Consider the following 144,179-nt stretch of genomic DNA (forward strand, 5'->3'; position numbering starts at 1 on the left):
TTAACACACACAATAATATTGCTAGTTCATGTTAACAAATGAGACATTAAAGTGTTACCATATATTATTATTATAATTATTATTAATATTAAAAGTCCATTTCTGACACTTGTGGGATTTCAGCTCCTTTAAACTGCTGCTGGATCAATACGAGCACATCAGTAAACAAACAAACCAACCTGTTTCTCTCCTCCTCAGGGTTGTTCAAGTATGAATGTGGGCTTCTGTTCAAGTTGTTGTCAAGTAGTTGTCCTTTATTTATGAAAATTCGCCCAGGTCTCAAATTCCTATGAGCTATATCAATACTCTGATAAAAAGGACATAAATCATTACCAAAGACGCTGAAGGCATTTACATGAGATAAAGAGTAATCATTAAATAGCTAACATATCAGGAATGCATTTCAAATGAGAGAATACAAGCATACCTTGACTATTCCACTGACGATGGCTTGTATAGATGGCTTAATATAGCCTTTACTGGTGATCATAAAGAGTGTGTACTGGAAAAAGCCACCCAGGCCTGAATGTGTGTGCGTGCCACTCATGACCACATTGTCCTGTCTGTACAGGTCTCCGTATTTCGCCTTTAGCTCTTGAAAAACCTAAAATGGTATGAGACAATGACAAACTAACAAAGGATGAACACAAGGAGAAAGTCTAGTTTGAAACACACGTCAGATTCTTAGATATGAAAGATACTTGTATTCATTTTGTTTATAAATTATTGTACCAAAATTTGATTTAATGATTCCAAAAATGGCAAGTTGTGTAAAATATGAACAAATAATACAGTGATAAACATATTTCTGAAGTCCCCCTGTAGTCAATAATTTTATCCCTTAAAACTTATCTTTTATCAGCAAAATGACATATCCATTTATTTTTCCTGTGGAAAAAAAAATGCTTCATGCCTTAAAATAGCTTGAATGTTACTCAACACCATTGCTTCATTAAGTGTACGCGGATCTAGGAATATGCTTATTAGCCCCGCCTCCACTCACTCAGGCCAGCTCAACTTACTGAGGTAAACGCTGCACAATGGTATCGCTCTTTACAACGTCGGACACATAACGGTAATTAATATGATTAGCCTTTTGCTTGACTATGTTTTCAAACAACTAATATGTGTTGCTAATGTTACATGAACCATATTCCCATTCTCCATCTCAGAGTCAGACCGCTGCCTTTTAACAATCAGCAGAAACGCTTTGAACATCATAGAACATCAGTGGAGAAAGGCATATAGTTCATCATAACAGTAATATACATCATACCCGCTATACTGCTAAATCTACCTGATTTTTCTAATCAACAGAAGAATATAACGGGATAACCTGGCTTCTCTCACAACTCCCCTGCTAGTTCGCTGTTAATGATATGCAAGGGCCTGCCGGCACGTTGACGTGATTGGTTACAAGGTGATTTGTGACGTCAGAAACACCAGCGATTTCAAACCGCGTTTTTGAGACTGTCTTTGGTTTACTGCAGTTTTAAGGAGAAAATTCTCAGCAATGGTGTTGACTTGTGAATTTACACATGGTTTGTCCTAAAGCGTATTAAAAACATAACATAGACATATAAACAACATTAAAAGCTTGATTTTCATCACAGGGGGACTAAGTAAATTTTACTTGTTTTTTTCAGTAGTAAATAAATATTCCTTGATTCTAGTGTGTGTGTGTGTTTATAAGTTTTCAGTTTTTCTATATAAAATTTTACATTTTAAAATGTAACACAACAGTACAGCAAATTAACAGTAAATTTAGCTAAATTCATCTAATTCTGACATTTTTCATTTTTTAATAACTTAATAGAGCCAAAATAAAATTTCATCATTGACGAATTTGCAATTTTTCATAATGGAACTGCTTTATATGTACGCATTTACCATGAATACAGAAGACCACACCCATAGTAATGCCAGTGAATGTGGCAGTATAGTGTGCGCTACCTCAAGCCTCAGTCTCTGAGAAACCATGCCGATGTCCGCAGTCACGAACACCACTCTTTTACTGCCATCATCCACAATGAAGGCTCTACTGAAGAGACGTGTGTGGATCCCTCTCGCAGTCTGCTCAGTATTGGCATAACCCATCTTTCCCATGGAGAAAAATACAAAACATCAGCATTCACAAAGGCCTTATCTGTCCCTTATCAATACATCTGATCAATGGACAGTCATAAACATTATCAGACTCATATATAGACTTCCATAAAGGCCTCACAATAATCAAACAGAACATTTGGTAATAGATTTTCTTTAGAGTAAAATCAAATGATCACTAGAGCATAAATTTAAGAGAAATGAAACCAACCATAGGCAAATCCGCCACAGGCCCTGTGCAGTCAGCACGACCCACACCGATCAGATACGGGACCTCTTGAGGACTTACTGTGGGGGCCGGTTCCTCTGGAGTCACTTCTTCTGGTGCACAAATAATTCAAACCAGACACAACATGATTTTTCAATAAGCTTATGAATGGAAAAATTACACTTGGGATCCAAAAGTCTGAGACCACTAGCACTTGCTTATATTTAATGCAGTCTCCGACAAAAATGAAAAATCAATTATGGTCTAATACATAATTTTAATTTAAGAAAAGGTTCTATATAGAACCTTAAAGGGTTCTGTCAGGCACTTTTAGAAGTTCCCATTATGGGATCATTTCATGGATTTAGTTTTACAGCTCAAAACATACTTTGTCACTAAAAACCAGGTGAAATGACCGATTAAATATGAGATACATTTCTCCTTATATAGAACCTTTTTTCATGTATGGTTGTTTAAAATGGAGTCAGGAACCCTAGAGGTTATATAGAACCACATTAATTGGTATTATTTAATATATTATTATTTGTTCTAAGAGTGCGATTAAACCAAGTGTACTGTTCAGAAGAATTACTTTAAAACATGCAATTACGTTTTTCCGAATCCAATCTGAGGGCCAAGACCGTGATAAGCCCCACTGAAACTGCTGTCATCAAAAGGAAGAGAACTATGAGCGACATCTCTAGACCATTGAGACGACAGCCCACAGTCTTCCGTGCCATCCTTCACTGAGACACACAGAACATACACTTGTCAGGCAATATACAAAAATATGGTAACACTTTATTTTACAGTGTCCTTGTTACATGTAGTCACTATAGTAATAACTATAAATTAAAATGATGCATAGTAACATGCAACTATCGCTAAACCAAACCCTATCCCTAAACTTATAGTAAGTACCTTAGTTATTTACATGTATAATTACACTGTAACAAGGAAATGTTACAATAAAGTGCGACAACAATGCTACTTATGCACAGTGTACAACAACTGAAACATCAATCCATTTATAATCCACAATGATTAAAACACAAATCCATATATACAGTATGTGTTGCTAAACGCAGTCACGCACACACTACCATTCAAAAGAGAAGTTGGTAAGTTTATGTTTTTGTGTCTCTTATGATCACCAATTTATTTGATCAAAAAAACTGTATATATTTTTAAATATTTTTTACCACTTAATATAACGGTTTTCTATTTTAATACATTTTAAAATGTAATTTATTCCTGTGATGGCGAAGCTAAAGTTTTTCTTCAGTGTCACATGATCCTTAAGAAATAATTTGAATCTGCAGATTTAGTGCTCATGTAGCATTTCTTGTTATTATCAATATATATATATATCCTCGTAAACAGCTCAACCTGTGAGCAGGAAAGAGAGGGAAAAACACATGAAAAAAAAAAGTACAAATGCGCACAATATACACTTTTAAAAATAACACTCAAGTAACTAACTATTCGTAACATATACATGCATATACATATATATATATATATATATATATATATATATATATATATATATATATATATATATATATATATATATATATATATATATATATATATATATATATATACGCATCTAAATTGATACCAGCAATATTCCAGTACAAGCATTATACATTATCAAATAATTACTGTATAATATGTGGGAAACTACTTACATGTGTTACTCTTGGTGCAAACTCAGGAAATGGTGTAGATTTTGTGCAGAAGAAACAAATGAATCCAGTGTGGGAAAAGTGCGCATGCACCTATAGTGTATATAGCGCAAGGACAAAGGTGGTATTCTCTCATTTATAGCCTTATTTAATGTTGACAGTGTGAAACCAAACTCTCAGATTAGATTAGATTAGTTGCATAACTGTTGAGATAGAAAGACCATCAAGACGTACATTTTTACTACAGAGGGAACTTTCCAGTTAATGATAAATGTCACAAAAAAAAATCAAATGTATTAATTCAGTGTTGTTCATTCATGCTTACACTGCACATTCAAAATCAGATGAATGTTTTTTCACCATTTTTTGTATATATGCCATGTGTCCAAAATTAACATTTGCCAAGTGCCAAATGTGCCGAATTATAAATAAACTGCTGAATAAATAAAGGGATTTTTTTTGCCCATTAAAGAGGTCCTTGATTATGATTACACTTCTTAACTTTAGTTAGAGGGTAATGTTTCTGTTTGAGCATAAACAACATCCGCAAAGTTACGACACTCAAAGTTCAATGCAAAGGGAGATATTTCCTTTTACAAAAAGCTATTTTTAAGGACTACAACAAACGTCTGATAGGGACTAAAATGAGCTTCTTCCTCGGTTGGTGACATCATAAACCCTACAATTTACATAAACCCTGGCTCTGGTGACACGCAACAAAGGGGTGAGGTCATGTTGGGCTGCTTTAGAGAAGAGGAGCGTTGTCATCGCTGTTTTTTACACCCCGGAAAAAGTATTTCCTATGGCTGATGAACTGAGAGAGGTTAAAACTTAATTTGAACACTGTTCCTGAACATTATAGCCTCAACGTTTGTCTGTGCGCTGCACATTTTACAGAGAACAGCTTTCAGAAGAGAGTACAATGCAGGTTATACTCACAAAAGCTTCTCCTGAAAGACGGAGTCATTCCCATTTTGTTGGGACAAACGGTTGTTTATGGATCACAACTTGTAAGTATGTCTTATCATTTGTAGTTGTGTTTTCTATTAACAGTTCCAATTACAAGTTTTAAGTAGATGCTATGATAGCTATGATGTAAACACGATGTCCACTTGCCTGATAACTAACATTACAGTATTGATGTAGTGTTTACTGTAGCTTTTGAAAGCTCTTGTTTTTGTAAGACGGTTCACCACCCCTTAGGAACATTATCCATGATTGTGTGATTGATTACTGCTTGTATTACCATAGTTTTCCGACAAATATGATTAAAGGGTGGATACCATCGTATCTATAAGAAAATTACAAAAAAATTACCACTCTGAAACGTCCTGTGAAATCCTTGCTTGAAATCCGTTCAGCACAATCCTCTTGTTCGTTAGCATTGTCAGTGTCTGAATCGGGCTCGAAATGGTTTGAAATTGAAGCCATGGTTAATATCTACATCGGAGTAGAGCTCGCCCCGCGGTTATGAAGGGGCGTGACATTACCCGAACACAACACGCAGGCTAAATAAATCACAGCACATTTCGTATTTCGTAAGTAGGGGCTTCATCGAAAAGGACGCAGGCTGGGGAGAGAGGAGCTGTAATAATGTAAAATATGTGAAAAATAATGCGTATTTGAACAATCAATAGGGGTGTAACGATACACAAAACTTTGGTTCTTCCCACGGTTTTGACGGTTCGTTTCGGTGGGGTTTAGAAAGCTAAAATTGCTTTTTTAAAACAGTGGTTTAATGAAAAAAGTGTCTTTGTCTTTAAATTAATTCACTTACAATTAAACGTTTTGCAAGGATTTAAAAAAAAAGATCTGCTAATGCTGTAAACTATATGGAGCCAGCACATTACTATAACATTAAAGGTTAAAGACTTTTAGCCTAAATGTAGATGCCATTTATTTTTTAGATATAATAATCAACACCCAACACATTGTATGAAAACATGTAAACTGAATATAAGGCAGGTTTTGCATTTTACATAACTTATGTTTTGACTCTAATTCGTTATTGAAATATAATAATTTACAAAGTTGCTGTCATTTTCATTAAAGAGTTTTTAAACATACAAATAATTAAGATATAATTAACAGGTTAAGTAAAATCTAGCCTAATATATATGCTAATATAGTGCATTTAGTGCAGGAGTTCATTTCTCTAAGAACCAACAAGCTGTGGACACTGTAATTATGACTAGCCTGCTGAGGTAAATATAACGTTAATGCTATGTGACAAAGCTGTTTTATTGACGTCTTTCCGCTGCTGAAACACTGATTGAGCGATTTCACGAGTTATGATGCCTTTCAATAAGTATACTGTATCTTTCAACTTACCTTCAGGTGTCCATTCATGTTTATTCTGTAACTGAGGAAGAGATGATCGCGTTTACTCGTGTTCCGCGCTGCCGCTTGAAATGAGGAGCTAGTACAGTGATCTGTCAGGACTCACGCCACATCAAAAGAGCGCCAAAACAGCGTTCGGTACGCCATGAGAGAATCGCGATACGTATCGTGGGTTCAGTATCGCGGTTTTTCGGTTCGGTTTGAATATCGTTACACCCCTAAAAATCAAGCATGGAAATATTTTCAAGTACATCCAAAAAAAAAAAAAATCGTAAAAGGGCATAATAGGAGCCCTTAACTTTTATTTGAGTGTCTTACCCAGGAACAACTTATATTTTTCAACCAAACTAATTTCAAGCATTTAAGCATAATCCTGTAATTAAAGTTAGAGATCATGAGATACATTGATGATTTCAACAATTCTGTCTATATTCACACAGTCACAAAAATACAAATAAAATAATCATACTCAGTTTTGTGCTAATATTTGTAATTTATTTGTTTGTCAACGGACGAACACCTCCTACTATTACATCACAATAGCAGCTTGTTGAATAGGGTGGTCAATGGGACAGAACATCTGTTCTGGTTTGCGGAAAGGAAGGATCGGGAAACATCCTTCTTGCCATTCAAACCCAGAAAAACCTCCAGAGACCTGGAGTTCAGTAAGAGCCACAAAGCACCAGCTGTCTGACAAAATATGATTTTGACATAATAAAAGACATTAATAAATACTTTCCGAAAACAACACCACAGAAATGGTTATTGTGGACAACCAAAATTAGCTTTGCTGACACCGTCATGGAAATACTCTTTCAAAACGAGCAGGATTGTTACATTCGGGCGACGAGGTGAGTTCTGTTTCAAGCATATGTGGTTCGCAAAGGGTGGTTACAGCACGACCACCCTGAAAGCACTGAAATTGTCTTTGAATGAACATAAATACATTGCATCTGACTGCCAGGACAATGTTCCCTCTGAACTATTAAGGCACTGAAGAGCAGTAGATTATCCAAACAATATATAAAAAAACAAAGAATTAGTTAAAAAAATACAAATGATATTCATATAAACCTTTTCTGACAGCACATGTTGTTTAGCAAATGACTAGAAAAATGTAAGGCTGTACAAAACTGATTTATCTTGCTCAGACTTGCAATATTTAATGCATCAATAAGTTGCTTGAGTTAACAAAAATATCTTGAGAAGATGGCTTTATGCCTGTAAACAGGGACAAAGATACTTGGAGACACTGTCAAGTTATTCGGGAAAATAAATAACTTCTCATTTAGCTTCCTGGCTCATTTTTTTATTGATGTAAGATGATATTACAGGCCATCGCAAGCCACTTTCTTATCCCTGACCATGGTTTCGTCTCCATTGTTCTTAGCCCCATACGCGATAAGTTTTACATCCAAAAATCAATCCTGTGATGACGTCACAAAGGAATGAGATTTGGATGACTAGTCTGTTAGTTAAAGGGATTGGCAACAATGTCAGGCTTGTTCCGGCACTTTGGGCACATGTTTTGGAGACCAACTCCCAAAATTGCACGTCAGTCAGTCAGTCTGTATCTATCCGTGTGTACTTCACATGACCCCACTGCAGCGGTCGCCACGAGAAGGGCATCTGGTAGCTACGGGGGACGACGGCAGGAACATTGTTTTCCAGGTACTGGAAAAATCTATACCACCACACATGGGTGAAAAAGTTGGTCTGGGATGTCTCTTTGAGCGCCTAAAACAGATGCAGATGGTTAGAGGTTAAAATACATTATAGGGCTCTGAATGGAAATGTTAACCGCGTCGAAACAGACAAACCTACTTGTTGATTAGCCATTGTGTGATACCACCAGAAGAGACGTGTAGTGATGAAGTAGGCCACAACAACATCAATCGTGTAGTGATCGTGAGCAAGAAGAATGCAGAACACTCCTATTGCACATAACGCCCAGCAGCCCCAGTGGTACCACCAGAACCTTCTAGGAGAATCTGTGAGGTGCGAGAAAATGATGGGGTGTTATAAAAGAGAATATGTTTTAAGTCCTCCAGTAAAGTGAAGAATTACAGAACCAAAGGTGTAGTTCATCACATTAACTAGCAACATGATCCACATACATCGACAACCACAGTGTCACAACATGGTATTATCTTCATTTTGAATACTTGTTTAATTCAGAATGCATTTTTGGTCAATTTTGACATAGAAGAGATACATAATGTGCCTAATTTATTTTTAAAAAAAGCTTAAATTTTTTGTACAGGAACCCAACTTTCATTTCAATCATTTAAATTTTTAGACTTTAGGCTTTTTAAAGAGACATAAACATTTTTACACCTTTTGTGCAGGTCCATTTTGACCCAGGTTTAGCCTCTTTCCCATATCTCGCACACCCTTTTGGGATTGAATACTGTTGATAAACATGTATGTAAACTATTGCAGCATGAAAAAAATGTATATTCTTTTTCAAGTACAATGAAAAGGCTATATTTTTGTTTGAAAACATCTTAAGAGTAATATTGAGGTTGTTTTGTTGGAAAAAGAATATGTATGTTTTGGAGGTTCTGAAAAAGATTTCCAGGTTGTTGTTTTTTTCAGATACGTTGGACATGCGTTTTGAACCAGATCCTATGAAGATGTTTGGAGTTTCTGAAGAATTTTTGAGACTACATTGGTACAACAACAGTTTGTTTCATATGGGTTAACCTTTACCAAAAAACATATTCTTTTATTTTGAAAGAAAAAGGAAGTTCCAGCTCTTAAAATATGTCTGACAGAGTTGACTGGTACACTACATTTAGAAATAACTAGGTACACACTAAAAGACAAGAGTTTGTTATTTGAAAAAAGTTTGGTCCCCATTTATTTATTTTCTGCAAACTTGTGACTAATGTTTATCACGCTTTTCTTTTCAATTATTATTACCCTTATGTATTTTTTTTCATGCATATTTGTTAGGATGCGTTTCATTTATTTGAATTAAAAAAAAGTGTAATTACAAATGATTTTCAGCTTAAATAGCGAATAAAAAGATTTAAACACAAAAGAATATGTATGTTTCATAAATTTGAGCATTTAAAGGTACAATATGCAGGATTTTTCGCCACCAGGGGTCGCTAACCTCTTACAATAACAAAGGCGTATACTGATGACGTATATTCCACATTAAGCTGAATTATGGATCTTGTCGTCAAGCTGATGGATCTTTTATGGATGAGTGAATAAATTGATGTTTTTGACATGACTGTGGTATGAAGCAGGGCGCGATTGCTAGACGTATAGCACCGCCACACACAACTCCAGTCCCGCAGATATAAAAGAATAAGGACATTTCATTCTACCGAACTACACGCAAGTGCTGAATTAATACTCACACAGGTCAGTTTATTAGACGAATTAAACTTGAGGTAACGCAGCGCTGTTTCACTTGTTCTAACAGTTACACTATCACACTAAACTGCATTTGAGTGTGTTGAATGTTGCTAGTTAGGTTGTGTGTTGGCTGTATGAGACTAACTAAGCTAGATCAACATTAGAATAAAATACAGATCATATTCTAACATTTCGTCATGTTGAACTATATAACATTGATTAGTTTTATGTACATTTGCGTCTCTGTCAAGTCGAAGTTAGTCGCGGACGTGAAGCTCTCGGCATCTCGAAAGATGCTGATCTTCGTTTTAGTCCTTTTTTTGTCTCAAAGTCTGCTTGCCATGGTCCAAAATGTTTGAACAAAACAACAACAGCGTGACCGTCCTGCTAGGCATAACGGGCATAATCCGCTTGTCCTCATCTGTCGCCATGGTTACTATGGCAGTGCGAGGTCAAACCTGGCGGAAACCGGGGGTAACGCGAGTATGACGTCAGTGACTGGCGACTTCTCACCCCTGTTCACACGTCCCGTTTCCTTGGTTAAAATCGCAATTTTCTCACGATTTACAAATAGTTGGAAATATTTGGGATATTGTAAGTAATCAACTAAACAAAATATATAACATTGGCCTAGTGGTTTATGGATATTTTACTGCAAAATTCTTACATATTGTACCTACTTAATGTAATTTGTTGATTTCAATGGAATGATTTCAATTTTTCTTTTAGATTCCACATAATGATATATTCAAATCAAATTTATCACGAGTATTAAAAAAAGCTCATAAAATTTAAACTTCCAAAGAATATTTGAATAATAAAAAGGTGAAAATGTAGTAATGACATGTTAATAACATGATGGATATAACTTTGGAATTGCTATGCATTCACTCAATTTAGCGAAGTTACTAATCGGATGTAATATTTTAGTTGACAAATATTAATATTACACTTGCTTTATAAGCTCATGTTCCATCTGCTTCAAACGGACCTTTTTATTTTTTAATGCATTAAAGGCGTTTAAAGATATTCCACTTACAAATTAAACTTGTTTCAGTGAATATTTGGCTTGAAAAGTGTTTTTTGCTTAAAATAAATGTCAAATCACTTTGATTTTATTGTAATCTAATGCAATACCCTTCATACATGTTTAAGTGTGCCACTGTATAATCAAAACCTGCACTTAAACTGTCCACTAGGGGGCGGTCCTGTCCCAAATGGTCTACTCACACTCCTTCATGAAGAGATAAGTGAGGGTGAGCATGACAGTATGGCCACTGTACAAGTAGTCTCCACACAAGTTATGGGAGCCTGTGATGGTCAGACCCCCTCCTGCGATCAGTTTCATCACCCGCCGTATCCGAGATTCCCAGTCGCCATACAACTGCCAGAAACAACAAACAAGCATTAGCATGATGTTATTCACTCAGAATTCTTTAATCTATTTTCATTCACAGCTTGACCTTATTTGCTTCAACAAACTCAGCATGTTTATGTCAAAAACAACAATAACCCCTTTGAGGCGCAACATAAAAGCAACAATGGCTCCTAGAAAGCAAAGTTCCAGGCTTTCTTTCAGCAAATGCAACAGGAAAGAAGGTTTTAACGAGAGTGAACAAGTTGTTGGGCTTGATAATAAATGTTTCCTGCATGTCCCGTGGTGTGGATTTCCTGTCTAGTGTGTGTTCACGACATCCCATCCGCGACATTGAGTCACACACACAGTTGCAAAAGGATGACCAGTGGATAGGCAGCATAGCAACACAACAGCAGATACACTCTAAACAATCATTTCATTTCACAATAATATTGCTCATTGTTCCGGTGGGTGCAGTCTTTGCTTTAAGATTCATTAAGTCCAGAAAGAGGCCCACTGGAGGGGAAAATTTTGTTTTGTTTTTTTTTACACCAAAACTCTTCAAAAGTTGGTGTGGCTGCACATTAAATACATTTTAAAAATGTAAAACGTTGCATATTTTAACTCTTTCCCCGTTTTTTTTTGTGTTTTTTTAGTTACCAGCCACCGCGAGCATTTTTGATTGATATTTTCATGTCCCCCAGAATATTTTGTTATATGGATATATGAACATGCAATATATCAAAAGAAAGAACAGAACCTCTGCTTAAAAAAAAAAAAAACTATTTGTTTTATTCTAACTTCATGCAATTTTTTCCATCAACATTTGAATGTGGGTGTTTTGTAAATAAATAAAAAAGCAACATTTTGAGCGAAAAGCTGAGAAAAACATCCAAACTTGCTTGTGGCTTGTGTTAAAACTGGATTCCTAATTGGATTCAATACAATTCACCAAAAATCACACTATGAAAAAAAAAAAAAAATCGAATAAACTAAAGTATCAACATCCTATCAACATTTTTCCAATGCTCTATCCCTGTGTCTTCCTCAATATAAATGAATTCTTGGAGCATATTAAAAGAAAAACAGATGAGAATAGCACACTTCACATTTTCCAAGAACGGCTTCTCCGTTCAATGTGAAATATGTCCCTTCATGACCTCTGCTCTGAGGACATTTATAGAACAGTCACAAATTCTTTACATCAACCGTTCAAAACACAGATGGTCGACTGACCCATCCGGTTACAGAGAAGGAACTGAAAGGTTCTGGGTTGAAAATAATAAATGGTAAATTCTAACATTTTGTAATCTTTCCTACAAGTGAAGCATCATACAGTATTGATCATTACAAGAGCTAGGAAATAACATGGTCTTTTTTACTCGTGTAACTGAACAAAAATTGACAGAAAACTCATCGAGAATATTCACTGGATCAAAAAAAAAAATCATATTTATACCCATCAACAAGAGAAACACACACATACCTTTATTGGTTCCGTCTAATGTTCTCACAGCTGTTCTCTTATACAATGAATACTACTGACATCAAGGCATCAATATTTTCAATGAATAATGACTAAAATTTCAGGTTGTTTCTCACTTAAACCTGAAATAGTCTTGGAAAATTAGGCATGAGTAGCATGGACTGTTATTTAAGATATTCTTGCATTGTAAAAAAGCTTTACATTTTCATTATATGGAATATTATATGGGGGGGGGGGGGTACTCCTTTAACTGGCCAAAATGCTTGTGTTGTGCTGATTATGAATTAACTATGCAACATAACAAATAAAATGAGAAAAGGAAAAGAAAGTGAGATTATTTTGCTGTTACCTTCGGAGAGCATTTGAAGTGCATGCCAGGCACAGGAAGAGTAGTAATGTACATGGTGATGCACCTGTAGAGGTAAAGCGTCCCGACTATGAAACAGAAGCGTCGACCAACAATAGATCTGCGGAAGGAAGATGTGGTGATATATTCATATTAGTGAACTACAGTGATTTGTTTTACAGATATTCATTCATTTAAAGAAAAGTACGAAAAAATATGTTTTTGCATTATGGTAATGAGAACTTGAGGGAAAATTATGCTTAATTGTCAATGAAATATTATTTAAATAATATTTAATTCATATTACAATGAGAACAAAATATACAACTTTTATTTTTTGCTTTAGAGTAATTAGTATAATATTTTCTTGCATTAATGCCAAAAATTTTAAAAATTTAAAACCATGTAAGTAAAAACCATGCAAGTAAAAATTGTGCTATTGTCATAAATGTTGTTTTAAATGTGTATATATATATATATATATATATATATATATATATATATATATATATATATATATATATTATCATAAGAAAGCGAGAATGAGAAGAATATTTTCTTTCCTAGCGGACATGACAATTGTTACGAATTATTTATTCTTTCATTTATTATAATATTAATAGTCATATAAGAGTAATCAGAAGGAAATAGTTAATTTTTTTGAGAAAATAATTACAGTAATGTTAATTTAAGTGAACATTGCATTTAATTGTCATATAAATAGTCTGAAAAATCGAAATTTAATCTTTTATGTATTTCTATTGAATTTGGGGTGAAGGAAAAATAATTTAATTTATTTTGTTAATGTTTATTTAAGTGAAAATTGTGCGTGCTTGTCATATAAATATTGAAAAATCTGAGAATTATCTTCACTGTTTTTAAGCCAAATTTAATTGATGTATTTGTATTGATTCTGGAGTGAAATATTCCTGAGGCAGGTTTTGGGAGATTATTCATGAATGTGTGCTACTTAGAAAACTCACTTGTGTTTTAAGAGACTCCACTGTATGATCCACAAGAGCACCAGAATCATTCCGTTGATCTCGCACACAGAGAAAGCCCACTCCACCCGGTCAAAAAAGTCAAAGAACTTGTCAGGGAGAGGTGGAGTTGCCTCCTTAGGAGGCACGCGTTCATGGACCACAGAAATAATGAGGGTGGTGAAGACGAAGCAGCATAAGGCATAGACAAGAGCCACGACGGTCTTTCCCCATTCGGGAGGGAACTGCGGAGAAGCTGGCTCTGGTATGGGAATCTGCACCAGTTCCTTGTGGAAGCCATTCACCACTCCATTCCGTGGAGCCTTGCCGGTGCTCCCGGCATTCCCATTATGATTCAACACCATGTGCCCATTGGCATGTCCATTCTTGTGAACATCGATGTGATGCTCGATCTTAAGAGTCTCTATCTTTTCCAGGAGCAAAAGACCACCATCTGACATGACCCTGGAGAGGGATGCCCTCTTGAAGTCCTCCGTGGAAAGATTTAATAAAGCCTGTCCGTCGTAGTTTCTCAACGGTTCAGAGTATTCCTGCAAACCTTGATCGGTCAGCCAGAGCGAGACTTCCTCCTCGGACCACGACTCTACTTTATTCATATCAGCCTTTGAGCTTGTAGAAACGTAATGGAGAATCCGACATAGGCGCACACACTGCTACGAAACACGAAGTCCTTCTCCAACCATGCTCATTACAAGGGAAGGGCTCTGGAGAAGTCTGGCTCACACCTTCCAGAAGTTTAATCCAAATATGACGCACACCCACACCGTCTGTCCTGTAAGAGAAAGGACAAAAGGAAAACTTGTTGAAATCTAAATACAAAGCATCTTTCTGCCCAACTTTTTCTAATACGCTTGACCCAAGGGTTAATATAGCTAACTCAAACTGAAATCATAAAAACCTTTATGTTATTTGAAATATAATTCATGTTAACTGAAAAAAACTTAAAACATACATACATATATATATATATATATATATACAGTGGCGTAGCGTCTGGGCATGCAGGGTATGCACGTGCAAATGGGCCCGGGCCGATAGGGGGCCCACCCATGGGGAACTTTTAATTAAAACAGGTTAATTCATTTTTAAAGTGTAGCCACAATAAATATATTTTTGTATGCATGTCATGTGTAATAATTTCTTGTTTCTCCATAATTTCTAATTTCTCCGACATTTGTTGTGTGCATTTATTATGCGTTTATTATTTTTTGCACCCCGCGGCTGCCGTAGAACTGTACCGTCATTTTTTACGGCATCGTGTGAGTGTGAGAGAGGTTACTAGACGCTAGCTAATTAAACATTAAAGGATGGAAAAATACAAACATAAAAGTGGGGCCTTAAAGAGAAAAAAGAAGGTGGAGAAGTTAGTTGCGACACAAAAACTACCTAAAATAGACCGGTTTAGTTCTCTTTCTTACCATCCCTTCTGTTGCTTCAGCGGAGCCCTCATTTTCAAAACTGAAGCTAATAAACAGACTATTGGGACTGGCAATTATTTCCATCGAGAATGCACAAAGCCATGAATTAAACACCAATGACATCGTGCTCGTGGATAAATTTGCCGAAAGAAAGGCCCGGAGAATGCAACTAAATGAGTAAGCAGTTTTATGTTTTTTACATTTTGGGCCGCGGTGCCAAGATCAGTAGTTGATTATTGACATTGGCTGAGCCTTGGTTGGTTTTAGACTTGTTTTTGTTCCGTTCTGGTTGTGAAAGGTTGTTGGCTAGAGTGTTTTTTTATGGTATTGTTTGGTATGGTATTTTCTTTATACACTACAGTGAAAGTCTATAAATGAATCTTCAATGTACTTGGGGGGCAGGGTTAGGGGGGCCCGTACACATTTTTTTGCATATGGGCCCGGGACTGACTTGCTACGCCACTGTATATATATATATATAAAATTTCAGCTAGTTGCCAAAGATATATTTTTAGCTTAACTTGATATACTAAAGTTACTAAAACTGTAATAAAAAAACTATAATATCTCAATGATACTAAAATAACACTGCTTTATCATACGTGATTTCACACGTACATTCAGTAAAAAGGACCGGACAAAAATACTATTTTTTTCTAAATTATTCTAAATAATATTAAAGCCATTAAAAGTAATAATATATATATAAACAGTAGCTTTGTAAGAAATGTATTTTCTAAAGTTTATATTCGTCATTTTATTCATATTTAGGCACAAAACTAATTTCAAGCTTTTAAAAACAAACCTTTAGATGTTTAAGCATCTTTAGGATTTCAAATAAATGGTCAAATTTGTTTTCACATGATAGCAAATGCATGAAACGATTCGAGGTTCACAGCTGCTACAAGAGTGCAATAACGCCCAGTGAGTTATGCAATGTGGCAACAGTTAAAAACCACTTGTAACTGTACTCACGAGTTTCATTTTCCTCCCGAGTTCGGCATAATTTACCGTCAAGAGAAGAAACTCCTTAAAAGAAACTTTTCCAAACAGCATGACATTGGAGCCATGCGGTCAACACAGCAAACCGTGAACTGCTACAACCGCCTGCTAGGTTTAATCCTCTTGAATTTACAAAAAGCAGCACATTTAGTTCTTAGAACAGCTGAGAGCTGGAGCAGAAACGCACTGATCAGGACCACATGCATCGTCTGAAGAGTTTCAGGAGCTCTCGACTCGAGTGCGTTTCCACGGGTGTGGCGGGACTGTTTCCATTACAGCGGTGGGGGGAAGGGAACTATCCATCATGGACAACATCTGGCTTGCATTAGTGAATGAAAAAACTAACGGAAGGAAAACTTTTCATTAGCCTATGCTAAAAAAAAAAAACTATTGAAAAAATACAAGCAATAAACAATATATACTTAAGTGTTTAGGTGAAGCAAAACTCCAGCATGTGTTGCTTGACTTTACAGAAAAAAAAATATATATATTATGATAATGTAATGATATAAGACAGATACAGAATAATGATACATAAATAATTAGACTGACAGATTAAAGTCACCAGGATTTAAAAATGGTCAATTCTTATTTAAGGAATATAGCAGTGTTTAGTATAAATTATTTAATAGTGCACATCTTTTTTTTTCTTCCATTTATTCTTAAAATGATTTGCTCTGTGGCTGCTACAGACATGTGCGGTTTCAGCAATCCTATAAGATCATTACAAATGACACAGTATGACGTGGATCTAATAAACTTGGGTACGACTATGACAAGTATGTAGACTGTACGATGATGAAATCTTTTGAATCGTAGGCTGCCACGCAAAATAGTATAGAAGAATAAAACATCATCAGCATGTGCCAGTGGTAAACAAATAGAGAAAGATGAATCGCACTTTGTAATTCCTTTGCGCTGGAATAAAAAAAGAGGAGGAAGCGAAAAAGGAGAATATAGACGTGGTCATAGCTAGGAAAAAAAGAGGCCAACCTGGCATGCCAATCTTGCAAATGGAGCTGAAGTTAAGTGGTTTTAAGTTTTAGTGCCATGTCGCATTGATCAACACGCCTTTCATGTTGCATTTTTATTGGCTAGTCAGCACATGTAGGTCATAGCAGCGAACACACTGGGATATGATCAGGCAAAATTTCTTCAAAATTATCTTAGGCTAACTTTGGCTGCAAGACCATGACAACAGCCATCTCAATGTACGACGTTAGAGCACCGTTTAGGAGCCACGACCACAGATATCGCCACGATTGGTCGCTCGTCATCGTCATCTCTTTTTTCTCCGATGACATGTTTACTGGCACGAGGGCGGGACAACCTGTCAATCACATGAGATCACCGCAATAACAAACCACAACCATCCAATCAATTCCTGATGGGACAAAATGAAACTGAAACGCTACAGTTTTTCATGTTTGAGAAGCAGTTTCACTCGGATATACATCACAATAGGGAAGAAAAGACTATCGCAACGTCTGTTTGCATATTACATGTTGTGAACATGTAGGTATGTGATATCTTAATTTTAACAATTTGTCCATGGTTTTTTTTTAAGTGCCCCATAATGGTTTTTCGAATATTCCCTTTCATGCAGTGTGTAATATAGCCGTTTGTGAATGTACTTTTGAGTGCCACGCCCACATCTCAAAGACCAATCAAACTGATGCATAGATGCAAGTCCACATCTTACATTTTTTTCTCGATATAATCAGTTACACTCAAATGTACATCACAATCAGGAAGAACAGATATGAGCTAACTCCATTTAATTGAGACTTTAAAGAATAATCTTGCATATTGGTATGAAGCCCTAGTCCAATTTGCAGTTTATTTTGGACAAGAACAGGCTACTTAGACAGGCAGACATGCCTGTTTGACCGACACGTAAATTGACAACAACAGTTCATTTTGTGCTTAGATGCCGTTTAAGCTGAGTACACAAGAAATAATGGGAGGGTTCCTTATTCAAACACACTTGCAATCGCCTCCTTCCCATCACAACTTTGAGTGTAACTGTGGTTTCCTGTGATGTTCTCACTTTGGCAAGCAACCCAGTATAAAAACACTAACCAAGCGGAGCAAGATAAATGCATTAAGTCAAAATAACGGCACTATTCTAACATCCCCACTTTCTTATCACCACATTTATTAAGCAGCTATCCAGAATACTCAATTCTGATTGGCCATGGCATATTGGCCATGATCCATGTTTTGTTTTTGTTTTTTTTAGATGAGTGCTTAACTTTTTATTGGACTGCTGTCAACATATCATCATGCTTACCACCGACTGTAATTACATTGGCCTTGGACCGTTTCAGTATGAATTTATAAACATTTATAATAACGAATATGGTGGGCATAAAACCTTTAAAGGGGTCATGACTCGTGCAATTTTCCTTGACCTTTTAACATATAGGTCTGTGTACCATTAAAACCTCCTGCAAGTTTCATAGCTTAAAACATTCTCCTCATTATAAACAAAGCATTTATTTAATCAAGCTCCAAAAACGTCTCATTTGCATATGGTGGGATTTATGACATCACATGGGCAATTCGAATAATTATACAACACACCATTTAAAGGGTTCACACGAGATGCGAACGTTGCATCCACACTGGATACAATATACAGATGCACATTCACTTTCTGACATACCCACATGACAAATGGTAGAGTAAATGGATGCATAAAGGATGGTTAGCTTTAGTCGATGGACTTTAGAAGGATCCCAGCCTCGGAAATAAGTTGATGGTTTATTATGGCGTCATGGATCGTGTCTAGAGGATTATATGTCTGTTCTGAGAATTTGACAGCAGATTTTGTAAACGAGGCACAGTGTAATGGAGAGATTGGAAAATAAACTTTTGTTTTTGTATTTCTTTGTATTGTATCTGACAGCTAATGTTTTCAAAACACTTACTCATGTGCAATAGTGAGTGGGCGCTAGGCTTGGGCGGTATCCAAATTTTGATACCGTCAAACCTCCTCCCTATTTTACCAGGGTATACGGTATTACCGTGACTAATTAAAAATGATGACATAAGGCTCAGACAGCGTCACCAAACTGTTGGCTTGTGCCTACACCGTTCAGAAACTGAATACCAGATTGGGCAAAAAAAAAAAAAAAAAAAAAATTTCAAGGCCAACCCGTGCACGTTGTGTCTGATCCCGGCTGACGGCATTAAATGTAATATGAGCCGGAGCCCTATTTAGACTCGACTATTTTTAATACGTGGGCCGTTATAATATGGTTGCGCCAAATAATTTTTTAACCGAGGTGCTGAGGGGGTGGTAGATATAAATAATATTTATAAATGAGCAAAAATGGGACTAGGGGTGGGCGAGATGGCAAAAAAAAAATTATCACGATAATTTTTTTATATTAGTCGATATCGATAATTATCACGATAAATGTCAAATCTTTATTTCCTTCATATTTAAAGGCAGATTTTTGCTCGTAAGTGAAAGTTGTAGAAACCAGAGCATTAATTGTGGTTTTAAACTACTCTTTATTGTCAGAACATATCATGACAAACACTTGCCAAACAAGTGAACATTTCACAAATCTGAGGTAGAACATTCAAACATTTGTCATTTTTCCTTAAAATAAATATCTGAATAGAAAAATATATTTCTTAGTTTCTGCATGTGCTAATGGGGATATTGTTTAGTGTAAAGTGACTTTGATGGCATGTAGCCTATCTTCAGCACAGTTTGCAGTGCAAGTTGCAATATTAATATTACATGTTTTGTCTCAAACGCATATTTGACAGTGAGTTGACAGTAAATCTGCATCGTAACTCAAGCTAATACTACTATGTTAAATGTATGTTAATTAAAAAAAAATATTAACCACTGGTCATCCAGTATCAGGCATTTAGATCATAACCACAGATAAAACCTTTATATTTATTAGTCATTTTATACATTGTCTACATTAATAATATAATACAATTCAATATGTATATCCCACATTTCATGGTGCAGTCAATATTACTAGGCTAACGTTACAGTAAATCCATGGTAAATGGATTCGGTTTCAATTCAGATTCTGACTGTATCGTTGCGCACAGTGTTTCTCCTGTTTGTCAGCGCTCTTACAACTGCCTTTAAACTGATTTCAATCACTGAGACATTTGTGTTCTTCGCTGAATTCAAGCGCTTCTCACTGGATCTTGTGAGCGAAACGATCAGAGTGAACGCGTCTGCTCTAGTGAGCTTGCGCTGCCGTTTGGACTTTGAGCCAAAGATATGAGAGAAATAGAGAGAAATGCACATCGTGGATTAAATAATCAGCGAGTGGCCTATTTCTTTTCGTTTTGAATTGTTTCGTTTAATGAAATTTCAAGCTTTATTTAGATATAGGCCAATCTGTCATGTCTGTGAGACATACACTGAGTTTCGGTTAATTTATGATGAGATTTCAATGCAAGTGACCGCGGCGCGCCAGCGCACGATCATGTCATGATTATGTTGTCTGCTATATTTGATTCTTATTTATTAAATCCAGGCAATTGGTTGATAAAAAAATTATTAAAATTAAGATACAATTTATACAAAACGAAATTCACTTTAAAGAAAGGCCTTTTACAAAATGAAACTTAATTAAGTGGTCAATGTCTGACTCCCGATGCATCCCATCTTACTCGTGCTGTTCAGTTTTCACTATCAACGTAAAAAAAAAAAACATTATAATATTTTAACACATATAAACTAATGCGCTTATTTAATGAACTCGGGGCAAAATGCATCCTCGCAGCAGTGAGTGGGTGGTTGTTTCGGAGATGCGACATTAGGTTAGAGGTGTTTCCATCTCTCGCGGTCACCTTTTTTATTGCAACATTTACAAATTGCCTCGTCAGTATTTACCGCATCTCCCTTGTCTCTCTCTCTCTCTTTCTCCTCCACACTGTCACTTGATGACAACTACATAAGCATTTTTAGGCATTGAATAAATTATATTTATATATTATATATAAGTGCCGGTAATGACGGTATTGAAACTGATACCGTTGCTATTTTAAGACCCTGCGGTATACGATATTACTGAAATACCGCCCAACCCTAGTGGGCGCTGATAATGTTTTCATATGCAATGACGTTTTCAAATCATAACCGTGGCCGTTTACTGACAAGCCTTAAATGAGCCTCCCCTTAAAAACTGATCATTTCAGACAGAGGGTCAGAATGAGGGTTAGAAATAATTGTTTTTACACATGTATATTTGGAAACACATTAAAATAATACAAAATCCATGTCATGACCCCTTTAAATGGGTGAATTCAAGGTGATTGGAACACTTTTTGCCATCGAGATTACTCGGAATCAACCTGAATTCACCCTATTTGTCTAGAAATTGTTTTTAAAGCAAGTTAAAGCAAGAAAATAAATGAGAGAAATGAGAGAAAACTTAAAATAGAAGGCTTTTTTAGTTGGAAAGTATTAACCATTCAATAAGAAGGATAAATGGACAGTCAGTTTTTCATTATCATATGTTTATTATTTTAATTGAATAGATTGCTAAATATTACACATCCTTACTAGAAGCTTAACGACATAAAAACATATTCATTGTGGCTTTTTCATTTATTTTAACTTACAAAACAATGTGATTTCAATGACACATGTACAGAAGCCTTTTCTCCACAGACAGAGGAGTAAAAAAGTGAAGACAACCAGGCTGAGAATGTGACAGTAATTGTCAAACACCAGTGGTAGCTGCTGACAAATGGCCTAATAAAGTTCTCAAGACCAATTTAGTCTGTCTCTCTTTAGTCATAATATGACGTTTCTGCACATGCCATGCATCTTAAGTGCTAAGCAACCTCTCAGAAACAAGGACAAACCACAGTTTCTGAATAAGTAATCCATTTGAACAAGAAATCTACCATAACAATGCGGTCAAAACCGAAGGATGATAATGAACTAAAAGTACAAATCAACCCACAGAAATTTCAGTTGTCAAAACAAAAGAAAACATCAAATCTTTTTAGGTTTGAATTTATAGTTTAATGAGACAACTTCTGACAGTCCTCAGAATTTATACTTTGAATGAACTGAGTATAAAGATGCCTGCCAAATAGATAAATGTCCAGACATCCCAAGTCTCCCGGAAGTTCCGGGAGTCTCCCGCATGTTGATAGCGGCTCCCTGATGCCCGCAAATTAGTTGAAATCCCCCGGAATCTAGAGCGAGCGCACATACTGAGCTCCAAACCGTGTAGCGCGCGCACGGCAGAGAGGGAGACCTTGCGTCTGTGTGCTAGTGTGCATATGTGCCTCATGAAGCGCATGTAAAACAGCATGTAAGACAGCATGTAAGACAGCATGTTAAGACAGCATGTAAGACAGCATGCAAGACAGCATGCAAGACAGCATGTAAGACAGCATGTAAGACAGCATGTAAGACAGCATGTAAGACAGCATGTAAGACCCCACCCCTCCCCTCATTGACCGTTCGGGCAATCACCCCGTCAACAAAAAGAGATACCTCCGTGAAATGACTTCTTATAGGTTGGGATGTCTGAATGTCAATGGGCAACTAGAAAGGGAAACTCTTCTGCATCTAAATAAAGATATGGAACTATATTAGAAAATAGAAAATCTGTTCTGTCGACTCCATAACAACAATCATCATTTGAGCTGGTCACCTGCTCAGAGTCATATAATCTCATGTGCTTCTTTAGAACAATAACTGATATGAGCAAAGCTATATATTAACTGCAGGCATTTGTTTTTCCAGAACAGAACTGCTCAGCTGTTCGGTGACTATAACAACAGTGGTGGTTTTATACATGGGGTGGCCAGGCTAATTCTGGCCAACTGAGTCCCTCAGTTGTCACCAGTGCGAAAAGATGGATCTCACAATCATAGTCACTGCTAGTAAGGAGTCAAGTATGCAGAAGATGCTGGAAAAGCAAAGAATGTGCAGGAGCTGGAGGATTTTTCCTCATGAAGAACCATTACAAAAAAACAAACAAAAAAAACAAGAAAACAAAAAAAACAGTTGTGGATACAAACACAAAATACAAGATCAATTACTGGATTGTAATATTGTGTGTCAGGTAATGATATTTACAATCAAGTAATTTGTCCTGTATTTTGTGTTTGTATTTTGTCTTGTGGACTAGGCTATTAAACATCTGTTATGTGAAAAAGCTTTTTCAGTGCAGTACTAAATAGAAACAATGTTTTTATGATCCTTCTTATTAATAAATACATACAAATTCTGGAGATTTTGAAAGGTGTATGTAAACTTATGACTAAAGTGTAAATGTAACAAAAACCATTAAATTATTAGACACCAAAATGTTGCTATGGTTGTCACATTCTCATGTTGCTATGGTTACTATGTCAATCATCGCAATTTCAAGACTCACAGGACTAAAATTTAGTGGATTCACTCCCACATTTAAATGCATTTATCACTCTTTATAATTTACAGTGTGAACGTAACCACTGGTCCTCTAGAAGCACGAAAAACAAAACTATTATTTAGATTGTCGATAGCGCTCCCTTTAAGCCATCACTTACCGCGTTCTGCACTCTCCCTAAAACTCTCGTCATAAACACTGAAGTATCCACACTGCACAGTGAATCTCTCATTTATATCGCGTCAAGACTTTGTTTATGAGGGGATTTGCGAAAGGATAAAGCTTGTGCTGATTCTGAACATACATTTTAAGCAAATCTCCGCATGTTGACTCTAACATGCCTCTGATTTGCCACTGTGTTCATGCGCTTAATATACATGTCTGTGATTGGCTAATGCTCAATGCGGAAACAACACAAGTAGTTTGGTTTCGTTTTTGAATAATATTGTGTCCTCTAGTGCCCGGACTCGACTGGACTCGGACATTTTTCCGAGTCTAAAATGTCCGAGTCAAGTCCGAGTACAAATTCATCCGAGTGCGTGACAAGCCCGAGTTCATTCAAAATTGGACTCGAGTCCGAGTCCGAGTTCGAGTACCCCAACTCTAGTAGAAACAAAAAAGTACAAATTAAATAAATAGTGCTTTTTCAGGTTTTTCATGGAGGTCTAACAGTCGTTTTCAACTGAATAAAGTAAGAAAAAAGTAAATCTGTCTTCACTGTATAAATTAAAATATAGATTAATCTTCATTAACGGTCCTTTATTTAGTTATAAAAGTTATTCAATCAAGAGCAGCAAGCTTTTTTTGTCTTTTGTTATTTGAAACAGACATTAGCTGGTATGTTAGGCTGCTGTCACTTTAAGACCTATGCACGGATCTAATACGGTTACACATACGTTTTATTTCTCAACCGTTTACGTTCACCTAAGACATAACCAACAATGTTTACGAGGATACTCACCAATACGGGCATTTTGACAATTTAGTGTGAACTCAATTTAGTATTTGCATGCTGTCTAAGATGCGGCTTTCTAGGCACATCCTTCAGATGTGTACTTTTATGATATATATTTAGCAGATGCTTTTATCCAAAATGACTTGCAAGAGAGGAAAAAAAGCAATTTGTCAAGGAGCCAGCAATATCTGTTATATACAATGCCAGGTTTATTTGACAACTAGATTTAGTAAGCAAGCTAAAGAGTTGAAATGCAGAGAATTTGTGTGTGTATTGCTTTAAGGGTGTGGGGTGGTTAAAGGGTTAGTTCGCCCAATTAAGACATGAAGTTGTATGGAATCCTTACCAGCAGCATAGTGCATACACACCGACCCATTCTGTAGTCACCTCCCTGGTCAGAGTTTTGGCCGCTGGAAGTTTTTCAAGAAAGTACTCCCGGTTATTTTACGGGGCCTCAAAACTGTGCGTTTTTACGCGAAAAAATGATTTGCGTTTCAAAGCTTGATTAATTTAACACACAAAAAACACGCCGGTCAAAATTCATACCTCAGTTTTAATCGGCACTATTTTATTTCCATTTCTATCAATCCGCGCTGCTGTCAACGTCAACAGTGCGCACGACCAGGGAGGTGACTACAGAGTGGGTCAGTGTGTATGCACTATAGTGCTGGTAAGGATTCCATACAACTTCATGTCTTAAATGGGCGAACTAACCCTTTAAGTGCTTGTGAAAGAGTTTCTTGAAAGATGTGATGTTCCCAGCAATTCGGATGGAGGTGTTGCTCATACAACACTTTTCAAACTGTGTGATGTACTGTAAGTAATGAATTGAGTTCTCTTTCGGATCTTGTTGAGCTTGAATATTTAAATTGGCAAAGCTTAAAAACACGTTTGTAATGACTGAGACAGATCAGACACAATTATTTGTTATATTCCTTAAATGATTAACAAGCCCCTCACCCAACTAACACCCAGATGCAGAACAGGAGGCGTATTACAGAGAGATCCTAACTTTAGAATCCTATCTTTCTGTTTGTCAACCATGGCAATTTCAGTTAGGACCTCATTTAGGAAAAAAGCTATTACAGAATAAGATTTCCTAAGTGCAGTATTTTATCTTATCTACAGATAGGATAAGGATATTATAATAGCATCATAACTCGACAAAAAACAAAATCCTTAATTAAGGATAACCCCACTGGGTTTAACACTGGTTTTTAACCCCAACTTCAAAGATTTTTGAAAGCCAGCAGTAAAAACCTCATTACAACAGCTTTGTTCGATAATTGCTTTACATTATAATAGCTTCGTTCAAGAATGGCGTAACACTTATTAATTATACAAGGTGAAGAGCAGCAATGTCTGATGGTGGTGAGATTTTTGGAAGACACAGATGATGTGCTGTGCTTTGATGTCAAAATACTTGTAAATAATTAAAGACATATGATATTACAGTTAGTCCACAAATTACGACCAACATTACGGGGAGGCCATTATGAGCCGTCACGGTCCAGACTCCACAGTACGGTAAATGCCAGGCACCACAGACACATTTTCGGCAACTCTTGCTGACTCGGTCTTTGCTTCGTGAGTGAGCGAAGGTATAACTTACCAATTAGAACAGGCTTTACCGTTTCTATTGAGCTTATCAAAACTTCTATCTCTGCTCCGATTGGCCAGATGGCCCAGTCTGTTACGATTGGTCTACCGCTTACTGTGCTTGGTGGAAGCAAAACGTCCATTATCACAACTGAACTTTAGATCCGGAAGCTTCCTCGGACCTCAGTGATTGTACACACTGTAAAGACAGTAATGATGAGGATGTCGATTTTACCATATCGAGTCCGATGATGAAACAATGGAAGAACTAGTAATTCAACCTGAACCTCCATTGCAAGGACAACTTGAGCAGGGCGATTCTCAGTGATACACTACTCAGTTTGAGTTACATTATGAGATAATGTATTAATGTATTTAATTCCATCAGCATTAACAAGTGTATGTTCATCAACAAACCGATGTGTATATTTCTAATTTATTCCAGTGCACATGCGGGAACTTTATCAATAACAGAGCATAAGTTAGCCGAGCACTAACGTGAATGACTGATAACATTAAAGTTTGTAAAACAAATCTTGCTCAATCCTTCATCATTACTCAAAGTAGTAAGAACGACAGACAATCTGCATTAATATGCAATGATTAAATATACGGTAGAAAATATATACAATAATTATTAATAATTAATCATACTTACAGGTTGTGATTCTGAAGAGCAAGCTGGTCCAAATAAACTGGGTACTGACCCATCTTTCAAAAGTAAGCGTTTTGCGAATCCTAAATTAAATTGTCATATATTAAGTTAAGGCCAAATGCTGTGGTCACACTAGACTTTGAGCATGCCAAAATCACATTTTAAATCTCAAACCAGAAAAATTGTAAGTAGATTTTTACCCCAAATTGCACAGCCCTAGTTGATGGTGATATTTATTCTGCTACAACCAGTTAATTCTTACAGCGGATCTAAATATTTATAATTAAAGGTGCTCCAAGCGATGTCGGGTGACGTCACTTCTTGTTGACGTTCAAAGTATTGTCAAAAAAAACGGAGGCTAGCTATACCCTCCCTCCTACTCCTAATCCCCCAAACCCTTCTTGTCGGTTAGTGGCTGGAACAGTTTGTTATGTTTCGTGGTGCGGGTTAGCCCAGTTTGTTATTGTTGCCGTTTGTGGAGCTTGGGGTGTCTGCAGAGACCGCGTTCTTTTACAGTGTGTTCAGGGGACCGGCAGCTAGCGGATAGTGAGGAGATGTTTGCTGTATGTGACAAAAAAATTTTTGGCTTAAAAAATGCGTGACAACGCTTAGAGCACCTTTAATTATAACTTGTTATCACTATTCATATTTCCCTTTGAGTTAATTTGCTAAACTTGCAACTGATAAACGCAATGTTCAAGCTGGCCCCGGATCATCAGGCAGTTATTGTGTATATAATATAAGGAAGTAGTCACTGACCTATACATTAGCATAATAGTTTTATTTAAACTTTTATTTATTTAAGCCATTCAATAACATCAAGCTCACACATTGCGGTGACAGAAAAAGTTTTTCTCACCACCCTCACACTTCCTCTTAAATCACATGTATTACTGCTGTAGCCAGATGGCTATACTACCAGTGAAAAGTTTGAACAAATGTAATCATTCTTTATAAGTGTTAGAATAATGGTAAACTTATCAAAACTACTATATAACAGCACATATGAAAGCATGGGAATTATGTAGTGACAAATGTTCAACCAGAAGGTTTTGATTCTAAACAGTTGAGATGTTGATTCTAGCTCTTTGCACAATCTTTATGTTTTCTTAACCAGCTTCATAAGAAGAAAAAATTATTTTGAAACCGTATCGAAAGAGTGCACACGTATGCTGGAGACCTCTTGGCTGTTTTTCCAAAGTAACCGCTCCAATTTATTCATTCAAGGAAAAAAAAAGATCACATTTAAGTTTAGGAAGTTGCTTCACTCCTTTATCCAGTCGCTTGGTTACTCATTATAAATACACAATCGGCGACAAGGAATAAGTGATATTTCATCTGAACTTACTCATAGCATGTATTTGCAAATCAGTTGCTATAACTACTGCTGGATTTACTTTAGAAATTATGGCTTCAATTTGAGTAAGTACAGCGCACACATCACTTTTTCCTTTTTATAGGAATCAACTGAAACTTTCTATAAAAAGGAACTTAATAAAAAACACACACCTGATTTCTTTAACCCATCTATAGAATTCAAACGGCCTTTGTTAACAGAGGTGCTTTTAAGTTACTGAACAGCTTCTCCTATGCAAGGCAAACATAAGGTGTGAGACTGAACAAAACTGCCATCTCTCCAAATCCCACCGGTATTGTGTGTCACTTACTTTCACCTGCTTTATCTAGGTTTGTACAAGAATACCTGGCCAGAGATGTTTTGAAAGGCCCACTGATCGTAACAGAATACAGTGTTGAAAAGATAAAAACGAGATTTATTGTTATCACAAGGTTAAAAATTGCGACCATTTTGGTTGCATGTCTTCCAGAAATTCTGTGCGCCCTCAAAATATATTTAGGAGCATTTGTGCGAGTGCAAATAATTGTTGAGGCGTGACCTGTTTTTATTACTCTACAAAACGTTTGATAATTACTGCACAGTATGTGCCTGCTGTAAGCTGATACAGTGACCACTCCACCGTTCTATCACATAACCAATTAAACTTCATCTTTAGCCTCTTAACTTTAAAGCAGACTTTAGTTTGGTTAATATGAGCCGTCAAGAAGGATTTTTTTTGAAGAGGCAAGTGAAAGAGAATTTACTTGCCCGACTGGACAAGTAGCCTGATTAAAACGTCAAGAACTAGAATGCGAGAATGACTCTGATTTTATTACATTTAGTGTAAGTGGTGATAATGGTTGAAAATGTATAATGTAGCCTACTGATGGTAACAAGGTTGAGCTGTTGAGGCTCGCACAGCCTCTAGAGGAGAAATCGAAACAAATGAGCACAGCACACAAAAAGAAACTCAGTTAACACACTGAGGTAATCTTTCAAAATGTGGAGTTTTTACATTTTTAACAATTTTAAATTAAGCAATACCACATGACCAAGAGTTGTTTTCCTGAATACCATCGTGATTGAAAATGTGACACGGATTACAATTACAAACAAAAAACAGTTACAATTAAGTCACTTACATTTTAGATGCAATTTTCCCAAACAAAGATTGCAGCAGAACTGCACTCAACCGTGTTTTAATTACTGAATGATTCAGCGTTTTGAACAAATCGGTTGAGTCGAAGATTCAATGACCCATTCATAAACAACTGCATCATTCATGAATAAATCAGCCATGTGAACTTGTGACAGGTATCGTAACGATAAAAGTATCGTTCTTTCCAACATTTTTTATTTGGATATTCAAAATATATTTAAAACAATCTCATAACATTGTTTAATGCAGTTATAAATTTTCAGTGTAAATGATTTAATTTGATTGGTAACATCCCTATAGTGTCTTTTTATTCTAACTGAATTTATTGGTCAAATTTAAGAATTTCAAATAAAATATAAAGTACAGCCTACATTTAATTAGATTAGGGGAAAAAATGTTGTTCGAAACCTATATGACTGTATTTTAATATTTCTAATAATCTGTTTGTTAAGTTCACAAAACTGGTCTGAAATGGTTCAATGAACAGTACGACTCACTGATGGGGATCTCAGCTCACTGGAGGAGGCAATTGTTTTGGTGAATACTGATACACTTTTTGTGTCCCACACACTGTAAAACAAGTCCATAAAAATAGGGCACAATTCCGCATTCTTTTTTTACAGGTGTTTTACCTGTATTGTAATCTACGTATTGCATTGTGTTGTGTTATATGTTTCAAATTTTTTTTACAGTGCAGAAGAAAGTCATACAGATTTGGAATGACATGAAGCATCCTAAATGATTGAACAAATATTTTTTCGCTTGAAATATCTGTTTACGTCTTGTTTCATAAATTGCTCTAATGGGATTCAATGTGAAATTTGATGAGGCTGTCTAATCTATTCAATAACAAAACCAAATGTTGATGATTCAAGCAATTTGACTGAATTGCAAAAATAAATACTTGAGGTCTGTGTGGGATGGATTTCTCAATCCCACTCACGCAAAATTCTGTCCCGCTCCTAAAATGAGTTAAATTTCGTCTCACTCTTGCTTGCAAAATCCCGCAGGTAGAGATCCATGCAGATTATTCAGTGCTGTCAACAGCTTGTTCATTCATATACGTAATGGCCCCATAATTGTATATTATGAAATGGCTGAATACGCTGTCTTTGTTATGCAATATATCACCCAACCCAACTCAAAACATATTTCAAAATCTACAAAAACTGGGATGTAAAAGGTCAGTAAATTGCTCAACTCTAAAACTAGGGGTCAGAATAAGATGGCCAACAACACTGCTGATGGGGAAAAACAGGCCACAATAGATCCATTGAGTCTCTCAATCACTCTCTGTCTTCTAAACTCCTCGGCACACAAATTCCATAAGCTCAAACTTCATTAGCATTACCAGCACGGCTTGAGTTCACACTAACAAACAACACAAGCATAAAATTTAAGCAGTTCAGTAGGTCAGATATCAAAGCGAAAAGAGGTTCTTTCGTATAGATACATTTCTCTGCATGCTTCCCTTTACTGACTAAATGTAACAGAGCAGTGAATCATTCAGAGTAGTAGTAAGGTTTTTGATACAAGTAATACACACAGTGTAACTACAATTTTTTGTTCCCACCCTCCCTTGATTTGAAAACTTGAATACATTAAAAAAAAAAAAATTACTGAGGAAACTACAATGTCTATCCATTTCGATGGTTTTCTAGTCTAATCTTAACATGAACAAGGGGGATTTTCCATTTTCCAAGCGCAGATTTCAAGTTTGGACCTCATTCACTCAATAAAAGTGTATGGGGAGAGGCAGTGTCATGCCCTTTCGGACACTCAAAGACCCTTTATCACGTGTCCAGGGAACAACAATCATTTCACCATAGGATATTATTTATTTATATATATATATATATATATATATATATATATATATATATATATATACATACATACACACACACACACACACACACAAACCCATCTCCAGAAAAGTTGGGACATTGTTAAATAAAATAAAAGAATGACAGTAATATTATTTTACTCTAGGTGTCAGTCCCCAAGGGCCCCAAAGAGTCTTAATCCGCCACTGACTAACTAAAGTTGAAAAAGTGAAAGGGCATAATAAATTAATTTTAAAGGCAACTAACTGATCACAGATCACCGATCGCTGATCACAGCTTAAACCGCACAAGCTTAATACAATTCTTGATTGTATTGCATAAAGAAAACAGGTATATTGTTATCTTGTAGAACTGTATTTTTTAATAGGGAAAATAGCTTGGATATACTTCTCAGTATCTTGCAAAACAGCCTCAAACAACAACATGAAAAAGAATCGTGATAAGATCGATGATTGTGGTCCTGCCTGAAAGAATTTGGGATCTGATATATTTGCCATATTGCCCAACCCTGCTTTGAAGTTGATTCTTTTTTTTACCGCATGTTGTGTGCTGAACTGAAAATATTTAGAAAATCCATTATAAATCAATTCATCATCCCAATATTTTGCAATATAGGCTTTTATGAGGCAACAAACAAATTAAATATTCATCAATATTAATTGATTGAAGGCTCTACGTGTAGCTGATGTTGCAGCCTGGCTTATGCAATGTTCATGCATGAGGTCTGAATCAGGCCTTACTTCACTTTTAAATATTCTAATTCTATTGAACTCCATGAAAAAATGTCTTAATAAAACTGAAATTGTATTCATTTTGCTGCTACTTAATCTACACTGCCATGGCAAAAGAAAAGTCTTCAGACAACAACACTTCCAGACAATAGCTAACTAAACATTATGTTTACCACGCCACGGCAGATTGCTATTTACATGGCGGTTTACATTGTAATCCTTTTATTTTTAATATTTGACTAGTTTGTGTGCTGCTGTGTAATACGCAGTGTACGCGAGTTGTGGACCCGCCTATAGGCACACAACAACCTATAGGTACACATACTAAAGCGCTCTTTAAATAACAAAAAAAATACTGAATTGACTTTAGACCAGGTTGATTTGTTCAACCTGGCCTAAAGATTTGTTGGCCAATGGTGAAGTCTATTTCAGTTACCTCAAAATAGCAATGCGTCAACAATGCGCCTGAACACACCTTGTTTTCAGACCAGCAGCCCATGGGCGCACAGATGGGCGCAAATGCACTCGCTATTTAAACAATGTGTTGCAGGAAGTTAAAATGATAACTGCGTCGGGCTGAAGCTAGCAAAAAACACCTGCGTTGCGCTTGGCGCTGCATTGCGCCAGGTGTATGATAGGGTTTCACACCGCAAGCGTGAGCGGCGCTTGAGCAGCGCGTCAGCGTAACTACATCGTCACTGCAGCTGCAGACGCGCGAGAGTATTCACACTGGAAGCGTTTGTACAGCGTCACAGCAGCGGCTCCAAAGCTACATATAAGCGAGAAATTATTTATAAAGAGAACTATAAATTTGTTTTTAGAAGTTGCTAAACCACATAAATGGTAAACAACAAAACAACCAAGAAAACAGCTCCAATCTTGTCGTTTCAGTCATAGGCTACTTTCGATATGTTTACAAGACTGCAAAAAAAAAAAAAACTGCAACCACTGCAAACACTCGGGTTTGATTTGGGTTGTGCTAGCCTATGAAGCTGTCTGTGTATTTCATAAACTAAAAGAAAGTTTGTATATAATATTTTCTGGCTTTACTTTATTTTTTTTATATATATATATATATATATATATATATATATATATATATATATATATATATATATATATATATATATATATATATATATATATATATATAATACACCATACTTTCACCCAAACTGAATAATTAAAAACAATTATTCTTCATTTTCTTTTTTTGCCTACTCCAGTTCTTGTTAAAACTCATTAGACATGCTTATTCTGTGCATTTTGGGCGCTTTCTGTGTTAAATCAAATTTATTTTGTCCATCAAAAGTGTGCTTTCACTTTAATTGAGCTTGAGCAGCGCAGCAAAAATAGACTCAGCGCCGAAACCCCCGCTTCACTGCTGCTCACGCACTGCTCCTGCTCCCGGTGTGAATGCACTCAATGATTAACATGCACAGCGAAAAAAATCTGTGCTGCTCACGCGCCGCTGACACTTGCGATGTAAAACGGTCATAAGGCTCTGTTTACACCTTGTATTAAGATGGTCGATAAGATCACAAGTGGATGACGCTAAATATTGATGTAAACGGGGTCTAAAACGTTTTGAGCTCGTCCACTTTTGACCACTTCCAGAGGTAGTCGAAAAAAAAACGCATTTGACCGGATTGCTTTCATAGTGTAAACACTCATGTGGCCGAATGTGCCACAAAAGACTAGCCTGGCTCCGCCCTCCTACGTACTTCCGCTCAATTTTCATTTTCCTTCAGTGTCTGGGTTTGCGGTATATTCATGGGTTTTCGCCAGTAAATTTTTTACCGGTCCAATCAGCGAACAGAGGGAGAGGCTGAGAACGATGATGTTGAGGTTGTGCGCTAGTCGTGCGTCACGACCAAATGTTAGCGATTGGTATTAAACTTCAACAGACTACCCGCCTTCAAGGAAGTTAACTCTTGTCAATGGAGAGTGGCCAGACTCTCTCTACAAATGAAATGTACAAGAGTCTTGTAGGACCAGGCTAACAAAAGACCGCCTACTGCCCTAACGCGTAAACAATCCAGACGGGATTTAAATTGTGTCAGCTGAAGACCCGAGATTAGTTTGAAGTGGTAAAACATACTAAGCACAACGTTCTCTCACCATTCCTGATTTCTAACACACACTCAGCTGGTCTTGCGGCTGTCAGAGCAGAAACAAAAGGAATTTGTTTTATTTTGTTTTTGTCTATTGGATTGAAAGATCTGGAAAAAACAACAACATACATTTATCCACCCATAGACCCTCCCCTCAAAGACATCAGGAGGACAGAAGTGGTTGAAAGTGGACAAAAGAGACAAATAAAACACCAGGTGTGAACGGGTATGTGTTAGGGGTGGCACTGTACATGAAAAAACATCCGAACCGTTCGGTTCGCTTGTCTCAGTTCGGTGCGTGTGTGCGTCGCACGGTTCGACGCATGCGCAATGTAACCTCGTGCCCGTGACCTCAGACAGTGTGTTTACTTTTCGCGCAAAATAAGAGATGTGTGGACAAATTACATACATATGAGGCTTGTTCGACTTGAACCGGCGCTGCACAGACCGATCGATGAATAACATCAGAATACCGCGAGAGCAACGGCTCCGTATGCTTTTCAATCACTCTCGCGGTACTTTTATGTCATAAACCGATCGATCTGTGCAGCGCCGGTTCAAGTCGAACAAGCCTACAGTAAAAGTGGAGTATGGAGTGCTGCAGGTCTCGTCACGTATAGAAATGTCAAGTGAGAGATATAAGGAAGGCTAACCAGAGTTGGAGGATGCGCCAGCGTCGTATAAGTCCGGTGTATGGGAACATTTTGGATTTCATGTTACCTATGATATTTAAATACAGTGACACCAAGTTTAGATAAGAACTCCAGTCATATGTTTCCAAATACTGCACTTTAATTTCAAGTGAAAAAAAATGTATCCTCACTCTCAGGGAATAGAAGGATTGTTGATACTGTTTTTGTATTGAGGTTGAACTTATGTTTCACTTTATGGTTATGGCCTTTGCTATTGTTATAGCCTCATTATATTGTTATAGCCTCATTATAGGCAATTATGTGTAACATATTTTGACTTATTTAAAAGATGGTGCTTTAAGAGTTTCTCTCTTTTTCTTTTAAAAGATAAACATTTTGTAAGGGCTACACTGACGTTGACAGTTTGATAAATGCAAGTTAATTTTAATCTTTGTGTGCTAAAAATGCACATAAGTCCCTGTAGAGATAGCAATACACATTCTCCTTTTTTGCCAAATAAACAAAAGCATTTCATCAATGTCTTCTCTCTTGCTGTATCAATGTCACCTAGCTTTCCTCAGAGATGATCTCAATAATGTGCTTAAAGTCAAGTCAAATTCAGTTTGTGCATGATTACATTATATAAATCTTTTTTTTAATACTGTATCCTGAATTGAGGATAATTAAGCTATAGCCTATATCATATGCTGAAGTACATTTCTGGAGTGTTAAAGATTAAAAGAAAAAATAACAACAAGAACCATACAGAACCGAAAACCGTGACCCTAAAACCGTGATACGAACCGAACCGTGGGTTTTGTGAACCGTGCCACCCCTAGTATGTGTCTCCCTCTTCTTTGTGATCCGATTGACCAAAACGCATCAGGTGTAAACAGGGCCTTAGTTTTAATGGTATTCAAATCAACAATGAGTCTATGACATTTCAGAAACAACTTTGAAGTGGTTGACCCACGAGTGGACAAAAAAATGAAGTGGACAACACACTAGTCTAGCCGACCAATCAGAGCACACTGAGCTTTTCGGTAGGAGGGGCTTCATAGAGAAATTGGCTGAATCCAAATGCACCCCACTAATACTGTTCACTTCAAGGAGTGAATGAAAACGAGTGTGCGAATTCGGACGGCCGTTGAGTGTTCATCCGTTGTACACTCGTTATTGCGGTGCAATTTGGGATTGAATAAGCGCACTCAATAACGTCCACTATGGTTTCGGACACCACTACAAATGGCTGTCCCCTCAAATAACGCCCTATTTGAAGGTATAGGGGGCGATTTCGGATTCAGCCATGAACAAAAAAGAGCATTACTGGAAAACTGGGAAGAGTGGTACTGCAATGTAAAATATGTAAAAAAAAATTAATGTGTTAAAAATTCAAGCATGAAAACCTATTCTAGTAGACCCAAAAAATAAATTCAAGATTTGTAAAAGGGCATAATACGACTTCTTTATTAAAATAAAATGGTAAACTTGCTTTTAAAGTAACATAATTAGGGGGGTCAGTTATAAGGGGCTTCTATCAAAGTCAAATAATTGTATGGGATCACAATCACAAAGTAGAACCCACAGTTATTAACTTAACTGTCATTGTTTACATGTTCACTGATGTTTAACAAAATGGTAAAAAAAAACAAGGTCAGTAATGAGACGAAATCAGCAGACTCTCAGATAAGTGAAGAACCAGGAAGACAGAGCAGTCCCAGATGTTATTTATCATATCAACACAATGTTTGGCTCCACTCTCATAGAAGGAAGCAAGAGTAAAACAAAGGGAAATTTGCTTGTAATGGGAAATTGTAAAGCTATACACTTTGTTTAGTTAAGCATTCTCACTCACATCACATCTAAAGATTTTCCCCTCTATTAGCTACAGTTTCAAGGTAACCGTTCTAAAAATGACTGTAAACCACAAAGTAGAGTTAGCCTATTGATCTGGCTGAGGAATTTCCTTCATGTAAAACAATCTCTAAGTATGCACACATAACTACAGTACAGATTTTCGTATTATCTGAATTCTAAACACATGCTTGTTAAGCAAATGCTCGTCAGCTGCGAATCTTGTGATTTTCTACACGACTAAATTAAAACTTTGCATGTATCTGGCTCAGGTTTAAATCATTTTTATTGTTAAATTATTGATATTATAACATCTAAAAATTTGCATAGTATATCGAGTCTGCCACTGGTCAGTCAAAAAGATAGTCCCTCCCCCAACCTCAGACCATTGGTTAAGTCAATACTGCTGTGGCGGCACAAAGCATTGCACTTTTAGGAGAAATCAACCTGCAAATTTCAAGAATGGGGGGACATTTTTTTGAGGATCATCACCTTTAACTAAATGTTATAATCCTCTAAAACAATTATTACTAGCACAATAGAATAAATACAATGGTATATTTTAGTTATTTGTCTGATGATTACACTGAATGAGTAACCAAAATTACAACTAATACACACACTGAACATAATATGAACTAGGCTATAGGATTTACTTGAATAAAGTTAGGAAACAGGTAATAGATCTGTGAAAATGACTAAAAACGCTGTATTCTGCTGCCAGGCCAGTAGTTGGCGTCACTCTGTAAAGAAACACTATGCGTCTATAGACTGAATATGGATTACACATGCGAATGATGTCACCATTTTCACATTTCTGTAGTTTACATGGAGATAATGGTATTGTTTTCAAAAACTTGCACTTTGAATCCGTTTAAAAATGTATTTATTTTTTGCGTTTTCAGGCACCCATAATGTCCCCATATGTCGTGTAAATGAACAACAACCAAAAAAAAGTTCAGTTTTTGGTTGAAAACAATGTTGTGTAAATGGCACCTGAAATAAATTTTTTAAAACATATTCCTATAATCTTTTGATTCATTTACAGCTTCTTTCAATATCATTTTTACAGTGCATACTGTAAGTGGAATTCTGCAACACACACAAACACATCAGTGTGTCAGCGGCAAACTATCCACAAACACACTCGACAGCTCTATGCTTTCCACAGTAAAAGTCTATATTAGGAGCACGTGTCTCCATTCAGCGTCTCATATTTTCCGTAAACAGCCTAGAGCCCTTGGTTATGTGACTTAACAAAGAGAGACCACACAGGAAACAAGTAAACCAGCATGTGAGCCTGAGGTGAAGAGACACAAACTAATTTATCATGGATGGATACAGCGATACCATTTTTGATAAGGGTCATCATTTTAACCATTCAGATTTAAACTTGCGGTCAGATTATTTGTCTTGAATGTCACTCTTCTTAACTTAGTGTACTACAAGAAACAGCTTAATGCAAAGTTTAATAACTTTCAGCAGAGAGAAAACAATACATTTCACATGCAAACTGCACGTTTACATATTTCAGTCAAGTCTCTTCAGCTAAAGCCTCTGGGACTGAAGCCCAGCTGCTTGCCTTCTGTTTCCAGTGACTTCCAGAGCACACACAACTGAGAGACATCCAATTACCCACAGATCACCACCGGCTTCAGTCTTCCCACTAGCTAATAAATGTCTCCTGCCTAATCCAAATTACATTTAATCATTAGTCACCCGAGAACGCCTGCACTGAAACCATCTAGACAAATGCTGCATTATTGTCAACCTACAAAACCTGAAACACCCCTTTCTTCTCTGAAGCATATGGTTTCCTGAATATTCCAGTAAACAATAACGCAGCCAAATACACGTTATGTAATGTTATCAAAGAAAATTTAGGTAAACAAGGTGATGCTCAGCCCACACCTATCAAGTTATTAAAAAAAGCGATTTTTTTTAATGCATCAACCATTTAAAATTTCATAGAGCATGCCTATTTTGACATTCTCATGAGTATCTGGTAACACTCTACATTAGGGTTTCGTTTATTAACTAGGGGTGTCACGATACTAAACTCATGATGCGATATCATTGCGATACTCCAAGACATAAAAGATTAAAGGGGTGGTAAAACACGACTTCTCTTTTCTAACTTTAGCTAGTGTGAAATGTTGCTGTTTGAGCATAAATAACATCTGCAAAGTTACAGCGCTCAAAGTTCAAAGCAAAGGGAGATATTTGCTTTTAAAGAAAAGGACTACAACCAATGGCTGGTAGGGACAACACGACATTCCTCCGGGTTAGTGACATCAGCAACCCTAAAATGTACATAAACCCCGTCCTCCGGGACATGCAGTCCATGTTGAGAAGAGGAAAAGTTGTTGTATAAGAGTACATTTGTGAGTCAGCTCAAACTTTAGCATCCTTCTTTTCACATGCAATAGAAAGTCAGTCTGTGTGCATCTCACAACAGTTCCTATACCAGAAATTTATAGATTATCAAGACAGAATATGCTAATTGAAGATAGTTAACTCCACATCAGCAACAAATTCATCAACTAACCATTCAGAGACGTCCTGTTGCATTCTACATGTTGTCACTTCTTCTTGAGTCTCTCCATCTTTGTCTGACTCGGTTTTAACATTAAAGGCAGAACATTTTCTGTCATTTTAGTGTGTCTGCGTGAGGTAATCGCAGCTGCTAACACACAAGAGCTCTTGAAACCCCGCCCTCTGCAGTAGATCATTTGCATTTAAAGTAGGGGTGGCACGATCCGCTTTTTTTGCCTCCGATACCGATTCCGATACCTGGGACTCAGTATTGGCCGATACCGATCCGATCCAATACTAAAATAATAATTAAAAAAACATTGCCAAATTACCTAATAAACTGTATCTGTATGCCTCACTGTGGGGAAGAGACTGGGATTATTCTTTTGTTAAAGGCATCAAAGCTTGACTTAAACATTATTTTCCTTACTTTGTAAAACAATACAGACAAAATATATACTATATAATTAAAATACATTTATTTTAAAATTTTAAGCGCAACTTTTTAATGAAGCAGCACCATATGATACATAGATTGGACGGAACAACTGAGGCTATCAATAAACTGCCATTGCGCAAAAGTATTGTAATATGAAAGGCTCCAATTCAGAGCGGCACGAAACCTTATGCGCATCCCGTGCGCAGAATGATGCGCTCGAAGCAACATGGAGTCACGGCGCACAGCTCGTCGCATTGAAAAGTTCAAAGCACAAAAGTAAGATATACATATATTTCTTTATTTATTCATTAGTTTGAGCCTTTTAACAGTTTTAGATTTCAGTTAATGTGCGTGTGAAGAGCAATTATATCGCTCTCTACTCCAGTGTTGTGATTACTGAGGAGTTGTGTTGTGATCTAACAGACACCCGGTTGAAAGTAACATGTGAAACTCCAGCACGTTAATGTCCTTTTATGCAAACCATAGACCTTTATCTACATATCTACAGTATAATAATAGGAACATTGACTCATCTTGGAGAGTTTCATCGTGTTGACTGTTTTACCCGAGCGCGACGCGCTGTTTGAGTGCTGAGAATGACTGACAGCCGCAGCGGAGGAAAGCACTTAGGTGAAGATTAATTTAACGATTTAAATCTGTACCTCACATTAAACTATATGTAATGGCTTCAGAAATCTTGGAATACAGTACACGAAAACATTATAGTGCTTTATAATGTTTTTGTGCCTTTTGTGTTGTATAACAATAACATACGTAGGCTATACAATATCGGATCGGATTTGGATGGTCTCGTCTGGCGATACCCGATCCGGCAAATATTGCTAGTATCGGAGCAATACCGATACTGAGTATCGGATCGGCGCACCCCTAATTTAAAGGGCCAGGCACAAAACGGTGCATTTTTGCTAACCCTCAAAGTGACAACTTTAACATGCTATATAAAAATATCTGTGGGGTATTTTGTGCTAAAACTTCACACACACACTCTAGGGACATCAGAGATTTATTTTACATCTTGAGAAAAGGGCATTTTACCACCCCTTTAACAAAAAAATGTACTGTTGGTTAAAATGCTAAATTGTTAATAAATGGGCTTGGACTTGGACAATGGACACACAAGAATAAATGTATTCATGATTCTGAAGCTGAAAATACCGAATTATTTTAGACAAATATGCTTGCACTCTGTCACTGACTAGATATATTTATTTTATATTATAGATTTATATAGATTTTTTCTCACACAGTAGTTTTTATTTTGGGTGAACTTTCCACGATATCATATTTTCACTCCACGATCAAATTTGTTGCATTTATGTATTGCGATATATTGTGACACGGTACTGTATTTTTACACCCCTATTATTAACTTTAACTAATACCATTTAATAAATTAACAAAAATATATTTTTAGAATTATTTTACAGAACTTATTAATCTAGGTTAATGTTATTTTATAAATGTACTATTGTTCAGTTAATTCATTTTTGTTCATTATACATTAACAAATATTAAGAACTGAACCTCATTGTAAACTTTTACCGATAACCTTTGCCGATTAGCAAGAACTGAAAAGTTAATTTCTCATAAAAAACTATAATTAAATATATTATAAATAAACTTAATGGTATAATGCCTAGACTCACTTGTAACATTTAAAAATATTTCTTTGGGCAAAATAGCATTATTGAATTTAAATATCGGCCACAATAGCCTAATTTCAATTTCAACAAATCTGTGCTTTCATACTTGCACAATAAACTTTTAAGTATGCTACTTTAAAAAAAAATATTTTACAGTCATTAAACCAGATTTTGGGTGGAATATGTTATTAAAACTTACAAAAACAACTGAAACCAATATGAAAACAACTATATTCACATTACTGAGATCTACATTACAGGGTTCCCGGTAAGACGATAAATTTCCAGGCCAGAAGAAATCACAATTCCCTTACAGATTTGCCATCTACGATAGCAATGCATAGCAACCTGTAGCCAAGGCCTTACATTTCCAATAGCTTTTCCTTTAGTCTTTTTAAGTATCTCAAAAAGAAGCCGTAAAATGCTAGGCTAACATTGGCATCATGCGAAATATTACAAACTTTCAAAATTAAAATATCATCCTGCCACTATTTGATAATAGCTATTACAACATAAATCAAACATTTCCACGTTGTGCAAACATGATGGATTCGCAACAGATGAAACAACAACAACATTAAACCAGCAGCTCTAGCATTCATCAGGGCAAAAGCATGCAGGTCCGCAGAAAGTTGCGATGATCAACAGATGAAACATTGTAACCGCAAAGACGTTCGAATGTTCCAGTTCAGGCTGTTAATTCAAACGTGCTCGGCGATTACTTCAGTGATGCTGCCGGGAACCTACCTTTCTCGAAAACCTAAAACTCATCTTCACAAACCCACAGGATGCGTGTGCTTGAGATTCACCAGGAGTGAGTCACTGTGAACGTCTTGAGGAGATCCGCTGCTCTAGACAGCTCGAGCTCGCTCGCTCACTCACTCACTCACTCACCACGCATGTGTGTTGGGAGTTGCATAAAAACTCAGTTGGTGAAGTGTATTGACTTATTGGTAACAAAGGCACGTAGGTCTAAACTAGATAGAGTTTTCTAAGACTTGTGATCACTGACCCTCCTGAAGGCGGGGCAAGACCTCATGTGTTTGTTTGTTTGGGTGGGTGTGGGTGTGTGGGTGTGGGGTTGGGGGCAAAAAGGATGAGAATGGGAATATTCATGCCATAGCCTATTCATTTCACAGTTAATGGGCTGTTGTCTGCAGTTGAATGCAATTATTGATTGTTTTGTTGATTGCTGAAAGAATTACTGTCATAGGCCGTGGCCTTAAGTGACTTATTGCTTTAGTCTTACTGCATTTAGATAAGATTATCTGAAATATAGGCTATTATAATAATATCAAATACACATGACAAGCATATACAATACACGTATTGATGTACGGTAGTAGGTCTATAGTGGATAGTAATTAAAATTTAACTACCGAATATAAAACACTCAGAATTGTTTTCATTAAATCATTTAGACTATATGTAATTTGTGGTCAATTGCGCCACCTACTGGTCAATAATGTGAGTGCCCCTCACACAAAACTGTAGAAAGAAAAAAAAAACAAATAGATAAGTCTACATTGTTGCATATACGTTTCTTAAAATGTATCAAATTAAGTGCCTTTTGATAATTATCCATCTCTGTGAAGATTTTATATTTGCTAGTTTAAGAAAAAAATATATATTAAGAAGGGGCCATATATTTACCTCCGGAATTGAATTTTAGGGGAATGTTGATCTCTTCAGATTGCTTCTTTTTGTTTCTTAAATAAAACACTAGATCTACTTTCCAGTTATATAAGAATATATAAGAAGTTATATAGACCTACTTTCTAGATCTACTTTCCAGTTATGGCAAATCAATAATTATTTATGAAATTAATTAATTAATTATGCATTTAACTTAACAGCACAAAAATATTGAAGTAGCGTTATGACAAAATGACTTACATTGATACAAGATTACCTTGCATGAATTATATACACAGATGCACACATACACATTCACAGTAATAAATTAACAACATGGGAAAAACTTTAAAAAGAGGTTTGAACAAGATACTTTTGTTTTGAAAAAAATGGCTGTGGGCAAAATGTCTTACATTGATGCAAGATCATATCTATATCTATATATCTGTATGTCTATTATACAGAAATAAAGAAACTACAGGGGAAAAAAGAAATAAAAACAATGCTTACTCAAGAGACTTTTATTTTGAAAATAAAAGTCTTCACGACTTCACTGTAGCAAATTGTTCACTTGTGCTTTCGTTTGCTGAAAAACATGGCTTTTCAGTGTCAGAGGGACAGTTATTTGCAGGAGGTATGCGGCTGTTTCAGATTTTAAGACATTTGTAGCGCCAGAGCAGTGTATGAAGAGCATTAAGTTATCTGAATGTGTGAACACAGTGTTTTTAATGACAGCACATGTCCAGCAGTGACAGCTGCAGAGATTGTACTTCTCTGCATACAGTTCATGTATAATTTTTACACATGTTGATTTGATATTAATCGAGTGTATGTTTAATATTGTGTAAAATTGCATTTGTCACATCAAGAATATTTATGTTTGTCCACTTGTCTTTTACAGTTTGACACGTCTGTGGTGTCTTGCGTGCCTGCAGAATTAAAACTAGAGAATAATGGGAAAAAAGAAAAGCTGAAGGGTTTTAATGTGAATCTGAAAGACACGATTCTGTTTCCAGAGGGTGGAGGACAGGTAAGTTCTCTTTCTCTAATGTCATGCAATGCTGGTAACTAGACACAATGTTTGAAAAATCCCTAAATACCTGTATATGTTTTTATTATAGCATGTGCTTGATTTGATTTGAGATTGTTGTCTTTTCATCATTCCCAGCCTGATGATCATGGGACGGTCGGTGGTGTCCCAGTCCTGCGTGTGGTGAGACAGGGTCCAGAGGCTGTGCATTTCATCAGCTCAGCCCTAGAGGAGGGTCAGGAGGTCCACATCAAACTGGACTGGGAGCGACGGTTTGACCACATGCAGCAGCATTCGGGTGAGGAGGGACGGAATGTGTTTGGGAGAACCAAAACCTGACATATGAAATAAAATAATAGTGGAAAACATTATTGAACAGTTTAATTAGACAAATTATGAACTTTTAAAAAACATTTGCTAGCTTTTATGGGTCATACACTATGTTGTAGTAAAATATAAAGCTCATTTAAAGCTTAAAGAGGGAAAAACACCTCAGTTGTATTCAGATGTCCAAACTGAGCAAAATATGCAATTTGGTGCAGTTGCTAATATTCATTAGGAAGAAATTATGGTAGCTTGTAATAGAGCAATAGCAGGCTACTTGCATAAAATGCATGTAAAATTTAAATATAAGTTTTAACAATCTCCCAATAATACAGTATGTCTTAGTAAGATGATATTTAAATACTTTTATGATAATAGTTGTATGATCAAACCTCTGTAGTTTTCAAAATATATAATGCAATGCAATAGATTATGATTGAGTGATGTACAAATAAAAGTTCCTCAATAGCCTTATCATATTAGATTCTTACATATCAACATGATTTTTCTAAAATATTATGTATGGATAATCAAGTAAACCCAAGTGGCTTCGGCCCAGTAAGTGTTCATCTAGAAATATTACTAGCAATATAAAATCTATTCTCACAGTTATATCACAATTTCACAACAAAATAACACATGTACCGTGATCTAACAGGGCGACGGTTTTAAAATGTTTTTACTATTATACTAAAGAAGACCTTTAACATGCTAAAAAAGAATAAAATCATTAGATTGTACAACCATTACAATCATGTTGATAATTTAGAGGCCTAAGAAATTTGTGTATCAAATATGATACGGTAGGATGTATAGAATTAAATAAAGCTCAAACTGATTTTATCTCATACATGTTGTCTTTTTTTTTCAAAGGTCAGCACTTGATCACAGCTTTAGCTGAGACAATGTTTGGATACAAAACTACCTCTTGGTAAGACCTTTAGTAGGATCTATTAAATGAGATTATCAAATGTTAAAGCATGCTGGTTATGAAATGATACAGGGAGTTGGGACGTCAGCGGAGCAGCATAGAGCTGGACACAGCATCGGTGAAGCCCGGAGAAATGGAGGCTTTGGAGGTTGCTGTGAATGAGAAAATTCGTGCACACATTCCAGTCACTGTCAACCTTCTGTCCATTGATGATCCAGCTGTGGAGAAGGCATGTGTGCATCTTCACAAATCTACTTTTAGTCGTTATTAGAAAACACAAATATTACATTTACCTAAGCAGAGAATACAATTCAATTCAATTCAATTCAAATTTATTTGTATAGCGCTTTTCACAATACACATTGTCTCAAAGCAGCTTTACAGAAATTGCATTTCGGAAATGTACATAGAAAAATACAGTTAGTTAATCAAGTATTAATTTATGGCATAACATATCGCCGGCTTTGAGTCGTCTCTTCACAGGCGTCGAGTCGTCTCTTCACAGGCGTTGGGGCATCTGAAGTCTCCGTGAGAGGCTGGATACAAACTGGAGCGGACGAACGCTATTTACCTCGGGACTAGCGTCCCGAGATAACAGCAGAAAGGCAGATGGGAAATAATTAGCATAGCTGATGTTCATAATGTTAATGCATTCGAACTGATTCAGCAGTATCAAAGGTTAAGCATTAAGTGAATGCTTGGTTAAAGAGATGCGTCTTTAATCTAGTTTTAAACTGGGACAGCGAGTCTGAGTCTCGTACAATATCAGGAAGGCTATTCCAGAGTTTAGGAGCTAAATGCGAGAACGCCCTCCCTCCTTTAGTGGACTTAGATATCCTAGGAATGACCAGAAGCCTCGAATTTAGTGATCTTAAAGAGCGCGATGGATTGTATGGCGATAGAAGGTCTGTTAAATACACAGGAGCTAAACCATTTAGGGCTTTATAGGTCAGTAGGAATACTTTGTAATTGATACGTAACTTAATAGGTAACCAGTGTAGAGATGATAAAATAGGTGTTATATGATCATATTTTCTTGATCTAGTAAGAACTCTAGCAGCTGCATTTTGCACTAACTGTAGCTTGTTGATTGAGGATGTAGGACAGCCAGCTAATAAAGCATTACAGTAATCTAGTCTCGAGGTCATGAATGCATGAACTAACTTTTCTGCATCAGAAACAGATAGCATGTTGCGTAGCTTAGCAATGTTTCTAAGGTGGAAAAAGGCTGTTCTTGTAATATATGAAATATGATTTTCGAAAGTCAAGTTGCGGTCTAGTATAACACCCAGGTCTTTTACTGTAGTGGATAAAGTAACAGGACATCCTTCTAAATTAAAGTTGTATTGTAAGGGATTTTGTGGGTAGTTTTTTGGACCAATAAGTAGTACCTCCGTTTTATCTGAATTTAATAGCAGGAAATTACACGTCATCCAGCATTTTATATCATTTAGACACTCTGTCAATTTAGATAAGTTAGTGTTTTCATCTGGTCGTGATGAGATATATAATTGAGTGTCATCAGCATAACAGTGGAAATTAATTCCATGTTTTCTTATAATATTACCAAGTGGCAGCATATATATTGAGAATAGCAGAGGGCCTAACACCGATCCTTGCGGCACTCCATAGTCTACTGACGTTATCTTTGATTTTTCCCCATTTAGACAGACAAAATGGTAACGGTCTGATAAGTAAGATCTAAACCAGCTTAATGCCTGTCCCTGAACACCAGTGTAGTTTTGTAGTCGATCCAGGAGTATTTTACTTGTATTACAAGCCGAATCTAATCAGGCTTAAAACGGTAGATATCTTCTGATTCCCAACAAAACGTCACATTATACACTGTAAGTTGTAGAGCCCAAAGTCATGTGAATATATAGAATATAGAATGACTGAATTATCTTCAGTATTTCAGTGAATAATTTTCAGTTATTCAATGAAGTAATGATAAAAAAAATGAACATGGATAAAACACAACATATCATACACACTGCCTGCCTGCCCCGAAAAAAGTCACTCTTTGGATTTAAACAGGTAAATGCTTAAGAGTCAATGATTGGATCTTTATTGCAGTGATTATTGTGTTTATAGCATGTTATATGTTTGGCAACAGTTCTTCTAACACTAATTGATGGAGTGTGTTGCTTTTCATTTCTTAAACAACCCTGTAGGAAGACACACCATGGCCATATTTCAGGATTACAACGTCAAGATCCATCATGCTCAAACTGTGAAAGAATGGTTAGGAGGAAGCATGAGGAATTATTTTCACACATGAATTGACTCCTCTGAGTCCAGAGCTTAAATTCATTGAAAGTGGGATGTGCTGGAGGAGACTTTACAGAGTGCTGGACTCTTGCATTGTCAATACAAGATCTTGACCAAAAATTGATGTACCCCTTGATAGCAGTTAATGCTGTGATGTTATTTCCATCGAGAGGTGCTTACATTTTTATGGCCATGGTGTGTCTTCCTACATAGTTGTTTAAGAAATGAAAAGCTACACACTCCATCAATTAGGGTTAGAAAAACTGTTACCAAACATATAACATGGTAAAAACATAATAATCACTGCAATTATGATCCAATCATTGACTCTTAACCATTTGCCTATTTAAATCCAAAAAGTGACTTCTTTTTTTGGCCAGGAAGTGTATTATATGTCATATTCAAAACTCAAAACTATAATATGCACTCGTTCGAAAGTTTGGGTTTTGGTAAGATTGTTTATATTTAAAAAAAAAGAAGTCTCTCACGCTCACAAGGCTCCTTTTATTTGATAAAAAAATAATAATAATACAATATGCTGATTTGGCGCTCAAGATGCATGTTGAAAACAGTAGAGCTGCTTAATAGTTTAGTGAAAACATTGACACATTTTTTCACGATTTGTATGATGAATAGAAAGTTTAATAATAAAAAACAGCATTTATTTGAAATGGAAACCTTTCATAACATATATGTGTCACATTTGATTAACTTTTTTTTAACAGGTAAGAAGCCGTGGTCTTCCTGACGACCATGCTGGGCCCATCAGGATCATTGACATTGAGGGTGTAGACGCCAACATGTGCTGTGGGACTCATGTGTCCAACCTCAGTCACCTACAGGTCAGTCCTTCTGTCCTTGTCTAGCACAATTTAGGTCATCCTATCTCCCAACTTAACCTGTCAGCCATAGTCTTAGTATATTATTCAGTGATGTTCTGCTGTTTAATCACTCAAAAGTTGTGTTTACATGCTCATTAGATCATAAAGATTTTGGGGACTGAAAAAGGGAAAAAGAACAAAACCAACCTGATTTTCATAGCGGGAAACAGAGTGTTAAAGTATGCTGAGAAGAGTTACAACACTGAAAAATCTCTGACCGTCCTCCTCAAGTGAGTTTTTGTCCTTTGAATCAGGTGACCTGTCTGCTTCTCCACGACAAACTAACGTTTGTTTGTGTGGTCTATTAGGACAGGGGCTGATGAGCATGTTGATGCTGTGGACAAGCTACAAAAGACGGTCAAACGTCTTCAGAAGGTAAGCTACTGTAGAACAAGTCAACAATGATTCATTTTTCACTTTAACAATCATTAATCATTACCCTGTGTGTTCCTGTGACAGAGTAATCTTACTCTCCTGAGGGATATGGCTGTTCTGATAGCGCAGAACTTCAAAAACAAAACGGACAGAGGAAACTTCTTCAGCTTACACAAGTGCGTGCTTAACTTCTCCTGTTAAAGTCTTATATCTGAGTAAAACAGCTTCTCGAACAAGATCAAATGCAGGGCGGGGCTTGATTTTGTCCATCGGATATGGATTGGATCAATGGATGGTTGTGGTTTGCTATTGGACGATTGTGTTCCTAGTCCCTGCTAGTAAGTTATTTTGATTAAAGATTACAAGGATATGTGAATTTAAAAAAAAATTATGTCCAAAAACAAATCATTTATAATAAAACTGCAAAATTAAATAATTCATCAATTTCAGGGTATGTTTACACGACAACGATGTACTAAAAACGGAAACACTTTTCCTTTGTGTTTTTCAAGTACAGATGACAACATTGCCAAAATAATCCCATTCACAAGAATCCACGAAAACAACTAAAAACGCTGTATTCTGCTGCCGGGCCAGTAGTTGGCGATGTCACTTTGTAAAGAAACACTACGTGCATATTAACTGAACACATAATGCGCATGACATCATCGCTTTCTCAAATTCAATTTTTTTTTTTGTAGTTTACATGGAGACAATAATGGTATCGGTTTCAAAAACTTAGGTTTTCAGGCCCTTAGGTTTTCGCTGTTGTCATGTAAATGATTGGCCAAAACGCATTAAAAGTTTTCCGTTTTTAGTTGAAACCCGTGTCTTGTAAACGGCCCCTTAATTTCTTGGTGACTTTAAAGGTTTATGAGGGAATAAAATCAGCAAGAAATGACGTTCTCAACCCACTCTACTTCCATGACCTGATGTAATTCCAGATAAAACAATATATTTAACATGAAAATATTAGGGCAACATTGAAAAGTTCAGTCCATTTATCAACTTTTCAGCCTTTTGGTGATGTTTTCACAGCAAAGATGGTGATAATGAGTTCATGAACATCATCGCAAATGAAATTGGATTTCAGGTGAACCACATCTTTAATTCCTGGAATACAATGTATGTGCAGTGTTATTCACAGATGCCCATTGTGGAGATTGACACGTAGTTTGCACTCTCATTGCTGTGCTTGTGTAGGACACAGTGATCTTCCTGACCGTGGGTGAGGAGAAGGGTGCAGGACTGTTCCTGCTCGCAGGCCCTGAGAATATCGTCACTGAAGTGGGACCTCGGTAAGACCAATACTAATTTAAGTATTTTCGTACTGGCAATTTTTTTTAACCCTGTTAAAGGAATAGTTCATCCAAAAATGAAAATTATGTCAATAAAAACACAATGACACAAATGAAGATATTTTTGATGCAGGGTTCCCGCGGATCCTTAAAAAGTCTTAAAAAGTCTTAAATTAGATTTTTAAAATTTAAGGCCATAAAAAGTCTTAAAGTCTTATTTTTACTTATGAAAGGTCTTAAATTTTAGATGACACTTCGACTTAGACATATCTAAATGTTTTCCAAATTAAAACTATCTAATTAGCGTAGTATTATTTTATATTATTCTATCTTTGTGGATTTGCTTGTTCACGTGACAATTCGCATCACATTGGCGGCAGAATAACGTCTGTCTCCTGCACGCGAGAGAGGAGAGAAGAAGAAAGTTGGCAAATGTCAGTTCAGTAGTAAGTTCATTCTTTGTGCGTTGGGGTGTGCGATGTGTATTGTCTACTATGATATTGTAATCATTGTTTTAACGATGTACGAGGCACTGTGAGCTGACATCGCATTTGTCTCTCGTGCTTTCACTGCGTGATGTGTGCAGTTATAGGTAGGCCTATGTCCCCAAATTAGTTTTTGTCTTATATTTATATTATGTTCTTATATTATAATATCACATCAGTAAGAGTGCCGTTTTCCCGTGCACAAGTGTGATATTTTGTTATACAATAGTTAAATTTAAAATAAATTAACATTGTGAGTTACTTTTTAGAAACCATATTGACAATATTATTTGTTTTCCCTTTATTTCGCTGACGAGAATTTCAAAATGAAACCGTAGCAGAGTCTAATGCAACAGACACCGATGATTTCTTGACTGAAATCCACGTTTTAAACGAGTCATTTTAACGATTCAATGAACAATCACTTGTTTCTTTCCCGAATGAATAAGCCGTTTGAACAAATCGGTTGAATGAATGAATGACTCCCTCAACTCGCTTACGGTATTAAGACAGTGACTTGCTGCCGCCTACTGGCGGTTTTAGTTTCATATTTAAAGTACCCTTTAATTAAAACGTTAAAATTAGAAATCATTTCATATTTAAATATTGAATATGGATTTTTTTTTAAACTATCTCATAGCTTTATTTATGCAATTGTAAATGGAGTGTAAATATTAATGCCTCTTCTGATGCTGCTTCTGTGTCACCTCTGAACTGCAAAGATGGATTTTGATTGAATGATTTAATTTGACTGGTAACGGTGGTACTGTATAATTATTGTGTAATTAAGTATTATTGTATAAATAAGTATAATTACTGTATAATTTAATTAGAAAAATTTGAATGTTAGTATTTGACATAAAAGGTGATGCAGAACTCTAAATAAGTTTAGAAAAAATGTCCATATATAGGTGAAAATGCCCCTGGAAATCAATTTAAGGTGGCAAATATTGCACGTTAATTAATCATTTCTGTCACTGCTGTGAACTGACCACTGCATAGAATATGAAAAATATGAATATCTTCGTGAGTCTCCTGTCAACAACAGGCCTAAACCAGCCATTGCACCAGCACAAAAACACAATCAGTAAAATATCATCTAATTATTATCAACAAAACGTTTAAAATATCGAGATATATTTTTGTCAATATTGCACACCCCTAATGTACGGTCTTAATTTTGATTTCTTCAAGTCTTAAAAAGGTCTTAAAAAGCCTTAAATTTGACTTTAAAAAGTGTGCAGGAACCCTGTTGATGAAATCTGAGAAATTTCTGTCCCTCCATTGACAGTCTAGGCAACTACCACTTTGACGCTTCAAAAAGTTCATAAAGAGATCGTAAAAATAATCCATATGAATTGAGCGATTTAGTCCAATTTTTCTGAAGAGACTCGATCACTTTATGTGATGAACAGATTGAATTTCGGCTTTTATTCACATATAAACATTCATCAACACACACATCGGTTGTGGTTAACAGAAGCTCAAGCATGTTCGCTTTACTTGCGAGAGCCAATGAGGTTCATTCTAGTGTTACGCACCACGTTTGAGCTTCAGCAAGAACCAATGAGGTTTGTTCTCGAGCGTCAAATAGGTTCGGTTGAGCTTCTGTTTATGTTCGCTGATCAATGGAGGGATAGAAAGCTCTCAGATTTCATCAAAAAGATCTTCATTTGTGTTCCGAAGATGAACGAAAGTCTTACGGGTTTGGAACGATATGAGGGTGAGTAATACTGAAAGGATTGACATTTTTTTGGCATATGAAAAAATAGTCAGGAAAAAAAATTTTTTTCTAAAATGCAACAATTTATTGAACCTTTAGACAAAAAAAAGTTTTGCTCATATTTGATGCATCAGGCTTCACATACTATGATATTGTGAGATTATGGAGCTTACACACGAGGATGAAAAAAATATGAATTTTATGCAGTTGCTGATATTTACAGTTTATGGCAAAAACGTAAGAGTATATAACAGTATAACAGACTACTTGAATAAAATGCATATAAATATCAGCCGTCACTTTATATCTCCCAGTAATATGTTATGAAGATGATATTAAAATGCCTAGTTTTATGACCAAACCTATTTAGTTTTTATTGTGAAAGCAAAACATATAATGCAATGCCGTACAAAGATAATTGCGAGATGAACAAATAAATGTTCCTCAAAATCCTGAATCATATTTGATGCATACATTTTAGCATGATTTAAAAAAAAAATGATGTATGGATAATCAAGTAAGTTGCTTCAGTCCAGTAAGTGTTCATCTTGAAATATTACTAACAATTTAAAAAATATTCTCATGTTTACTTCATAAATCAGTGAAGAGTTCACAGCAAAAAGACATGATTATTCTAAAAGGATTACGTTTACTTGTTAGTAAAGTATAAACTATCAGTCAGACAACAGAAGGCATGTAGTCGATTGTGTACAACAGGGTTTTCAGCAAAATTTTGATCGTGTTAATAATTTAGTGGCAAATTAATCTGGCTAAGGACGGCCCACTTGTGACTACCATGTATTAATTACTTGATGCCACAATAATAGAAAAGAATTCAAATTACAGTCACTGTAAGCAGTTGTGCTTGAAACATGCACCACATTTACAGACAAAACAAAAAAACCTACTGTCTTATTTACTGTCTACAACTTTTGTTGCTTCTACTAATATTCCTTAGCTTTAGAAGTGTTTACACTGCCTGTCAAGAGAATGATTCTGTAATAAATCAAAATTGAATTGTTGCATGCAGAATTATGTTGTGCAGTGACGCTTCCAGTAGGTGGCACTCTGCTGAATGAAATGCTCCTCTGTTGGTGTCCTGATGTGTAGAGTGTCAGAGCTGCTGCAGGGTAAAGGAGCTGGAAAGGCTGGACGTTACCAGGGTAAAGCCAACAGTCTGGTGAAGAGGGCAGAGGCTGAGTCCTTATTGCTGGAGCATAGCTGCAAACTCACCACAGGAGAGGAGTAAAACAAGCGCAGACACATGCTGACATACAGGTGCGTTGATGAAGACTCTGTCTACACTGAACACATGCATCAAGCGCACCACAACTTGATGGTGCCGCGATTTGCAAGGAAACTGTCTACACGGAAGCGCACAATGTGTCGCAAAACTTTTGATGCACTACATAAGTGTCACAGTCACGTTCAGTTTGTTTTAGGTTCTTGGACTTTCTGTTTTGTTTACATTCATCATGTGTTTCTTGTTGTAGTTTCCCGCCACGCATCAGTCACCATGGACACCAACACCAATCAACACAGCTGTTCGTCATTGACTCATCATCACTGTGTATTTAAGTTCCTCATTGTGCTCACTTCAGTGTCCGGTATTGTTCATTACATTTTACATGCTGTCTCGGATGTTGGCTGCATGTTAAATAAACCTTGTGATGTATACTCATCATCTTCATCACTTTCTATAGTAAGTGCTCAAGCCAATTCATTTTTCCTGTCCATCCAAATAATTTATAAAGATTAATTATTTCTTTCTCCCCTCCTCTTTTTTGTTGGTTCATGTTGTTGTTGTTTTTGTCTCAGGCCTTCAAATTTAAATCTTATACATAAAAGCCATTATGTATAATGCATTATAAAAGTATTCATAATGTGTGTTATTATGCATTATATTTTTTTCATAAATAATTGTAACCAAAGTTATAATATTTGCAGATTCCTTGTTACAGCTACAAACTGGTTGTTTGTCATGTGTTTTAATGCATTATATTTTCTAAAGGCGTAACATAAGTATTATAATGTATTATAACTCTGGTTACAGTTATGCACGAGATCATACAATGCAATAAAAGGTGCATTATATACAAAGCATTAATTAATGCATTAAAATACTTTTATAATGCATTTTATATAAAGGCTTTAAGTAAAGTGTCACAAATCATTTTAAGGGTACTAACGTGTAAAGATTTTTCATGATTCTTAAATAGCCCATGTAAGTTCAGTTTTTATACTAATTTATGTTTGTTGAAAACAAAGTATGAAACAGAATGATACTGTTAAGCTTACAGCTGATTTAGAGAGAGTGTAAATTGTAGTCCTACTGTATCTATGAGATTTTTTGTTTGTTTTTGCTTTGTTAATTTGAAGTAATGCACACGCTTCAGAAATGACCATATTGCTCATGATTTGTTGATTATTTGTCAGCTGTTGGACTAGTTCTTAATAAAGATTGACAGAAAATACTGAATTAAATGCATCACATTTTATTGTGGGAAGGATATGAATAAGATATTGGGACAGCAGCTCTAATCTAAATACACTGTGTTAAATCATTGGGCTGCATTAAATGATATGATATTCTCCAAGTGTTCAGAAGATGATATGATGACAGGATTTTTATTTGTGTGTGAATTATCCCTTTAAAGTCACAATATAGGGATGGGAAATTAGTGTGTACATTTAGGCCCTTACACCTGGTATTAAGATGCATTTTGATGGATCAGATCACAAGTGGATGACGCTAAATATGAGTGTAAATGAGTTCCGAAACGTTCGGCTGGTCTTGCGACTGTCAGAGCGGAAATAAAAGCTGACGCTTTCTGTATGTTTTTCCGTCGTCTCTTGGCACTTTCAGTTGTAAATTGCACGAGCTTATTTTGTCCATTAGATTGAAAGATCTGAAAAAACCCATACAACCCCCCACCCACCTCAAAGAAAGGGCTGGTGATCACCAGACGTAAAGCTGATTGAAGACTAAAAATGTTCAATACTAAACACATGATTCACTCATATCCTACTGTACCACAAAACTTGTAATAATCCTCAAATGCATATAGTTTTTGTAATGGCTGTACAGTGAATCTCAAATGAGGAGTAGGCCTATGTTTGACTCACACCTTGTTTTCCTGAAGATGATTTGGTTCGTCGGATCGGTAGATGATGTTAAATGCTTTTGTCTTCTTAATATTGCATCTAAAACTCTTTTAACCTGTATTTTAAACTTAGTATTATTCAGCATGCCATTTTAATGACCTCATATTAATGACTACATGAATTTGGCTTACTGAATTGCACATTTTGCCGTACACATAGATTTCTTTATAAAAACTAAAAAATGCAAGTGAAAAGAAAATGTTGTTCAGAGTTTTATTTAAAAAAAGACCTAAAGAATTTCCAAAAAAATAGAATATTACAGAAAATACATCCAAAAAAGTACACATCTTAGATAGGACAAAATTTGTCATCCTATGTATATTTTATTATTTCAGTTCTCAAAAAAGAACTTATACCTATTTGTCAAATAACAGACCTTTTCATCTAGATCCAAAAGCACTAAGGGGACGTTTACACAACAACGATGTACTAAAAGCTGAAGCGTTTTTCCTTTGTGTTTTTTCACGTACAGACGACAACATTGTCAAAATGATCCCGTTCACATGGATCCGCGAAAATGATTAAAATAGCTGCATTCTGCTGGCAGGCCAGTAGTTGGCGATGCCACTTTTTTAAAGAAACACTACACGTCTATAGACTGAACACGTAATACGCATGCGAATGACATCACCGTTTTCACACATTTGTGTTTTTGTAGTTTACTTGGAGTCGATAACGGTATCGTTTTCAGACCCCAAAATGCGTTGTCGTGCAAATGAACGGCCAAAGCGCATACAAAGGTTTCCATTTTTAGTTGAAAATGGTGTCGTGTAAACGGCCCCTAAGATATAAAATTAGAAATTCTAAAATTCACAATTCCTACACAACACATTATCATAAACAGTACATACAAAACAGCAGTGTTTAACTTAAACTAGTTATCTGCATCCCTTAGTTAGAAAACACATTTAAACAGGCAAGTTGTTCATCAGTGAGAGTTTTCCTTCGACTGATGGGATGAACTGGAAAATGTCTGAAATACTGTAAATAGTTGTGCAGTAGCTTACAGTCTTGTACAGTTCTTTCCCACCTCAAAGCTGTTTCTTGCTTTGTAAACCGAGGGCTCCGGACACGCAGAACGGGATGATACTGACCGTGGCCAGGGGAACAGTGGCACTTTTGCAGAAAGACAGCAGGTAGAAGAGAGCAGCCGTGTGTGTGGGAGGCTTGATGGAATCGAAGAGATGCAGAAGAAACAGAGAGGAGACGATACAGGAGATCCTGACGCGAGCGCTGCTGCTCTTCTTGCTTTCCGTGTACAGTGGGGAGTGAAGGCCGAGTCCCAGCCCGAACAGGGTGCCCATGTTCCTCAACAGGCTGGCGAATGGTGTGCTGTCCAAATGGACCCAGGCTGGATTGACGCACCACTTTTGGGCTTTCTCAAGGGTCCAGAGCAGATCCACACCCAGAGCTTTAAGGAGCACATACAAGCCCACCGCAAACGAGAGCAGGAACAGCGTGACGTTGAAGTAATGCTTTAGACTGGCACTGTAGATCCATTTCTGTCTGTTGAAAGCCTCCGCAACAATCATGCCTGTAAAGAACACAAATAAATAAGTTAAGACTATTACACATTTCTTTTGTGCTCCAGTGGCTCATCGGGTACATAATTTGTCAAACGTTTGGAATAATTGCAATGTTTTAGTGTTAAAAGAAGGCTCACTAATACTGCATTCTTTTGTTTAAAAATACAAACAGTTATATTGTGAAAAATTATTACAATTTAGAAGAACTCTGTTCTATTTGAATATATTTTAAAGTGTAATGTGATCAAAGCTGAATTTTCAGCATCATTGCTCCAGTCTTTGCCACATGATCCTTCAGAAATCATTCTAATATGCCGATTTGCTGCTTAATATTAAAATGTATTGGTGCTCAGTTATTATTAATAATAGTTCTTTTGAAGAACGTTTTTGCTAATTATTTTGTGAAAACCATGACACATGTTTTCAGGATTCTCTGAAGAATGGAAAGCTTACATTTTGAAAAAGGAATCTTTTTTAACCTTATAAATGCCTTTACTGTCACTTTTCATCTATTTAATGTGTTCTTGCTGAATAAATGTATTAATTTATTTTCTTTAATCTTTCTAATCTAAAACTTTTGAATGGTAGTGTATCACAGGTTCCACAAAAATATAAAGCAACAAAAATTGTTTTTAACAGATAATAATTAGAAATTTTTCACTAAATCAGCATATCAGAATGATTTCTGAAAGGTCCCGTGACACTGAGTAATGATGCTAAAAATTCAGCTTTGCATCACAGCAATACATTACATTTTTAAATATATTCAAATAGAAAACAGTCATTTTAAATTGTTATAATATTTCACAATATTACTGTTTTTACTGCATTTTGTATCAAATAAATGCAGCTTTGATGAGCATAAGAGACTTATTTTAATCATTTTTATTCCAAACTAGAAACGCCAAGGTCATGGGTTCAATACACAGGAAAAGCGTAATCTGAAGCAATCAGATCGAAAAAAAAAAACACATATGCATTTTGAAATAGACAATTTTAAGTTTCATCTATTGATGATGGTTTTGTGAGATTCCTACCTGAAATAACGCCTGCGAAAACCTGATGGGGGAAATGAGCTGCGATGAAGACTCGAGAGAGACATACACAGACCTGGACCGTCCAGAAGAGTGTCCAAAGTGAACCACGCAAGTATCTGATAAAAAAATGTAAACAAAAAGAGATTATGTTTAAATGTACTGCAGAAGCAACAATCTGTTTTAAAACAAGTTGCTGATGAAGCAAAAGTAAGCTAATTATGCTAAAGATTGACTTACAGGCTCGTGGACGGTGGTTTCTTCTCTTTGCTCAGCATTATGGCGAGGATGGACGTGACCAATGCGTAGTAAACACCAGCAGCGCCCATAGCGTGACCAGATGGACTGCCTGCATCAAGAAGCAGAGAAGTGATCAAAGTGTCTTTTGATGTATGATGAAACAGGTTTAAGGAGGACAAGTGTGGTACTTCTAGAAAAGGAAGACGCACCTGGGCCAGTCTCACAAGTCATGGGATACTGTTCAATATGTGGCGCTGAGCTGTTGATGTAGTAGGAAGTCTCGTGGATCCACCAGTATGGACGTTCTCCAAACAGGATCCTTGAATAGATGGATCAACAGTCATTTTTTTTATTTTTTTGTCAATTAATGATTTAATTTGACTAATTTTTGGCTTTGCTTACCATTTGAATACCAAATTGAGCCAATCTCCAATCACAGCCACCCAAATGAGCTTGATGCCGACTGATTCTTTCAGATGGAACCAGATGGGAAAGAAGATGAAGAAGGTGTTCCTCAGATCTGCCGCAAAGGAGACGAAAAGAAACCATCCTTGGGCGTCTTTGTAATGGGTCTGCAGGTATTGGGTGCTACTCACCCCGAACCCGTGTACTGTATCCATCACAGCATTCATGTTGTAGAGCTAGTCAAGAGTGATAGCCCTCCACCACCTGCCTGTGGTTTTTATACTAGCAGGCCCACCACCACAACGCATGGACAAACCGATCTTTGAACCTTGCACATGTGTAATAAAAAACAGAGTGAAACAGAAAAAAAAACACTAGAGTTAAGAGCATGTTTGTCCTGTCAGAAGAGATAACGCACAAACAAGTTCAGGAGAAAAAGGACATAGAAAAGACGTAGCAGTGAATCATTGAACTCAACTGAGACCTCAAAAACACATACAGCCTCAGTCAACATCTGTAATTGGATTTTGTTTTGTATATATATATATCTGTTATAATTATTACAAGTCCACATCTATTTGCACAATTTATAAAATAATAGGTTATGCGTCATTCTTACAATTAAGAAAAATAACATTTTACCTCACTGGCCACTTTATTAGGTACACCTAGTAACAGTTGTAACAGTTTGGATACCCTTTTGCCTTCAGAATTGCCTTATTTTTTCATGGCATAGATTAAACAAGGTGCCGTAAACATTCCTCTGAGATTGGCATGATAGCATCACGCAGTTGCTGAAGATTTGTTGGCTGCTCATCCATGATGTGAATCTCCTGTTCCACCACATCCTAAAACTGCTCTGGTGGACTGAGATCTGGTGACTGTGGAGGACATTGGAGTATAGTGAACTCACTGTCATGATCAAGAAACCAGTTTGAGATGATATGAGCTTTGTGACATTATCCTGCTAGAAGAAGCCATCAGAAGATGATTACACTGTAGATGTAAAGGGATGGACATGGTCAGCAACTATACTTAGGCTATAGCATTTAAAAATGCTTAATTGGTCCTAAGGGCCCAAAGTGTTCCAAGAAAATAGGCTATCCCTCACACCATTACACCACCAACAGCCTGAACCGCTGACAAGAGATGATGAATACATGCTTTTATGTTGTTTACTGCAAATTCTGACCCAGACTCATCAAACCAGGCAACTGTAGCCTCAGTTTCCTCAGTTGCACCCGGTGTGTTATTCCGCTGCTAGTCTATCTGCTTTAAGGTTTGACGTGTTGTGCGTTCAGAGATGCTCTTCTGCACGGTTGTAATGAGCCAGTCTGGTCATTCTCCTCTGACCTCTGGCATCAACGAGACATTTTCGCCCACTGAACTGTCGCTCACTGGATATTTTCTTTTTCGGACCATTCTCTGTGAACCCAAAGAGATGAGTGTATAAAGCTGCGGGAGAGTGTGTTACATTAAGAAAATTAAAACTATTTTAGCACCAATAAGATTTGCATTACAATATTATTTACCCTAGGCATATATTTTTTTAAATGCAATTCAAAATGTTCAATTTTCAATTTAAAATGTACTTTTAATTATTACATTTAGTTTTCTATTTAAATCCACGTAAATTAAAGGCTGCATTGCAAATACCACCTTAAAGTAAAAATACTTTACAATTTAAATAATTCCTTAATTAAAAACAAGTTATGTATTTTTTGTTTGTTTATTTTTATTATTTTTTATTTATTTTATTTATATAAGTAGACCATTTGAACTTCTTTTTTGCCAAAAACAAACATGTGTTGTAATTAATCTATAGACCTACGTCATTTTGACTTTTCATAAACTCGGGCAAAATTTCCCACAAACAAGAAGGGGAATCCTGTTCAGAAGATAATCTCAGAGCTGTGGGAACCTATCACACTAAGACAGGCATTCATTTGGCTGCTTACATAAGCAGTTTCTGATTTGAATTGAATTGCTTGTTTACATGTGTGTTGCATGAGTAAATCATTCATTAAGTTGATCTGTAATGCTTAAATGACAAAATGAGAATTTTTCTTGCTGATATTTGAGATGTTTGTTCATATTTTCCTTGATAAAATATATTTACAGACCATCTTTACATCTGAAAAAATAGATAGGTTCAATGTCAAGAAAGTGCGAGTGGTGTTTGCTGGTATAAAACTCTTTGAAATGGAGTTTTGTATCCTATGGGTGCGTCCAAAATCGTATACTGAGTAGGTACTACATTTGAATTTAAACTTACTTCGCAAATGTTAAAAAAAACATTTCTATATAGTATGAATATGGGTTGTGTGAATGAAATTCGGACATACTACATTCACCATTGTTACTGCCAGGGTCAGTTGCGTCGCTTCATTACCATTCACAAATCATCTCCAGTGGCACTTTTCGCAAACTGTTTTTCAAATACTAGTAGGGAAGTATTTTTAAATACATATCATACGTGTTTTAATAGAACATTAAAGCATAAATGAATCCACCATAAATGCTTGTCAGTACATTCAGCAATACACTTTAACCCTATTTCAACAACAAGTAATTATGAATTACATATAAAGATGTTACGTCCTACTTAAGTGGGTCAAAAAACACTAATTGTATTTGATATAAATTTAAACTATTATACATTTTCATGTAATAGTAACTAACATGCAATTAAGCCTCCAAATACACTAAGTATATTATTTTAAAGTACACTATTTACGTATTAAGTGCCCTTTCTTAAAAGTATGCTAAAGTGTGCTTCTTTTTCACAAGAGAAGAGCCCCTAAACATCTGTTTGTAAGAACACAACACCATGAAGTACAACAAAACAAAATGTCACAAGTCAGAACATGAATGGATCAATGAATTTGTCAAACAAGCCAGACGCATAGTATCATCATAGTGACATCACACTCCATGACACCAAAGACAAAGCTAATCGGTGTGTCCACTCTTCATTTTATCAGTGTTTGCCTCATCAGCGTCATCACAGGTCAAAGGTCATGAAATCGAGGGCCCCTGAGTTCTCCAGCCAGCATGCAAACAAAACCAAAGCCTTGAATAAAGTCCAACTAGAACAGAAAACTGAGGTCCGAGTTTAAACGAAACCTGGCAGGCTGCCTTCATATCTGCAGTTTGATCCCCATCCCTGCACCTTGTGTCTATCCTCCCTCTCGAGTGCATTTGTCCAGGGTGACCGTCCCGATCTCAGGCTACAGAGATGGACCTGCTTCACAGCTGGGGGGTGAACCTTGCTGTCCATTTGCAGACAGAATACCGGGACTATGAGAATCTGTTTCAGTGGGTCTCCTCTGTGGCGGATCTCCACACCACATTCTTTGTGTTTTTCCCCATTTGGTTTCATCTGCGCAGAGACGTGGGTGTTAAACTCATCTGGGTGGCCGTGGTTGGAGACTGGCTAAACCTCGTCCTGAAGTGGTGAGATGCTTTTTGGTTTGCGTATTCTTAATTAAAAAGCTTATTAAGGGGGAAAAAATCACTGAACTAAAAAATATAATGTTACAAGATTAAGCTGGCACATAATAAATTGGTGCATTATCAAAAATATTGACTCACTTTACATAAAATGTCTTTAACTACTATGTTCTGACATTTAAATTAATGAAACAATGCACTTATTGTGTACATACATCTTAACATTGTAGTTATATATATTTTTTAAAATATCGTAATTACATGCATGTAATTACAGTTGTAATTAGAGTGTTAAACCTACCCATAATACCAAACCTCTCCCTAACCTTACCCATATTCCACTTTTTTCCAATATTTCTATAAATATCAAACATGCATTATTGAAGTTATTATTATAAAATAAATTAACATTAGTATTGAATAAATTTTATTTAGATTAAATTATTAAATTGTGTTCAATGTTTTCTTTGTGCTCCTATGATTTTTTATATACATATACATTTTTTATATATTCATAGGGTGCTTTTCGGTGAGAGGCCGTACTGGTGGGTGAATGAGACTAAGTTTTATGGCCCTATAAAACATCCTGAACTGCAACAATTCCCCATCACTTGTGAAACTGGACCAGGTATATTATAATATTTATTGCACAGCTATCTGAAATACTTGATTTTGTTTGGTCAATCACACCTTTCTCTGGTCAAATAGTTTTGTATATTGACTTGACCATAATCTCTCGTTTTTCTCTACAAGTCTCTTTCATCTCACTAAATAAAATTTATTTGAATTCAAATAATTATTTCATTTCTGTTTATTAATTTATTTCGGTAAATTGTCATTTAATAATATACAATAAATCAGTCAGTATTGCTAAATAAAAGCTTCCCAATCGGAGTTTGTTTTTGCAATAATAAATATGTCTGACTGTACATTATATCCCCTTCTTATTTCTTTATAATTATGAATGAAATACAGCTCCAAATAAAATCTGCTATTCTGTATACCAGTAGTTATGCAATTAACTAATCTATTCTGCTGATCTAATCTCTCTTGTGGAAATGGATCTGGCACCTGGCTATCATCCTGTTGCAGTTCAAGGGCCGTCTTTGAGTGAAGTCAAACATATTACTTTGAAATATTACACATTACTGCCAACTATCCATTCATTCTTGACCTGTATTAGTACTCTGGACCAATTAACATGGCTCATAAATAACCTGATATTTTATCTAAATGGCTTCTGGCATTTTGCCTACGTCTGTAAAAACCAACCAATAAACCAGCCAAGACCAGCAAACCAGTTTAGGCTGGGAAGTTCCTGAACAGATGCATCTCTGATCAAAAAAATTTTTTTCCACACAATATCAGATTTGATGTTTTCTGTAATCTGTAAGGAGTCGTGTCTGTTTAACCATTACCCTGAGTTCACCAGTGTTGGGGGTAACGCATATAAGTAATGCGAGTTGTGTAATCAAATTACTTTTTCAAGTAACGAGCTAAGTAACGCATTACTATTAAATTTGCAACAAAATATCTGTTACATTTTTCAAATAAGTAACGTAAGTTGCTAGTTTTTCCATTTAATGACTGACAGCTCTCCTACTGTAAACAAATTTGATGGAACTGTAGGGTGATGGGAATGGTTCAGGTAAAGTGAGGGTTTGGTGAGCAAACGGTGTCTCAGTCAGAAGACATCAGGTGATATGGAGCGATGAATGAAGCAGGAGAAGTCAAGGGTTTTTTCAACACCAGAAGTATTTTATTTGATCATTTAGGTTAACTTTGGTACAATGCATTGTCTGTGTGCTGCATTAAGGGATAACAAAGAAACAATACAATTAGTGACAGTGATCAATCAACACAAATAGAACAATTATACAAATGAACAAAGGAGACGTGAGGTTAATAGTCACAACTTAACAGGCTTTAAAACATAATTCAAACAAACAATCTTCCCATATGGCTCATGACACATGTCTGACAAACAAAGGAATCAATCAGCAGTGGACATGTTAACAGAGTGACAGTAAATCATAAAAAGGCATAAAAAAAAGACAATGATATTTATGGATGGACTGACGTTATTTCATACAGACGCACACAGCATGCATCGCAGTGCCAGTAGAGAGTGCAAAGAATGAGCCAAAGGGTTCACAATCAATTTATAGGCAACAGGTGAGGTGGGCATGGTCAGGTGGCAGGTGTCAAAAGTATCCTTGAAAGAGCAAAATGGAGTAGAAAGGGAATGGAAGGGCAGGAGTCTTTTCAAATTATATGATCAATAAGTTATGACAACATATGTTTTTACATTGCTTTAACTTACCAAAATAAGTCAACTTTTTTTAATAAGATAAAACAAGATTCAAAAAAATGTTTAAAGTCAGTTTAATATAATTTAAGTTGAAATGACTTAAACATCCAAGTTGATTGTACTTAAAAATTTATGGCAGCGATTTTGTTTTTTACAGTATGTCCGCATGTTGAGAAAAATCGAGAGTAAGTTCAGAGGCGTTTGGGCTACATGATGCAGGGCTCAAGGATAAGGATTTTTCTACTTGACAAAATTTTCACTGACCCCACCACTAAAAAAATGTAATAAATAAAACAGTTCTAGTTATTATCTTCATTGTTTTTGACCCATAACTTTAATAAATAAGGTTGTGACACAAAGAACTTCAAGCGTAACTCATAAATTTAAAATTAAAGACAAATTATTTAAAGATAAACAGTCGAATAAATAAAATACGAATAAACAAAAAAAATTACAATAGTACAAACATACAAATAAAATAATGTGAGGAAATCAGAACGGATACAATTGCAAGTAAATGGCGTTTATTGAGGTGGTCAGAAATGCACAACACAGATCGGGGAAATCACACTCAGATGATGGTTGTGGCGCAGGGACTTGGATGGCATCCGGTGGTGGTGAAGTGATCAGCGTGCTCGGGAAACCAGGAACCAGTGGAACATCCAGACGAGGTGACGAAAACCCACGAATCCACACGCCGATAATCCACAGCAGGAAAACAGAGAGCCACATGAGAACAGGACACGACACCGGGGAACCACAACGATCTGACAACATGAGATGGGAATACTGCACATATAAAGGGAACGGGGATTAATCACAGCTGGCGACACTAATCAACACAATGAGTAACCACACCCACACACAGACACACATACACACACATCAGAAATGAGACAGCCGATTCATGAACCGTGACAGTACCCCCTCCCCTAGGAACGCCTCCTGGCGTTCCCAGACAACCTTACCTGTTGATTGTAATCATCGATAAGGGAGTGATCCAGAATGTCTCTAGCAGGTACCCAACTTCTCTCCTCCGGACCATAACCTTCCCAGTCCACCAAGTACTGAAATCCGCGTCCCCTCCGTCTCGAGTCCAGAATATGACGTACCGAATAAGTAAGTTCCCCATCTACGAGTCGGGGGGGGGGGGGATTAATGTGAGAATAAAACACGGGCTTGATCCTTGATCAGGAAAGGCGGGGTGAATTCCCCTGTATGCTGGAGGGAGTTTGAGTCGGACTGTCACCGGACTAATAATCTTGGTGACAGGGAACGGGCTGATAAATTTGGAAGCTAACTTGTTAGAAACGGAACGGAGCGGAATATTTCTGGTAGAAAGCCACACCTTTTGACCCACAACGTATACGGGAGGCCTTGACCGGGGGCGATCGGCCCTGGCCTTCATGCGCCCAACCCCCCCAGCTTGGAGTAGAGTCTCACAGGCTGCACATATATGTAACCGAAAGACGTGATCAATGACCGTGACCGCTGTCTCCTTGGTGGAAGGTAATTTGGGCAAGGGAATGAAATGTGCCGCCTTCGAGAACCGGTCCACTACGGTTAAAACAACCATCATGCCATTGGAGGGTGGGAGGGCAGTGACAAAATCTAGCGTGATGTGGGACCAGGGTCTCGAAGGGACAGACAACGGTCGAAGTAACCCATCCGGAGGTCGGTTAGATGTCTTACCAGTGGCACAGACTGAGCAGGCCAAAACAAAATCGTGAATATCGCAAGCCATTAACGGCCACCAGAATCGTTGCTTAACTAAATAACTGGTGCGAGTCACTCCTGGATGACAAGTCACGTTGGAGCAATGACCCCATCGAATAACGTCGGACCGTAACCCCTCCGGAACAAACAAACGATTCGGTGGGCAACCGGGCGGAGGCGTTACCCCTTCTAAAGCCATCTTGACCTTCGACTCGACCTCCCATATGAGTGTGGAGATAACTACTTTCTCAGGTAAAATACACTCGGGAGTCACCGGGCGTTCGGATGGATCAAAAATACGAGATAAAGAGTCAGGTTTGATGATTTTGGAACCTGGGCGGTACTAGAGAACAAAGTCAAAACGTCCGAAAGAAAGTGCCCACCGAGCCTGCCTGGAGTTGAGTCTTTTAGCAGATCTAATATATTCAAGGTTCTTGTGATCGGTCCAAACGATAAAGGGTACCCTTGAACCCTCCAACCAATGACGCCACTCCTCCAACGCTAACTTGACCGCCAACAACTCTCTGTTACCAATGTCATAGTTACGTTCGGCAGACGATAATCGATGAGAAAAAAACGAGCAGGGATGCATCTTGTCGTCTGAGGAAGCGCGTTGTGAAAGAACTGCTCCTACCCCCACCTCTGACGCGTCGACCTCCACCACGAACTGACGCGTGGGATCAGGGGTGACAAGAATGGGGGCCGAAACAAAGCGGCTCTTGAGGTTGATGAACACTGCCTCAGCAGTGTTCGACCACCTGAACGTCGTTCGGGGGGAGGTCAAGGCAGTCAGAGGTGCGGCTAGTTGGCTGAAGTTGCGGATGAACCGCCGATAGAAATTGGCGAACCCCAGAAACCGCTGTAGGGCCTTACGGGAATCTGGGCTTGGCCAATCCACCACAGCCTTAACTTTGTCAGGATCCATGCACAGTCCCTCAGAAGAGATGATGTTCCCTAGGAAGGGAACAGACTGTGCGTGAAAAGCGCATTTCTCCGCCTTGACAAAAAGCCCATTCTCTAACAATCTCTGGAGCAATCATCTGACGTGTTGAACGTGTTCCTGGAGAGACGAAGAAAAAATCAATATGTCATCCAGGTAAACATCTTTTGAACTGATCTACAATGTCTCTCAACACGTCATTAACGGGTGCTTGGAAACCCGCTGGGGAGTTGGAAAGCCCAAAAAAGCATAACCAAATATTCAAAGTGCCCCCTAGGGGTATTAAAAGCGGTTTTCCATTCATCCCCCTTCCTGATGCGAACCAAATGATAGGCGTTATGTAAGTCCAATTTTGTGAAAATTGATGCTCCCTGTAACCTCTCGAAAGCTGAAGACATCAACGGCAAAGGATAAGTATTCTTTACCGTGATGTTGTTCAGCTCTCGGTAATCAATACAAGGTCCTAGAGAACCATCCTTCTTCCCAACAAAAAAGAACCCCGCCCCCGCAGGAGAAGAGGAAGGCTGAATGAACCCAGAGGCTAGAGAATCAGAAATATATTTCTCCATGGCCTCCCTCTCCGGAACAGAAAGTGAGTAAAGTTTGCCTTTAGGCGGAGACTTACCTGGCAGTAAATCTATAGCACAGTCATAGGGACGATGTGGAGGAAGAGAAGCAGCACGAGACTTACTGAACACCTCCTTCAGGTCGAGGTACTCCGCGGGCACGTTAGACAAATCCGTTTCCTCACAGAACCAGACACAGAAGAACAAGCAGACACCAAACAGGACTCCTGACAGTGGTTACTCCATGTGGAAATAGTGTTAGTGCACCAGTCAACCCAAGGATTGTGCTGAGTGAGCCACGGGTGTCCCAGAACCACTGGGGCAAGTGGTGAGTCCATGAGGAGAAATGATATGAGTTCAGTGTGATTGCCAGAAGTGATGAGTGTGATGGTTTCAGTAGAATGAGTAATCCGGGGAGGTTCCTGTCCATTGAGTGCGTTGACGATTATCTTGTGCGGGAGGGGAGTGATGGGCATCTGAAGCTTGAGAGCAAGTTTAAAGTCCATGAAATTACCCTCCGCTCCCGAATCCAGTAGTGCTTAAGTGCTGTGTGTGGACGTTGGCCATCTCAGTCTTACCGGGAGGAGGGTCGATGATGGTGATGAGGTCTTCTTGGCGGAGATCCCACCCGATAGTAGCCTCATACTTACTATCGGGCCTTGCCCGAATAATCCGACACCGAGCCTTCACCTTGACACAGATCGGCGTGTAATCTGGCCGCCTCCTTACCCGCCACTGCGCGATCGAAAACCCTCCTCATCTCCTCGGAGAGTGCCTGGAACGAGGTGCAGCATTCTTCCTTATTCTCCCACACCGCCGTTCCCCAGAGAGCCGCCTTTCCTGACAGCATTGTCAGTACGAACGCCACCTTGGAGTGTTCACTATGAAAGGTACACGGCTGCAATGCAAAGTGCATGGAACATCTTGTGAGAAAAGTTCTGCAGTAATCAGGCTCACCAGAATATCCCTCTGGTGTGGGTAGACGAGGCTCAGGTTGATTCTCTGGTACTGGTGCTGGTGGGGGGGGGGGGATGGGCGGTGTGGGCGGCGCAGTGGGAGCTGGTAAAAGTTGTAACTGTTGGGTGAGCTCGGACACCTGCGCCACGAGTGCTTGAACCGCGAGACCTGTGTTGGATATACTCTCCTCTTGTTGATCCATACGTGTGATACTTCTGGGAAATGAATCCGCTCAGACGAGTCACGCTTGCTGTATCCATTTTTGGTCAGATCGTTCTGTGAGGAAATCAGAACGGATACAATTGCAACTAAATGGCGTTTATTAAGGTGGTCAGAAACGCACAACACAGATCGGGGAAATCAAACACTCAGATGATGGTTGTGGCGCAGGGACTTTGATGGCATCCGGTGGTGGTGAAGTGATCGGCGGCACACCAAACTTCTCACACTTTTGCATTGAGTTTTCTTTTGCGTCTTCCTGCGCTTCAATATTTAAATTGGCAAGGCTTAAAACATGTACAAATTATAAACTTTCGTGATGCAGCACTGGCCTGATCGGGCAAGTGATAGTTGTGTCAACTGTCCCGAATGACGTTTACGCTGGCCCCAGGCCATCGGCCAGTCCATATTGTTGAGCCCTGATGATGGTTATATTGTAGTATTGTATCCCATTCAACCATACATATAAGCAAAAATGACTTAAGCATCACATTTGTGTTTCATTGTATAGTTTTTATTGCTTACTTTTGGTGTGAAGGGGCTTTACATTAGTCAAAAATAGAACTTAAAAACAAAAACGCAAGCCCAGCCCAGATGAGGAAAAGTAACACAAAAGTAACGTAATGCATTACTTTCCATAAAAAGTAACTAAGTAACTTTTCTTAAGGCAGTACCGCAATATCCTTACTTTTCCACAACACTGGTGTTCACCACTGTGCTTGTTTGGTTCTCCTTTATCAGGGAGCCCGTCGGGTCATGCCATGGGTTCTGCAGGAGTTGGGTATGTAATGGTTACAGCAGTTCTTTCCATTGTTGCTGAAAGAAAAATGCCTCCTTTAAGTTATAGGTGAGTCTGAGACATGAAAAGTAGGTCTGTGCCTGATCATCTCAAGAAAATAACAGTTTTAAGGGCTTAATGTTTAAATATACTGTAATGTCCGCTTTTAGATTTTTGCAGTTGATGCTCTGGATGCTTCTGGGTTTGGTGGAGTTACTGGTGTGCATGTCTAGAGTCTATCTGGCAGCACATTTCCCACACCAAGTTATCAGTGGAGTTATTTCAGGTAGGTGTCTTCTTTTTTCATAAGTGGGTCAATTACATAAAGTTTCCATTATGGAAAAAGAACATTTAAAAAAAAAAATATAGTTCTTTAAGTTCTATTTGCATTTATGTTGGTTCAGTTGGTTATATGTATATATATATGTGCAACTACTTTACAGTTTACTTTGCAGTGCATCAGCATTTATGTTGCTTCCAGACACTATGACAGATGTTGGTCTTTTTTTTCCAGGTATAATTGTAGCAGAAACATTCTCCAGAGTGCAGTGGATCTACAATGCGAGTCTGAGAAGGTACTTCAATGTGACGTTGTTCCTGCTCTTCTTTGCTGTGGGCTTATATGTGCTTTTGAAAGCTCTGGGTGTGGATCTGCTCTGGACATTGGCAAAGGCCCAGAAATGGTGTGTGAATCCAGACTGGGTCCTTATAGATTCCTCCCCCTTCGCCAGCCTGTTGAGGAACATGGGCACCCTGTTCGGGCTGGGTCTCGGTCTTCACTTGTCACGCTACAACGAAACAAGAAGCAAGAAACACAGCAGCGCCTCTTTCAGGACAGGGTGCATTGGTGTTTCTTTGGTGTTGCTGCAGCTCCTGGATAAGATGACATTTTCCTCAGGCAACCAGATACTTTTCTACCTTCTGTCATTCGGGAAGTGCGCTGTTGCTTTGGTGCTTCCCACTGCACTTGTTCCTGGAGCGATATCTTGGATTTCACATGAAAAGGACATGTAGTGCAATATTCAGGCAAAACTGAATGGTAAACCATAGCGTTTGAATGATGCAGTTTTGCATTGCAACCGATTTTCAAGACAAATGCAATCGTTCAGCAAACGTTTTTGCAGTGCACCATTTAAAAAATACCTCAGATGGAATTTACAGGATCGGTGGATGCTAATAGCAATTAATTGCATCTGACATAAAAGTTTGTGTTTATATAATATGTATGTGTACATATACATATATGTATATATATATTAGAGATGCACCGATATGAAATTTCTCAGCCGATACCGACAAGCAGATTATTCAGAATGATATCGTCAGATGCTGATACCGATAGTTTGTTTTTTCTTATGGATAAAATATCTGTCCCAAATAATGCTGCAAACTATACAGAGAACCCTCTCATTTGGTACACTATAATATTAAAGTTTAAAATTAAAGCTACAATATGTAATATTTTTGCAATAAAATATCCAAAAATCTCTTGCACGGTGTGATATATTTCCTGCAGTTGTGTACACACAATGTCCCAAAAGTTCCCAAAGATTTTTAATTTCAGAGGAATTCCAATTTTAAATAATGGCTCGTCCATGTTCACTTGTCGCCTGTCAATGACGTAATGTCCGCGTCATCCCTGGTTTCCACTCGTACTGCCATAGTAACCATGGCGACAGACATGGACTACTGTGTTACGTCTAGCGGCACGCTCACGCTGTTGTTGTTTCATTTAAACATTATGGACCATGGCAAGCAGACTTTGGGACAAAAGGAGAACTAAATCGAGGATCAATATCAGCGTGGCGTTTTCGAGATGCCAAGAACTCCACGTCTGCGACTAACTTCGACTTGACCGAGACACCACTCTTGCATGTACTTTATTAGACAGGTGAGCAAATGTACATCAAACTAATCAACGTTAGATAGTTCAACATGATGAAATGTTAGAATATGATCAGTATGTTATTCTAATGTTGATCTAGCTTACTGCTAGTCTCATATAGCAAACAAACTAACACATAAAATAACATTATAACTTTCAACACACTCAAATACTGTTTAGTATGATAGTGTAATGTTAGACCAAATAAAACAGTGCTGCGTTACCTCACAAGTTTAATTTGTCAAATAAACTGACCTGTGTGAGTACTTCAGCACTTGTGAATAGTTCGGTAGAATGAAATTCCTTTATATCCGCGGGACTCGCGTGTGGCGCTGATATCTGTCTTTTATTAGCAATCGCGACCTGCTTCATACCACTGTCATATTAAAAACTCACTCATCCATAAACATTATTAGATACATCAGCATGACGACAAGTTCCATGATTCCGCTTATGCGTCATCAACCTTCGCCTTTCTTATTGTAAGAGGTTTGCGAATCCTAGCGGCGAACAAAAAATACATATTGTAGCTTTAACAACAGAGCTATTATATTCAACTGCTATTTATTTCCAGATATGATATTTACACTCAGATAAAAGCTGAAATGTTTGTATACAACTCAGTTACACATTATGTTTAGAATAGGGAAATACTGCAGATCTGGCAACCCTGGCTTGAACTATGTGTGTTGCACAGAGACAAATGGGCTGATTTTATGTAGCTATTTTTAGCTTTTAATGCATTATTGTCGCATTAATTTGCCTTAACCAACTCAACAGGAGAGATTTTCTTCACAGACATTGTGAGTGCAGTCGGTCATGTTTTACCGCACCCTTTTGATTGACAGGATATAATAGGCACTGATCATCCGCCGTTTTTAAACAATCGGCTGATGGCCGATAGTGAAAATAATTGCTTTTATCAGCAGATACCGATTGTTGGCCGATACATCAGTGCATCTCTATTGTATTTTTTGCTGTTTCGCTGTTTTTTGCACTTAAACAGTCAAATACACACAAGCTAATGACAAAATGCCAGTCTTGCTGATAATTTGCGTAAACACAGTCAGTAATTTTGTGAATAAAGTGAATATAAACAGTTGAGAAAGAAAGCGCATGTGTAACATTATAATGGGTCTGTGTGTCAGGTCTTAAAGTAACGGCAGCCTAATATATCTGCTATACCAAATTAGGAGATAAAATTAAAAAACATATATATGGCAGTTTTTCACCATGGTGTTGATGTCAAAATTGTGTCCAGTGAAAATGCTGAGTGGCTAGTAACTTTGGAAAACCACTAGTCACAGTGGCTGATAAGCAAAAAAGTTAATGTCAATGTTAATGTGCGAGTATACACACACACTCAGACACACACAGTCACACACACATAATATCTATAAATATAATACACAGATATTATATAAACAAACTTTTATATTAGATGCGATTAATCACGATTAATCGATTTGACAGCACTAGTGGATACAAAATATAATTTAAACTGTTTTGAACTGTCCTGTGATTTTAGTTTGCTGTATAAAAATGGTTTTGTTCGGCATTATGAGACATTGAACTGTTGTCAGAGCAGAACTTTTCAAGATGTTCCTCCTCTCGAATCCTCTCGCATGATTATGATGAATTTATGTGGCTGTAATTATCACTTAGATCTTTCCAAGTTTATTTGAGCATATTGTTGTCTTCATATTATGCAGCCTCTCTGCATAACTTGTTATCTGTGAATGGTTTTAAAGGAGGCTGCCCCATTCACTGAGTAACTGTCATTCAGATCTTGTTCAAAGGTCCCTCAGTCATGATCTGGACATACAGTACGGCTGTGTTCTGTACATTGTTCATATGACTGCCGTTAAAGGGATCATTCATCTCAAAGCTAGTTCTCAAAGCTAGTTAAAGCTAGTTGTATACTTGGAGCTACACATTGACGTCCTACCAAAACCTGGCTTTATATGAACAAAGAACAGATTCTACACATTAGATTAGATACATTTAGATTGAGTACCTTTATATTGTATTATGTTATATACTGAATTTAGATTAGAAGTACCTACATGCAATACTAAGCCAAGGATATCTCTAGGCATATTTTTATGATTTTAATTATGGAAAATTGTCTCTATGATAGGCCTCTAGATAATTCATTCTTTTTTAATCCATTAACAATGTAATTGCATGCATTTATTTCAGTTTTACTTAGACTACTTAAACTGCACATGATGTTGCATAATGAAAGAATAAATGTTTACATAGTGGAGACGTGGTTTGTTTCTATTTTACTTAAAACTTATCACCAAAGCCTCTGTTAATTTTTTTCAGATCCAGTGGGCACATTGGCTTCCTATGTTACAAACTAATTCATTAAATTGTGTTTGAGTTCTTTTAGAACGTTTATATATATATATATATATATATATATATATATATATATATATATATATTGGTTAGTTAAAAATGTTTGTTATAATAAAATATTTCACTTTTCTAAAAAAACAAAAAAAAACATCCATATTGATTAATTTTCGTCCTGTGGACTGCTTTTAAATATTAACTTTCCTACTTTTCTCTAACCTCTTTTATAGACGTTTAAATTTTGTTCTTCTGTGGGGTTTGTGATGGGCGTAGTAGGCCAAAGTGCAGAACATTTTGTTTATGCGCTTGGTGGCCTGGAGAATCTGCGGCCCGTTACATCACAGACTGCACAAACATCCTTATCAATGTTTTTCACTCCTCAATGAAGGTTACGGGTTGAACGTGTGCCACACAGCACTATTCTGTTCTGAGCAATGCTATTTGGTTTTTGGCTGAAAAAAAGGTATATTTGATGCATAAATTCTGTCATCAATGCACCCTCATGTCGTTCCAAACCTGTAAGACTTAATCGCTCGATTCATGATTAGTTTTACGATCTCTTTATGAACTTTTTGAAGCGACAAGTTGGTAGTTGTGACAGAAACCTCTCAGATTTCTTTTAAAATACATTAATTTGTGTTTTGAAGATGAACGAAAGTCTTATGGGTTTGGAATGACATGTGGGTGAGTAATAAATGACAATTTTTTCATGTTTAGTTGAACCAACCCTTTGACCTGCATGACTTCTTCTGTTAGATGGTGAAATGTACTTTCATGCACCCTTGTGGAAAGATATATTTTTAAAAAGAGTACTTGTTACTGAAATAATTCTTAAGTGTGAAATGAATGTAAAGTTTTCAAATGCCTATTTGTTGTTATTTTATGATTAAATGAAAATGTATTATAGGAAAGATTTACAGAAAACGCAGTAATTTTAATTTAGGAGTGCTGAAGTGCGGAGTGATGTCATCAAAGTCATTGATGCATATTGGCAGAATTGAGAGACTGTAAGTTTTGAATGCTTATATCTTCTAAATGCAAATTATCATTGTTTTGGAGCAGACTATAGAGAACAATAAGGTGAACACATTAATACTAAAAGCCAAAAAACTTCAATTTTGATTTCATGGGGACTTTAAAATGAACTTATTACAGTGCATTAAGTATGTTAAGAAGCTTAGGGCCTTCCCAAATACCCACATTTTGCAATCTTGGCAACTTGACCGAACATGCAAGCGACAAGTAAGTGCACAAGACCACCCCTGGTCTGTAAAATGCCAAAGTGTTGTACACTTAACACACACTAAATACCATTTTAGAGCAGTCTTTGAGGCTAAGCATATCCCAATTAATCGCCGATTTCACCTCATGTCTAGGAAAACTTTCCAAAGTTAAGTTAATTAGATGTTAAATATTATTTTATTGTAAAGTATTATAAAGTTTTGCACATTTTATTGGGGGCAGAGACTTCAGAGATTATATGAAATTTGCAAAAGATTTGCTAATGAAACTCCAGTCATGGTGGTGATTAAGTGTGTCCTATTGAGTAAACAAAAATCTTAAAACACATTAGCTGTCATCTGTTACTTGAAGTAAACAAGTGCACATTCATTACAATTAAGCACACTTCTTTTTCACAGGGGCAAGTACTGTAGTTTCTAAGCTTCAATCTTCAAAATGCTCAGCAATCTCTCCTTGAACAAATCATTCAGACTCATTTTGGTTCTGTTTATCGTTTGAATTCAGGTGACTTGAAAGTGCACAAGTCGGATTCACTAAATGTATGAAACTTTCATTTTGGTTTTGTGACCTTAAAAGATTCGGTCCTCATTCGTTGTAAAAGCACGACCAGCATATTCTTCGAAATATCTTCTTTTGCATTCCTTAGAGGAATGAAAGTCATACAAGTTTTGAACATCATGAGGGTGAGTAAATGAATTTAAAAATGTTGCAAGAAATCATACTAGCACTGTAATCATGTGATATTTTCCTTCCACCTAAGCAATCATTCTCTCCTTATCGTTTTTTATCGCTGTGGTTCAGAGTCTTGAATGGGCCTCTTCCTCTTTGTAGGCAGTGATAAACAACATTTGGCCAATGGACTCCTGCTTGTACAATGATACAAAGAGTAAAAGTTAAGTAAAAGGTAAGATTAATGACTACTTGACCTGTTTTCCGGTCCGTTGCATGAATGATCTGCAATACAATAGCAAAGGCTTTTCCACACACACATGCTGTACACTTACACAGACTTACTGGTCAAGTTGGTCTAAGTCGAGGGGTCACCTTTGTCGGCTGACGTATTTAATGAACGATGGCACAATCCTGCTGCGTAAGAGTTGAGCAACAGTTGTCCATGCGTAACAGTGGTGAACGCCTGAGCTCACAGACCTGCTGCGCTTGCAGGACACAGGCTGTTCAGTGAACGAAAGGTGAACCTTAAAAGCCTTCGATGAACAAAAAAGGTCTAAAAAAAGTATAAAACTACTTATTTAAAACAATAAATTGCATGTTTTGAAAATATATGAACATTTATAGCATAAATGCCCCAAAAAGTATCTGGACAATTATACAAATACATTTGCAATTAAACAAAAGAATCATGTTAAATTTTACATAATAAAACAATGGATACTGATAATTAAGACCAATGTTTTCGGAGACTTGGTACTTTTCAAACAATTACGTTGAGACTGAATAGAAGTTTTTGGTTGTTTGTTTGTTTGTTTGATTGATTGAATGATCGATCAATGATTGATTGATCGACTGATTGCAGATGCCACTTGTTTTAATATTTTGTCGTTCAATGTGTGTTGTTCAATGATGAAATATGAAATATGAAATATAAAGTTTCATTAATTATTTCGTATTTAAAAATATTTTTAAGAGAGACCAATTACTTGGGATAATTGTTATGAACCTTAAATTTCAACACAAATACTGTACATATCAAAATGCTGAAGCGTTGGAGTACATCCTTTGCGAAAGGTAATTCTTCCAACTGATAATTGTGCTACCTCTACTTCAAGTATTTACTCCTTTCTCTTCAAAAACTCATACAAACCACTCTCTATTGAAAGTATCTGGTCTAAGGACATCAAAAGTGACATACAAACTTACTTTATTGATCAAATTTGGGAGACAAGTACATTATCCTCAAAACCACCAGATGATCCGTTGGAAACATCCTGCATAGACCTTTAAAAAGGTTCTATCACCTTCTCTGCATTGTAATTAATGTCTGCAGAGAGCACTAGGCATACATATATATATATATATATATATATATATATATATATATATTTTTTTTTTTTTTTTATCTGAGAATGCCCTGCACTGTTTTCCTTCTGGTCCCATCTTGCCCTTGTTAAACAGGGATATGGTTTTGACGCCAGAACTTTTCTTCCTAATTTGATTCTCTGAATCGGCATTATATTTAGACAAAAATAATTTTAGCTACTTTCACAGCTGCAAAAAACAGACCTGGAGTGTGGCATTTGACATTGTTAAATCCTTTGATTCTTCTTTTTGATGTAAAATGTATTTATATTTTCTATTTATCTGCTGATTATTTATTTTATTTTATTTTTTTGCTTTCTCCTGTGCAAAATCTTTCAATTCTTAAGAAAAGTATAAGTGTATTTGGGCGGTGAGTGTGCATATTTGATTGTAATGATATGTTCTGTCTAGTCTGCACCTGTTAGTCCCTGATTAGTTTACCTTTCTCCACCTGTGTCTAGTTAGTTTCCTCATTTCCTCCTATATTTTCTCTTTTCTGTTCAATCCCTTGTCGGTTCTCGTTAATGTTAGATGCGGTTGTGTATGTCCTGCCAGCACTCAATAAGTAAATATGTGGTTAACCCGGATCTTCGTTGTGTGCCTTCAACTACCACCGTTACAAATGTATGTTGTATAATTTTTATATTGAACTGATTATTCAATAATAAATAAAAAATTTTTCACAAAACCATGAAGTCTTTAATGTAGAAAACATACATTGTATAGCGTATGAATACACATAATCTAGTTCATCGGTTATATAACAACACAAATAGAAAATAAATACACATCTAATTTTGTTTCACACAAAGCAACATTCATTTGTTTTGCAAGGAATTCAAGAAAATCAAAGGTAAACATGTCGCAGTTATATATTACATAAATTTAGTTCAGAATGCCAGGGTTTATGCACTGATCAAAAAAAAATCTATTGCAAGTTTATTTGAGCAATGTGAATTGGCTTTTACAGCGTTCATAACATTTTGAAAACTGAACTGTATGGATTCATCTTGGACAATGGTGTTCCACTCAGTCACTCTGTGTAGAAAAAAAAGTGTTGTGATGACCTCAAAACTGAACTGAATTGACTAAAGACTGCATAACCATTTGATACAGTTTCTGGCACTTACAAGATCCCCCAGATCATCCATGGCAGGTGGCTCTCCTTTGTTTTTCATGTCATTAAGCATCTGCATTACAAAAGAGTCATTACGTTTAGAAAATGATGTGACAATGTCGTGACAATAAGTGAAATAACAGCTTCATCCAGAATGATAATTGCATTACCCAGATTAAGAGACTTACATCTACATACTGCTCATATTCTGCCATGCCATCTTCCTCCTCATTTTCCCAGTCCCTCCAGTTATCAAAGTCTACTAACAGCCAAGCTGGCTGAAAGGGCAAGGAAAGAAAACTCAGAGGAATGCAATAGATAGACGGATTAAATGACAGAATGACAGACAGACAGACAGACAGACAGACAGACAGACAGACAGACAGACAGACAGACAGACAGACAGACAGACAGACAGACAGACAGACAGACAGACAGACAGACAGACAGACAGATAGATAGATAGATAGATAGATAGATAGATAGATAGATAGATAGATAGATAGATAGATAGATAGATAGATAGATAGATAGATAGATAGATACCTTTGCTAGATCTTTCTGGAGTCGAGGCCATGCCACATGTTCCTTTACTTTCCTTATTAATATATTAATTGTTCGGTCAAAGACCTTCTCCGTTGAATCCTAAAAGTGCATCATCCACAAAGTTGTTTGGGAAAGCCACAGAAAACTGGTTGTCATGGATGAAATTTCATTTACATATTTCACTTATTTCATGCACTGAGGGTCAATAAAACTAGCCTATATTTTAAATAAAACAGAATTATATGTTTAAACGTCTATTATGTTACCTGAAATACATACACACATACTATAAGCTTCAGGGTTTATATCACAAAACGGATGGCGAACTACTTACAGCTTTAAATACGCGGTCATAAAATTCAATCTCATTGTAGATATTGTTGTCGTCCACATCTTTACAGCTGAAAAAAAGTGAAATATTTTTATTATTATTATTATTTTAGACATTTTCTTACTTGTAAATAGTGAAATACATTATGTACCTGAAAGTTTCAGGGCCCAAAAAACACTTTATTATGAATATGATGCCATAAAGAATCACATGCGCAGGGTAAGATTTGTGAAAGTGTACATAAGATTGCAAGCTTAAATTAAATTTGCATGCGCAAGAGAAGATTTGTAAAGGTGTAAATCGCCTTTCTAGTGTAAGAAAAAAATATTTGAAGGATTTTACTGTTATTTGTAAGTGTAATTCATGTATTGTGAAGCTGCAGCTTCATGCTAACGCAAAATAAATAGGATCTGAATTCCTCTGACTTCCATTTTTCCACGCTTACACTTTTGGCACGTTTTTTTGCACTCAAATACGGCCAAAAGCATTGCAGGCCTGTGAACAGCAATTTGCAAGCGAAAACAACTGAGTCAAGAACTGCAAAACAGATTGATCGCATAAAACCAACCTTTGTGTAAAAAAATAAACTGTTGCAAATGTCTGAATGACTTGTTGTGTACATGGGGCAAAAAAGTTTCCCTTTAGATCTATCTATTTTTCTTTAGTTTTTAAAATGCTCTTCACACTAAGAAAAAAACAAACGGTTCTTTGCAGCACTTGTATGTAAGCAAAATTCAGAATTTGCTTTGTTCTTAATCTCATTGCTGTGTCTGAGAAGCATTTCAGTCTGAATTTCCTATGGGATATTACTGAGAAAAACTGAGAAATTAAAAAACAATCATACAAATAAATAAATAAATATTTGATATAATAGATATTGGAAATAAGATCATTTTCTTACCTCAGAATAATTTTTGTGTCCTGAATATCTACCTGAACATCTTTTGGGTTTTGAACCGCAAAGTTGATAGTGATGTACTTTTTCCGGTCATACCACAGTGTTCTGGCTGGTTGACTAAAGAAATGGTAAAAACAATTTAAGCAAAGTATTTCTCATTTGGTTACTCTTTAAAAACAAAACTTTCTGATCTAACATGATGAAACCACCAAGTCTAAGTTCAGAGTTCATTTTGAAAATCACATGTAGGCTACCCTTCGTAGAAGACATGAGCATGCGGCTTCTACCATTTCAACTAAACATCCATGTTCACACCTACCAGTTCTCTGGTCTCACAATCTTCGGCATCTTGATTCTCGTAGATTTGACGTAGTTTGTGGAAATGTTTTGACCGATTTTCCTTACACGTGTAGAAAAGACTTGACTGGAGAGAGTTCAGTGTGTGGCTCGCTGGCTGAGTGATTGACTCTATTTTTAGGATGGATGGTATCAGCTGCTGGGAGAGGAACATACCACTTCACCCCCACCCCCCCTTTGCTCATCCCATTTAAAGGAGGTGGTGGAACACTCGGGAAAATCACCGAAGCTTCTACCCTCACCCAGACATTTATATTCCCTTTACACAAACCCTCCCCCGGGTGAGAATCTGCCAGAGCAACATGCAAACCTCAACCAATGTTTATTTAAGTCTGATGCAAACATCACAGTAGCTTAAGGGCTGTTTTCAACTAAAACAGAAACCTTGTTGCCGTTCATTTACATAACAACAGCCTTTCGGGGACCTAAAAACACAAACTTTTGAAAACGGGTCTCAAAGTGCTAGTTTTTGAAAACGATACTGTTATCGCCAAAAACGTGAATTTGTAAAAACGGTGACGTCATGCGCATGTGTATTACGTGTTTAGTGTATAGGCACGTATAGTGTTTCTTTACAAAGTGACATCGCCAACTGCCTGGCAGCAGAATACAGCGTTTTTAATCATTTTTGAGGATTCTTGTGAACGGCGATCGTTTTGACAATGTTGTTGTATGCAAGCGAAAAATGCAAAGGAAACACTTTTCAAAAAATAAAAAGTTAAAACACAATTCAGTTCAATAAACTTTATTTGCCTATATCTGTTTTCTTTTATTTGTGATCAGAATCTTGCAGATATGAAGCAGAAAGAGATGAAAGGCAGAGGAATGCCTTTGAGGAAAGAGAAGCCTTAAATAGAAAGAAAAAATTAATGTATAAAATCATTAATTTCTTTGCATTTAGTTTTATTCTTGTCACAATCAATCAAGCCTTTTGTTTGTTTGTTTGCTTGTTTTTTCACATGGACTGGAGAGGTTAAGCAGGGCTCGACAAAGGCTCTTAAAATTAAATTAGAATCATTCTCTCTTTTTAGTGATTCCCTAGCTATTTTTTGTGACTGTTATTGACGTTCTAATCAGGCTACTTGTCCGGTCGGGCAAGTCAAATTCTCTTTTACTTGTCCCTTCAAAAAATCCACTTGCCCCAGACAAGCGTTAATGCCGAGCCCTGGTTAAGAGATTCCTGTGTTTCGCATAGAAGTGATGTTAATGAATACAGTATTAAATGTCATTGATAATGGTCTCAAAGTGGGGGTCCTACAGCGCCATCTGTAGACATTGTGTGCATTTAGTCAATATTTTGCACTGTAAAATGTATATCACTTTTAACTATAGGCTACATTTTTCATTAGAGTGAGTAGCTTAGCAATTACTAAAAGTAGAGGCACTACTAAATATATATATTTTCAGCAGCATGTCAATAACTTAATTATTAACTTATTAAATATATTGACTTTACTAAAATTCAAACATTCTACATTCAAATAGTGAGACAGAGAAGCTGCTCTTTTCAAAACAGTGTTTCTGTACTTTTTTCCACAGAGGTAGCCTACTATTTCATTAATTAAGGATCGAGTTGATCTGCGAAGGGATTCGTTGATTAATTTAAGAATGTTATGTTTTTGACATATTCCTAAATGTGGAAAAAGGGGATTTTACCTCAGCAGAATGCAACCTAAATTTAGGTTACATTGAATTGCTCTGGGTTTGGTAACGATTAAATTTACCTAGAAGACAAAGCTACAATAAAATAATCAAAATGAACAGAATTTGAATGATTATATAAAAGAAAGAATATATATCGTAGTTTACGTTATCTGCACCAATTTGTTAAAACATAAAAAAAAAATAACATTTGACATTCTTCACATTGGTCGGCGCTTCAGCGTCGCCATGTTTTTCGTTTTACGTCACTTCCGCTGTGATCCTGTGTGGCGCGAGTCGCGAGACTGAACAATTGGCGAGAACAGAAACACACAAACTTATGAAAACACTTCTGCTGTATTATATCAGATAGCACAGAAGAAATATACCCGTTTGACAAACCTGTAAAAAGGACAGCGTTTGGATTTATCAGACGCAACATGCCGCGGAGAAAGGTGAGAGAAGATGCGAGAATTGCCCAGTCGCCTCAGCGCGGGCTAAATGCTAACTCAATGTTTATTTACATTCTCGGACAAAAATAGTGTTTTAAATTACTTGATTGAAACTTTTGGTCAACGCTATTAGCGGCTAACATTTTAACACATGACAATCGAAAAATGCCGAAGTGCCGCCGAAATGGTGTGTTTTAAACTGATAATGAAGCTAGTTAGCAATTTGGCTTTAAAACACAACCCAGACTGTATACTAGTAAAATGTTTCGTTTGACTTTGTGCACAGTGTGTGTTGTTGTTGGTATCTATAATTAGTATTTTTATTCGGACCTGTTTACACGTGCATGGCGATATAAGTTAACTGTTGACACCATGTTTGCAGAGAACAGCTGCAGGCAGTAGTTCAGACGGGACTGCTGATTCTGATGACTCTGGAGATCATGAGAAGACCGACAGCTCTCATAGTGAAGCCAATCAGCGCAATAACACCCGTATGACCCGAGCATCACTGCGTCTGAGCCAGAGCTCTCAAGGTATAAACACACAGCTGATGGATGATACATTGGTTTCTCATACAGTATGTGCCAGTTTATGGGCTACCAAACTTAAGTGTGAACCTGGTGCGCATCAAACAAGTGGACTCTGGTGTGGTTGGGCTGAAATAAAAACGCAACATGGACCAAAAAGACATCTAAACAAACCAAAAACAGGTTGTGATGTCTCAAGATGCGACCCTAAAAAGAAAGTATTTAAGGATAACGTTAGCTTGTTTTTTCCTCATCATAGTTGTGGAGTTACCCATAGAGTTTGATAAGGTGTCGGAACTGCATCTTCTTGCTGCAGATTTTCATTTATTTGAGAGGAATTCCTAGTGCTGTTTTATTCCTTTACACATTTTATAAGCTGGTTGTGTTTTCTCAGTTGGTTAAAATACCGCCATATGTACACGCATACAACGAGCGCATTTAGCACACAGTATCATTTTGGATCCTTTATGTTCGGTAAGTTCCGTTATGAAATATTCACCATAAAAGCAGTTTCTTTGTTAAGTATCTTTAGGTTCGGTGTTAAAAATCACAGTGTGAATGTTAAGCGAACCCGGACCAAAAGAACCAAGCGAACCGAACTACAAGTGTGAACACCGTTTGAGTCAGTTTAATTAAAAACAAAGCACAATAGTGTTAAATGGTATGACACTAAATTATTCAAGGACATTTTTCTTCTAAATATATTTTATTATAATTATTAAAAGTTACTGTTTTTATTATTCCCTGCTGCAAAGCTTTAAGTATTATATTTATTACCTAATATACATGTTTTTATAAGAAGTTAATTCTGTTTCTGATCTAGATGCTCCTCCAGATGTGAAGCAAGCAACAGAGAGAGACGAGTCTCCCCCCAGGACGCCCACAGGAAACGCACCCTCGTCTGAATCAGACATCGACATATCCAGCCCCAATGCATCCCACGATGAGAGCGTGACTAAAGACCAGAAAGACTCGGGCAGCGATCCCTCTCATCGTCCAAAACGCCGCCGCTTTCATGAGAGCTACAACTTCAATATGAAGTGCCCCACACCTGGATGCAATTCTCTGGGTAATTGCTCTTCAAATTAATTTCCTTTTGCATTTGCTTAATAATCAAATTCAGTGCTAATGATTTACAAGGGCTTAAAAAAAAAAAAAAAATGTTCGCACTGTTTTAAAACATTTCAAATTTCACTAGATTGTTTATACTTAAATTTAAAGTTAAATCTATAATATATTTTTCTGAATTTCTTTTATACAGGACATTTAACAGGGAAACATGAGCGACATTTCTCCATATCAGGATGCCCTCTCTACCATAACTTGTCAGCAGATGAGTGTAAGGTGTGTTTAGCCCAAAGTATACTTTGTTTGCTATTATTAAATTGTATCTTTTGGTCACTTTCTTGGATAGAATGAGGTATGATCCTTAGAAAAAAAAACGTTTTGGTTGACTGCTAAATTGCAATGATCATTTAGCGTGAGCATGTGCGTTTTATCCTTTTCAGAATTGTTTAGCACTTTTTCTGTTGTTTATCTTTGTGTGCTTTTCATCTCAAACAGGTGAAAGCAATCGAACGTGAGAAACAAGAGGAAGAGCGCAGTCAGGGGCAGAACGAGGAGAACAGACACGCTACTCGACATCAGGTTCTCACCAAACAGATGTTCGCTCAACACTAAACAAACATCACACCAGCGTGTTAATGCCTCTTAAGTGCATGCATGCTTTTGTACAAAAAAAGAGACACTTGCATGAAGTCCTAACCTCAGCAGCGTGTTGCCTTCCATTTTTAAGATGAGATGTGATTGTTTGCAAGCCATAAATTCTGTGGTAACCACAGTGAAGTTATGACTGATGAGCTATGCATGAAGAGCTTTATCTGGATGAGACACAAAGTACCTTTTAGTCAAAGTGTGATGTAATTAATTTGCATTGCTTTTCTTCAGGCTCCAACTCCAAGACAGGTTCGATATAAAGAGAAGGTCATGGAGATTAGGAAAAGGAGGGATTCTGGCCTGACAAAAGACCAAAAAGAAAAGTACATGGTAATAGTGTTCTCTCAGCGATTTTCTAAAATATCTGTATATTATTGTGTTTGTGTAGTCATTTAAGCTAAAAAATGCTGCAGTGATGACATATTTTTATAGGTCAGCCCGGAAGTTACAATCAACCTGGTTCCCCTGGCAGAAAACTTATAGGATTTTTCCATTGGCTTTTAGATAATTACAGAAAATAAGCTCTGGGACCAACAAGAGTTAGATTTTAACCCATTTTTTTCTTCATGATCATTTTCAGAAATGAATACAACTTTTTTTTACATAATTTTTTAAAAATGTAAATTGTATATCATTTTCAGGCGTCAGGAAGCTGCTATCGATATGCAGTGTATTGATATCATCTTTGAATGCACACTCGCTTTTAACTTTCGCTTTCAATTTCATGATCACAAGTAATCTGTACAGAGAGTGGCAGTACTGACTGCACATTTTACAAGATAAGATATTTTTCAATGATGTTAAGGATCTGTTGCACACCAAATAGAGGTGGGCGATATATCGTTTGGGCGATAATATCCAAATTGTTGTCTGGATGATATGCAAAATTGGGATATCGAATATTTCATAATTTGTACGACCCCCCAAACATGAAAAGAGCTGAAGGAAGTTAAATAGAAAACAAATAACGCACACTATAACCTTCTAAACAATTATATGTAGCGATTTTAATACTGTAGGGGTTTGTTTGACTGTATTTTAGGTTTTTTTATGCAAAATCACGATCGTTCCTCAATTGCACGAGAGTAAGCTGCTACTAATTTGCAATACAACTACGAAGTTCTTACCCTGTGTGTTACGACGTTTCTCAGGTTGAAGCAACAATCCAAAAACGTAAAGAGTAAAGCCGATGTACGGTTAATAAAATAGCTGCTAGAAAAGGCAAAATATGCGTTGTTTGCGGAAAACTGAAGTCTGAAGTTAAAAAGTTGTTCTTAAATGTCTGTGGTGTCCTCAAGTGGCGAGCTTCGTGATTGCATCATTAGAAAATTGTGTTGTATATTGACGAGTCCAAAAGATGGAAAACATTTTCCCAAGAGATGTAATTGTGTTAGGCCAAACACTCTGTAACACACTACCGCAGCAAGCCTATGGGGTATAATTGTTTATGTATGTAATTCAACTACATCTGTTCATATTTGATGTATCAGGAGCACAGACAGATACATGGCACCACTCGAGAACCACTGCTGGAGAACATCACCAGTGATTATGATCTGGAGCTCTTCAGAAAAGCTCAGGCCCGCGCATCAGAGGATCTGGTATGATTACACATCCCTCGCACGTCACACTTGAAACTCAACTCAACTGATAACGGGAACACACTTTACCCTTTGGCTTACATCCCATCAAATTGAAAATAAATTAAGAAAATAATCAGTATGAGTTAACTGACATTACAATGTGGTTATGTAATATATAAAACACTTTTTGTTGAATTTAGCAAAAATAAATATATGATGGTATATTATAATTGATATAAAATTACTCGTACTGTGATTTTGGTTTTACTGCCAAAGTTCTTCTGTTACTGCTGAATTGGCTGCATGTATAAATTTGATGTCCAATTTTGTTGGTGTTTGCAGGAGAAACTGCGTCTGCAGGGTCAGATCACAGAGGGCAGTAACATGATCAAGACCATCTTATTTGGCCGTTATGAGCTAGACACTTGGTACCACTCTCCCTACCCTGAGGAGTACGCCCGTCTGGGGCGTCTGTACGTCTGTGAGTTCTGCCTCAAGTACATGAAGAGCCAGACCATCCTGCGCAGACATATGGTATGAAATTTACCTTCCTACCTGCTAAATAAATTTGAAAGGAAAGTTAAGTTTGACATTTTCATTCCTATGGGGTATATGCAGGCCAAATGTGTGTGGAAACACCCTCCTGGTGATGAAGTGTACAGAAAAGGTGCCATCTCTGTGTTTGAGGTTGATGGGAAAAAGAACAAGGTGAGGAATTGATGTTAAATGGACTCATTGTTGTATGTATGCAAAGGGGTTCTGAATGTTTGTAGCTTTGTGAAATAGATCATTTCCCCTCTTATATGAGATTCTAGTCTGTTGATGAGTGTTGTTTGCTACATATGAAACTGATATTTTCTGTACCTGTTCTAACAGATCTATTGCCAGAACCTCTGTTTGCTGGCCAAGCTGTTCCTGGACCATAAAACACTGTACTATGATGTGGAGCCTTTCCTGTTTTATGTCATGACTGAAGCTGATAACACAGGCTGTCACCTTGTGGGATATTTCTCAAAGGTAATGTGGTGCTGGAGTCAGCGTATAGTGACTTGCATGATTTAAAAAGCACAGTAACATAATCACTTATCAACACATTTGCATTTATGACCAGTGTCCCACTAGCCTTTTTTTTTTAAAACTGATTTTCAGTCCTGAGCCTCATTCACATAGACTGAAGTCTTTGCTGAGGTAAAGGTCCACTCCTCTTAGAACATCAGAATTGCTTGAAATGATTTAAACCCAGTTGGTGGGGTGTACTCTTGGGGTGTTGGCCGCGACCAGTGAACTGCTTCACATTTAATAACTGACTAGTCAAGGGTTTAAAACCTCCAATCAGAGCTTTTCTGGCTTTTTCAGCTTTTAAAGTTTTACGGTTTTACCAGATCTAATTATGTAAAGAGTCAAATCAGGTAACTGGATGAGGTAAAATAAACCCTGCGTACGAGTTGACATTCTCTTGATTTGTGCTTGCGTGAAAGTGCAATAATTCTCAAGAAAGTTCTCAAATGAGAACAATTGTGATTTATCTCAATTTATAATTTGAGCAAAATAATTGTGAATATCTCTTTATTCATTATCGGTTAGCCCCGTAATTTATACACATAAATTAAAGCAGAGGCAAAAACAAGTTTATAAATGCTGTTTTTTCTCAATGAAATGGTGGATGAACTTTCCACAACCATGAAGGGACAAACACACAGATCATGCATTCAAAAGTCTGTCATCCCTCTTCCATTCTTAATCTGTTAGTTTTACAAACTTCTGAATGGATTCAGCAAAAACTGTGGGTAGCTGTAACAAATTTGACTAAACTAAAGTGGTTAGTGGGATGCTGCTTTAAACTAGGGAAGGAACAATTGATTTAATTTCTCTGTTTTGATCTGTATGTTTTGTTCTAAATATGTGAGTAAGGATCAACTGGTTTAGAGTGCCAATCTACGGGGGTTAATTATTTGAAGTTTTATTTTTAAAGAAATCTGAACCAGGCTAAAGTGTTTTGTGGGGGTACTAACCTGAAGAGCACTTCACCCTAATTGTGTGCAGAAAGTCTCATAAATCAGCACAACATGCAAATATAATGCTACGTTTATTTGCATGTTAATTTTGAAACATGTTAGCCTGTAGTGTCTTTGAAGCCTTTTCCTGGATCGTAACATTGTGAGGAGAGTTTTCATAATTGCTGCTTTTTATTTCCGTAGGAGAAGAACTCGTTCCTGAATTACAATGTGTCTTGTATCCTGACTATGCCACAGTACATGAGACAGGGCTATGGCAAGATGCTGATTGATTTCAGTGAGTACCTGTGATACATCCCTGTCTGTTTTTAGGGCTGGGCGAAATAGCCAAAAAACACTTTGCTTTTCATTTATTAATTTAAAACAAGTGAACAGTCAGTAATAAAATAAGAGCAAATACACAAAATACAAGCAGAGATGAATACTAAATAACAAAGTTACAGTCTTAGAGTAGGATTCAGGTACAGAAATTAATAATTTAGCCTAAATGTAAAATAACACTTTATTATAGTTTAATCTTTGTTAAAGCTGTATTTTGTGGTTTTATTAATATTAATGCACAGACAACAGTAGGAATATTAGCTGTGTGCTGTCACTTAAGACCAAATGCACGGACGGAAAAAACTGACAAACATTCGATTTCTCGATTTCTTTCTCAACTGTTCACTTATGAGAGAATACCTCCCAAGACGGGCATTTAGACGGGTATTTTGACATAATTTGGTTTATTGCGTTCAAGGACAAGGGAACACGAAAGAGGAATCAATTCGGTGTTTGAGCGCTGTCTGAAACGCGCATCTCTCTCTCTGCTTGCATGCTTCTGCTGCGTGTGGCTGTGAGTGTCAACACAGAAAACGTGCGAGTCCTGATTTTCGCCTGTTCTGCGTTTAAAACTGTTTGAATGTGTAAATTGGCAAGACCAAACGCATCCAAATTGTAAACTTTTTAACTCTATGATGGTTAAATTTAGCAGTTAATCCGTGAATCACATACGTGCCGAACCGTGGGGCAACTGCAATCTGTTCCACCCCTAAAAACTGGTAAGAGGAACACGCATTCAATTATTTGAGCTTAGTAATTACACTCACCTAAAGGATTATTAGGAACACCTGTTCAATTTCTCATTAATGCAATTATCTAATCAACCAATCACATGGCAGTTGCTTCAATGCATTTAGGGGTGTGGTCCTGGTCAAGACAATCTCCTGAACTCCAAACTGAATGTCAGAATGGGAAAAGAGAATGTCAGAATGGGAATTGGTGCCAGATGGACTGGTCTGAGTATTTCACAATCTGCTCAGTTACTGGGATTTTCACGCACAACCATTTCTAGGGTTTACAAAGAATGGTGTGAAAAGGGAAAAACATCCAGTATGCGGCAGTCCTGTGGACGAAAATGCCTTGTTGATGCAAGAGGTCAGAGGAGAATGGGCCGACCGATTCAAGCTGACAGAAGAGCAACTTTGACTGCAATAACCACTCGTTACAACCGAGGTATGCAGCAAAGCATTTGTGAAGCCACAACACCCACAACCTTGAGGCGGATGGGATACAACAGCAGAAGACCCCACCGGGTACCACTCATCTCCACTACAAATTGGAAAAAGAGGCTACAATTTGCAAGAGCTCACAAAAATTTTACATTTGAAGACTGGAAAAATGTTGCCTGGTCTGATGAGTCTCGATTTCTGTTGAGACATTCAGATGGTAGAGTCAGAATTTGGCGTAAACAGAATGAGAACATGGATCCATCATGCCTTATCACTGTGCAGGCTGGTGGTGCTGGTGTAATGGTGTGGGGAATGTTTTCTTGGCACACTTTAAGCCCCTTAGTGCCAATTGGGCATCGTTTAATGCCTACCGGAGCATTGTTTCTGACCATGTCCATCCCTTTATGGCCACCATGTACCCATCCTCTGATGGCTACTTCCAGCAGGATAATGCACCATGTCACAAAGCTCGAATCATTTCAAATTGGTTTCTTGAACATGACAATGAGTTCATTGTACTAAAATGTCCCCCACAGTCACCAGATCTCAACCCAATAGAGCATCTTTGGGATGTGGTGGAACGGAGCTTCGTGCCCTGGATGTGCATCCCACAAATCTCCATCAACTGCAAGATGCTATCCTATCAATTTGGGCCAACATTTCTAAAGAATGCTTTCAATACCTTGTTGAATCAATGCCACGCATGCAGTTCTGAAGGCAAAAGGGGGTCAAACACAGTATTAGTATGGTGTTCCTAATAATCTTTTAGGTGAGTGTATATTAGTCTACATTTGGTTACCCCATTACAGTAGACATTTTACAGTTACTGCTATCATAAAAATACACTTACTTGCAGGTTTAAAATTTGACATGGGGCACATCTGAGTTATTTTAAAGCCCTTAATATAAAGCATATCTCGTGTCTTTCCACACAGCAGCTCACTCTGTCCTCCACTATTTTTCAGTTGTGCTTGAAATATGGTATTGCCTCATCCTGTATCGTTTTTAAGATATTTATTTATATCGTACAAAATCTATATACCGCCCCAGCCATATCTGTTATATTTGTATGAGTTACTGATTAAGTGCGACGAAGACTTTTATTGATTGAGTGCTGGACGTAAAAATTAGGCTATTTACATTTTGTAGACTTTTATATCATCATCATATTGTCATACAGAGTTGTAATGCCATTTTGTCTGGATGCTGTTATTCCTCACGTGCATCACATTGATTGTTTGTTTGATATGGTTCTAGGTTACCTGCTGTCGAAGGTTGAAGAGAAAGTTGGTTCTCCTGAGCGCCCTCTCTCAGATTTGGGCCTCATCAGTTATCGCAGCTATTGGAAGGAAGTTCTGCTGCGGTACATGTGCAACTTCAAGGGCAAAGAGATCTCCATTAAGGGTAAGAAAAGTTTGTAGGCATATTCACTATGACATCCCTGTAAAATCCATGCAGGTTTAGCATTGTTTCTTATTTTCTCCTGTTCAGAGATCAGTCAAGAGACCGCAGTGAATCCTGTGGACATTGTCAGTACACTGCAGTCACTTCAGATGCTCAAGTACTGGAAGGGGAAGCATCTGGTCTTGAAGCGACAGGTATCAGGAAATTATTTTGTTCTTTTTCCTTTTTTTTTTTTTTTACTAGCACACACTTACTGCCTACATCCTTTTATAAGTTTGTTAATGATAGAGCTGCTATTTTCATAGAAGGTTGATGATGATTAATCTTTCAATTATTTCTATTCAATTTAAAAATTAAGAGATTTTATATAATTTATATATATATATTTTCAATTAAAACGAAAAATGCAAATTTTCTTTTTAATAGCAATTACACTGTTTCTGTTCTTGCAGATATATCATTGCATTAAAATACGTTTTAATTACTTTTTTTTGTTCAACAAATATTTTATCAAAAGTGATATTTTAGACTAAATTATGGTGAACAAAATGATCATGGTTATCAATAGTATCACAGTATTGTTAAAATGTCCTGGAAAAGTTGTCGAAAACCAACAAACAAATAACATTAGCTATGCACTTTTTTTTTTTAAATGTTATGTTTAAAAATGTTAGTTGGGTGATTTACAATTTAAAATATTATCTACTAATTTAACACGTACTAAATGTTCAAATAAAGTTTTGGGGGATTTTTTTTTTAAAATGATAAACCTTACATTTCAGCCTATTTCATCAGGTATTACACAGAGGAATGTATGATAATATAAAAAAAACAGTCGGTTCCCCTTTCATTCATTCATTCATTTATTCATAGGTTCTTTCATATAATTTCTCTCCGCGCTCTGCCTTCCGTCATGTTTTCACACATAAGGAAACTTGCGCAGCATGAGACGGTTGCTCTACTTTGCTTTATGATGAACCGTATTCACTCTTGAGTTTTTTAAATCGCCATAATCAAATATGGTTTTAATGACAATTAAAATATGAAATGGTGTTTCTAACCGTCTGGAATTTTTATCGTGGTTTATCATTAAATTGGTAACGCTTTCATCCCTAATTGGAATTCAATGGCATTTATCTTGCTTTTAGAACGGTTAAAATCAGTACGTTTTAAGTTATAATGTAGATGTATATTAACATTTTATAACAATGAAATATATGGTTATAAGATAGAAGTAAATGATGTATCCACAGCTTCCTTTTTCCCCACAAGTTTAACAGGATTTGTGTTAGCTATTTAGTTTTTTTCAGTTAAAAACACGGATTCTTTTTTTGTTTTGTTTCTGAATGGCACAGGACCTGATTGACGAGTGGAAAGCCAAAGAGACCAAAAGAGGCAACAACAACAAGACCATTGATCCCAGCTCTCTGAAATGGACCCCTCCCAAAGGAACCTAATGGACTTACGTTACATTTCATACTTAACTGCCGTTAAATATTTTTATAACTCCATCAGTAATGGCTTTTGCAATGGCTTCAGCTGTTGTTGTCATTTTTGTCTCTTTGTATGTGCTATTTGTAACTCTGGAATCTCACTTTTGTTTTATACAGTGCTATTTATTTTTTTGATGTCTCTGGCCAAAGTATTTTCTTTGCCCCAACATATATTTTAAAATTAGAAGTATTTTGAGTTTTTAAAAGCAAAAAAATAGTTTATCATCAATAGAATGTAAAAAGGGGCCTTACAAAAAAAAAACTTTCGATTTACATTGATTACACATTTTTAATTTTCTTCAAACATTGTTTCTTGGTTAATTTGGGAAAATGTTTTCATGTAAATCAGAACCGGGGGGTAAAAAAGAACTGTCATTTTTGATAAATACTTTTATTATGTCACATTTGATATCTTAAGCAAGACATTTACTTGCTTAAAAATGCTCACAGATGATGTTCTCATTAAGTGTAATGTTGGTGCCAGTGAAGAGTCAAAAATAAGTATATACTGATACACCGAGGCCAGTGAAGTCTGTAATACAGCATTGGAAAATGTCAGTAGTACTGCAGTCTGTCCCATTCCTCTTGAGGATCTGCTGTGTGAAGAAACATGATTTTAGAATCATAAACTGCTGGTTCATTTGATCCTTTTTGCATAAATGCAGTTCTGATAACAGTGTTGTACCTGTTTGTTTGTTCAAATCTGCAGATTTGTCCATAGCTGTACTGGTGTCTGGGATTGTTCTTGTGACAGCACCTAGAGATTAATATAATCTATTTTACGCTAGGTATAAACCTATGCAGCATAGAACCAACAGTACTAAATTAAACATTATATTGCTGGTGTAAGCAGAGCTATGGAAAGCCATACCTCCTAAAGATCTCTTGCCCATGAGTCCCACAAACATGTCCCCCTTATGCCCTTTGAGGAAACAATGTAAGTTTCTTTAAACCAACTTTAGACATTTGGACAATGGCCAAAAGGAATCTGTTGAGATGTAAATATGCTATACTTTTTAGCAGTTTTTAATTCGGATGTGTTTACTCACTTCTTCGTTGCATTTTCACAGGCTGGAGAACTTCTAGAACAAGTAAGGGAAATAAGATTATGTATATAGAATGAGGTCAAAAATGCAATTGAATTTTTTTTGAATGTTTTTATTTTATTTCATTACAAATTGTTGCCAGCATATCTTGGGTAAAAAAAATAGTTTGACAAGGCCTAAAATACTGCATTAGAATGTCAAATATCCAAAACCTAATTTTAAAATGCTAAAGCTGTTAAAAAAATATTTTAAATCAGACTCCACTGTATTCTATCGTAATAATTAAAATGCAACATATATTGTAAATTGTTTAATTTGAGTAAAACATTTAATCCCAGAGCCAACAAAAGCAAATCTGAAATCTTACCGGAGCGTTTTCCCATTAACCCATAAAACGGATGAGATTTGGATCTCTTTAGTAGACTGGCTAGTGTCTCCTGCACTGGTTCATCCTGTGTTAACAACCAAACCATTTGATAGTGGATGTGAAAGGAACATTGCATATCCTTTTAATTTTAGATTCTTAGAAACATTATTCTTCATCATTTTAGTACCAACATTTTAATGGATAGAATACAGACTCATCTATTCATCATAACTGTAATGATTACTTAAATGAACAATCTGCTTTAAATACATGTATGCAGAAATCATTACTCACCTCCCAGTTATCTGAAATCCAGTGGTCTCTGTTTAGAGTGAAAGACAATCCTTCAACACTGTAGGCAAGAGCAAGTATGGTGAGCATTAATGCTGAGAGTTTACAAATCTCCATAAGGACCAAAAATGTAGAATAACAAGTATTATGTTTAAAAAAAACTGACAATGAGCCTAAAAATACAAAAGAAAACTTTCTCAAATAATAGATTTTTTTCCCCGTCGCTATAGTCTGTCCAGCTGGAAGGAGGGTCTGCTGAAATCAGAGGTCTTTTCTGTTAGTGGTGGCTCCATTTATATCCATACGCCCGCCAACCCCCTCCCAAATCACGTCACCACCATCTCTCTGCCATTATCAATTCAATACCACTTTAAAAAAAATTATAAAAAAATAAATACCACTTGACTTAAGTGATAAGTGACTCCCATTTTTTTGATCCAGGATTAATCGACGCATTACGTCAATGAAAATGCAAAATAATTCATTAAACAATGTTTTATTTTTTAATATTATTTCATCCATTATTAGGTCCTTTCATGGAGGTATAGAATCATGGATATTAGATGTACAATGTTGCATTACTCCCTTAAAAAAAACTAATTGTATTAGTTATTTTTATGTAAAGTAATGAGTTGCGTTGCTTTTTCTCACCTGGGCTGGGCTTACTTGTTTTTGTGTTTTATTAACAAAAATGTTTTGGGAGATTTAAAGCCCCTTTTGCACCAGAAATGAATAAGCCTCAAGCTGAAGGAAATGCAAATTCACTCCTGTGCAGTAGATGGCGCTGCTCAAACAAACATTTCAGCTGGACCGCAGAAGATAAAATTCAGGAGAAGCAATAAAAACCAAAAAAATGTAACACAAATGTGATTTTTATCCAAGTCATTTTGTTTAGGTTGAGTCGGATCATCCAAGTTCAGCAGCAAAGACATTGGTTATTAAAGTGAGACTAAATACATAAAGTATGTTTGTGTAATATTCTGACTTTGCATTTCATTGTTTTTATTCATTTTGAGGAATACCGAATCTGTTTTTGTCTACTGAATCACTAAGATGAGTAAATGCCTGCTCACATTTAGTCTAGAACTACAATAACCGTCATGTTTACACGGCGCACACAACTGCACTTAGTCCCGATTTCTCTCAAAATGTGGACAGGAGAGCTGTCAGTCAATAAATGGGAAAACAAAGTAACTTGGGTTACTTATTTGAAAAAGTAACTCAGATATTTTGTTGTTATTTTAAAAGTAATACGTTACTTATACTAATTACTTGAAAAAAGTAATCTGATTACCAGGGCTGACAACTCTCACGAGCCTGAGACACACGCCATTGACCCAATTCTCACGCCACACCCCCGATTTCTCACGCTGAACTGTCAACCCGGTCAGTCAAATGCCTGAAAGATGCGTTTATCTATATATCTACCTGTTGAGCCACTCGTGATCGACTAGTTATACCGCAAATTAGTAAAAATATCCCGTAATCTATCTAGAGCGAGCGTGCATGCGAGACAGATATTGTGCTTCAAACCGCGCGCGCGCCCGGCAGCGAGGGAGAGACCGTGTGGAAGGTGTCGTCGTCGTCCGACTGAACACCCCCCCCCCCCCCCCCCCCTCCCGGAGGAAGTCTCACGCCAAGCTAAACTCAAAAGTTGGCAGCTCTGGATTACATAACTCACGTTACTGGTCATTACTTGCCCCCAACACTTATGACTTCGTAGTTAATAGTGCACTGTGGGATAAACATTCAAAGCAGTAATGCATTACTTCTACATTTATCGGTATGGTCATATATTTGAAATGACATTAGCCATTATTTGACCTCCTTTTTCTTTGTTTGTACAACATGCATAAAGAGGACCTTATAATTATATTTCTGACATTTAGTTTTCTGAGCTAAACAAATTGACTAAGGTGTCTATGATACTGTAATAGGGCTTGGCAAACAATCCCTTCTGTTGCGCAAGTAGTGTTGACTAAATCACTTAGTACTTAATTGTTCAAGTAAGCTCTTTTCACATATAAGATCCCTGTAAGCAAAAGCCCATTGCTTTCAAATGATCCTGGGTTTACAAAATCAGTAAACTCAAATTGTTCAAGGAATTGTTTGAGGAACTACTGCTTACTGTAACGTGTTACACCATAGTGATTTAAATGAAGTATTCTGCTGAAAAGTGATTCAGATGAATTAAAGTGTCAGTCCTATGCATCATCATATGGCTTTGTTTAAATGATTCAGGTGCATGTGCACGTGGAATAATATCTTCTGACAGTGTCTGTGATGAAACTCACTTTTTGATTGCAAACCACTAGAACAAGACACTTTTAGATCATAGATTCATGCTGAGTGTTGACCTTTTCTTCAACCTTTTCTTCATACGTATGTCTGTATACAATGGTATCAAAATTAAAAAGAGGATTTGATTAAGTCTGAGCAGTATCCTTCCAGAACGCATTAATTGTTTCTTTGAAGCAATTTAAATGTAATTATTAAGTACTTCAAATGATTGATGCATTGTTTGTGTTCTTCTGACAATTAGATTTGAAAATTGTTTTTTAGATTCCAAATGACTAACATATCAGGCATCACAAAAACAACTCCCACCGAAACCTAGATGACACATCGGATTTGTGCTCTTTGATCTCACCACAGGTGCTTAACAAAGCAAGAAACCAATTTTCGATAATTTCACCTGAACGCCACTCATGCGCTTCCAAGCCCACAGAGGTCTAACATTGAGTGCTGAATCAAAAAGAATCAGAGGCTCTTCATTTACATATGAAAACTGCTTCATTCAATGGGGTCCGACAATGCTGACACCATATTACCATGTTATAGCCTACTCAACTGTTTGCCATATCAGGCAGAGGTATAGGATGGAATATATCATCGAAACGATCACCATTACGACATGCACACTCAAAAGAATTAGGCCTAAATTTAAGATTAATGATTTGAACTGCATACAAAACTTTTCTGCATACATTTTTGAACATAAACAAATTAGTTTATTAGTCAAAATTTCAGTAATAGTAGGCTACTAATAAACTGAATGTGTTTTAAATACACAATAACCAGGTTTATATGTTTATCATCAGTAAATCCAGTTGATTTCAATATCATACATTTTAACCAACTGCATATTGCTTGTTCCACAGCTAGCCATATTTCAACCATGTTCATACTTTTTAACTGAATAATTTCAATTGATTTCACAAATGTTTATGCAGATTCTAAGCAATTTTTAATAAATACATTTATTAAATGAATGAATGAATGACATGGCATTTTCCATTGCAGAAATCTTACCGGTTTCGTTTATGTAGTATGACTTACAAAAATACATCAGACTAAAGGGGTTATTTGTAGAATTCAGAAACCTTGTTATTAGCGACACTGGTGGCCGACAAGTGAACTGCTCGCACTCGTGCACGCATAAAGTACAAGAGTCTGAACGTCAACGTGCTTCAATGCCCCGCCCAGATGTACAGTCAGTCACGGCACAATTCTTTTTCGTGCTTTGCTTAGAAGTAAAAAGAAGTTGAAAATAGCCTACCTTTGAGTTTGCTGTGATACACTTTTAACGAACATCCCGACGCCGACGCTGCAGAGAGTGACGTGGCTTCCCTCTGAATAAGAAAATAAACACACAACAAAAATGCATCAGCAAAACAGCTGCAGTTAAGAAAACATCTGATCGAGACCTGGATATGTGTGCACCACCGCTGCAATTCACCAGCTTCTATCGAAAGATGAGGTAATTCAAATTACCCACTGTTATAGTTGGATTACAAAGTAGGCCTAGGCTATATTTGAGAATATATCTAGATAGATTAAATATGTGAGAGTTTAAATTAATTCCTTTATTTACACACAACTTGACATTTCAGCATCCGGAATATTTTATAGCGTCCATTTCATGTGTCATAGAACGAGACGCTCTCAGGAGCGCGCCTGTCACATCCTTTTAATTTTCCCTCCAAAAAAGTCCCGGATCCTTCACATAAAAATCAGTCTACAGGCTTTACAGGCTCCATCCGAATACTTCCCTACTAGGTTAGGTTAGGTGAAAAACAGTATGTCACAAAAGAAGTTCAAATTCATGCTCAAATTAACAATAGCCTACTCATAAAGAGTAGACAAAAAGAGAGAGTATAGCAGAGGAGGGAAAGAGAGTATAGGCAGAAAATACCTGGATGGCCTACTACATCCTGCAGCAGGCCACTACAATTTGTGAATGGGAGTGACTGGACCCTTTTCATATTTCCTGGGGTGCTTCTCAATATCCCTCCTCGTCTCCTAGCTCCTCCGTCCTATGACCCGGGCGGAAACCAATCAAGCTCAGCCGTCTTGAAGGACATCTCAATTCTCTAATTGCACGAGGAGTGAGGAGGCTTCCAGAGGAGTGAGCGAGGATACACAGGTATAAATTCTCCGCCCCCTTCGATTTATACTTTACCTTTGCAGTTTATATAAACCACACATCTCACATATTTCAACAGTGTATCTAGCTTTATTATTATTTATTATGAATTTCTTAAAAATAAACAAACTTCAAAAACATAAGGACAGATCCTCGAGTGATCAAGTATTCCAATGTATAAAAAAGAGCTTTCATTCCATTCCTCCATCCTCCTATTCTTTCCTTCCAGGCTTCCCTCGTATCCTACAGAGGGTGGAGCTGAGACACGAGGAAAGGTAACGAGGATGCAAAAATAAGAAATGAGAAGCACCCCAGGTTTCTCAGAAGTGGAAGTCGTCAGTTGGGTAAACTTCTATAGCGGTGAATGAGACTAAATATATTTTTGTGTTCCCATTTTCTTAAACATGGCGAATGTAGCACACCCAGATTACATTCATACTACATAGAACATACTTTTTAGCAGTCATGAAATAATTACTTATTCAAAATAAGGATTTACTCAAGAGAGTATGCGATTTCGGACACAGCCGACAACGTAGGAAGTCGGGAAAAGGTCTTGCTTTTAAGTTTCGTGACAAGCTGTTCGCACATGGGCAATAAAATGTGATTAATACTTACATATAGCCCCTTTAAGCTTACTATTTTAGGTAAAAATAGTGTAATCAAATGGATGGATACTTTATATGCACTCCAAATATATAAATCATACATTTATAAGATTAAATATTTTTTGAGTGCATTAACCTGTACATTTATAATTGTATAACACTGTTAAATGAAATGAAATTCTTTATGCTGTAGTAATCCTGATTCGTTTTGAGGTCAGCTTTTCTGCTCTCTTGAGGAGTGTCATGTGCTCTTGGTGGGAAATCGTGACTGGGAATCTGTATGTCTTGATTGCATGTACTTTGACCCCATGACATTTCTTTCAATTTCTTTTATACATCATCTGATTGCCGATATTGTTGCTTTTAATAGATCTGAAGAGACATTCTTTGCCTTTGTAGCTGTGGTTCAACTTGTCCTGTAATTTCCAAGTATTTTTTTCCCCCCAAATCAGACAGTTGTACCTGAGTGCATTGCAGGTCCAGGTTTGCATTGATAGGACCGGAACAGTGTGTGCTAGAACAGGTTTTTATCAACCTTTAAAACGGATCATGTTCAATTTCTATGAGATTTAAAGTTATCCAAAACTTTAAGAATGTACCAGCGCAGTTCAATCAGAATATCTTCTGTTAACTCAATCATTTGAGTGTCGACTTGCAAACGTATTTTTTTAATTTTTTTAAATATGACATTTGATCATTACCGTTCATGGGGTTTTCAGGGAAATAATGAGCAATCCAATAGGAAAGTAAAATCCCAAATGAAAAAGATAAAACTATTTTATCATATTTGATACAGACCTCTAATTTTACTATTTGAGATTGATAGGTTACATTTTTTAGCAAGTTAAAAGTATTTTAGTATGATTGTAAAAATGTCCACTTTCAGGTCGTGGTACATGTGTCTTTTTGCTGTGGATTTTTTACTGATTTCTATAAAGTAAATGTAAGAGTACATTTTATACTGATAGTATTTCAAGGTGAACACTTATTGGACTGGGTTTACTTGATAATCCAGACATCTTTTTTTCTTTTTAGTAAAATCATGTTAAAATGTGAGTATCATATATGATGCATCAGGCTTTTGAGGAATGTTATTTTTTTTGGTTCATCTCTCAGTTATTATTGAATTGCATTGCATTATAAGTTTTGCCTCCATAATTAAAATTACAGAGCTTTAATCATAAAACTAAACATTTAAATAACATCTTACTAAGACATTATTGGGAGACATACAGTGCATTTAATAAAAGTAGCCTGCTATACTGTTAAAAAGATCTCATTGATTTATATTACAAGATATCATAATTTCATCTTACTTTTTGGCCATGTCAGCAACAACATCAATGTTTATATATTTTTTCTCTTTAAGTATGAGCTCCATATGTTCTCCTATGCCATACTATTATGCGCTATAAAAGCCTGAAGAATCAAATATGTGACCCTGGATGACAAAACCAGTCATATGGGTAATTTTTTTGAAATTGAGATTTATACATCACATGAAAGCTGAACATTGAGAAAATCGCCTTTAAAGTTGTCCATTTATGTTCGCGATTGTGCTGCATTTCACTCACAGAAATAAATGTTTTATACATTTACGGTAGGAAATTTACAAAATATCTTCATGGAACATGATCTTTGCTTAATATACTAATGATTTTTGGCATAAAAGAAAAATGTAAAATTTTGACCCATACAATGTATTGTTGGCAATTCCCACAAATATACCCATGCTACTTAAGACTGGTTTTGTGATCCAGGGTCACATATGATACACAGGATAGACTGTATGTGATGGCATATAAAAAAAGAAAGAAAAAGAAAAGAGGATGGACGCATTAGACATGTTTACAGACTGTGTCGATGCAGAATTAAGACAGTGACGCTGCTGTGGGCAAGCTCTCGGCTCTCCAAACGCCTCCTTTCTTGTTAAAGGACTCTGTGTTAAATCATTGTGCTCTAATCCTGCGATGACAGATTCACCGTCAGATTGGCTAAATGCCAGTCTGCGTATGTGTGTGAGAACAATCATTGAGAACACTCCATTTAATGCCCTTAGATTTCAAGTCTTATTACTTTAATTATAGCAAATTAAGTCTGCGATCACAGACCTGGATGTTATTTATTGTTTTACTAGCTATGGAGTGTAGCAGCGCATAAATCAGTATGGATGATCTTTGTGAAATTTGACAGGCTCTTAAAGATGATTACTTATAATAATAATTCGTTACATTTATATAGCGCTTTTCTAGGTACTCAAAGTGCTTTACATGGAAGGAGGAATCTCCTCAACCACCAGCTACTTAATCACCAACTACTTATAGCCCATAAATCCAATTCAATCCATATAAACACTTTATGTTTTGAATCCCACAGTCATTAGAATGAGAAGGACTCACAAGGTTGAAGTACAAAATTATGTATCAACACTGTCAAAGGGGGAAGCCACAATTTACAAAGTGCTACTAATCGAAAATTAATTTGAATTTTTAATTAATTTCAATTATATTAATTCATTTGTTTTTTCTGATTTAATATAAGCATTTTTACCCATCTCTTGTAACCCACTTAGAACCTTTGATAAACATTTTCTATAGTTTAGTCTGTGAAAAACAGTAGACTTAACAGAAACAAACAAACAAAAACACATGTAAGGTAAACAAACAAAATTCACACAATATATTCAGAACAAACCTGATGAACAGTAAACACATGATTTGCATGTATACTTTCCATTAGATCTACTAAACTGGTTGGTAAATCGCTTTTTGTTTTGCTACTAGAATGAAGAGTACTTCAGCTTGGGTGTGTGTTTTATGGAGGTAGGTTTGCTTTTATTTGTTTAAACTGACCAGATGGTATTGTTCACAAGATTTTTTTGTGCCTTTCATGGAAATTAGACACCACTCAGATGCAGCTGCTGTGTACGAAGGCAGGATTGTAAACCCTTGCTTGGGGACAATTCCTGTCTGACAAGTTTATTTAGTCCTTGACCTTCCAAGATTCCTGAGGTCTCCTCCCATGGAGTCATCACATAACCAGGCTGAACGGTCGTAGCAGCTTCAACCAATTTCTCAGGTGTGATCCTACCAGGGTGAGGCCAGCATCTCTTCAGAGATGACACTTCGTTTTAGTCACGGTATTCGCTATTGTCTTGACTTGTGCTTCAATAATAGTTACAAACTACAGGGAAGCTGGGGGGAGCTCGGCTCCCCTTAATAAGACATGGGCTCCCCTGAAAACGTGATTCATGAGATTGTGGGGGGTCTCAAAAAATATTGACAGTTTTATTTTGACGTGCAATTTCAGTTTTGTGTAATGTGATCATCGTGGAGTATTATGTGTAAAATAGCAAAAATAATTAATTCATGCATGTCGGCGATTTAAACCTAATTCACTTCAATGAAGATAACTATACATGCTATTCTTGTCATGAGCGTCAAGGTGTGGTGGCGCTGCGGTGGAAATTCCAATCATGTTAACTCAACGATTCGTAGGAAAAATATAAATGTTGGAGGCCATTGATCTGTGCGTGAAGTCCTTGAAATCCATTCTGTGTTAAGGCATGTTATTCCCAATTATGTGTTCTGGGTGGATTGTTATAGGTCTGCGTGACTCTCGATGTCTTAGACCTAAGTTAACTGAACGGAGGAATTATGGTATTCTTCTGTAGCCTGACGAGTAATTTAAAGTTCAAGTGAACTCAAATGAACTTCAAGTGAGTTGTTAAAGTGAACTCAGGGACAGTCTATTTATAGACTATTTGTGGAAGGCTGTTTGACTTATCAATTTGTGTCGATAAAGTATAATAAGGTGAATCCTGTATATCCTGCTTGCATAGTGCATACACTTGTAGCTGTTATGTATCTTTGGAAGTCCTTGAAATGAATGGGTTTCATAGCGCATTCCGCGTCCTGTCTGAAAGGCGCTTCAGTCCTCGGCACGCGCAAGTGCACAAACACACATACCTCCCCACCCACCCGATGAAAAAAATCCCCCAAAGGACACGGTATAGTTCAAACACTGTGAAACACAAACTACTGATGTCCATACTGATGGCCATCCTTGGATTTCTGCATTTAACAAAATCGCTACTGGAATCCCACAGGGTTCTGTACTAGGCCCAATTAAAAAAGTGTATTTGCACCAGATCACATGATTTTTCCTGCTGGTAGCATAGTAGTTAAGTCACTTTAGTTGGCAGTTCAAAGGTAACTCATATATATATATATGTGGTGATGGCGCAGTGGATAAGACACATGCCTCTGGTGTGAGAGACCCGCGTTCGAATCCGCTGTGAGACACCAATGTGTCCCTGAGCAAGACACTTAACCCCTAGTTGCTCCAGAGGCGTGCGACCTCTGATATATAGCAATTATAAGTCGCTTTGGATAAAAGCGTCAGCTAAAATGAATAAATGTAAAATGAATATTTGTGTGTGTGTATATGTATGTATGTACGGTATATCTATTAATTTTCAAATGTGAATAGAAAATGCTGTTGACTCATAGGCTGTACAATTACAATAATATTTGTCCCAGTGTTTGTCCCATGTGTTTGGGTACGTTTCCTATATCAGTGTTGATAATTTTGCATTTTGTTACATAGTTGCATTCAGTGTTTGATTTTTTTAAATACATTTTGGTATGATACATTTTGATACTTTTGTTTTTTATACTTTTGTATGAAAAGGAAAATGTGGCACTTCGTCATCTCTTGATCTGTAAAGTGTAATACAACACACATTTTTAACCACTGGTTTAAATTTGAACTAATCAAAATATAACTGTAGTAGACTTCCAAATGGCAGTGCATTTCAGGCCACCACATGCAAATGAACCCCTCCCTTCTGAAACCTGTAGCTGTATGCAAATCTCCCTCGCATCCATCATGAAATGATCAGAAACTAAAATGAACACTCTGAAAACATCATTTACCTCTCAAACATACAAATTTGCCCTTTATAAACCGGAGCTGCTCTGAGGTGACAGATTCTTATTCTGTCCTTAGAGGGCAGTCTTGTTTCATTTATGAAACATTAAAAAAAACCTGACAGATCCCTGTTCACTTCTTTTTTTCTTGGCAAGTCTGCTCTGTTTACCAACATTAACTTGACTTTAATCTCACATTTACCATTTCCTTTATATCTGCAGTTACCAAGTAATAACCAATCATCATCTTGCATAAAAGTGTGATTACCTGTGGCTAAAGTATGAATGCTGTTGTAATTCCCAGTCAAGCTTCTTCTGTGACAACAGTGGCACCAACCCAGCATTTTGATATATTGGACGTTCATGTTTGGGCCATTTCCATACCTGTAACCGTTAAAGGACAGGTAGAAATATACAACAATGCTTTCATAAGAAAACGAGCAGACAATGGCATTTCGGCTGCTTAGTTTTATTCCAGTATCCCTATGTGTGTGGCTCACCGGTATGTATGGTAGTCATAGTTGTTTGTGATTTTACCGACTTGATAGTGTCATCATGTCTTTATCCTCTCACATTCACATTCACATTCACTTTCACACAAACACAAATATACCTGGCAAGACACTAAAATGTGATGAGCATAAATCTAGTCAATCCACACTTGTAACAAGCAACTGTTATCCTGCAGTTATTCTTAAGATTCATTGGATCGTTTTGTTAAAAAAAAAAAAAAAAAATTCAAGCTGTTTCTCACGTTTATGTAATTTCACACCAAAAACTGCTCTTTGTGTTTCACTATGGATAAAACAAACTACATGATGTTATGATAATAGAGGCAAAATCCTCTCAGCACTGTGTTATATAACGTTCTGGGTTGCTAGCATGGAGCAGACAGACTCCTGAAATAAAGCCTTAGTAAGTCACAATAGCGGGCGTAACATCCAGACTTGCACAGAGCTATAAATTGTCAGAGAGACAGCGTGTTCTATTGCATATTTGATCCCAAAGGCCTGATCCTCATGTTCCTCGAGTCTATTTTCTTTGATTTCGTGACCCATGGCACATTATGTGGCCTACGAGAAAGCAGAAGGGAGGCAGAAACATTTGTTTTTATTTAAATTTTTTTTATCTCTTCTCTCTCACTTTTCACCAGGACAGCCCATCAAACCTCCAGATCCTTTGAGACAGCATTCTTTTTTTCTTTTCTTTTTTTGTCGTCACATGAGAATACAACTTATTAAAGCTGTAAATCATCAAAATACATACAGCCTGAGAAAAATTTGACGTACATGAAGCAAATCCATGCAAGAGAAGCAAACATTTTCTTTTTTAGGTTTCTATTTTTTCACTTTATATATAGTATGTATGCTATACTGAATTCTTGGATTAATATAATCTATATAAGTGATTTTGATATACATTTTTTAGTTCTTACTAAATATATATTTAATTAAATAATTGTATATATATTATAATGAATTGTAATAATTGTATAATAATGTAACGTTTCTTGTTTATTGTCGATTCGCTTCTAAGACAGACGTGTAGAAACTGACCTATTTTGGTTATTTCACATAATGTATTTATTTTTATGCCTTCCACTTTATTAGGTGCCAACCAGCATTTTTTGCAGTGAACGGTTGCCAATTCAAACAAACATCAGTCATGGACACAATGACATTTTCTCACAGACATTGTGTGTTGATGTGGGTCCCTTATAAACAATAACCCAGATGCTCTGATATACACACTCGTAATTAAGGTTGAGCTCTTTTGCCAAAAACATAACGGTCATCACAAGCGACTATTTACCATTTTTAACAGGATCACTCTTAGTGGTGTATTGTGTTTGCCTGTTAGACAGCTGATCATATGGCTACACACACAGAAACCAAACCTGCAAGTGTGTTATCATGGTTATGTCCTAACATTTTTCCTTTCAGCAGTTTGAAATTACAACTACACACATAATGAATTCAGTTAAGTTTTTTTGTGCAATGTTGTGTGCTCAGAACACCCTACAATGCTCTGCTTTGCATGGCCAAATTTGCTTACTTTGTCTTCCAGCCAATAGCTAGCAACTTTGGTGAACCACAGAGGTGCAAAAGCCAAGAGCATAATGGTTAGACTGGGAGTTTTTACAACTGGATCTGCAAACGTCTGTGAGGGAAAATGGCAATCAATTTACAATGTGCCATTGTGTCAGTCACGTCAGAATAAATTATGATTTGACATCCCTCATGTCTATTTGACCTCCTCTATAATTATCAGATCTAGTGTGCTTTAATGCAATCCTACTGTTACTGCCACACAGCAGCAGTTTTAATAAGCCTGGATGTATGTCACTGATTTATACTTGAAGTGAATATGTTCAACAATATGCTATGGATAGCCTGTGTATATGCTCAATGTCATTTATCTTGTCATGTTTTTTTAATATATATTTGTATAATGATAAAGCTGCAATTCAGTACATTTAAAATATATTAACTTTAAATATAATATAAAATACAGACTAGAGTAAACATGATAATCAGTTACCTTGCATGTGCTTTAGTTAACACATCAAAATAAGTTACATTTAATTTGATATTACAAAGTGCACTTTTTGCAAAGTTTAAGCATAGTCATGAAGCTCTATACTCTCTTGAAGTACACGTAAGTAGCCTTTTATTTCATTAATATATTATCTGCATGTACAGTTTTTAAAAAAATATAGTTGTATGACTATGATTTGAAGTGCACATTCTATAGAATTAAGCACTTCTTTTTCATAAGGGTTCTCACATCATTGGAGGAGCTATTTAGATAGCTTATTGAGTAGTGCTAATTGTGGTTGAAAACAGTTAGCTATTGACTTCAGTATTAATAGTAACTGTTTACACTATCCTGTTGCAGTGTTTGTCTTGCTGCTAGGCGGGTGTTGCTAAGGACTATTTAGCCGATTATAATAAGCCTAGATGTATATGACAGATTAACATTCGATTCACATGCTGTCATTTAACTTACATATGTCAGTTGAACAATTAAGTTGTAGTTTCCATGAATACATTAAATAATTGGTAATATTTTAAATTTTATAAACAATAGGGGTTAGTGAAAGGAAGCGAACTTTAGACATTTTTTATAATTTGCAACATTTACCAAATTTTAAAAACTGCTTTTAAATATGCAAAATTATAATATAATATTACAAATATATATATATATATATATATATATATATATATATATATATATATATATATATATATATATATATATATATATATATTATTTTTTTTTATTTTTTTTAAAGGTAGACTATGTAACTTTTTTGTTTAAAACGAACAACGTTTAAATATTGAGTCAATACATAATAGATCCTTCTTCCAAAACATGTTTTTGGCCCTGTCACCTGGTATTGAGATGCGTTTTGGTCGATCGGATCCCAAGTAGACGAGACATACCATTTTACACCATTTTACACCTAATCTTACACTCTTACACAGAGCTGGTAATAATAATAATAATACATTTTATTTATAATGCACTTTACATTCCAAGGAAACCTCAAAGTGCTACAGTAACAGGGGGTTAAAACATAAACAAAACAAAAATCATGTGGGATTTGAAATGTAAAAGCAATGTAGAGATGGTGTTTTTATTATGCAGCAGGATGAGTAAGGTATTTTATTCAACAGATAAAGTGCCATATTTAGCGCTCTAGCAGAGTTCATTGTAAAGGATCTATTGTGAAGGGTTGTTTCATTATTTCATTATGGTTGTTGTAGTGCTGTGTGCTGTGCCGGAATTCATTTTCAAGGAAGTGCCGTGTCTATTAATGGTACAGTGGTATATGGTATTTTAATGGCATATTTGTTCAAAAATCCTTCAGCATTCTAATATGCTGATTTGTTGCTCAATAAAAATGTCTAATTATTATCAATGTTAAAAACAATTGTCCTACTTATACAGGATTATAGGATTTTCAAGATTCTTTAAAGGGGTAGTAAAATGCCCTTTTCACAAGATGTAAAATAAATCTCTGATGTCCCCAGAGTGTGTGTGTGTGAAGTTTTAGCACAAAATACCCCACAGATATTTTTATATAGCATGCTAAAGTTTTCACTTTTTGAGGGTAAGCAAAAATGCACCGTTTTGTGCCTGGCCCTTTAAATACAAATGAGCTGCTGCAGAGGGCGGGGTTTCAAGAGCTCTTGTGTGTAGCAGCTGCGATTACCTCACGCAGACACACTAAAATGACAGAAAATGTTCTGCCTTTAAAGGGTCACTCCACTCATTTGCATTAAGATTTCCATTGTTAGAAATCCAGTCATACTATTGAATGGTCGTGCAACACTCTTTCATTTTCCCCTGAGAAGAGAGAAATCCTCTATTTACCTTTTTCACTTCCTCCTACAATGACGCAAAAATCGTCATTTTACGTCATTGTAGGAGGAAGTGTAAAAGGGGGGGATTTCTGTGAAGACTACAAGCACTAGTTCCCACCCTTTCAAACCCGCCCATAGGGGGTTGGACCTAATGCGCTAACAGACCTATCAGATCTGTGCCAGTGCGTTTGATTTCACCGGGAGAAACATTTTGAAAATATGGACGAAGGTACTGAATACACAGGCGGATGCATTATGGAGGATCTGGATTTTGACGAAGTTATGGTAGAAACGGATGTCCGTGGCACCATCACCACAGAAACGGATGTCCTTTTTGAGCCACAGTATAGCGACGAGCAGCTGAGGGCTATGGAGGAACACGAGGCGGCTGAAGCTGCTGCCACCACAGCCGATGCAGACTATCTGCTTGCCGCGGACAAGGAGCCCGCAATGGCTCGAGCTGGGGCAGATTGGTGGTGCCTGTGCTCTCACTGTGCGCCAATGGACACAGAACAAGAGTCTGTCTGCTGCCGAGAATTCCAGCGGTGCTACGGAATCGGAGGATGACACGGACGTGTGTGTTGTTGCTCACCCGAGTTTCGTACCCCATATGGATAGCGGCGTCCTGGAGACATACTTTAGAATACCTAAGTTCAACTGGCAACGTCAGCCAAAGCCTACAGGGTCAAATGGTCGTCTTTCTGTAAAGTAAGTTTATTTTCATTTTGTTAACACGCTAACGTGGCAGGTTCATTGCACAAATATCTTGCAGTTAAGCTAGCTACTGTAGTGGGAGTGGTCTGCGGAGCTGAGCATTACAATGCACTATGGGGATTGTTGTCTACAATCCACAAGCACTAAAAAGTCATTTTCTGCCTTTTATCGGCCAAGAAGGTCCTAAATTAGAAATTTATGATACTATTCTACTACATATATGACCCACTTTCAATACATATTCATGTCTCCACCGGTGAAATGACCCTTTAATGTTAAAACAGTGTCAGACAAAGATGGAGAGACTCGAGAAGAAGTGACAATATGTAGAATGCAACAGGACGTCTCTGAATGGTTAGTTGATGAATTTGTTGCTGATGTGGAGTTAACTATCTTCAATTAGCATATTTTGTCATGATAATCTATAAATCGCTCGTATAGGAACTGTTGTGAGATGCACACAGACTGACTTTCTATTGCATGTGAAAAGAAGGATGCTAAAGTTTGAGCTGACTCACAAATGTACTCTTATACAACAACTTTTCCTCTTCTCAACATGGACTGCATGTCCCGGAGGGCGGGGTTTATGTACATTTTAGGGTTGCTGATGTCACTAACCCGGAGGAATGTCGTGTTGTCCCTTCCAGCCGTTTGTTGTAGTCCTTTTCTTTAAAAGCAAATATCTCCCTTTGCTTTGAACTTTGAGCATTGTAACTTTGCAAATGTTATTTATGCTCAAATAGCAACATTTCACACTAGCTAAAGTTAGAAAAGTGAAATTGTGTTTTACCACCACTTTATAGGAACCATTTATTCGAAATATAAACCAACATTTTTATCAAAACTGCTAATTTTGATCACTTTAAAACTTACCACAATTAGCTTTAAAATGGTAGTGTACATATAATTTTCACAAATATATGAAGGCAAAAACATTGATAATAATAAGAAATGTTTCTTGTGCAGCAGATCAGCTTATTAGAATGACATTTCCCAATTTTGTACTGTATTTTGGTGAGCATAAGAGACATCTTAATTATTCCAAACCTTTGACCGGTAGTGTAGAATGAGATTATCGACTCTTCCCAGAATAATGTAAAGGGTCCAAATGGTGGTTCTCATACAGACATTTCACTTGTTTACAACTAGTTAATTTCCATGCTGTGTTAATTGTATGCTAGATAACAGATTATCTATAGCATACTGTATTTAATAGTCCTCACGAAAAAAAAGTAGGGCACTCAAATGTACTGAAGAAGCCAACCTGATATAGCTATTGCTCACATGCACACACAAATTCACACAGAGTTTGATGCCATTGACTTTACGAGGCTTGTTTAATACATACGGTACATTTCTTCCCCTCCTCCGCTGTATTTGCAGGCGGCTTTAGCGCCAGACACCCTGAGGCAGCGGTAGCGCCAGTGAGTCTTCCCACCTCTGTTTTTGTGGTGGGAGATGACATGTCGAAGCTTTGAAGAGCAGCAGAGGGAGGGAGGGAAGGACTGAACACATCACTCTGCGAGAGTACAGAAATGTCATGTGGCCAGCAGTCCGCCCAGATTCCCTCACTGTCTAAGTGGGCTGGAGAAATGTAGACAGGAAGTAGAACTCTCTCTCAAACACACATACACGCACAATTAAAAACCCCTGAACACTGTAGTGCCATATTTCCGTCTTACTTGCTCTGTCCGAGTTGTGCTGTTCGTCAGCATTGCCGTGTGATGCTACAGTCAGCTCAAAGCTATGCCAAAACCCAAACCTAACTTTCAGAACTGCTGCAACACAGCACAGCTCCTGTAAGAGAAAGAGAAAGAGAGATAGAGAAAAAAGAAAAACTTGGAATGTTGAGTCTCCTTAAATACACCAAACAAAAAAGGGAGACAGCACAAACAGACCCAGACGATCCACCCACCCGCAACACCTACACCAAAATAAATAAAGACACCAGGACAAACACAAAATCTTCTTAAGTATAGCACAATGCTTTCTGTGTGTGTGCACAAACGTGTCTGTTTGTCTTCACACTTATGAAGTCATTGTTTCAATTTGGGTATTTCTGGCGTTTTCTGTCATTCTTGTGGTTATGAACTGCCCCAACACTCTGACAAATGATATATAAGTACAGCCTGGGAATAAGTTTGTATGTTTATTGTAGCTCTCTGGAATACTTCATTCCGATTGGTCAATCGGTATTCTGCAGTCAAATATTTTTCTAGATTGATGCTAATCTGACTGTATCATGCAAATAATCTACCATAATAGTTAAATGAATTAGCTAGCACTCTAAGTAGAGACTGAAACGACTAGTTAATAAATCTAGTAAAAATGGCCTTCTTTACCTGTTTGTGGCATAGCCACAGCACACTCTTATAATAAACAGTACATTATCGTGCGTTGGTGTGGACGCTAATGGACCCTTTTCACATTTCCAGGGTTCTCAGAAGCGGACGTCATCATAGTTGGGTAAACTTCTATGAACGGGTGAACAGGAGTAGACAGCAAATATAATTTTTGTATTTCCATTTGCTCCAATAACAAAAGAAAAAAAAGTCAATTTTTGTCATTTACTGATGTAACCGTTCCTATTCGACCCATTCTGATCGGGATTCAAACCTGCGTTTCATGCATGTGAGACGAGAACGCTAACAAGGACGCTAAAGACTGCAGTCTCCAGTGTCAGTCGCTAGCGAGCTGCTTTAGGCCAGGGAAGTGAGATTTACTCACAGACCTCTTACTAGCTTGCCTCTGTTACCCTTACCCCCCTAAACCTCTCTCCCATCCGGGTCAAGGCACCAGATATAACCCTTTCGGTTCTACTTTCGAACCGTCATTTCCGGTAAGGGAGGCGGGCGCGTTTACAAGGACGTTAAAGACCACTGTCTCTAGCGTCTTTTGCTTGCATGTCTCTTGAGGCCAGAGGAGTGAGGTTTACACATTGCTCTTACTAGCTTGCCTCAAGTACACTTACATGGTAATATAACACAATATATAGCGTTACAAATGTGTATTAAAGGTTTTTAAAAAAAAAATATTAAAAACTTTACCAGATTTGCAATGTTGATAACTGGAAACGCATCCTCACGGTCTGTGTAATGGGCCCCATATCCACCTTTTTCCTACATGCCATGACGCTTTGCGAAATTATGGGAGTAACTAGTAACTCTATGAACTCATTGAGCATTTTCAAAAACTGGGTTCAGTGAGATGACATTATTCTATTCACCCTTCAACCATCAAACATTAAAAGGACACTTCATGAATAAGCTCGATTATTTCCTCAGCAATATTATACGGACATGTTAACTGTTTCCCTGCCAGTGACGAGTTATCTCGTCATTCCTGATACAACGCTTCCCTGCCAATGATGAGTTTCTATGGCTTTCCGTGTTATCACTGTTATAAGGTAGGGTGCGCCATTACGCATCTCCTGAACGAGTACAGTATCTCCAGATCAAAACGCTGGCAAAGAGGAAGCAGAAACGAGCAATCTCATTTGTAAGCTGATGCATATGAAAAATTACGTGAGCATCATCAATAAACAGCACAAAAATCGAAATGGCCTGATGTTACTAAATGAAATGTTGACTCAAGATGAGCTATAGGACTGTGAAGCTTTGGGGGTGTTGATGGACTCAATCTACTCCATCTATCTGTTGATCATCATTCTGAATTCGATCTGGATGTAGACTTTGAGAAAAACGGGATTTTCTCAGCTTTTTGCTTAAAATGTTGCGCAGAATGAATTAAAAGCATTAAAGGTTTAAGCTTTCAACCTCTTTAGGGGAAAAGCACTGGGTCTTCTTACATGCATGTTTGCTTGTGGTGAGTTGGATGGATGTGTGGGTACACCTGTACACTGAGACACTATAGATAGGCCACCAGCGCACCTCCTGCAGGGTTTATGTGTGCTTGGATCTCCTGTCTTCATTTAGAGACAGAGATTAGAGAGGAAGCCCTCTGCATCCCTCCTATAGAGATCAAACAGTGCCAAACCCACGTCTCTAGTGCACCGCTGCAATCTAGGTTAAGAACCGCACACTCCTAGACAAACAAGCCGCCAGACCTCTGTACACAGAGCAGCAGATGCTCACGCTACGTTTGGAAGACAGTACTAGTATATAGTATATGCATGATGTATACTCTTTATCTACATTTCTGCTATTCGTTTAGCTTCCACTTGTACTTGGTTGAAATGATCATTTGTTTGCAGTGTTAAACAGGTGAAACAACACATTATGCAAAATACAAATTTTAAACCGTAGTTTGTTACACTATTGTCACATGACCTTGTCACTTTACATTTTTTCCCTTCCAAATGGCAGGTTTTTAATTTGATTAATTTGTATTTTCAATCCATTTCCGTGTAAAAATAGTTCGAGAAAGAAATGGTTTTGGTTGGTATTGCTTCCGGTTCATTTGTCACACACAAAGTAAATAAATACACTATATAGCGCAGTGTACATACTACATACTGCAGAAACAGTAAGTAAGTGTAATATGGTAGTATGCTATTCAATTTTTGTTGGTATATATAATGCATTCTGCTACAGTGGTGTGAATAAGTTAGGCCCCCCATGCTAATGTTGCCTAAAAAGAGGAATAAAAAATCATCTTTTGGAAATTGATCTTAATGGCTTAATTGGAAAAATGAGGAAAAATCCAACCTTTAAGGACACCAATTTTCTTTGTGTATGAATAATGTATCATAAATAAATAAATGTTCTTCCTTAAAATACAGGGTGCATAAGTCATTGCCCCCCTATGTTAAATTCCCATAGAGGTAGGCAGATTTTTATTTTTAAAGGCCAGTTATTTCATGGATCCAGGATACTATGCATCCTGATAAAGTTCCCTTGGCCTTTGGAATTAAAATATCCCCACATCATCACACACCCTTCACCATATCTAGAGATTGGCATGGGGCACTTTACATAAGATCATCTTTCAATGCAAATCAAACCAGCTATTAGGCTAACTGAAATAAAACCATGCCAATCTCTAGATATGGTGAAGGGTGTGTGATGATGTGGGGATATTTTAATTCCAAAGGCCAAGGGAACTTTATCAGGATGCATAGTATCCTGGATCCATGAAATAACTGGCCTTTAAAAATAAAAATCTGCCTGCCTCTATGGGAATTTAACATAGGGGGGCAATGACTTATGCACCCTGTATTTTAAGGAAGAACATTTATTTATTTATGATACATTATTCATACACAAAGAAAATTGGTGTCCTTAAAGGTTGGATTTTTCCTCATTTTTCCAATTAAGCCATTAAGATCAATTTCCAAAAGATGATTTTTTATACCTCTTTTTAGGCAACTTTAGCATGGGGGGCCTAACTTATTCACACCACTGTACATATTGTTTCAAAGAAGCTTTATTTAAAAAAATCATGATGTTATTGTTTATAGTATCCTAATAGCTTTGCATTTAGCAGATTAGAGTTGAATGATAATCAAGCAGTTGATATTTGCTAGTATATTCCAACACACTCTCATGGAAATTTGTATACTATTTTATGTTTTGACTTCTTTGCTTACGGGTAAGTTTTAAGGGTGGGCCTCAATGCTTCCTTTTTCTTTTTTTTATTAATGTTTCCATAAAAATTACATCGTACAAATTCATTGGAAATCACCACCTCGCAAAATAGTTACATTTTCTCATGGGATTGGGCTGGCTTATCCTAAAACTTGGATTCAGTGTCCGTGCCAAGTTACAAAACAGCAGGGAAAACCTCTGTGGAATTATGTTCTAGTTGGTTTCTGATTCTTCAGAAACTGTTTGATTAGCTGTGGTTTCAGTGCTTTAATTTTGGATTTGGCAGTGACTCTATTGGATGACCTCCAAGCTGTGTTGATTAGTTTTTGATTTCCACCGCTGCCAAACGTTTTGATAACCCGCCCAGCGGAGGCCGAGCCTTGTGATCTGGGCTCACCGTCGTTCGCTTGCTGCGGGATTTCGCGTGATGACTCAGAATGCAGAAAGCACAAGGAAGTGCACAGAGTTTCTTATCTGACTGAATCACTCTTTAACTGGCCGCAGAATCCCAGACTGCTCCGTCTGCACCTGCAATTACTGCGAGTCTGAATGTTCTTTAATCAGGATTTTGGAGTGACCTCATCAGTAACCTCCATCAAAAACAAGCCTCATATTTAAATGGCTGCTTCATAACAATTTACTTTTCTTCCAACGTATTTTTCTAAACTTATGCCTACGCAAGAAGCTCAGACGCTTCATATGGAGGTAAAATCATTAACTCCTATGAGACCTTTGACGGTTTGGTCATGTTAAAACAAGTCTGAGTTGCACAAGCAAACCAAATGGAGACAATGCATCAATCAGTATTATAAATTGTTTTCTTTCTTTCTTTCTTTCTTTCTTTCTTTCTTTCTTTCTTTCTTTCTTTCTTTCTTTCTTTCTTTCCTGTCTTTCTTTCTTTTTTTCTTTCATTCTTTCTTTCTTTCAAGTTGTTATCAGTATATCTTTATTTATTGATGATAAATTGTTAGCTTTGTTTATTTATTCCAAGTAACTTGTCACAAGTATTTATTTATGTATTTACCTCTTTTGACTTGGGCTAGTAAGCAAGCAACCAACCAAAACAAGGACTAACAACAGCCTACTATCATTTCGGTTCGTTTTATACTGACAAATGCAATATTCTGCTTTTATATTGTCTTTCCATTCTTCAGATTAAATCTTAGTCTTGTTGTGGTATTGCTCGATTATGTCATTGAAGTGAAAGGGCTGTAGTAAATAAACATGTTACACACATCATTAGTGCGAAAGGCTGTCATTATACTAGAGTCAGGTGAGGTGTCAAAATCTAACTCACCCACTCTGCCAGATCAGCAGTATGTCATTTCATTAGATAATTATAGCACTCAACAGCTTAACTATGACATACAACATCATTCATACCGAACGCGGCACTCAGTCATGATATACTTTACATGTTGCCCGACGTGACGGCGTGCTGCGTTCGGTTTGGCTTTGGCTCTGGCTCAGTTAGGTGAATTTGCCCATGAATGGAGCACCTGGACAAATGCCTCAGCTTTAACTGCAAACAAAGAGACACCGAAGAAACCAAATAAGCAGGAACGACAGTTGTAGATTCCTCTAGGGATGAGGGCCGTTAGGCTTTAACAATGTGTTAAAACCTTTAAGAAAATCACAAGCTGTCAGAAATGCTTATGAGCACATGAAAATAACCCCTCACAAGGGGAGGTTTAAAACACCTCCACACCTCCCTCTTCCTGCTCTTTCTCATTGCGTCTACATTTTCCATGGCTGCTGGCCCAGCTGCTGAGAGAGCTGTTCCTCGAAGCCGCAGTGTATTTTTGAGGGAGAGCGCCCAGGCAAACACAGGCCTCTCAGTTCTGGGCTGAGGCTTGGCAACAGACCTGACCAGTGAGCCAGGCAGCCAACACTCCCCACAGCATGTGAGAGCAGGCCAAAGAATGAGCCGTGTGTGTGCGTGTGTGTGTGTGTGTGTGTGTGTGTGTGTGTGTGTGTGTGTGTGTGTGTGTGTGTGAGGGAATCTACCTCAGGGCAAGAGCTTCGTAAGGTGTGCCAAACTGCAGAACATGTCTGTCCTCGATTTATGCACGTATGTGTTTGCATGCGTTACTTGTCCGGCTGATCTGCATTCAGAAAGAGTGACTGAAATAATTGTTTAATTCGTTGACCAGTACACTTTACTGTAAAATAATCATAATTGTCCAAATGCTCAATCTGACGTGTGTGTGAACGCATGCCTGGGATTTTCGTCCAGTTGCGAACTTGCGAGGCGTTCCTGCACGTGTTTTTTAGGAGAGTCTTTAATATTTGTGTTTCTCCGTTTTAGATTAATTAATTCATTAACATTCATTCTTTCTGTCCAGCTTTATTTATTTATTTATTTAAATGAATTAAATAATTTATTCATTATAAACTTTGTTTATTTATTATAAATTATTACTATTCTTTCTTTCTGCATAGCTTTATTTATTCATTTGTTTATTCTAAGTTTTTGTCCATATTTTTTTGTTTGTTTATTTGTTATGAATTATTAGCATTCTTTCTTTTTCCTGACTATTTTATTTATTTATTTATTTATTTTCTAAGTTGTTATCAGTATTTATTTATTTTTTAAAATATTAATATTCTTTATTTATTTATTTGAAGTCGTTATTAATATTAGATTTTGTTTGTTTAATTTAAATTATTTATTCATTCTATGTTGTTATTTGTGTTTATTGATTTGTTTTATAAATAATTGCTATTCTTTCTTTCTCCATAGCTTTATATATTTATTAATTTATTCTAAGTTGTTATCAGTATGTATTTATTTAAATAATTGACATTCTTTCTGTCCAGCTTTTCTTTCTTTCTTTATTTGAACTTGTTTTTAATATTTAATTTTTTTGTTTAATTATTTAATTATTTATTTATTATATGTTGTTATCTGTTTATGTATTTGTTATAAATAATTGCTATTCTTTCTTTCTGCATAGCTTTATTTATTTATTCTAAGTTGTTATCAGTATTTGTTTGTTTATTATAAATGTCTTTCTTTCTTTCTTTCTTTCTTTCTTTCTTTCTTTCTTTCTTTCTTTCTTTCTTTCTTTCTTTCTTTCTTTCTTTCTTTCTTTCTTTCTTTCTTTCTTTATAATTAGAAGTAGAATACAGGTCTTTGACCTGTAAACGTCACTGTAAAATAATCAGAATTGTCCAAAAGCTCAATCTAACGTGTGTGTAAATGGATGCCTGGGATTTTGGTGCAGTTGCGAGGCATTCCTGCTCATGTTTTTTAGCAGAGCTCTCATATTTGCGGCCTGCATCAGGCTGTTGTGGTTTCTCAGTTTTTGTTGTTTCATCTCCGCTCGTCTTGATATGCAGGGGTCTGGTTGTTGTAAAGCTGGAGGAGGGCCCAGATGTGCACAGATTTGACCCATCCGCACAGGAAGAAGAAAAGGGAGCATGTTAAATTGGTTCCATACGTTCAGCTGACAGTGAGGTCATTGCAGTGCGTTACACGGGTGACAGTGTGTCAGAGTTGGGGCGGTGGGGGAATATTTGCCTTCAGAGACAGTGTGGTGGCTTCAATACTAGAGCTTTTTGGTGGTTGTCAGGGCATTGCTATTCAGTTGCTAAGGTGTTCTAAATGGTTGCTAGGTGATTCATTACTGGTCCAATTAAAAAGACCCCACTGATATTTGGAGCCCTTGATATCATTGCTTCAGGGTCAATGATGTAAAAAAGTGCCTGTGATTTAATGGTTAATGATTAATGGTTTTGAAATACTTTTATACCATTTTTAAGACTCATTCGGTGTAACCATCAAATAAAAAATAATAACACATTTTCCTTACACCTCGAATACATCTTGATCATTACTTTTGCAAAAGTTTTTTTTTTGTAACTTTTTTAACAAATATTATGAATGATTCATTCATAAATATTATGTTTTGTGACACTAAACATTGGGGAACACATGACTTTCAAATAAAATGAAGCAGTTTTGGTGATATAAGTGATATATCAAGAAATTATAATAATGATTATGCCAAGTTATAGGTAATTTTAATTAGGCTTTTTTTTATTTCTTCATGCTCCCCACAAAATTAATTTAAAAAAAAAAACTTTGATACAGAAATTAAACTGTATGTGCGATTTGCTTTTTAATTAAAAAAAAATATACAAAATAGGACAAACAAAGTGTGACCTTGCATTGTAAGTCTGACTAAATATTTAGCACATGTTATCATCTGCCTGGCGTAGAACAAAAGTCTGATTGCTTAGAAAAGTAACAAATTACATCTATTTGTCCATAATATTACATGTTGCACTTTAAAAAAACAACAACGTTATCCTCCCCGGGGTCTGTATGTCTGGGCCACAAAATACAAAACCACTGAGAAATAAAAATGCATAGAACTAAACGGGCTTGATTTGTCTTCTGTGCCTTTGTCTGTCCGGCACGCTCAAGTCATCAGTGTGCCAAGCTGAGAATCTACATTTGGGTTTGGCTGTTCTTGTCTGCGAAAACCACAGGAAAAGGAAACGTAAAGACCTCTGAAAGCTTGAAAAACTTTGGCCGAAGTAAAAAAGGCTGTAAAAATGGAAACAGAGTTTATACTAACATTTAAAATTTTAACATTTAGGCAGACAGCCTTTGCTTGTGTGTGTCCTCTTGTTTGACATTGGTTAATGTCTTAACTTAAGACTAACTTTGTTCATAAGGAAAATTGTCATCATTTACTTTTTTTGAGTATGTATGACTTTCTTCCATGGAACAGAAAAACAGTTATTTATAACTGAATGTACAAGCTACGGAAGGCCTAAGAGGCCATGGATTATTATTTTTTTCTATCTTGCTTTCTCATTATCACAACTTAATTTCTTGTGATCTTGACATAACAAAAGTTGTTTTCCCGTGATCACGACTTCATTTTCTTGTGATCTCGACATAACAAAAGTTGTTCTTTTTACAACACTGCCCCGGGATTCTATTGTCTCTATTGTAACGAACGCAAGTTCTACACTAATCTGATTGAATGATAAACCGTGCACTCGTAAATGTTGTGGACATTTCAGCAAAAAGTTTGCTGGAAGATTGCCTTCGCAGGCAGATTGCCTTCAGAAGGGTGCCAGATTCTATTTACAATCTTTTAGAGCTGTTTGGATTCAACCCACTTTATTTTCCTCATTTGTTTGAAATAAAATTATATTACATCATTTGTTTGTGATTTTTATTCGTCATATAGGATAGGCTGTGATGATATCATGTGCGTTACTCTAGCTTCCTCCTCCTAGCCATGCTCTTCCATTAAAAAAAGGGTGCAATACTCCAGATTTACAAAAAACACAACTTTAAATGTTGATATAAGTACAACAATTATACTAACCCTAACCTCTTGGGATGCTGTTTGTGTGTGTAAAATTATACACATCTTTACATACATAAATCACATTTCTTATCAATAGACATTGAGTGACACACTGAGTTAAACTTGAAAATACTTGGTCGTTAAAAAAACTAATTATTTTTCACATATTTTATATTATTACAGCACCTGTTTCCCCAGTCTGTCCCGAACGCATTATTTAGTTCCGGTTTCGATTAAGCCCCTCCTTCCGAAATGCGAAATGTGCTGTGATTGGTTAGTTAGCCCAATGTGTTGTGATTGTTCGGCAAGTGTCCCCATAAACGCGAGTTCTACTCTAGTGTAAATATTAAGGATGGTGGCAATTTCAAACCAATCCCAGCCCGATTCAGACCCTGACAATGTTAACAAACAAGAGGATCATCCAGAACGGACAAGACGTTTCAGAGTGGTATGTTTTTCTAGTACATTATAGATGCAATTGTAACGAAGTTTAGATGTTATGGGAAGAAGGAGGTGGGAACCAGCGAACATTTAATAAACTTTAATAAATAAATGAAAAAATACAAAATGAAAGTAAAAGACAGCAGCCCCTCACGGACGACTCCTGTCACATATAACAAAACAAACACAAGTCCAGGCCTGGCCTCTCTCCATCTCCACTGTTGTTGCTCCTCCTTTTATGCTTCTGCTCCTCCATGAGAGATACGAGACCGGTGCGTCGCGCTGGTGTCGCTCATCAGTAATCACTTCACCGGCCTCATGCCGCTCTCTCACCATACCTGTCAAGTATCCCGTTTTGGCCGGGAAAGTCCCGTATTTAACCCTTCTTTTCCGCCGTCCTCTCGTATTAGTATTTTCCTGTAAATCTCCCGTATTTTAACCTGCGCTATTAAAAAATAATAATGATGGACGCTACGACAGAGACGGAAGGCACTCCTGCCACAAAACCAAAACCCTCATGTAAATACCGCGATCAATGGGACAGCGAATTTACTTTTGTGAAGAGGAGCAGGGTAGGGGACAGTCACGCGTTTTGTAACTGCGACTTTAGCATCTTAAAACCTGTTAACCGTTGCCAGTGCGCCGGCGCACTGAAGCGTTTTTTTTTTATTTGTTTAAATAGTTCAAAGTTACTATCAGATTTAATGTTATTACCTTGACAAACTATACATTATTAAAAAGATATAACACTCAAGTTTAAGTATTTGACCACTCTCAGAAACTTTGAAGATGTTTCATACAAAATAAATTTCTAATAACTTTACAAAACTTTGTAGCTATTAATAACTATTTTTTTCATTATGACAATAATTAATTCTACATTTGCAATAAACTGCCAGGTGTCAGCTTTCAAATGAGAACATACTTGTGATTTTAGTGCAAAGTGTTTATGAACTGAAGGCTATCTGTTTCAGTTTGGGTATGCCATTTCTGAGGATTTTTCAAAAGTGGGGTTGCAGCCTAACAGGTTAAAGAATGCAAAGTCTGCAACAAATATGAACAATAACCACTAAAAGAGTAAAGAAAAGTTATGTGACATGTAAAGAAAAACTGTAAAAGAAAAGCAATATGAAATTAAAAGAATGTGTGGAATGAAAATAAAATGTAAATGTAGAGACAAGCAATGTTAAATGAACAGAAAATATGCAAATAAGCCTTTAAAATAAATGCTCTTCATATATACCCTTTTCTGTTTTCATATAAGCTATAACACTTGTCTTAAAATGTAAGGTATAACGTGACTGGAGCTTGGTTGGGGTGGTGGGACTGCTCACGGGGGGCGCCGGAAAATTTCCCTTATTTTCAAATCCAAAACTTGACAGGTATGTCTCTCACGGCCCTCGTCCTGCTCGCCACAACAATGTTATCCACCATTTATTCATAATATTTGTCGGAAGACTATGGTTATACAAACTATAATCGATCACAAAACAATGGTTAATTTTCCTAAGGGGTGGAAAAGAGCCTTACAAAAGCGAGAGCTTGCAAAGGTACAGTAAACACTATATCAACACTAATGTTGGCTAGCATGTGAGCGTAGCAACGACATAAAACTGATCATTCGGACTGTTAGAAGTTGTGATCTAAAAACAATGGATTGTCCTGACAAAGAGGAAACTAATCCATTTCAGGAGAAGCTTTTGTGCGTAGCCTGGATTGTCCTCTCTTATAAGAGAACTCTATATATATATATAAGAGAAACTACTATACACCTGCTAATTAATAAGCATTTTTGTCAATGCCATGACAAGTGGACGATGCTAAATACGGGTGTAAATGGGGTCTAAAATGTTTTGAGCTTGTCCACATTCGACCAATTCAAGAGGTAGTAGAAAACGCATTCGACCGGATTGCTTTCGTAGTGTAAACACAAAAGGCCGCGTACTCTCCGTCTACTGATCTAACACGTAAACATTATGGGAAGCACGGTAGCCAGGCGGGTTTTAAACTTTGTCAGCTCAAGACCTAAGTTTGGTTTGAAGGTGAAAAACATACCAAGCACAATGTTGTCTCTCCATTCCAGATTTCTAACATGCACTCACAGTGTACGTCGTGGTCTTGCAAGTTGCAACTGTCACTGCAGAACTGAAAGCTGCTTGCTTATTTCGTCTATTAGATTGAAAGATCTGTACATTTACCCTTGCATAGACCCTCCCCTTTGAAGAAATCAGGACAGAATTGGTCGAAGTCTTAATCATTCTTTCTTTTGCCTTTCACAATTATTTCTATGGAAGCTTGTTTCCGCCAATAATCTCACTATTCTCGCAATTTTTACTGTTTTTCTCTGAATTCTAAGTCTACATCTCTGAATTTTTACTTTTTTTCTCAGAATTTTTATTTTACATCGCACAATTCTGTTTTTTTTGTTCCCACCACAGAATAAAAAAAATTAAAAAAAAAGGTAATTGCAATATTTTTAGCTCACAATTGCGAGTTTATATCTCACAATTCAGACTTTTCTTCTCGGAATTGCAAGTTTATATCTTACAATTCTGAGTTTTTAATCTCGTAATTTCTCAGAATTGCGAGAAACAAAGTCTGAATTGTGAAATATAAAGTAACAATGAAAAGATAAAAAGTCACAATTACCTTTTTTAAATTTTTTTTTTCTGTGCCAGAAAAAAACTTCAATTTCCTCTCTCGCTTAAAATGCGTCACACATAGCCTGGCTCTGTGTTCCTAGCTATATTGAGTGTGTCTAACAGTCTCTGTGAATGAGTGTAGAGTCTACGAGATGCTCCAGTGAGGTGGGCCATCTGGTCACTGCCGCCGGGCCCTTGAAGTGCTGTGAGAGAAGCCGCTGCGGTTGGCCATGGCGACTGGAGGTTTGCAGCACAGCACTTCCAGCCCTTGTCCTGACCTCAGAAAAGGAAATCTGGGTTGGAGAAACAGAGGGGTTGCTCCGGAGCTATTTCCAGAGCGCTCTGCCTATCCAGTGCCACCCACGAGATTCCATATGACAGAGAGTCTGAATGTGTGTGTGTGTCAAGTCCCTCAGTTTGTACTATTATGGCATTTGTATTAAGTGCACTTGCAAATGTACTTCAGCAGAATACTTGAAACATGTTTGATTTTTTGCTTTGTTTTAAACACAATTTTACCCATGTGGTTAATAGAGTGCATTAGTGCCCGCCCACTTTTTCATCATCGTTGGTTCAAGAAGTATTTTTCAAATTCATTTTTCCCATAGGGATTTTAAAAAAAGTATTTGTTAAAGTGTTACATGATCCAAGCCAGGTGGATCACAACATTACAAACGTTTATTCCATGCAAAAAAGTATTTAAAAATCGGACAAAAAGACAAAGGTACAAGACTGAGGGAAATACCTACAATCCCATGAAGCACTGTGAATGACAATCAAACTTTCTTAAAAATCCATTTCGCAATGGAGAAAAATAATTTTTACTTGAATGAGTTTTTACCTACGAAACCCGACTTGTTGATGTTTAGACATTGCGCCAGTTGGTGGTGACGACTGTTTTATGAGCGAGTCATTGAATCATCAGTCAACCGATTTGTTCGAAGGCACTGATTTATTCATGGACAAAAGCTGAGTGAGTTTTTGAATCGTTTAGGCAAAAGATATGTTCAAAAACATTTGATGACTGTTTTCTGAGTGAGTCATTGAATCATCAGTCAACCGATTTGTAGATTGGACTGTCTACGGAAGATTGTTCTTGACGTCTAGCAACTGTGACTAGATGAGTCCTTTGATGAGTGACAGTCACGTTTGCACTAGACTATTTTGAAAGTAAAATTAAATTGCCTGAAAACAAAACAGTGTTCACAGACTGTCTAAATATGTTCAGCATGGTCTATTCTGTATATAATAAAGAGTATAAACTATATACAGTGGTTAAAGTGGGATTTGGTAGGTGGGGGAACCCCCCCCCCCCCCCCATTTCTCCTTATCCTGCCGTATTTCTTCCCCTCCTAAAGCTGAACTTTGACTGATAAATATGCAGCATTAATGCACAGTGATTTTGAACGAATATTTAATGTCGATAATGGTTACATAATGTTAAAAATAATCCTGCTATCGATATCTTTGTAAGACTGCCCACCCTATAGAACAGTGGCAAGGGAAAACAATGTCCGGCGAAATATCGAACATTAAACTCACTTTACCGCGCTCAACCACCGTGAGTGCATTTCACGCTTTTATAATCACTCGCGTTCAGCGAGGAGGAAGGGAGGTTGGTCGGCCAGTCTGTCCATCTCGGGACCAGCGAGATTCATTGAGATTAATGAATCTATTTATTTAATAATTTCTAATAATTGTAATTCTAATAATTCTAATTTATCTTTACCGTTCCGGCCCACTTTAACCCCTGACTATATATAATCGCATCTTAAGTCAACATTTGAACCTTTTATTTTTTACATTTGTATAATCAGATATTTGAGTAAGTTGATCCCAATACAATGAATTCTGGGGTAGGCACTGCCATGAAGGATCCATCTGTTGTATCTTTCGTATCCGGATGCATTTGTAGGCCGCATTTGAACCAAGAAGCCTTCGAATTGGGAAAGCCTTTGTCGTTCAGTGCTGACCCAATCAGACTTCGAATACATCCTTTGAAGGATGCACTTTGAATTGGGACGCAGCAATTCAGTATCGAAACAAGTATGTGTGACTCATTCACTGTTGCTCTTAGTGTTACTGCTGTGGCTTCATTAGGAACTATTTTCATGGGAGGAGCAACAGCGCTCTTGCTTTTTGATGGGGGCTCATAAGACAAAAAGACTGGAAACCACTGCTTTTCTCTGATGTAAGGACATTCCAATTGCACAATCGAACATGATCACATTTGCATAGAGTTTTAAAAGATGCGCACAATATGTTATGCATATATCCCCATTTTTACCCTTTACCTGACTTTATTAAGTTTTGCTAAGTTTAATAAAGGTTGTCATGCTCTTCATACTGAATATACTGAGACTCTGTCCTTTGTCGTTTCACTCAGTTACAACATGCACATACTGTAACAACAAAAGCACAAAAGGAGTCTCAGTAACCAAAAATCATAGATCAGTCTTTTTTTGATTCCACGTTTTAGTCTGCATACCTTAACCAAAATTTGTAGGTTTGTATTTTCTTTTCCATGACTGTATAAGCAGTCACTAGTCACTACTGTTGATGGATATACAGAAGGGAAGATCATGAAGAGAAATATGAGGCTTGTGTTACAGAGCACGAGCTCACGATTCAGAGAGGCAGAACGTTTGGTTCAAATGAGCTCATGGGCATCTCTGTTTTAACAGACATCAATCGTATTCTGTGGTTTTGGGGTTTTACTTCTCAGAACTACCTTTTTATAATCAGTGGAGTCTGACTGTGAAGCTGTAGTTACTGTAGAGACTGAAAAGGCTGAGGTATGCTTTTTGACATCAACATGAACTGGAGAGACATTTGAACTGCAACTATAGAGCTATTAGTATTAGGGCGGGGTTGACAATATCAATTACAGGATTTTAATATATCTTCATTTTGATTAATTGATATTGGTTCTTAAATCCCAAGGTCAATATTTTGGTCTATAATATGTTTATTGATGCGTCAACAAAACTTCACTAAACATTATTTCTAACGCACCTATCATCCTATAATCACAATAAGCTTTGTGCTTAGTTACTTTTGATATGAATCAATGTCTTAGCTTTCAAATTCTCTGCTCGAAAAATTAATTAGAAGACCAGGTAACAACGTTTATTTAGATAGTCCACTTTAGGCATTCTACTAACTATAGTAACTTTGCAACTACACGTCAACAAACTCTCATTGGAGTATTAGTAGACTGTATGCTTAATATCTGCTAACACTTTATTTTGATGCTCCTCCAACAGACAAGTAACTTATTCTACTAACCCGAACCCTAACACCTAACCATAACCATAACCTAACAGTCTACTACAGTCTACTAATACTCTAATGTGAATTAGTTGACATGTAGTTGCAAAGTTACTTATAGTCAGAAGAATGTCTAAAGTTGACTATCGAACTAAAGTGGAAACGAAGAGAAAAATAGACCCAATTGAGTAAATTGTTGACATGTGAAACGAGTATTTTGTTTAAGGGATGTTTTGATATTTTTACTGATTAAGATTTTTATTTTTCAGTCTACCAGCCATAATCTGCTACAAACTAATGGCAATGATCATGGAATCATGGAACTCATGGAAACCAGAGGCTTTTGGTTTCTAAGCATCTGTCTAATCAATCAGGAGCCACCTCACCGCTCAGTCCTGTGTGAATGAAGCAGGCAAGCCACCCAGGAGGACCTCCAGGAAGTCCTGTAAGTCTCCGGATGGAGAATTTTAGGTTAAAGTTATTTTAGGTAGCTTTGCTTTAGAGGAAATTATAGCAGCAGTGGTAAAACTGAGAGTGAGAGAGAGAGGGAGAGAGAGGGAGAAAAGGACAGGCGGTCAGTAAAATGTATAATTTTCTCATTTCTCTCATGGAGGATGAGGTATTTCTCGAGAAGGCTTCATTAGATTTATGAAGCCTCTGACCCCAGATAAACAACGTCGGCCTTCTTTAGTTTGTGAGGACCGCAGTGGAGGTCTCGGTGTCTACTGCTGTAACCCTTTCTGCACGCTTGCATACGTTATCTAAACTTCATCTCGTATTGTAAAACTGTCAGCACTATTCACCAGTGCAGCCATTTCCATGGAAAGCTTAGAGGCCACAAATGAGCAGCTAGCAACTGTTAGCACGTAGGGTCGTTTTATCATTGTACCATCATTTTATGCAATGCTGTACAGTAATGCTTTCTGCTAAACTACTCTAAAGGGAGGTGTAAATGCATTTTGAATTGTTGCATAATATCTGTTACCACCAGAAAATAATTTTCAAACATTTGTAACAAATCACTGTTACAGTAACATAACAAAAACTCAATGCATATTTCTGCTTTTTAGCCGTGCAGGGGTCTGCTTCCATTCTAAATGCCTTACTGAAGATGCAAAAAAAAAAAAACGAACTGAGGGACAGGTAGAAATTATTTTAAATAACGTCATTATGCCCCACATGTTGTTGCTAGAGCTTAAGTTATATTGAATCTGGAACATTCCTTGATCACTTAGCATCATTATGCTGTCTCTGTGTCTCTTTAAGCTTTAATCATGGACTTTAGAGGGTTTAGGTTCTGTCTCTATTACTGCAATGTTATGCAAAAGCGGCTTCTTTTTGGAGATTTTCTCAAATTTTTATTCCGATATTTCTTTGATCTCCATGACAGAGCTCTTCAGTCTCTCAAACACCACTGAAAGAAGCGTAAATTTCACCATTAATGAGGTGTGGCTCACCTTAGCAAACATGTTCAGAAACACTGAGCCTTGGTTCTCATGCAGGCGACATTAGTTTGAATCTGGCTCAACACAATTCCTCTTCTCCTAATGAATTTGCACAAAAATACAGTAGATGTTGGGAAAAGATATTGGGTAGTGTTTTATCTATCCTTCTAAAAAATAGTTTTATTACATATCTGATTTTATGGTTTGCTGCATTCTATTATGAGCATTTAGCATAGTTTTGTTTTTCAGAACAGACCTGTGACACATTTTTTTTGCCATCAGTTTAGAACTATTGCTTTTTTATGAGATCATTTGTGCTGCCAAACACATTCCACCCTATTTCTACAGTGTAGAGCGGTGTTTTGGAAAACAGAAACGTATAAGCAGTTACTTTTAAGTCTTTTCTTCATCCCACCACACACTGTGCTATGCGATTCCCAGTAGCACGTCTATAAAACAGCAGTGAATGACATTAATAATGAGTATTGACGAATGATGAGTCTTTGGCTCTGTCCCAAACCTAGCGACCTGCCTTTGACTGATAAGCAATGACTCAAATAGTGGCACACAAACAGTGCTCTGCATTTGAGACTTGACCAACACATTTATTTAAAAGGATGTTGCAGGGATGGTGAATTTTTGTAGGCCAAAAAACAATAACGATTTTGGCCCCACCATCCTGAAGTCAATGGGTTTTTGGTTAAATGCCTAAAATAATGTCTGTTGCTAACATAAGTGCAAGATATTTTCTCGTTTTATTCTATTACATAAAAGGCATCAGTAATACTCCCCTGTAATTTAAAAAAAAAGAAATTTTACTTGTCTTTAAAAAGGCAGTTGTTAGCAAGTGGCTAATTGGGACTACAGAGGTTGCCGAACAGATAAACTCATCTACTCAATAGTCCGCTTTTACAGCCTTATTGTGTTAATAATCACACTCTTGCAAACGTTTCTACCTCACTTAATGATGATGTTGAAGTCGTAGCAGTAGTGTAGTTTGTTTATCACCTACGTTTAGCTTTTTACTTCTGCTGATTGTATTTAGGCTTCAAAAGTTGTGAAGATTATGATGAACAAAACGTGTAGGAATCATAAACTTTGGTTGGTCACAGAGCTTATATTCTGCAATAATCCAAGAGCCAATAGGACAAATTCGATTGGGTTTATGTAGACGGAAACAGGGTGATGCTAACTTCCAGTTTGGCCTACAAAATTAAGTTATCACTACACTAGTAGAGGTTGATATTAAAATGTTCCTAACTAATGGCGCAATCCTTTACCATTAACCAGAGTCAATGCAATAAACATGTTTTTGTCCTAATTTAACCTTCAGTTCCTATATCAGTTGCATTGTTCTAGCCCCACCCACTTTAAATTGCCATTGGTCCAAAATTCCACTACTTATACCTTTGCATTAAACATTGAATATTTAATTGACTGTCAAACATATACTTTACTAAAATACTATACTAAAAATCTACAAACTTTTTTGAGCATTAAGTTATTTCCCAGTATTTATATTATTAGATTGCATTTCATTTGACAACATTTTTTTTACTTAGCTTGTTGCAATACATAATGGAATTAGCTTCTCTATAAAGGTTACATGCAAAATTGCCTTGGAAATTTTACTAAAAAGGCCCAAGTCTTAGGAGTGGGGAGTACTTGAATGATGCCTTAAAATGCTGCCTGTGCAGGCAACTCACTAGGTTTTGAAACACAGTTGAATGAGCCCCTGCTGTAGGGATTGTGGAAAGAGAGAGAGTGAGAGAGAGAGAGAGAGAGAGAGAGAGAGAGAGAGAGAGAGAGAGAGAGAGAGAGAGAGAGAGAGAGAGAGAGAGAGAGAGAGAGAGAGAGAGAGAGAGAGAGAGAGGCGAGCTAGAGTAGGGGATAGAGCTGGGTAATTATGGGCCCTGTACTGCAACTAAACTGGCCTGGGCGGTCTCTGGAGCCAGTGGGTCTGGCACAGGGAGGTCTGGCCACAGACCCCAGCGGTGACGGCACAGAGTCTGGGACGAGTCGCAACACTAGCCCGGGTTTGGAGCATTCCACATATAACCCTCCTCTTTCCTCTTCTCTCATCCTAGCCCTTCCCAGCCATACCAGACAGGGAATTCTGATGTGCGTGCGTGTTCTTTTTTATGAACATTTATGTGTGTGTTTTGGGATGCAGGTGTGTGGATTGTTTTTTTGCATGTCTGTTTCTGAAGACTGTGTGCCTCATGTTATGATGTTATTTTGAAGTCAATGTGAAATTGCATTCGCAAAACATTAGTAAAATTCCGTAATATGTCATTTCTGGAGATATTCAATGCGATTAAATATTAGAAGGGACCTGGAATTGTTTGTATGGTGAAAACTATGGTATAGAAGAAGAGGGATTTAAAATGAAAGGCCTTGGTGACATCAGCTGAAAAGGAAAGTTGTTTCAGAGTCAGTTATTTTTATAAACATTTTCGAAGACAATCATTTTGACAGGCAAAAGGTATCCAGATAACCTGCTACTTCCGGCGATATTCTGAATTGCACATCCAAAGGACACTTTACTATCCCGTGAGGCCAATATGCAGTGTTGGGGGTAATGCATTACAAGTAATACCAGTTATGTAATCAGATTACTTTTTTTCCAAGTAAAGAATTACTTTTAAATTTGCAAGAAAATATCTGAGTAACTTTTTCAAATAAGTAACGCAAGTCACTTTGTTCTCCCATTTATTGACAGTATTTATAACCTTGTTGTGCAAGTCTGATGTGTGGAAATGGGCATTAATGTAAATATTTAATGTTATTTTTGCAAATGATCAAAAACCATGCTTTAGTTTGTGTGTGTGTGTGTGTGCGTGTGTGTGTGTGTGTGCTATAAAATGTACAGTACAGCAAACCTGCGCAGCAGGTGTGTGGGCCATGAAGCGTAGTTTCATTCTGCTTGTCAAAAGCAAGATCAAACGAGGCAGCCCGTCAACAGTTGTCCATGCACGCACAGCTCAGATTCTTATCAACACCTTCTCCATCCCATAATACCAGAACACAGACACATTTTTCATCTTATTCTTTAAACAAGTGAGCAGCACCGCCACTCCCACCACGCACATCACGTGCTGTGCTGAGGGGGCACCTAAAATAGCCTAATGAAAAATCAATCATCATATCATAGACATAATAATTATAATGTCGATATTATTTCAGTATAGAAATGTTATTAGGCACTTTTTAGAGATGTATATAACAAAACAGGCTAAACAAGAGTATTTAATTGCCCTAACAAGTAACGATGGTGGTGCCGCCGCCGGCGCCGCCTCTCCCCCCAAACACACTCAACTTTCCAAGCTCAGTGGTCCGTTGGAGTGCGTGGCGCCTGACAAAGTTTGACAGTTGGCTATTGTGTTATTGGTATTGAGTTATATGTTTGGCAATAAAAAGTGAAACTGGCAAAAATAAATGGGGGGGGGGGGGGGGGGGGCATCATGAAGGAATTATGCTTAGGGCACCAAAATGGCTAGCAGTGGCACAGCGTATATAGAATACAACACAAAAAACTCAGTACTGTCGGCATTCTCAGGTTATCTGAGGCTATAACCACACTAGTGCGTTTTTCATTTTAACACGCCATTTTGAAATGAAAACGATCCTCGTCCATACTGGTGTCTCCACTGCGTTTCAGAAAAGAACTCCGTCCACACTACACGACCAAAAACACATGTCACGTGACCATTCATGCACACCAAGCACGTGCGTACAAGTGTAAACAGCTGATAGTTGCCGATTGATCTAATAATAGCTTGCCTCTTGCCCATTTAGGCAGCTACAGCAAAGTTTTAACTGCACAATGGCTGCTAACAAGGACAACAAAGTCAGCAAAGCTTGCAGTTCCTTCTCCATGTTATTGTTTATACGATCATCGAGGCTGGTCTGTTATTGTCGTCTTTGGGTAGCGTAATGGTCATATGATAGGGAATTGATGAATCAGGGAAGGATACGCAATGATCCAGAAGACCCAATCAGGGAGCGAATGTGGAGAGCCACACCTTGTTTTTCAAAAGTCTAGAGCTGGGTCCGAAATCACTTCCCTACTATATAGTAGGCGAAAAACAGTATGTGACAAAAGCAGATCCTGATGTGCATATGATACTATATAGAACATACTTTTTTAGCAGCCCTGAAGTAATTACTCAAATTCAGACGCAGCCTGTTTTGGTAGCCTGACGTCGTCATATTCAGATTCTAGTCAGAATGTGAGTCTGATACTTCTCCATTGGGCTGTGATTGTAGAACACATCCAAATTATCTAGCGGCAGCCATTCTTTGTTGTAAACAAATTCAACCCAAGCGCTCTTTGGTGACGTGGATAGTTACGTTACGGTTGATCATCTGTCCATCATCTTATAAAGCCCACCCTGACAATTTGATTGGTCCGCACCGCTTTGGTTCGAGCATACTTGCTTCACAACGGATCAAGTCGAGACCGAACTTCCCATCCTCAAAATTTGTGGGCGGGGCTAAGTTTGGCTGGCATCCAGGCGAATGTTTTGGTCCATCTACACTGAAACACAGCACCAGAGTTTTCAAACTAAAACCTTTCCCAAAGTGTCCATTTTCCAGGATCGAAAAATCGGTAAGCAAAGGTTATGTGTTTCAAAACCACTAGTAAAATCGCAACCTCAGTTTACTTGCGTAGCAGTTCCTCTCAAACGTAGGATAAACTTTAATGTTAAAAATCAAAAATCCCGCCCATTCTTTTTCCAAACTTTCTTCTCTGGTGATCTTCAGGCTCATCATCTTGAATACATATTCTTTATTGTGGTTGTGGCATCCTGGTGTAGGAAAAGAGAAAAACTTCACAGCTTATGGCAGATTGTCACGAGGCAGGTTGGAACATAGAAGGAAGCAGGATCCAAATGCAGCAGTAGTACTTTTATTAAATAAACTAAAGACTAGACAGACTCAAAAACTCAGACATAGAGAACGACACAACCAACATCTAACAACATCATGAACCCACAAACACTGTAACAAGACACAGGGTTTAAATACAGAGACTAACAAGCTAAAAAAGATAACAAGAGGGCGTGGTTAATCAGAAACACCTGGGGATACTAATAAACTAGAAAAACTACAAGGACGACAAAACATGACACAGAACAGGAAATAACTAAAGTTCACACAAGACAAGGGAAACACAGACAGGAATCATTACATAGCCCCCCACTTAAGGAGTGGATTCCAGACACTCCTCAGAAAACAATAGTCCAGGAGGGTGGTGGGTCGGAGGCGGATCCCGTGAAACGGAAGAGGGCCTGGAGACTGCGACAGGTCGAGAGGCCAGGGCGGAGCAGGCTGTGCAGGCGACCAGGGCGGAGCAGGCTGTGCAAGCGACCAGGGCGGAGAAGGCTGTGTAAGCGACCAGGGCCGAGTAGGCTGTGCAGGCGACCAGGACGGAGCAGGCTGTGCAGGCGACCAGGGCAGAGCAGGCGACCCATCGGGCGACCAGGGCAGAGACGTCAGTCCATCGGGCGGCCAGGGTGGAGAAGACCCTTCGGGCGGCCACGGCGGTGAAGACCCTTCGGGCGGCCAAGGCGGTGAAGACCCCTCGGGCGGCCACGGCGGTGAAGACCCCTCGGGCGGCCACGGCGGTGAAGACCCCTCGGGCGGCCACGGCGGTGAAGACCCCTCGGGCGGCCACGGCGGTGAAGACCCCTCGGGCGGCCACGGCGGTGATGACCCCTCGGGCGGCCACGGCGGTGATGACCCCTCGGGCGGCCACGGCGGTGATGACCCCTCGGGCGGCCACGGCGGTGAAGACCCTTCAGACGGCCAGGGTGGAGACGACCCTTCAGGCGGCCAGGGCGGAGGCGACCCTTCAGGCGGCAAGGGTGGAGCAGACAGTTCAGGAGGCCTAGGAGGAGACGACCCTTCGGCCGACCAGGGCAGGGCCTTATTGCCCCCCCCAAAAAAAATTGCGTGAGGGCATCCATGGGATGGGATCATGTGCAGGAACAGACACTGCCTCAGGAACAGCAGACTTCCGGCTCAGGAACAGCAGACTCCGGCGCAGGAACAGCAGACTCCGGCGCAGGAACAGCAGACTCCGGCACAGGAACAGCAGACTCCGGCACAGGAACAGCAGACTCCGGCTCAGGAACAGCAGACTCCGGCTTAGGAACAGCAGACTCCGGCTCAGGAACAGCAGACTCCGGCTCAGGAACAGCAGACTCCGGCTCAGGAACAGCAGAGGAACAGCAGACACCGACTCAGGAACAGCAGACACCGTCTCAGGAACAGCAGACACCGGCTCAGGAACAGCAGATACCGGGTCAGGAACAGCAGACACCGGCTTAGGAACAGACAGCTTGGTGGCAGCCATCTTGTCCGGAGACACTGGCTCGGCGGCGGCTGTCTTGTCCGGAGACACTGGCTCAGCAGAAGTGACGTGAACAGTCTCTGGATCAGCAGTCATGACGTGAACAGGCTGCGGAATGAGGGCTAATGTGGGAGTACCACGTTTGTCTTCCGTGATCCCCACAGCATATCTCAAATCACTCAGTTGCAGGGCCAAGCCAATATAAAATACAAAAAAGTGCAGTGAGGAGGGTGCAGTGGCATGGTTGACCCCAGTGGCTCTGATAGTCCACCTCTAAAAAATATCATGGAGGGTCAATAGGAGTAACATTTGCCAGATCGATAAAATCCTGTACATACTCCTCAATGGGCCGGTCTACCTGACGGAGACACATAATCCGTGCTACTGGATTCCTGGAGGTCATTGCTGTTGGATCCACGTTAGTGGTGGGTTCATCTGTCACGAGGCAGGTTGGAACATAGAAGGAAGCAGGATCCAAATGCAGCAGTAGTACTTTAGTACTGTTATTAAATAAACTAAAGACTAAACAGACTCAAAAACTCAGACATAGAGAACGACACAACCAACATCTAACAACATCATGAACCCACAAACACTGTAACAAGACACAGGGTTTAAAAACACAGACTAACAAGCTAAACAAGATAACAACAGGGCGTGGTTATTCAGAAACACCTGGGGCTACTAATAAACTAGAAAAACTACAAGGACTACAAAACATGACACAGAACAGGAAATAACTAAAGTTCACACAAGACAAGGGAAACACAGACAGGAATCATTACACAGATAATATCTTGCAAACTTTCCATCAAAGTGTTTCGTAATTTGTACTGTCAGTGAGGGAGAAATTAATAAATAAAGCAAGCATGCAGTAAATTGTTCAAAGCGCACAGCTCAGAATACACTGTCCTTAGTTCACGCTCATCTTTATGCGGGTTACACCAGCATAAGTCAGTGATCCATATCATTTGTTGTGGCAATAGCAGCAACATTTCAGTCCTTTCAGTGATATATTATATTTTGTGGTTCATCGTCGGAAGATCTGATGACTATGAAGATATGTGTGGTATTATGTACATATAAATATTGTTTTTATTAGTAGCCTAGTACGCAATGCAGAGAGAGAATACATTTTTACACTAGAACAGTGTTTTTTAAAGGGGTCATATAATGCCATTTTCATACAAGTTAATTTGATTCTTTAGGGTCTAAATGAAAAATTTGTAATATACTTTAATTAAAAAATTTCGTTAGTATTGTAAGAAAACACTAATTTTACCTGGTCAAAAACAGCTCTGTTTTCAGCACGCCATTTCAGTGCATATGCCTTTAAATGATAATGAGCTTCGCTCACTACGCCCCTCTGTTCTGCGGGCGTTCATAACAGCGTTTTGACCACACCGCACGTGGAGTGTTTCCTTGACAACAGTTGAGGGTATAGGAAAAAAATGGCCGAAAAAAATCTGTGAAACCGTATCAGTTTGAACCGGAGTCGGAACAAGATGACGGCCCGAAGAAGTTCGACAATTAAGGCTCGAACATGACGTTTCTGAATGGTTGGTTATTATATTGTTACTTTGATCTATCTTTGTGTACTGGCAGGGTAGAGTAACTTAGTGAGATGTACGAACGCTATGTGTTAACTGATGTAAGTTATACGTAAGTTACTCAGTTTGTAATAACACATCATAACGCGTTGTTCTTTATAAACGTGGGATTATGAATTATATTGAGAACGTCGTACATATAAAACATGCCGTATGTACCCTGAGTGTAAACCTTAGCCGCATTCACCGTGAAGCGATTTGCAAAGATTAATATAAAGGTTAATCAAATTTTACACTTACTTTTTCTGGATGTTCAGCAGGGAGACATGAATAGTTGGTAACGATTCATTTTTCAGGAGCAGCTTCTTATCAAAATCAGCTTTATAAGTTACTTCCTTCGTTAATAAAGCAGTCTGGTGAGAAAAGATTTGCAAATCGCGCAAACATGAAAGCATTGACGTTGCTCGTGGGGAATATTCCCTTCGAAAACAAAACTCAACCACTGTGTCTTCAGCGGTTCGGATTTAGGAACATCAAAATTACTGCTGTGTTCGTTATTACACCCATGAACAGAACACCACAATCGCTTAGACGCCATTCTGCTCCAGCGTATCAACAATGACGGACTATGATGACTGACAGCTCGCTCAGGGCAGGGATCTGTTGAAACACTGCTGTCAATCAACAATCGTGGGAGGGGCGTCCGATTTAGTGACGTCACAAAATCGAACGGCTCAATTTGAGGCAGGGGAAAACATAAGGAGATTAAAACAAAAACACTGGATATATTTTTATCATTATATGATGGTTGTGTACAGGCACTGCCAACACACATTTCTGTACAATCAACTTGAAAAAGTGCATGTACCATTATATGACCCCTTTAACTTTTTTGTCTTGTGTACCCTGAAAGCTCCATCAGTAAGGATCCAGAAATGTTTCTTTTTACAAGTATGATACAGAATATCATTTAACTTTATTATCTTCACAATGATCATTGACAACATAAGTCTTTTAAAGAAAGAAAAAAAAAACACGTACCAAGTAGCACGTAGATTGCAACATCCATCTCATCCATTTTCCAAACCCCTTGTCCTGTGAAGTGTCATGGGAAGGAGCACATATATTCCAAACAAATAGATAAAACTTTACACACATTAGTTTATTTCTCTTTCCTTGAAGTGCCCCTATTATGCTATTTAAAATGTTCCTAATTTTGTTTTGGAGTCTATTCCACAACAGGTTTTTATATGCATCAAAGGTCAAAAAACACTTTAATTTTCTCACAATATACATTGTGAATCTCAAACGACTCGTTGGATGAATGAATCTCTCTAAATCCCTCCTTTCCGAGAGATTGGCTACTCTGATTGGCCAGACGGCCCAGTCTTTTACTATTGGTCTACCAATGAAGTTGGTCTACTTCCGCTCCGGAGACTTACTCGGTCCTCAGGGAGTGTACACACTGTAAAGAGAGTAACAATGACGTCGATTTTACCATATCGAGTCCGATGATGAAACATTGGAAGAACTAGTTATTTAACCCGAACCTCCATCGCAAGGGCGACTTGAGAAGGACGTTTCTCAGAGATATTTTGAACATTACAAGAAAATGTATACATCAATAATTATTCATACTTACAGGTTGTGATTCTGAGGAGCAAGCTGGTCCAAATAGACTGGGTACTGACCCATCTTGCAAGAGCAAGCATTTTGTGAATCCCGCGCTGAACTCTTTGGTTTGAGAAGCAGTCGTCAGTAAAATGACGTGTTTGAAGTCTGGAAATGTTGTTCTCGGACGCACAACATACAACATAGGCAGGCATTATGCAAATTTATTTTCTAATGACGCAGAACCGTAACGCAGTGGGCTTCAAATAACAGACAACTCTTTCAGGCGGTTCAGAGTCGATTCTTTCTTTTGGGAGGCAATAACTTTATATATTGTGCACTTTCGACTTAACTTTGCAGAGCGTTTACATTCACAGACAGCTATATTACACACTGCATGAAAGGGAATATTTGAAAAACCATAATAGTGGCACTCTAAAAAATGAACTGAAAATATAAATAAAAACAATTAGATTCATTCTTTTCCCCCCTGTTTTATAAGTTTAACCATGCCCAAAACCCCCCCCTGAAACGCACTTAAGTACATATGGTTGGGAGTCACTGCACTAGGCAACATTTATCTACTGTAAGACTTCAAATGAAATAAGACTCAACTGATGCAGTCACGTACCTTTTCTTCTCTCGGCACATTGTGCGGCACATTGCGCATTGCACTGAATCACATTAGCACACTGGCTGCTTTTCCCTACTGCCTACAGTCATTATGGTCAAAAGATTATCTATTGTGAATGAGTAAACAGTTAAATGTTTTTGTAAAAATATCCGACAATGTGTATTTTGATTTCATCAAGTCATGAAAATTAATTAAAAGATGCTGGCAGCTGTTAAAATAGGTCTCTGCTTGCCAAACTATTTCACTATCAGACTGCAATTTGGATATATTGGCAAAAAAAAGTGATCAATTTAAAAACAATATAGATTAGGCCTTATTCAGTGACACTGGGGGGCACTACAGAGTCCTTTTTACATACAATTATTTAAATAACATATTATTTAAATTTGTATGGCAATATTTATTCTAATGTCTTTAATATATGCTGATAAGTAAATCCTGTTGTAAAAAGAAGTTAGACAAATTGGAATTATTATAATAAACATCCATATGCATCATGGTAATTTGGAGTGTAATGTGGTTAATAGTCATGAAAATAATGTCTCAAAACTTAAAACAGGCATAATTTACTTTTATACAAAATGTAATTGCTTTTGTCTTGTGACCTGGCAATGTTTTCAAGGGTTTGAATCCTGTACAAATTAACCCTAAAAAAAGTCTAAAAGTCTCCCAGTAAACTTTTATTTCTTTGTATGTGGACATCTCTTGGCAACCAAGTGCATCTTTTTAAGGAAACCAGTTGGAGGATGCTGTATGTACACAGTGCTCATAAGCACCCAAAATAAACTCTTAAACTGGCAGGCGGATGCCACAAAAAAAAAATAAGATCCTTTTTTCATAAGATCCTTTATTTTGACAGGAACAGGAGAAATGGGTATTTATATCCCTTGCTGTGTGTTGTGGCCTCTCCACAATTACAGACTGTTCATCCCAGACTCTGAAGAGGGAGGGATAGAGGGATGGAGGGAGGTATAGCAAGATGAAGGGAGGGGGACAGCGGGACAGGAGGGAATGCTGTGGGGACATTAAGGGAAGTCCTTTTAGTCTCCCATACTTTCCACATTGATATATATATATATATATATATATATATTAGGGATGGGACAGTATGAAAATTTCATATCGCGATTATAGTGACCAAAACTATCGTGATTATCAATATTATCACGGTTTTGTTCAAACGAGATGAAAGTGTTCAAAAAGAACTGATGCTTACACTGAAAACATTTCAATTAGTTTTATATTTAAAAATCAACGAACAACAAATAAAACAAGCAGCTCTATACACTTTTTAAAGAAATATTCTATTCGGTGGCATTTCCTTCCTTATAATGACCGTCGTCAATAGCAACACATTATAACACAGAGCACATTCATGCATCACTATGGAGGCGCTCTCTCATTTCATTCGAATACAACTTGCCGTCTTGCGTCACCGTTTTTTGATTGTATTGAAAATGAAATCAGAGTTGATTTATTGTTCACAGAGTTTGATAATATAGTTGTGATCATCCTGTCTGGACGAGTTTTGTACGCTGTTTAAAATGGATATAACAGGTAAGATTTAATTAATCTCAATTCAATGTCCCCGTAATTATGTGGTAAAAAAAAAAAAAAAAACGGTGTAATAAGTGTACAATGAATATACATTATTATCTCTTAAATGTCACTCTTAAATAGGGCTGGGTATCGTAACAAAACTTTCGATACCAATACTGATACCGATACCTTTGTTTCGATACCGGTTCCTGAACAATACTTTTTTCGATACCATTTTTATGAAACAGTTTTAACAATATAACATTACCTGAAAAAAAAACTTTTATTTTTTCAGTTTGTTGACTTTTTTACATTCATATTTTGAGTCTGTAAAAAAGCACCAATGCTAAAGTTTCCTAATCATTTAACAACGTGTATTCTTTACTTCAATGAGCTCATTGTTTCTGCCTTAACTTAATGCATTGTTTAACAATGAAACTGAATGAAAATGAATTGAAATGCATTACACACAGTCACCCCTGATAACAGATCACTCTAAATTGTAATTTAGACACATGCATTTTCTGTAAAGCTGCTTTGAAGCGATATGTATTTTGAAAAATGCTATACAAATAAATGTGAATTGAATTAAATATAGGCTACTGGGGTGCGGGATGCCTCGTGCTCAGCACATATGAAGCTTGCCGCAACTGGCAAAAGTAGCCTAATGATTATGGATGTGTCGGGGAAACGATAGCAAGGAGATATTTTAATTGTTTATTAATGAACAAGTGTTTACAGTGTGTTTGCGGCAAAGATGATTATTACGATGCTGACTCGTCATTCTTGCACCAGTGAACGCGCGCGCGCCTATATGGATTAGGTAATAAAAACTATTTATTTATAATTGTTTAATTTAAAAGTAGATATATTTTGACCATATATAGGACTATTTCTCATGTCTGTGAGGCAAGTATCCTATACGCTGAGTTTCGGTTCATTTGTGACGCGCTCCAGTTCTTGCAGTCGAAGGCGGATAAACTTTCTACTCTCAAGTGTAGGCTATCTGTGCGCTTTTAGTGCCTTATCAGATTTACCATGTTGCCGGTCCTGGCAGCAATTGTCTTGTCGAAAATATTGCAACGCGTGCTTCTGGCATGCATAGGTAGGTAAACTTTTGATCATTTCCACATATTTTCTATCTATCTGGGTTGGGGCGCTTACTGTACGTTCAAACCGCCGCCGACTTGAGCTTCCAAAGCTACCGGATGTCATTCATTTTCAATGGAAGCTGGCTTCTCTCAGCTGCAAGGAGCGTCAAATCCATCGGTGTCTCGTTCTGGGCATTTTGAGCGTCTTGAGCGTCAATCAGAAAGTTGAAAGTAGCTCAACTTCATGGTAATGAGCTATGACGCGGTTCAGCGGCAAGCAGCGGCAAAACCCAGCAACCAATCGGAATATAGACGTCCTCCGCGCTTGCTGATTCCGGAGAAACACACGATGTAAACTTTCGTTCCTACCAAAACATTAGTTCAGATAAAATGGAGGAGAAGCTAATAATAGCCGTTGCTGGGTTTCCTATCATTTATGATATGACGTTGTTTGCTTATAGGGACCAGTTACAAAAGAACGAGGTATGGGATAAAATAGCTGGGATAGTTTACATTTTTGTTCTTAAAGTTGAACTTATTTTAACTTGAATGACGCGTTTTTTAAAACGATATGACATTCGCGAGACGCAGCAAAAGACACAAAGCTCGAGCACACAGTCTAGCACGTGTTTACATAGTTAAATAGAAAAGCAGTGAAGTGGAATGCAAAAACACCAATCTCATGTGACATTTCATGTTGTGACACTTCTCTTCTCCCTGCTACGTCAGAGCGACCAAAGCGTCAACAAGCTTCCCCGTACTTTTTGACAAGCGTCATTGACAGGGCGTCCATAGCTTCTTTGCCGCTCAAGTCGGCGGCGGTGTGAACGTACGGTTACACACACACACTAAAGCCTCACGTGCGACGATCCATTTCTCTGGGCAGCCGCGTAAACTAGTGTTTTTCCACCACAGCCAATCATGCTGCATGCTTATTGTTTCACTGACATTGACGAGATTAAGCACTTAGGTACCGAAACTTGGTACCGAAAAACAAGACATGTTTCGATACTCGGTAGTATCGAGGCAATTCGGTCGGTACCTAAAAAGTACCGAACTCGGTAGCCAGCCCTACTCTTAAACGGGTCATATAATGGTAATGCACTTTTACAAGTTGATTACACTGAAATGTGTGTTGGCAGTCCCTGTACACAACCATCATATAATGATAAAAATCACGATGAATGTGGCTAATGTTTACACTCAGGGTATATTACGGCATGTTTTCTCTGTTACATTACGACGTTCTCAATATAATTCATAATCCCACGTTTATAATGAAAGACGCGTTATGGTTAATGTTTCAGCACTGACAGTTGTACCTAACACTGAGATAATGTTACGCATCACTGACAAGCCTACGTTTACCAAAAAAATCTGTCAACGAACTAAACTATACATCAGTAAACACATAGCGTCTGTATCTCACTACTCTAAGTTACCCTGCCAGTACATAAGTTACAAAAATAGATCAAAGTGACATTACATTAACCAACCATTCTGAAACGTTCTGTTCGAGCCTTAATTGTCGAACTTCTTCGGGGCGTCATCTTGTTCCGGGTCCGACTCCGGTTCAAATTGATACGGTTGCACAGATGTGTCCTCAGAGACTCCCGCTGCCATTCTTTCTCCAAAATATACCCTCAACTGTTGTCAAGGCAACACTCCACGTGTGTTGTCAAAACGCCCCAAAGAACAGAGGGGCGTAGTGAGCAAAGCTCATTATCATTTAAAGGCATATGCACTGAAACGGCGTGCTGAAAACAGAGCTGTTTTTGACCATGTAAAATTAGTGTTTTCTTACAATACTACTGATAATTTTTAATAAAAGTATATTACAAAGTTTTCATTTAGACCCTAAAGATTCATATTAACTTGTACAAAAATGGCATTATATGACCCCTTTAATAGTCTTGTTTGAACTTGTTCGTTCGTCTTTGGCTCAAAGCTCACGAAGATTCACGTTTATGTCAAGTGAGTGAGATAAAATATTTCAACTCAAAACAACATTTTGTGCCCAATTATTTCCCAGACGTAGTTTTGGTATTGAGGTCAAAGTTAACTTGCCTTGTGCTCGCTATACAACAGTGTGTGATGGTCACACAGGACGGCTCGGCAGATTTAAAGTGTTTCCTCCTATTGCAGCGACTTTTTTTTGTACATGTTCTGCAGACAGGGTGACCATCCTCGATTTAGTTTCCCTCAGGACTTTTGTAAAAGCCAAAATACGACCACACCTCAGATTTGGTCCTCTTAAAAGGGTGAAAAAGCCCTCCCAAACACGGTCACTGCCTTCTGCCATCCCTTCTCGAATAAAAAAAACCCAACATTGCATGCTGCGTCAGACTGTTGCTGGCTGAACAGGATTTATGTTATTAAAATCACGATAATCAAAGACGGTTCTAATAAAAATTACATTTTAAACGATAATACTAACCGTCAGTACATTTTATCATGGTTTATAGTGAAACCGGTAATCTTCCCTCCCATCCCTAATATATATATATACAGTATATGTATATTATATTTTATTTTCAACCCTATTTCTGCCCCTCTTTCTAAAATGATCCGTTTTTAAGGGACGGCTCTTTTATGGCTTGTCAGTAAAGGCCGCTGTTATGATTGGCTAACGTCATGGCATAGGAAACAGTATCAACGCCCACCTGCTATTGTACGAGAGTAAGAGTAAACCGTAATTTATAAAGGACAAAATATAGATTTATGACAGCTTTGTGTGAAGAACTTCTTTTTACTGATAAGCTGTCAGCGATGGCAACCGAATCAGCTCAAATCATGAACTAATTAATCAGACATGTTTTATGAACTGTCAACTTTGTTAAAACAACACTTCATTCAACACTTCATTGTAACATTGTCAAGATTTTCACACTATACTTTTAACAAAGCTGTCATATTGTTTCAGAAGACTTTATGATACTTTTTAATGATGATTTTGCACCCGTTTTTGAAGTTTGAAACAAGGCCACAATGATTGATGTTACATAGAAAGGAGTGCAATCCTTCACCATTTTCTTCTTTTGTATCCTATGGAAGAAAGTTATACAGGTTTGTAATGAAAGGTCTATATTGTATTATTTGCCATGCTGTTTATTTATAGCAAACAATTCTTTACTAGCCCTTGTTTACAATTATTGAAACCTCATATATAGGCTACAATACAGACTTAAGACTAGTTTTACAAGATTCTGCTTTACAAGCATGTTTCTTTCCACCAAAAAAATGTACTTGTAAAACTGGGTACACCTGTGTGGTTAGCATCTGACCGATCAGCACACCTCTGCCAATGCCAGTTGGACTTTTGAAGAATAAAATGGTAACTCATTAATAGAAACTGTATATACAAAAGTTT

The 144,179-nt window shown here is 37.3% G+C and overlaps 8 protein-coding genes across 10 annotated transcripts in view; 3 read left to right on the top strand and 5 right to left on the bottom strand.

The window, feature by feature from the left end:
* Nucleotides 1–3,054, bottom strand: part of asah2 (N-acylsphingosine amidohydrolase 2) — a 9,866-nt gene extending 6,812 nt beyond the window's left edge. The window contains exons 1-5 of the mRNA XM_077205761.1: nt 2,925–3,054; nt 2,318–2,427; nt 1,954–2,097; nt 428–604; nt 180–307 (exon numbers count right to left, since the gene is read on the bottom strand). Of these exons, the coding sequence (XP_077061876.1) occupies nt 180–307; nt 428–604; nt 1,954–2,097; nt 2,318–2,427; nt 2,925–3,054 (689 nt within the window). The remainder of the gene's footprint in view (nt 1–179; nt 308–427; nt 605–1,953; nt 2,098–2,317; nt 2,428–2,924) is intronic.
* Nucleotides 3,055–6,818: 3,764 nt separating this feature from the next.
* sgms1b (sphingomyelin synthase 1b) lies at nt 6,819–42,248 on the bottom strand. 3 transcript variants are annotated; one of them, XM_077206137.1, is made up of 6 exons: nt 41,980–42,248; nt 13,890–14,679; nt 12,910–13,027; nt 10,948–11,101; nt 8,170–8,336; nt 6,819–8,082 (listed from the first exon to the last, which is right to left on the bottom strand). In XM_077206137.1, exons 2-6 carry the CDS (start codon nt 14,501–14,503, stop codon nt 7,909–7,911), a joined length of 1,227 nt encoding a protein of 408 aa, XP_077062252.1. In that variant the 5' UTR covers nt 14,504–14,679; nt 41,980–42,248; the 3' UTR covers nt 6,819–7,908. The 3 variants fall into 3 exon arrangements, with proteins under 3 accessions (XP_077062252.1, XP_077062254.1, XP_077062253.1); XM_077206139.1 differs by lacking the exon at nt 41,980–42,248 and adding an exon at nt 39,143–39,251; XM_077206138.1 differs by lacking the exon at nt 41,980–42,248 and adding an exon at nt 16,301–16,722.
* Nucleotides 42,249–43,395: 1,147 nt separating this feature from the next.
* Nucleotides 43,396–54,664, top strand: aarsd1 (alanyl-tRNA synthetase domain containing 1). The gene is made up of 13 exons (XM_077206028.1): nt 43,396–43,501; nt 43,769–43,897; nt 44,036–44,195; nt 45,095–45,152; nt 45,225–45,381; nt 48,149–48,265; nt 48,404–48,534; nt 48,613–48,679; nt 48,764–48,855; nt 49,718–49,772; nt 49,883–49,977; nt 53,296–53,463; nt 53,679–54,664. The coding sequence occupies exons 1-12, from the start codon at nt 43,463–43,465 to the stop codon at nt 53,432–53,434; spliced, it is 1,239 nt and encodes a 412-aa protein (XP_077062143.1). The 5' UTR covers nt 43,396–43,462; the 3' UTR covers nt 53,435–53,463; nt 53,679–54,664.
* Nucleotides 54,665–55,556: 892 nt separating this feature from the next.
* Nucleotides 55,557–58,789, bottom strand: g6pc1a.2 (glucose-6-phosphatase catalytic subunit 1a, tandem duplicate 2). The gene is made up of 5 exons (XM_077206029.1): nt 58,553–58,789; nt 58,360–58,469; nt 58,151–58,259; nt 57,914–58,029; nt 55,557–56,884 (listed from the first exon to the last, which is right to left on the bottom strand). Exons 1-5 carry the CDS (start codon nt 58,780–58,782, stop codon nt 56,382–56,384), a joined length of 1,068 nt encoding a protein of 355 aa, XP_077062144.1. The 5' UTR covers nt 58,783–58,789; the 3' UTR covers nt 55,557–56,381.
* Nucleotides 58,790–61,701: 2,912 nt separating this feature from the next.
* g6pc1a.1 (glucose-6-phosphatase catalytic subunit 1a, tandem duplicate 1) lies at nt 61,702–73,268 on the top strand. The gene is made up of 5 exons (XM_077206030.1): nt 61,702–62,011; nt 62,527–62,636; nt 69,459–69,564; nt 69,666–69,781; nt 70,010–73,268. The coding sequence occupies exons 1-5, from the start codon at nt 61,794–61,796 to the stop codon at nt 70,507–70,509; spliced, it is 1,050 nt and encodes a 349-aa protein (XP_077062145.1). The 5' UTR covers nt 61,702–61,793; the 3' UTR covers nt 70,510–73,268.
* Nucleotides 73,269–77,699: 4,431 nt separating this feature from the next.
* ptges3l (prostaglandin E synthase 3 like) lies at nt 77,700–80,497 on the bottom strand. Its single transcript, XM_077206031.1, has 7 exons — nt 80,235–80,497; nt 79,919–80,032; nt 79,021–79,087; nt 78,687–78,785; nt 78,329–78,418; nt 78,154–78,213; nt 77,700–78,061 (listed from the first exon to the last, which is right to left on the bottom strand). Exons 1-7 carry the CDS (start codon nt 80,261–80,263, stop codon nt 78,053–78,055), a joined length of 468 nt encoding a protein of 155 aa, XP_077062146.1. The 5' UTR covers nt 80,264–80,497; the 3' UTR covers nt 77,700–78,052.
* A 1,679-nt stretch (nt 80,498–82,176) lies between these two features.
* Nucleotides 82,177–93,267, top strand: kat7b (K(lysine) acetyltransferase 7b). Its single transcript, XM_077206032.1, has 14 exons — nt 82,177–82,368; nt 82,748–82,898; nt 83,716–83,961; nt 84,154–84,236; nt 84,456–84,539; nt 84,840–84,938; nt 86,099–86,209; nt 86,534–86,725; nt 86,810–86,899; nt 87,068–87,208; nt 88,390–88,483; nt 90,954–91,100; nt 91,188–91,294; nt 92,456–93,267. Exons 1-14 carry the CDS (start codon nt 82,354–82,356, stop codon nt 92,555–92,557), a joined length of 1,662 nt encoding a protein of 553 aa, XP_077062147.1. The 5' UTR covers nt 82,177–82,353; the 3' UTR covers nt 92,558–93,267.
* LOC143714529 (uncharacterized) lies at nt 93,149–94,567 on the bottom strand. Its single transcript, XM_077205762.1, has 6 exons — nt 94,301–94,567; nt 94,007–94,091; nt 93,643–93,675; nt 93,465–93,515; nt 93,279–93,350; nt 93,149–93,189 (listed from the first exon to the last, which is right to left on the bottom strand). The coding sequence occupies exons 1-6, from the start codon at nt 94,412–94,414 to the stop codon at nt 93,149–93,151; spliced, it is 396 nt and encodes a 131-aa protein (XP_077061877.1). The 5' UTR covers nt 94,415–94,567.
* Nucleotides 94,568–144,179: the final 49,612 nt, after the last annotated feature.

This window comes from Siphateles boraxobius, unplaced genomic scaffold (genome assembly GCF_051911475.1).
Source record: "Siphateles boraxobius isolate OS27281-9 unplaced genomic scaffold, OSU_SipBor_1 55, whole genome shotgun sequence".
Classification (NCBI taxonomy): domain Eukaryota; kingdom Metazoa; phylum Chordata; class Actinopteri; order Cypriniformes; family Leuciscidae; genus Siphateles; species Siphateles boraxobius.

What these genes read in the sequence shown, in the direction of transcription:
- sgms1b (XM_077206137.1), bottom strand. Translation starts at nt 14,503, where the DNA reads ATGAATAAAGTAGAGTCGTGGTCCGAGGAGGAAGTCTCGCTCTGGCTG. An exon ending in ACTTCAAATGCTCTCCGAAG is followed by an intron (nt 11,102 to 12,909) that starts GTAACAGCAAAA and finishes TGTTTCTGGCAG; the next exon opens with TTGTATGGCGACTGGGAATC. An exon ending in ACACAATGGCTAATCAACAA is followed by an intron (nt 8,083 to 8,169) that starts GTAGGTTTGTCT and finishes CATCTGTTTTAG; the next exon opens with GCGCTCAAAGAGACATCCCA.
- aarsd1 (XM_077206028.1), top strand. Translation starts at nt 43,463, where the DNA reads ATGGCTTTTCAGTGTCAGAGGGACAGTTATTTGCAGGAG. An exon ending in CCAACCTCAGTCACCTACAG is followed by an intron (nt 48,266 to 48,403) that starts GTCAGTCCTTCT and finishes CATGCTCATTAG; the next exon opens with ATCATAAAGATTTTGGGGAC. An exon ending in CAAATGAAATTGGATTTCAG is followed by an intron (nt 49,773 to 49,882) that starts GTGAACCACATC and finishes GTGCTTGTGTAG; the next exon opens with GACACAGTGATCTTCCTGAC.
- g6pc1a.2 (XM_077206029.1), bottom strand. Translation starts at nt 58,782, where the DNA reads ATGAATGCTGTGATGGATACAGTACACGGGTTCGGGGTGAGTAGCACC. An exon ending in AAACCACCGTCCACGAGCCT is followed by an intron (nt 58,030 to 58,150) that starts GTAAGTCAATCT and finishes TTTTTTTATCAG; the next exon opens with ATACTTGCGTGGTTCACTTT. An exon ending in TTTCGCAGGCGTTATTTCAG is followed by an intron (nt 56,885 to 57,913) that starts GTAGGAATCTCA and finishes TGTTCTTTACAG; the next exon opens with GCATGATTGTTGCGGAGGCT.
- g6pc1a.1 (XM_077206030.1), top strand. Translation starts at nt 61,794, where the DNA reads ATGGACCTGCTTCACAGCTGGGGGGTGAACCTTGCTGTCCATTTGCAG. An exon ending in CACTTGTGAAACTGGACCAG is followed by an intron (nt 62,637 to 69,458) that starts GTATATTATAAT and finishes CTCCTTTATCAG; the next exon opens with GGAGCCCGTCGGGTCATGCC. An exon ending in ATGCCTCCTTTAAGTTATAG is followed by an intron (nt 69,565 to 69,665) that starts GTGAGTCTGAGA and finishes GTCCGCTTTTAG; the next exon opens with ATTTTTGCAGTTGATGCTCT.
- ptges3l (XM_077206031.1), bottom strand. Translation starts at nt 80,263, where the DNA reads ATGCCGAAGATTGTGAGACCAGAGAACTG. An exon ending in ATTGTGAGACCAGAGAACTG is followed by an intron (nt 80,033 to 80,234) that starts GTAGGTGTGAAC and finishes CCATTTCTTTAG; the next exon opens with TCAACCAGCCAGAACACTGT. An exon ending in GACACAAAAATTATTCTGAG is followed by an intron (nt 79,088 to 79,918) that starts GTAAGAAAATGA and finishes ACTTTTTTTCAG; the next exon opens with CTGTAAAGATGTGGACGACA.
- kat7b (XM_077206032.1), top strand. An exon ending in TGTCAGCAGATGAGTGTAAG is followed by an intron (nt 84,237 to 84,455) that starts GTGTGTTTAGCC and finishes CATCTCAAACAG; the next exon opens with GTGAAAGCAATCGAACGTGA. An exon ending in TTGTGGGATATTTCTCAAAG is followed by an intron (nt 87,209 to 88,389) that starts GTAATGTGGTGC and finishes TTATTTCCGTAG; the next exon opens with GAGAAGAACTCGTTCCTGAA.
- LOC143714529 (XM_077205762.1), bottom strand. Translation starts at nt 94,414, where the DNA reads ATGGAGATTTGTAAACTCTCAGCATTAATGCTCACCATACTTGCTCTT. An exon ending in GGATTTCAGATAACTGGGAG is followed by an intron (nt 94,092 to 94,300) that starts GTGAGTAATGAT and finishes TTGTTAACACAG; the next exon opens with GATGAACCAGTGCAGGAGAC. An exon ending in GGGCAAGAGATCTTTAGGAG is followed by an intron (nt 93,351 to 93,464) that starts GTATGGCTTTCC and finishes ATTAATCTCTAG; the next exon opens with GTGCTGTCACAAGAACAATC.